A 144,179-nucleotide genomic window follows, 5' to 3' on the forward strand; every position below is an offset into this window, starting at 1 on the left:
TGGTGATAGAGGGCCCCGTGATCCCAGCTCCAACTCGAGAGAAGCTTACCAAACTATAGGAACTGCGTGCCTTGGGCGACCAGCGCTTAAGAAGAACGGTGCTACACCGGGGTGTCCCAATATGCATTGCAAATGCGTGTGTGTCCGTGTTCTTCTGGCACCCCACGAGAGCCAGCTCACCTGGTCGATTAAACGGTGCCGCGTCTCATACTTTTTTGTGTTTGGTTGGGGAACACTCGCCTGAGTCTCAGAAAGCTCAAGAGGGCTGCTATGGAAGAGAGCAGTGGTCCTTGGCTTCAGACACCAGTCAGCGGTGAAAGTCGGAAATGTCTCTTTTGTTGGCCACGAATAATGAAGCATGAAGACACTGGTGTTTCCCCTCGAGCTTTTTCTTCGTTTTGTAGCCCTGATTTCTAGCTTCAACGGGCATGCTGTGGTACTTCCTTGCTCCATAGCAATAACACCCTTTATGCAGTTTACTTGTGTGTTTTGTGTTGTGAGGCGAATGAAAATGGTAAAGTGTAAGATTTGCTGAAGCGTGTAGCATCTTTTTACACTATAAAGACTTTATAACTAGCAAAACAAGAAAACACTTGCTCTGTGGGACTATTAGAAAGGACAATGACAGAATATGGTAACGACATATATGTAGGGGTGCATCCAGAGAAAGTTGTAATTTGTCGCGCCACCGAAATTTGGGCTTGCCTGATGGCGATTGCGGCATCAAGTTTGAACATACATTTACCAACACGGTAGACATTCGAGAACGACTACTTGAATTAGGCGTAAAACACCGACTTCCGCATATTGCGTTTGTATTTCGCACTAAAAAGACGCATAAGAACAGTGTTAAAACCACAAGAGTGGCGGTTGTTGTTTAGCACCACAATATGAAAAAAACAAGAGCTGTCTTCAATATTGTTACGAAGAAACGCGGGAGACTTGTCGACACCTGCTCATTACACTTTGAAGTTATCCTGAAGATCTATTACATTTCCCATAGCCTAAAACAAGATGGTGAAACGGCCCAGTCAACGGCCATTATGTAGGCGCCTAATACATAATCAATTCTATAAAAATACTATTCAACTTGCAATGTAAAGAATGTTGCACAAATAGTTTTATGAGCTTTGTCAAATGCAAGGAAGCTGTTGTATATTACATTATTTTCACATGGGCATGTGTAAGCGTGCACACGGAGTGTCACCTAATTAACCACCCCAGGGAGCGTCTCATAATGCCTAAAGGGACATGTGGCCACGCAATGCCGGAGTAGCGGGTGTAAGCACCAATATTGGAGCGTATCGTACTTCCACGTAGCCTAGCGTAATGTTACAGTAAATCAAGCGTATATTAGTTGCTACGTTTCTCGACGTGAAGCGGGCCAACGAAGACAACGTAATGCACGACGTCACTCTTGATGCCCTGAAAAATATTTGAATTAGTAGAGAAATGCTTCCATTGACCCGGAGCTACCTATTGAAGAGAGATGCTTATTCATACTTGCTGTGGATTGCCGCAACATTGACCTCTACACCTGTGAAGGCATCCCACAGGGTGGTGCTCTCAGCCCTGCTTTGTTTAACATCCCCAGCATGAGACTTGTCCAGGCTCTGCCTTGATAATCAAATCTATCTGTATACGCCGATGACATTTCCATCTGGGCTTCGGCAGTGACGTGAGCCCAGGTACTTGCAAGGATACAAAAAGCAGCGACAATAGCGTCGAAGTGCCTCCGTGCTCGAGGGCTCACAATGTCCACCAATAAGTATGTCTTAGTCCTTTTTACGAGTGAGCCGGTGTTCTGCTATTTCGTTTGAGTTGACAATATAAGAATTAGGTATACGAGATGTCATCGATTGTTGGACATCTTAATTGACAGATACCTTTTGTGGAGTGATCACATCTGGCACTTGAAGAAGAGGCTCAACTCTATTGCCCATGCAATGAAATTTCTCGCTGGTAAAACATAAGGCGCGTTCCTATCGGTCATGCTTGAGGTGCATAGATCACTCTTTTTTTTTGGGGGGGGGGGGGTATTTGCGGTATAGCAAACGATTGCTTTCGAAGGCCGGGAAGACCAACATCCGGATCTTGCAGAGAATTAAAGGCCAAGCTCTCCGCACATGCTTGGGGTTATCCAAGTGTGCTAACATGGTCACAGAAATTGCCATTGCCAAAAACCATCCGATTACGAAACCTATAACTGTCGACACACTCCGAGCACATATTAACTATATATGTAGACTGCCTGATAACCAACTCGCAAGCTGGCCACTAGAAAGACCGAAGACAGAGTTCTCCAGAGTAGTTGCGGCTAACCTATATTCCGTCTCCTGGAGTTTCTCACCTATAACCATACCGCCGTGGCCGGATTAGTGCCTGCGAAACCCTCCTCTGCACCTTGAAGTATCAGGCGTATACAAAAAGGCTAGCCTGTCACCTACAGCCCTGAAGCAGAACTCATTGAACCTCTTACATCTGAACTCATATTTATATGTATGGTACTGTATCGGAAAGTTCGACGGGCATTATTGTAGTCCCATCTCGGTCAATCACAGTCAAGTTTGAAACGCCACACGTCACGACATCTATAGGCTCCGACCTTGCCATCGTTCTAGTCGCATTGTACTTTGTTCTACTATATTCTGCGATTCCAAGGCGACACTTCAATAAGAGCGAAGTCTGCGCTGCGTGAACTATCATCTGTTCGTGTCTCATATGAACAAAATCATTCATCTAGCCATTAATCGAGGGCATGATATAGTCTTTCAATGGTTCCGGGATTACTGTGGGATCACTCGTAACCACATTGCCGACAACTCTGCTCAATGTGCCAAAGATGGAGCGCCAACACGGCTCATACCCTTTTCTAGGGTCGACGCTGCACGATAACTTCACCACACCGCGCATAGTGCCACACTTCTGCATTGGAGTCTTCCACTTAACTGCAATCGACGCCCACGGAACCTCGGTTCATTACTCTAAGTACAGCTGCCATCAAAGACTTCACGACGTGACGCTGCAGTGCTATGTCAGTTATAGGTTAACGTAGCCTTTACAAACTCCTTGAGTTATCGCATTGGTATAGCTCATTATCCCAACTGTGATAACTGCTACTGCTTGCGTAGAAACACTTGACCATGTCCTGTGCAATTGTCCCGAATTTGAACAACATCTTGGGACACTCCACTGTGCCTTGAGAAGACTGGATGATTGTCCGTTTACACAGTGGAAGATTTGGGTGCGTTGACTTCTAGTTAATCAGCCCAAAAAGCCATACGAGTCCTTCTACAATTCTTGAAGGCAACGTCAATGAGCGACCACCTGTAAGACCCTGCACTGTGTGTGTGGTGTGCGTGTGATACGCAATGTCCACCTGCTTCTTTCTCTTTATTTTACTCCCTTATTTCCCCCTCCCCTTGTGTAGAGTAGCAAACAGGACTTTGTCAAGTTAACCTCCCACCTTTCTTAATTTTTTTCTCCCTCTCTTACTGATTAAGATTTCTTACACTACCAACTTAGCTCATATAATCGCTCAAAAGAAATGACACTGCGGCAGAGAAAAAACTAAGTTGGATCAAGGGCTTCATGTTAGTTTCGTTTTTTCATATCATATAGCAAGTAACTCAAAAACCACTATCTATAATCAACAATAAGAACTTCAAGTAAAAAATACAAAATTCAGATGAAAGAAGAAACAAAGCAAACGCCAACAACCTAAGTAGGCCAAAATGCTGGAAAAGTTCTTCCATAGCGTGCAGGAGCAACCGAACAAAGAAAGAACTAACTATACGCTCCAGTAGGACGAGATCGAAAACATATGTGTGACTTTTAAAGGCTGCTACGCTACCGAACTGCCAGTCCTAATCGCGTTTCCTAACTTTTGTTCGTTCACATGTAAGCAGGGGCCGACAGAGTCGCTCTGATAACTTTCCTGAGCCTTAATCAGCACTTCTGTCAAGCCGATACTTTTGTTACTTGGGTGCGTCGGTACGCCAACGACCACCGTAAATAACGCCCGCTCTCCATTTACCGCCACACCCTCTTTCGCGCTTGCGTAGCGGCCACGGACTCTTCCGCCTCATTCACTTCTAGCTCCCATACAACCAAAATCCCTCGCGATGTTACGTTTCTGAAAGTAACACGAAGGTGTAAAGCGTGCCAGGCAGGAGGACCGTCATTAGACGTCGGGGGTCGTACGAATCTTGCCGGATCGATGAGCTCTTACGGAGCTTCCTCTGGTCGGTTGTGATCCCTGCCTCGGCCACATTATCCAAGCGCGAGCTTTATATTCCTCCTCAAGTACGAAAAGCAACCATTGGTGGCGTCGGTGTAAACACGATGTGATTACGTCATCGTCACGAAACCTTACATTACGACGCCATCACATGACATCAGTGATTGGTCAAAAGTCGACCAATTCTGGACGCACTGGGAAACAATGTGAAGGGCCTGCGAGGAGCTTGTAGGCTTGCGATCAAGAAGGTATACTGCTAAAACTCCTTCAGGATGGAAAGTTTAAAAAGCGTGGTGATTGGTGGGTAAATAAATACAATGAACTGAGATAACAAAGAAGAGAAATGCTGTTTTTGCTTTGGCATTCTAGACAGCTTCAATCGACAGCCGCCTTTATGAGCCACATTTTAACGCGAGCACGTTGAAGGGCCTATTTCGCAGAAAGTTCAGCATTTCTATCATTTGTTCTAAGAAAATATCGGCGATAGCCGTGATAAATGCGATAATAGCGATACAATCTTCAAATACCATGGGTATAAGCTGAAATTGAAACCGCGTGTGCTGCGTGCAAAGTAGCTTCTCTGACGAAGACTGAGCCCAGTGGTTGAAGCTGCCTCAGAAAGAACTGTGTGCATTCTTCATGTATATATAGGACTGCTATTATCGCATGCTACAATGCGTTCGTTTTGCTCTATCGCTGATTGTGTAGTGTGTATTTATTTACTATTTATTGAATATTACCTCAGAGGCCACGAACACATTGAGGCAACGAAGGTATAATAGTGAATGGAGAAAAACGCAGGACTCTAAAAGTAGCAATGCAGTATATACCACCAGTGAAACTCAACAGCACATGGAAATATATATATATATATATATATATATATATATATATATATATATATATATATATATATATATATATATATATATATATATATTGTAGAAGCGGCGACCGCGAGAGTGCTGACTGTAGGAAGAAGAGAACAATGACGACAATCATGGGTGCGCTCGTGGCACGCGGCAGCTGCTGGCAGTGGACAGTTGCCACGGACGCATAGAAGAATAAACATGGTTCCTGCTCGGTCTCTACAACTTCCTTGAGGATTTCTGGCCAGCCAGAGCCCCGAAAACTATAAATTTGGCGTCGAACGGGAAGAACTCCACCCTTGAGCCACAGACATCAAGGTACCTGACAGTCCGCAACCATGGACTTGACGATGCCGGTGACTGTCCCGACCTTTTCCGGCCAAGACATGAGAGAATCACTCCTCGACTTTAATGACAGCCTTTTCGGGCACTCTATGGTTAATGGCTTCACGTAGTCTGACATGATCTTGCAGGCCGTACGAGTTGCCTCGTGTGGGGTCGTAGAATGATGGTGGCGCCTTCAACTTCCCTTCAATTCCTGAAACCAGTTTGTCACGGCATTCCGGGAAGAGTTGCTGGCGGTTATCTACGGCACCGTATCTGGCGTGAGCTCGACGTCTGAACACGACACCCAGAGGAAGGTCTGCAAGATTATGCTCGGGCCATCCAGGGGCGCCTCCGTCGGGTGGACCCCACAGCTCCTGAGACGGTGGAGGTCTGGCACTTGCTTATTACTTTGGTCGGCATTTTTTTATTCATGAAGGGGAAACGTGGCAGAAGTAGCAAAAAAATAAAATGAAAGCACAACGTAGTTTTATGGTGTGTTCAGTTTCTGTCCCATTGTCTTGTCTACAGGTGCAACTATCGTTTTGTCGCACACGAATATTTGTAGGCATTGATTTCAAAACGTGATAACTTCACAATTCATCAGCATATGGAGATTTTTCGCCGTAGTGCCCCAGCGTAGGGTAGCGAAGCAGGTGTGCCTGGTTAACCTCCCTGCCTTCTCTCTTGTTGTTCTTGTCCTCCTATGCACCGAGTTTCACTCCTGCGTCTAAACCATCGATACCCCCTTGGTGTTTTAACCAACCCGCAGTGCATCCTAATGTACCACGGATCCGGAGGAAATATGAGCTTTCTTCGCCCGTGCTGAAACAACTGTCTCTTCTTCTTTTGCGCGAGAAATATTCAGACAGTGTACATATATATACCGATGGCTCCACGAACCGCCAGTGTTCTTCAGGTGCAACAGTTGTCCCAGCAAGAACTGACCACTCCACGGCGCCTACAGTAGAACTAGCTGCTTTGCACGCTGCACTTTGTGTAGTAAATGGGGAACTACCGCAACAATGGTCAATTTTTGATGACTCAAGGGCTGTCCTACAATTTTTGCTCTCAGCACTGCGTCGAGGGCAGTCCGAACAGTTTGTTTTCGAAATTTGATGCTTTCTCCACACTTCACACGAGAAAGGGCATCATGTGACCTTTCAGTGGCTGCCAAGTCACTGCGGCGTCTTAGGGAACGAACAGGCCGATACTGCCGCGTGGGCAGCTCTTGAAAGAACACGGGAAGGAGCCATGCTCTTTCGCGGACCGATGCTACCACTTATAACGCGTGAAATCACGTTTTCTCTATGGTTCCCACCAAACAACGAGACGAATCATCAACACCACCTGTCCTCTTTGATGGCTCTCCGCATGCCCACTGGGCTCAACCGAAGAGAAGCCACCCTTCTTCATCGCTTATGGCTAGAAGTGGCATTTACAAAATCTTATTCATTTGTCATAGGAATGGCCGACAATGCTCTCTGCAATACCTGTACCACATCCTGTGCGACTGTCTATTGTATGACATCCAGAGACAATCATTGGCATCCGTTCTTGCGCGCATCGACAACAGCCAAATGCATGTGGCCACTATTCTTTCAAGTGTCCGAGAGAAGACCGTGCAACAGAAGGCGACAAAAGCTCTGTTGAAATTCGTACGTGACGCGGACTTGAACAAGCGGCTGTAACAGCAATGTCACACACCGCGAAAGACAAGACTGAACTATGACTGAGTGTGCACGCGTGTGCTGCCGAATAAGCTGTGTTTATCTCTCTTCCCTCTCTCCTCTCTAACTTTCATCTCCCCCACCCCCTCCCATGCGCATGGTGGGAAACCGGCTGCCTATAGGCTGGTTAACCTCCCTGCCGTTCTTTTTTTCCCATTTTCCTTCCTTCTTTATTCAGCGACAGCACACACTTGAATTACACTGAATAGTCATACGGCACCGCCATGGCGGACTAGTGGCTAAGGCCCAGGGCTGCTGACCTGCAGGTCACGGGATCAAAGCCCAGTTGCGACGGCGCATTTTTGGTGTAGGCTAAAGTGCTATAGGTGTGTGTGCTCTGATTTGGGTGCAGGTTAAAGAATACAGGTGGTCGGTAATTTCCGGAGCCCTCAACTACGGCGCCTTGTATATTTATATGGTGGCTTTGTGGACGTAAAACTCAGATATTAGTATTGGGTCAGCAAATGTGGCCCATGTGACCCATGTTTACCTTTTTATAAAAGCTCGTGTTTTCGCGCACGTACAATCACGTTCCTTGTCGTTTAGTGACTCGGAAAGACGTTTGTCCACCAGACGGGAATATGCGTGAATGAGCTGGCGTGAGAACACGAGCTTTCCTCAGAACGTAAAGATAGGCCACATTTAACGGCCCAGTTTAATAACGTAAGTGTGTGCCATTGCTGAATAAAATTCATATTCTTGGTAGAAGTAGTGAAATGCCTCTTATAGAAAATGCCTCTCAAAAGATTTTTGCGAGTATTTTAATGGAAAATCAATAATTCCTTAATAATGCTTTACTGTCTCTCTCGCCGGCAAAAAGGAAGGTTTAAGATCACAGGTTGTGCTCAGGGTAGTATCCAGGCAATTTCGAAAACTTGCAGCGCATGCCTGTGCTTAGAAATAATTTTGAACTATTTGCTGAATGAACTGTCGAAATCTCCCCTCAAGCACTTCCGTCGCCACTTTTCTGGCACCGAAAACGGCAATTTTTTAACGGCTTGCCTTCCATGCTGTCACACAGGTCCCGTTAATTCGAGAGGCGATCGCCGGGCTAATTCCAAGGGCCGAAGTATTGGCCCCCCGAACCGCAGCACGAAGGCGTGGAGAATTAGAAGTGGTCCTTTTTGGCGCGCCAGCGGACGCCGGCTGTGGCCCAAAGAACAAGTCAGAGCCGAGAGTTGATAAACAAAACAAATATTATATTCTCAAAAATGGCAGATCGTAAACAATACACAAGAATGCACACTCCACAATAGTTACATACAATACCTCATCAAACAAACAACGTACTACACAGTACAATCAACCACACTTGAAACAACGGACACAGACAACAATACGCACTACAATGCAGTCGCATGCATTGAACAACCAAGACACTTAAAGAGTAAAGAGATAGAAAACCTATTCAGTCCAAAGTTCTTGGAACCAAAGTCTAGATGATACTCTTCCGAGAATCACTCACTCAAAGACCAGAGTTGTTGTCGTTCCGCAGCCCTCTAAGTTTCTATTCCAGGAAACCTCGCCGAAGTTTCTCTTTCAGGAAACCTCCCGTCTTCAATAGGCCACTCTCCAAGCTTCAAACTTTTTCGCCGGAACACGTCGGCTCCACACACGCAGCTGTCGCCACGCGTCTTCGCTCGATAGCGGAAAACACACACTCTTGCCTGTAGCTCGAGTCATCACCCCTCAGGTGGAAATCCTCTTCATCTATTGCTTCGTCCCTACAGACAAAACCTTCGCCGACTACACGGCGGAATCCCTACGCACTCTGGCGCAACTTCCGTCTTCTCCTGATCTCTCATCTCGGCTGCTCGGTTAAATACCTTGCGCGCGACATTCCAGAAGGTTCTCGTCATTTCGTCGGCGCGATAGGCAGCGAAGGCTGGGAAGAGGGCGAGACGGTTGGAATGCCCTCCGCGGCCGATGACTCAACTCGGTATGACCACGCCCCTTTCGTTCTAGAATTTTCGCGGGCTATCTCGGCCGCCGATGTGGGGTGAGGAGGTTCGTCGGCGAAGCCACGCTTCCAAGCGGAGAGCGCGCGCCCGGGGAGACTTGGATGTTTGTTTTCTTTTTTTTTCTTTTGACCTCCCGGCGTCTCTTCCGCGCGTTACCGCAAGAATTTTGCGGCGCGCCCATTTTTAGCACTCGTTCTGTGACACGTGCACCGATGATGCTGTTATGACAGAGCTGTAATAACGCTTTCTTTTGGGTGGTAACGCAACTACCACTCAGAGACCAATCATATCTGCCTAATGCTCTTCATCCTATTTGTATCCTGATTCCTTCGGTAGTTCACGTAATATAGGTTGCTTAATGCAGAACTCTTTTTGTCCCTCTTGCATGGTCCTGCCCCAGCCCTGTTTGTTCCCGTCCTTGTTACTTGAGCTTCACGTTTCGCATCAGCAGTCACATACTGTATTAAGTAGGGGCATTCCCAAATCACTTCCAGTGCACACCACCTCCCCTAAGCTATGGCAAAGCGTTGCTCTCTTCCGAGATGTTTGAAAGATAAAATTTGCGATATATTAATTCTCGTATCTATTGCTTGCTTATTCAATACGAAAAATCCTATTTGTTTACAATACGTGCACTGTTGTCATGCTGCATGCAGACTCTCCGCTGCCTGAAATGGCGGCCACAAAATGTTACACATTCGCGATATGGCACGTAGAGTTCTGCAACTCTTCAATCCAACACTCCGACGACGAGCGTAGATGATATACGAACGAGTACTCATTTGTGATGGTGGGTTTCAATTCCTGGTAGAACATGTCCGGAAGCTAAGGGAAATGATTGTTCTCAGGCGGTCTTTCTATAGCGCAGCTGGCGCCCTACGCCATCTGGAGGATGAATCATAACATGATCCGCCTATACTGCTGCAGTAAAAAGTGGAATATAGATGTATCCTACTACTCCCACTCTTCTGGTTGCTTCTTTCTTCTCCCAAAGTCACATTGTAATATCGATAGATCATCGCAGATACATCCCTGTACAGTCACCTGACTCTCGACAAAAGAAGTTTTCGAGCCTGAAGCTGGCACCGTCAGAGCAACGAAGACGCGAATCATTTACGAGTTCGACGGATGGGCCCATGAAAAATGGAAGCCCAGGACCGTGTCAACGCTTTTTATTGTCACCAAACGGACAGCTGCTGCTCGTTCTATTTGGGGTGAGTCCCGCAGAAATGTGCTCTGTTACCTTCCATGGAGTCAGGATTCGATCAAGCGTCACAGTTTCTACTGTATATCCACATTGAAGGCAGTCGTGATGAGATCTACAAATAAAGCGATCTTTAATACGAAAGTGCTCAGTGCCACCTGCCGCATTTTCATAAGCCTTTGCTGCGAGGTCCGAGAGAAAGGTTTGCTCCGAACACCATTAGCCACACCTGTTGAAGAGGTTTTCGAAGAACGCAGACGCGATATATTACGGGGACGTGCGACGTATGAGTTGTCTTTGATGATTTTTCGGAGTCCCGGTTGCGATAAAGCCTGTTTCCATTATTTATGCCAGAGCCGCCACTGTGCACAGCTGAGCGCTGTGGGTGAGAACATAGGAGCTCCTAGATGCCGCTCGACGCCCATGCCGATGACGACTGCAAAAAGTCACGTAGGCGCGTTGTACGTACGCCGTGCACGATGCTTTTCCGTCGCGCTACTCTTCCATAAACGGTTCATTTTGCGAAGATGTTTGCAAGTGCCGCCACAGGCGGCAGTAGAGGACGATTGAGCACCACCCACAGCGTCCACTCCTTCCGCCCGAAAGCCACTGGAACCGCCGCCCAGCGAAAGCACCGAGCGGCTGCCATGCGTTCAGATGTCTTCTGTAACAGCCCTGTACATCAGCGTACTTCCTTGTCATCGTTTTTTGACGGTATCTGAACAGCATGTTGGCAGCAGTGGAGGCTTTTCAGCGCTACACCAGGCGACATATCCTGGCGTTAACTCATCAAGCACGGTGCGAAGCCGTTGGGGATGCCCTCGATAGACAATATTAGTTGAGCGTTCACTACCTGAGCTGATCGAAGGCAGGCGTCCATTCAGAATGACCGGCTTCCTTTGTCCACACAGCTAATGCAGATGCTCAACTGATTATGCAACGCGAGTGGGAATCGCCATGCACTTTTCAGTGTACAACTATATAGCGTACCCGAAATGCGTGTTTGCATTTACTGAATGTTGCGGTGAGAGTGGTCAACTGAAATTGCAGCAGCGGGACTCTGGTGCGCCTGCTCGTAAGTCTTGCGGCGGTAGCACTTAGACAAATGCTGCCATGCGTTTCGCGGTTACATAACTTATTGGAGAGTATACAAACAAGTGATTGGCTATGAGGTAGTTTCTAATATGCTATTGAGTGGATCATCAATGTCGCAGCTCGAAATGGCTGCGGAACGCGGGTAGTGATCATCCAGAACGTGCTTTCAACTCACGAAACAGGGAGTAGGTGCCGCCTAGTTTGGAGAAAATTTGCCGACAAAGACCAGAAGGCACCCCAATTTCCTAAATTTAAAACTTCACAAGAGTTCATTGTTGGGCGAGGTGGTGCTTTGACATACAAATCATTGTGAGATTGCAACAAAACGCACAGATGCTCGTTTGTTTCTGTCTGTGTGTCGTGTTTTGCTGCGCTCTCACGACGGTTTCTTACTCTAAAAGTTTGCGTAATACAAAGGCATATCTAACACTGTCAAAAGCCTAGCTGCCGTACACAAAGAGTGCACAAGAAACATTGTTGTTGTCGAACGTTGCATCCCACTGATCGGAGAAGTTTTCGAATAGTGTTTGATTGCTTTACCCTCACTGAAAACCTAACTCACATTGTCACAAAATGTTGTGGATATCAACGAAGGATGTTTTCATTAATAACGAACGGTTTTCAAGTATTTCATATATGAAAAGCCAGAATTGACGTCGAAAGATAATTTTCAATTTCACCCCGCACACTGCTTTTAGGAAGAGTTTTATTCCTGTTTTATTATACACAACTATATTTCAGCGTTGGAGTTTTACAGAGATCTGTACAGTAGCTGGGACAACTACGACCTTAATACTATAAAAGCTTGCAGTAACCTAGATGACACCCCACCAGTAATGATAGAAGAAATCAGAAAAGTCTTGGAGAGCAAGCAAAGGGGCAAAGCTGCTGGTGAGAATCAGGTAACATCAGATCTGCTTAAAGTCGCAGGACGGATTGTGTTAGAAATACTAGCCACCCTGTTTACGAGGTGCCTCCTCATGGAAAGAGTACCAGAGTCTTGGAAGAATGCTAACATCATCTTAATACATAATAAAGGAGATGACAAGGACTTGAAAAATTACAGGCCGATCAGCTTGCTCTCCGTAGTGTACAAGCTATTTAGAAAGGCGATTGCTAACAGAGTTAGGAGAACATTAGAATTCAATCAACCAAAAGAACAAGCAGGATTTCGAAGAGGCTACTCAACATTAGACCACATTCATACTATCAATCAGGTAATAGATAAATACTCAGAATATAGCCAACCACTATACATAGTGACTACGAGAAGGCGTTTGATTCAGTAGAAATATCAGCAGTCATGCAGACACTCCGGAATCAGGGCACCGATGAAGCATATATAAACATCCTGGAAGAAATCTATAGGGAATCAACTGCTACCATAGTCCTTCATAAAGAAAGCAACAGTATACCCATCAAGAAGGCTGCAAGGCAGGGTGATACCATCTCTCCAATGCTATTTACCACGTGCGTAGAGGAGGTTTTCAGATGCCTAAAATAGGAACAGTTAGAGATAAGTGTTAAAGGAGAATACCTTAGTAACCTGTGCTTTGTCGCTGTCATTGCATTGCTGAGTAACTCAGGGGACGAATTGCAACTCATGATTACGGAGTTAGACAAGGAGAGCAGAAAGATGGCTCTTAAAATTAATCTGCAGAAAACGAAAGTAATGTACAACAACCTTGGAAGATAGTAGTGCTTCGAGAAAGGTAATAGTGCATTTCAAGTTGTAAAAGACTATGTCTACATAGGGCAAATAATAACTGCGGAGCCGAACCACGAGATTGAAGTAACTATAAGAATAATAATAGGGTGGAGCACATTTAGCAAGCACTCTCAATTGATGACAGGCAGATTGCCACTATTTCTCAAGTGGAAGGTATATAACAGCTCTATCTTGCGGGTACTTAGCTACAGAGCAGAAACCTGGAGACTTACAAAGAGGGTTCAGCTTAAATTGAGCAGAATGCAGCGAACAACGGAAAGAAACGTGGTAGGTGTAAACTTAAGATACAAGAAGAGAGCAGAGTGGATTAGGGAAAAAACTAGGGTTAAGGATATCATAGTTGAAATCAAGAAGAGGAAATGGGCATGGGCCGGGCATATAGCACGTAGACAGGATAACCGCTGGTCAATAAGGGTAACAATTGGATTCCCAGAGAAGGCAAGTGGGTCAGAGGGAGAGAGAAGGTTAGGTGGGTAGATGAGACTAAGAAGTTTGCGGTTATAAATTAGCTGCAGCAAACATAGTACCGAGTTATCTGGTGGAACATGGGAGAGGCCTTTGTCCTGCTGTGGACGTAGTCAGGATGACGATGATGATGATGATGATGATGATGTTGATGGTGATATTTCATCTAAACGCCGAACTTCCCGCCTATGTTCAGCTTATATGCAACCTGCTCAAGAGGAACACCCGGATAATTTAGCATATGTTTATGTAGTCGCGGAGTGTGGTATATATATTCACAACATATAAACTTACTATTCCAAACTCACCCCAGGCGCTTTTCTGGCTTCCATCTCCGTCGTCTTAAAATAAGCGTTGTGACTTCCTTTTGATGCAGATTCAGATGAGTTTTCTTCCATGTATTGTATGTCGAAAATTGTGAAGAAAGAAAAAGTCATAACATGGGCAAACTCCACGGCGATTACCACCATACTAAGACGTACAAAACGAAGTCATTCTGTTTGAGTGAACTGAATGTGAACATTGAACAATATTAGCTTATACCTATGAAATGCCTGGCCATTCACAACTTTATTCAACTTCTTTTAATTGAGCATTGACAAAAGTGTATGCGGAAACCTCACAGGAGCAGTCGAAGCACACAAACTTTCTAAAGAAGATCTGCGGTAAATGCAGTGTTGTTGGTTCGTATAACAATTGCGGTAACGTTTCAGGAAAAGATATTTGAGTCGCTGCAAAAAATGACTAAAACATCTTATGGGCCACGCGCTTCTTTTACTAGAAAATATAATTTACTTATGTGCGTTGGTTAATATATGAGACGATTGATCAGTAGTTGCCTGCGAAGAAAACCTTTCATGATATTCGAGTTGGGATCATCGTAATTCCATTTGGCTCTAGTACCAACAGCGTATTCTTTTTACCATCAACACTTTGGGATATCTGTCTGTCCCATTTACTCCCTTTTACAGCCATATTTTTTCCTCATTTGGTTTGTTTTATCCTCTTCGTTTTCTTAATTTTTCCTGACCATCAATTTTTCAGCAACATTTCTCTGTGTTTTTCGTTCCAACCACGACGGTAAGTTTAGCAAGCAATAATGAGCGCTTCAATATCCACGCATCTAATAAGTGAGTCTTTGCGGTACATTCGTCCTCTATTCTTCTGCATGCCGGTAGATGACGTAGCTTGTCGGACGGCATTCTTCAAGTAGGAACACTTTGCACTTTTTGTAAAGCCCACTGATAATGCGCAGAAAACACATAATGGTAATAAAACCAAATGATGAATGTTTCATAAAATACGTCGTCTATGCAATCTCTGTATTCCGCTCGGATGCAGTTTCATGAGCCGAAGTTGCGGATAAATTTTAATCGCGACTACTTCGGTTGAATTATTCTAACCAGACTAGTCTAAGGAAATGTGCACGCATTTTCTGGTTATCGCTTTTTATTTACTTACAAGTTCAGCCCAGCAGTTGCCAAGCATCGGTAACTCGGTGTAGGCGTGTAAGGAGGTTTGTTCCGCATATATGACTTGCAAATAGGGGGCTCGCTTTACTTCAGGCACCCGCCCACACATTCCTTGGCGTTTGATCGGGTGCTCATCCGGTCGATTTTATTCTGAACACACGTTTTTTTGTTGGCAGAGTAAAGAAGAAAAGCGTTAAAAAATAAAGTGCTGTGAAATAGTGCTTTTATGTTGTGTTACCTCGCTAAAAAAGATTTACTCAATTTTCTTGTGGGCGTGTCTTGACACTGTTCAACCGGCCAATCACGCCAGCCAAGTGTAATCATTTTTATCGCTCTGAGTGCGACTAAGCAGTGAGAAAAGCCGCTGTGAGGAAAATATGATACTCTCGTCAACTTTTCTCTGATAACCTCTCATTTTTTGCTAGTCTCTCACTGTAGCCTGAAATTATAAGGCTGCAGTTGGGTATATTTAAAAAAGAGCCACAGCTCAAGCTAAAAGTAGCCAGAGTGGCCGTGTCATTTAGTTTGAGCACAGATTTTCATCCAAAATGAAAAAAAGTGTGAATAAATGTATAGTTCTCTGTTATAAACACTAAACACCAAGATATTAAATATGCAAAAACAGGGTATAACTAGCCCAATATTTTTCCCCTTGCATGGTCGCCAAGACTCGTTTACCTTGCAAATAAGTAAAAATAAGTATTATACTTTCAGCGCGCCTGCTTTGTTTGTCTACAATTGATAGAGTTCTTGGAAGAGTAATTGTAGGCCAGCAACTCAGCAGGAACGTCAGATGTTGAAGCTATTCTTTTTTTGTTCTTAGAGCCGTAGATAGTGACACCTACACTATTAGTGTAGAACCAGTACACCATCAAGTAGCGAAATACGACGAAAGATGAACAGTCTGGATTTATTTTGTTGCGGATGTCTCCTTGACGCTCTACGTTTCGGCATCAGAGTCGGGAGTCAGCCCTGATCTTTTCTGATGTGCCCACGTAACCCCAATGTCAAACACGGTAGAGTTCTCGTTAGGGCCGCTCAATGCGCACAAATCTGCTGGACGGGGCAAGGATATGCGCGTGCGTAGGCCAACGTGACAGTGTTACGACAGAAAATCTTACAAATAAAGGTTATTTTGTAGACTTGTTTTCTGTTTTCTCTTCGTATGTTAACTATATTGATCACTAAGTGTTCTAAAATAAAAGTTTGAGATAGCCAGAAACGAGGTATGGCACCAAGCTAAGATTTTGTCGCCAGAGAAGTTTGAAAAGTAGCCAATTTGTCGCAAAGTAGCCGCCAACGGCAAAAATGACTGAAACGAACATACAGTGTCACAGTTTTTTTTTTCACCGCCGAAAGTCTTGCAATGCTGAGTTGTATTATCTGCGTGAATTAAATGCAAAGCTCCAAGTGATTCCGAAAGTGGTGAGTGTCGCGAATAGTCTAAAACATGTTGTTTTACTTCATAACATAAAATTGGTGTTTCTCGAGTGGTGTTTCTCGCAGTTTGAAAAAAAAAAGCTTGTGTATCTGTCACAAAACGAGCCCTCAAAAAGGGCGCGCCGCCAAATTCTTGCGAGAGACGCCTCGAGGTCAACGATAAAAAAACAAGCATCCAAAGACTGCCCGGGCGCGCGTGTCTCTTCCCTCGGAAGCATAGGTTCGCCGACGAACCTCCTCACATCGGCGGCCCAGCAAGCCCTGGAAAGTTCTCGATGCAAAGGGGCGTGGTGATGCAGGGTTGCGTCATCTGTCGCGGATGGCCCTCAAACCGTCTCGAGCTTTCCCCCGCCTTCGCTGCGTATCGCGCCGATGAAATGATGAGAATTTTCTGAAATCTCACGCGGAAGGTATTTAACCGAGCAGCAGAGATTGGAGATCAGGAGAAGAAGGAATTTCAAGCCAGTGTGCGTAGGGTGTTTCCGCCGTGTCGTCGGCGAATCCTTTGGCCCTTAGTGACAAACGAGAAGAAGAAAGTACGCGCCAGAGTGCGTAGGGTGTTCCATCGTGTCCTCGGCGAAGGTTTTGTCCTCAGTGACAAAGCAGGAGAAGGAAGTTAGCGCCAGAGTGCGTAGGTTGTTCCGCCTTGTCGGCGAAGCCTGTTGTCCTCAGTGACAAAGGAAAAGAAGAAGAGGATTTCCACCTGAGGGGTGAAGACTCGTACTACAGGCAGGAGTGTGTGTCTACCGCCAGCGAGCGAAGACGCGAGGCAACTGCTGCGCGTGGGAAGCCAACGTGTTACCTGTGAAGAAGTTTGGAGCCTGGGGAGCGGCCAATTGAAGACGCGAGGTTTCCTGGAAGAGAAACTTAGGGGGCAGCGGAACGACAACAACGCTGGACTTTGAGTGAGTGATTTTCGGAAAAGTATCAATCAGACTTTTGTTGCAAGAACTTTCCACTGAATAAATTTTCTAACTCATTTGTCCTTAAGTGTCTAGGTTGTTCGATGCATGTGACTGCATTGTAGTGCGTATTGTTGTCTGTGTCCGTAGTTTCGAGTGTGGCTGATTGTACTGTGTAGTACGTTGTTTGGTTGGTGGCATATCGTATTCGACTATTGTCGAGTGTGCATATTTTTGTATCGATTTCATCTGACATAATTTAGAATATAATTTTGTTTTGTTTATCAACTCTCGGCTCTGACTTGTTCTTTGGGCCACAGCCGGCATCCGCTGGTCGCCGAATAGGACCACTTCTAAATTGTCTACGCTTTCGTGGTGCAGATTGGGGGGCCGATATTTCTGTCCTCAGAATTAGCCCGGCGATCGCCTCCCTAATTAACGGGACCCGTGACAGCTATTCTGGCTTCCGCGACAGGACCTTTTTGGTGCACAGTGTGTCCAAAGTAGTGAGAAAGAGCCTCGAGTTGTTGATAGTGCTATCGGAACGATTTTGTGTGTTTCTCAGTGTTCTCGTAACGAGTGCGGGAGAGTGTTCCAATAAACTGATTTATGCAGATATTTTTTCCACGCTGCAAGCTTTTATTTGCGAGACACAATGGATCTCCAAAAGTTAGTAGCTCTTGTTGAGAAGATGGGCCTTTCTGGCAACGAGCTATGGAATGTGATCACCCAGAAGGAAAAAGAAAAAAAGAGAGGGCCAAAGAAGAAAAAGCAGTTGAGTTGGAGAGAGGTTTGCAGCTGAGAGGCCAAGGAAGAAAGAGAGCAATAATTGAAGTTGGAATTGGAGAGAGAAAAGCTTGCAGCTGAAAGGGCGAAATAAAAAAGAGAGGCAATTGAGCGACAGCTGAAAGAAGACAGAAAGCAGCAATTGAAGTTGGAGCTGGACAGAGAAAGACTGGCAGCTGAGAGGGCAAAAGAAGAAAGAGAAGCGGACATAGCTGAAAGGGAATGGCAGCGGCAGCACGAGATGGAACTCGAGCGGCTCCGTTCGCAACAGCGAAGTGAAACTCCGGTCCAAGCTAGAGTTGAAAGCAGTGAACGGGAGGACCTTGGCTTCTGCTTGAACCCAAGCAAGCTGATCGTAGCGTTTGATGAAAGGAAGGACGACCTTGACGCGTACCTTCACAAATTTGAGATGATTGCAAGGAGCCAGAAATGGTTGGAACTTCAATGGGCAACTGCTTTGAGTACTTGCTTGAGTGGTGAAGCGCTCAGTGTGTACGGTAGGCTGACGCCGACCGATGCAGCCAACTATGCAAAGGTGAAAGCTGCTTTGCTGAAGCGATTTAGATTTACGGTGGAAGGTTTCCGGGACAGATTTCGGACAGGAAAGGCAGCTGATGGTGAGACGGCTACGGAGGACGCCGCCCAACTTGGCCATTATTTCGACAGATGGATTGAACTTTCAGGGACAGCACAGGAAAACAATGAGCTGAGAGAGCTCCTTATTAGAGAGCAATTTCTCACCAGCTGCCAACCAAGCCTGTCACTGTACTTGAAGGAGAGGAGATCTAAGTCTCTTGAAGACATGATTGAATTAGCTGATGAATTCTAGGAAGCGCAAGGTGGCACTAATTTGGATAAGGTCAAGAAGGAGTGTCCTGAAGATTTGAAGAAATCGGCTCCCGAAGAAAAGAAGCGTGCACCAGAGAGTGTTCCGCGATGTTTTCTGTGTAACTGAGTGGGTCATCGCGCAAACAGCTGTCGAACTATCTTTACGAGCCCCACGGTTGTAAAATGTTTCAAATGTAGTCAGACCGGGCACAAGGCAGACGCGTGTCGTAACGGAGCAAGTCAAACTCACCAGGTATCCTGTGTGCAAGTGGCACTAAAAGGCGATTGTGACAACGTCATCGATCGATTCATAGAGTTGAAAAATGGAGAGAAACATCCTATTGTGGGTGCTGTAATGACAAAACAGCCAACCGGTGTTACGAAGGGAATGCCAACGCTGCCTGGAAAAGTTGCGGGCAAGAAGATTACGGTGGTAAGAGACACCGGTAGCTCCACGGTTGTCGTGCGGAGAAATTTGGTACGGGAAAGTGAGTTAACAGGCAAAACGAAACTAGTTTGCCAAATTGACAGTACGGTTCGGATGCTTCCCGAAGCAGAAATTGAGGTTGAAACCCCGTACTTCAGGGTGAAGGTTACTGATCTATGCATGACGACCCCCTTGTACGACATCGTCATCGAAAACATCGATGGGGCGCGAGGGCCGAGTGATCCAAAACATTGGGGAGAAGACCCTAAGATAGAGCCCTCGCCAACCCAGCGACCACGAGATACAGTGGAGGAGCATCTGGTGACGGATCTCACTCGAGCCCAAGGTGAAGCTGCGGTGCAAGAGACAGTGAATGAGGAGATGATCGTGTTGAATGAGTTCACGTGCTGAGCAGCTGGACTTACGTCGGCACGTCCTCAACCGACCGACAGTGTAGAAGTGATGGAGTCGGCCAGCCAGGCGAAATTGCGTGACATAAACAAGCGTGTGAAAAAACGGACAGGATCGGTTGAGCGTTATGACCCATTAACAATTTCGGAAGTGACAACAATGGCTGAGACACCGCCTCAGATACCGTCGTTGGAAAGGGCTCGCCGAAAAAAACGAGGAAAAACAAGAAGAGAGCCCCGCCGCGGTGGTCTAGTGGCTAAGGTACTCGGCTGCTGACCCGCAGGTCGCGGGTTCAATTTCCGGCTGCGGCGGCTGCATTTCCGATGGAGGCGGAAATGTTGTAGGCCCGTGTACTCAGATTTGGGTGCACGTTAAAGAACCCCAGGTGGTCAAAATTTCCGGAGCCCTCCACTACGGCGTCTCTCATAATCAAATGGTGGTTTTGGGACGTTAAACCCCACAAATCAATCAATCAAAACAAGAAGAGATCGAGCGACCACCGCAAGAAAGGGCGCAAGCGCTGCTCAAAGTACACAGGATAGGTGTTGAGGTCAAATGGGAATGTGTTTGACAGTGCTGAGTGCAATATGTTAAGTTAATGTGGTTGTTATCCTGTGTCACAGCTGTATTTCGAGCGAGTCAAACTGTTTTTTACGGTATGTGATGTATAGTATTGTACAATTGTTGTAATGAGAGAGCTTTGTACATTTGTATTGTTTGGAATATGTGATAGAGTGTAGTACTCATGTGCTTGTGGGTATATTTCATTTTCTAGTATATTGAATTACAATGTGCAATTGTATTGAGTGATCTATTGCGAATGTGACGTGTCATGAGCAACAGACTGTGTTACAGTCTCTGAGAGTGTGGGGACTGTTCGCACTCGTTTGCGTGGTTTTGAATATTATGAGATAATATTCTTAAAGTGGGGGCAGTGTCACAAAACGAGCGCTCAAAAAGGGCGCACCACCGAATTCTCGCGACAAAGCGCCGGGGAGACGCCTCGAGGTCAACGATAAAAAAGTATCCAAAGACTCTCCGGGCGCGCGTCTCTCTTCCCTCGGAAGCGTAGGTTCGCTGACGAACCTCCTCACATCGGCGGCCGAGCAAGCCCTGGAAAGTTCTCGATGGAAAGGGGCGTGGTGATGCAGGGTTGCGTCATCTGTCGCGGACGGTCCTCGAACTGTCTCGCGCTTTCCCCAACCTTCGCAGCGTATCGCGCCGATGAAACGATAAAAAGTTTCTGGAATCTAGCGCGAAGGGTATTTAATCGAGCAGCAGAAATGGGAGATCACGAGAAGAAGAAAGTATGCGCCAGAGTGTGTAGGGTGTTCCGCCGTGTAGTCGGCAAAGATTTGGTCCTCAGTGACAAAGCAGGAGAAGAAGGATTATTGCGCCAGAGTGCGTAGCGTGGTGCGCCTTGTCGGCGAAGCCTTTTGTCCTCAGTGACAAATGAGGAGAAGAAGAGGATTTCAACCTTAGGGGTGAAGACTCGTGCTACAGGACGGAGTGTGTGTCTACCGCCAGCGAGCAAAGACGCGTGGCAACAGCTGCGCGCGGGAAGCCAATGTGTTACCTGTGAAAAAGTTTGGAGCCTGGGGAGCGGCCAATTGAAGACGCGAGGTTTCCTGAAAGAGAAACTTCGGGGGCAGCGGAACGACAACAACACTGGACTTTCAGTGAGTGATTATCGAAAGAGTATCATTGAAACTTTTGTTCCAAGAACTTTGGACTAAATAAGTTTTCTAACTCTTTAGTCCTTAAGTGCCTTGGTTGTTCGATCCATGTGACTGCATTGTAGTGCGTATTGTTGTCTTTGTCCGTTGTTTCGAGTGTGGCTGATTGTACTGTGAAGTACGTTGTTTGGTTGGTGACATATCGTATACAACTATTGTCGAGTGTGCATATTTTTGTAATGATTTGATCTGCCATTTTTGAGAATATAATTTTGTTTTGTTTATCAACTCTCGGCTCTGACTTGTTCTTTGGACCACAGCCGGCGTCCGCTGGCGTGCCAAATAGGACCACTTCTAAATTGTCCACGCTTTCGTGGTGCCATTCTGGGGACCGATATTTTGGTCCTCAGAATTAGCCCGGCGATCACCTCCCTAATTAACGGGACGCGTGACAGTATCTTCATGTACTTATTCGTACACAACAGTTAAATAAATTCTGCAAGTCTTTAATACAGTCATGTCAGTGTGACAGAGCTTTGTAAACAGATGCAGCTTCTTACTCGAATGCCTACAGAGATCCTCGTGCTTGGTGGTGAGGCAGGTAACATAAAAGACGGTACGCAGACTTGCAAATCAAACCGTTTGCATATGCGGGCGAAATTTCCAGATTTCAAATAAAAAGTTCAATCTCTCTCTATGAAGTACGGTCTTATTAGACGTATGTTATATGCACCGATTGCCTACTCTCAATGCTAACATAATTGTGCTCCCGCTTTTGCGGCCCTTAGCTTTATTGGAAAAAGGGCTTTATATGGTTATGCAAAAAAAAACATATATATGAGAAAGTACCTCATGGACTCATTGAGTAATAATATGACACGAAGGCCATCCAGTTAGTATATTTCAACTCACGCAATATATAAACGTCTAATATTTCTCAAATAGTTTAACCGATTATTTTGTTATCAATAATTTTTAAATATTTATTTCAGTCATCTTCAATTTGCATTTATCATAAAATTTTGTTTAGCTTTCCCAATTTCTGATTTTGGGAAGTTAAAGCCCACATATCAATCAACTTTCCCAATTTTACTATGGCGAATATACCTTGCACTAGCTAAATTATTACTCACTAAACGTGTTTCAATTTTATTGTGATAGGCATTGGTAGTCATGCTTTCACGCCCTTCTGTATAGCTTGCGCTTTCCCTTGGGGGTCGCGCGACTTTTTATGCTTCACATGTTTCAATCAGGCTTAATCAGAACTTTTGTAAACAAGGCCACAATTGCATGAGACAAAAGGGCCTTCGCAAAAATAATTGTAATTTCCATACCAACAGGTTTGTGTTCACGTAAGTCACAGCCCCAAGAAAAAAATGATTCTACATTTTTATGTTGATTTTTGTTAAGCCTGCACTTTGAATGCTACTCTAAAAATTTTTGCTTTCAAGCAGTAATCACATATTTTTGTTCAATATAGCCGAAAGCATGTATTTAGAGTATCTTTCATATTGTAGACTTATGATCTTAAAATTTCAGTACTGAAAGGTATGCAATAATTTAAAAACAAGTGTGCAATTGAGCTCACGCAAGTTCCCTCACGAAGATTGCTTTTGAAACAAACGTGTAATGCGAAAAGCCAGAGGAGCGATGTATTAATGCTTCTTAATAATCGATATAAATGGTTCGACCACATCGTTCAAAACAAAAGCTACATCTCAAAATAACCAAGCAAATTTCAATAGAGAAACTTCAATTCGGCTGTAAAAAACAGCACGAAAATAATCTATCAGTTCTCAGCATAACTTTTCATCGTGAAGAAGTGTTGTGTATTCGTATGAGCAGCACAACAAGTTGTTCTCGAGTCTGGCAAGAGGTATTCAGATAGACGTAGACGTGCGAGTGAATTGATTTATTGACATGCCAACCTGAGGTCAGCTTTCATCTGATGATGAACGCCACACCGCAGCTAATGTTCAATACCTCGTTCTATAAGTTTTTCTTGTTATACATATTGAAATTAATGATAGAAGGGAAATCAATCAAGGCGCACGTGGTGCTTAAGATACAAAACAATGCTAACAAATAAAGCCAGCTAAGAAAAGTGCAGAGATTTTTACATCAATATTAAAATCAATTCAGTAATTATGTAATCAGTAGAATTGGAAGTTAACGAACTATTACTTCTCCGCAGTACGAGGTGCAATGAAAAATTCAGGAAAGCAACTGCATAGAAAAGAGAGCAGGTGAAAAAAAATGAAGAGGCATTCCACTTTTTCAAGGTGGATGAGCTGCGAAGTTTATTGCAGATTACCTAGGTAACTCAATATTTGGAACGCTGTTGCGTATCACATTTAGTTGCAGGGTATACCCTGCAAGTAAATCGAAAATGTCTGTCGAGCAAGACCCGTTAGAGTCTAGCGTATGCTCCTTGGGAGTTTTCGTTTAGGCAGCGCGTGCATTTTTCTCGAGTTGTGCATCGTTTTGCTTTTCCAGCACGATCTTTCTTGGCTCTCTAGATGCCTTGTCAAGCGCGAACACTGACCATCGGCATCAGCACGAGGGATGCAAAAATTAGGATGCAAGTGATGAGTGATGGCGTTGAAGATGGCGAAAATATGTGACATCAGCTATAGAGTTTCCTATAAACACTTTAGAGAGGAACTGTGGCGTTAGTGTCTATGAGAGTCGCAACGCATGGCACTTCAGCGAGCATGGGAATGATGGGTAGTACAGAGATTTGCCTAATCTTTTGAACTTACGGCTCCGCTTGGCTTCGCGTAGCTTGAAGCTGCTTTGTTACGAAACAACAACCAGCAATAGTTAATGAGTTACGCTTTAGCACCTCAATCTATTAGGCTCACCAATTCAAATTGTGTCGTGAAGTTCTAAAGAGTCATCTCTTTGCTTTGAAACGAAAAACGGAAACACGGAAATGAACGAAGCCACAAATGCATTCGAAGACAGCAAGCACGAAAAATAGGCAAAGCCATGTACTACCCATAATTTTATAGGTCTCTCACCGATCGCAGCACTAGAGTCGCCTCTAGTTAATTTGAAGGAACCCTGTGAGATCAGCATGACGTGCCTGCAGTGCCACAGTGACATCCTGTATTGTGAGGTCAAGTGATCACGTCATCACCCGACATCATCGCTCTGCTCTGCCTCCACGATCGGCCCATTGATCTTGGAGTCTGTGGAAAATCAAATGAGGCACAGATACTTTGAAAACCATCGGTTCTAGATGCGGTGTGAAATGATGTTAGCCACTGAAAGCTGGCGGAATCGGGCGTGGGAAGACAATTACATCGACTAAGAAATAAAAGATGGCTCTCACTGTTTAGTCATTTTTGGGGATTGCGTAAGGGACCCAGCGATATTGCTTTTATAGAACTGTGTTGAGTAGTGAGGTATTTTCTATGTATGTCACACATGCGTTAGCATTTACGAATCTTGGGTTCATTCCTTTGTTTGCAGCACGCAGGTAGTCAGTAGTGGTGTTTAGACGAATGCTGTGGCACATCCCTTCACACCATCGGACAATTGAGAGAAATGCAAAAAAATGCAGTGGCCCTCATCAGAAGAAGCTTCCGAAATGTTAACACCCTGTACTTAGAAAGTTGAAAATGAATGTAAAAGAATGGTAAAGCAGAGGAGGAGCAAAGTTGTAATTGTAGCACCATCCAAGTGCGACGTAGCAATGTTGTCTAGGAAGAATTACACTTCCTCATTCAGTACACTCGCTTGAAGAAACTGCAACAATGCCCTGAGATCGGCTTGTGTTGAAGACCAAGCAGGCCAGGTCCTTAGAATCTTGTTGCCTTCGAGAAGGTGGTTGTACAGCTTGCGTAGTGCGGCTCAGGGGGCCACTCTTTAGGAACTGAAATGGGTGCACGCAGACATTATTGGCTGGACATTTGGTATGGGCAACTCCAAGTCACAGGTGAGGTAGAGTCACGTCATGATAGGCTGCAGTGGATATGCAGTTTGAGATCAGGATCAAAGGTACGCAGCGGTAGGCTTGTGAACGTCGGTGAATTTAACAAGTTCAACAATATATGGATGACGGGCTAACACACGAAGTGTTTTTGCAGTTTCTCATGAGGAAAGAGGAACGGTGGCACTGCTGTAGTCACCGTGGGCATATTGGGCAGCTTCGTCAACTTTTTTTATAAAATAATCGCATTAACATACGCCTATACTTACACACGTAGGCACCAAATAAGAGGGGGGGATGTGCGTGTGTAAATGTGCCATGTTTTAGCGCTCTATTTATTGTTTTAAGAAATCAACAACCAGCTTGGAAACAAGTTATTTTGCGCCAGCTTGGTGATTTCCTTGAATACAAGGCAGTCACTGGAAGAATATTTTATGAACTTTTTCTATATTACTTCGTGAAGTACTTTCCTGATTTCCGCCATGAGCTGCTGATATGAAACTTGATCTCAAGCTGAGGATAGATTTTCCCGATGAGAGCAAGTGATGGCGAACTACCCTACATTTCACCCAACACACATTCGAAGTTGTCTCAGTTTTTGACACTTCGCAATTCTGCTGCGTACTGCCACAGGTTGCCATCATGCGTGAGAATAAAGGAAGGTACACAGCCACAACCTCGTCCATTAATAGCCGGTGCTATTTCTCACATAATTGGTGGTTATCAAGACGACAGTGATAGTCACTGAGGCATCGCCCGGTTGGCTGCATATATTGCTCCTCAAATGGAAGCGTCAGGCCGTACACCACGCGTACGACACACTTAGTTAACTTGTTGATTGATATCTGGGATTTAACGTCCCAAAACCCCCATATGATTATGAGAGACGCCGTAGTGGAGGGCTCCGGAAATTTTGACAATTAGTTAGCTTGTTTCGCTGCATCTTAGTGCATTACTTTGGCGAGACTGTATTTGAATCCGACAGCTTGCATAGCTTCCCGAGCTTGTTGGGAGCCTAGAACACAACCTTAGCGATTGCCTCCTGGCCGGTTTTGTTTAAATTATCGAATAGTTCGTGCTTGTAGGGAATATACTTTGCAGCGCTTGCTGGAAGCGGCATCAGCTACCGGCTTTTCCCCGTTTTCCCCGTGCCGTAAGTTGTAAAAGTGCGCCATTGAAAATCTGACACGTGGAGCTCATGTGCTTTAAGAGGAACAAAAGAAGAAAAGATGGTTAGCTTGGGCGACCACCATGCTGGAAAGAGTCAAATTTTGTTCCATGCCGAGGACTGCAAGTCAATTCGCAGCTAGAAATTTCCGCCTAACAGGTGACAGCAAGACTTTCCGAGGGCATTCTTGAAGCACAAAAGGAGAATGGCTCGCTTAACTAGCTTGGTATGTGTGAACAATACCGCAAAAGTGCTTTGTTGACTCCGTGCTCCCCACAAATATTAAGTATGGCTATCCTGAAATATACGCTTCCTTTACTTCCAAAACAAAACGGCCCACCGGGATGTAAACATATATAAGAAAGTCATAACCTACAATCCCGAAAACCGTGGTGCCTTGCACTTGAAGTAGAGTTTCGTGAGCTAAAAACGAGTCGCTAAGAATAGGAGTGACGAAGGAGTCAATACAAACACCACTCTTCTGCAAAACGTTTTGGCAATCCAAGGGGTTGAAATTGAAATTGAGATAAAACTCCAAAAATGTCAAAAAAACATTATACTTATGTGTGATAAGGTCTTGCTATCAATGGTCAATTTAACAAGGTAAATATTTGCTACCACCCTTAACAACTTCACAAATTTAAGCAGCTTCGTTTGGGAACTGGTGGAGATAGTGCGCACATCGACTCTATGCAAGTAGATTTCTAGAAGCCACCGCATTCAATCATTGAAATAATGTTGTTCTCAATATTGTTAAAAACATATCTATATAACATACTGCGTACTTTGCTATTGCATGTAGTAAAACACAGGACATACGCTAATTTGTTGTTCAAACGCAAACATTGTCATCTTTCATCATCAATGTGTCCGACGTCATCACGCAGCAGACAAGCGTTATAAAGTGCTCAGCATAGTGTCATCTTGATTAGCAAGTAAGCTTTGAATTTGCTAGATTGGCCAGGAAATACAAGCTTCATTATTTTCGTTCTAAAAAGGCAATACTGTTGAATTTCTCATTTTACACCCTTTCACTTATTTTTTCAGGTTGCGCCATGTTCGCAGCTTGCGTACGTCAACGGTTGGAGTAAATGACAACAAAATTTCTGTACTTCGCGCTTTCTCTTTAGCACACAAACCATGGAAGTAGTGCATCGCATACTTTACTCGGAGGATTGATAAATCCCTCATATAGAGAGTATGCGAAATTGCCCATCCTATTTGGGCGCCTCAGTTTAACATGCGAGCATATCACAGTTATCGATATTGAACTTTGCAGATCCCATGTAATTTGATAATCGATAATATGCGAAACATTCGAAGGAAAGATAACTGTGCTGTAATGTTTTTAGCAAGTTCTTACGAAATTCCGCTAAGTATATGTACAAATGTTGAACACACAGACATATTTTAAACAGTAACATGTTTGCCCTTGCATGACGATGCCAACAGCAACATTGGTATTAGTGACACCAGACACGGTATGCTGATGTGTAGTGCTTGTGCCCGCAAGGATGGCAGTCCTGGACACAGCTTTATGAAAGAGCATCAGAGGATGGCACTTCACTGCAGTGGTCATTCACCTGTCGTGATCGCTTTTTGATAGAAGTACATACGTACAGGTTATGAAAGTGGATAGCCAGAACTGCAGCCAGAGTTTAGATTTTTACGAACATTACGGTCAACTTGAAAAGCTGTTCCAAAACATGACGTGGCTCTGTAAAAGCATGCTTGACCACCTAGCAGAATGCTCTGGTACGATTCCTGTTGTGACCATGATATTTATTCCATTTGCTCATTTGGTCTACGCTGCCGATGTCCACTTTTAGGGACGAAGATCCTTAGGGTCGACCTATTGTTACGATGTATCACGCCCCACAAAACCCGAACCAAAACTGAACACCTGCCCAACAAAAAACAAGACTATATGTGTAAACAACCGACTTCATGATCACCGTTGCCCTCCATTTGTCCGTATATCTGTCCATCCATCTCTCCACCGCCAATGTGCCGATTCGTCCATCCATGTGACCTTCCATACATCCTTGCGTCGAATCATCCGTGCGTCCACGCGTACGTCCACCTGTTCATCCACCCGTGACTCCGTCAGTCCATCTGTAAGTCATTTATACTGGTTGGTGACTTCAACGTCGTCATAAAGGACCTTGGGACCTACCTATAGTTTCACCCCCTTGTCGTCATTCACTTCGTGGCAATGCACTAATTTTTCCTAATGCTCTCAAAATAAAATTACCAATGCGTGTTTGCACCGTTCTTTGCCTTATATGAACTGCCAAGTACCTTGAGTACATTGCACTTAACTACAATTGACCTTAATCCGACGTGAAAGCTGTACATAAGAGTACATTTATAATGTTTATTCTTTAGTCTTTATTCATAGGATACCCCGCAGCGCCCGAAGACATTACAGCAGGGGGGTTACATCAATAAATGACGTACATCTCCGTTCACACACACAATACAACTTTGTTCACACATAAATAACTGAAATACATTTTCGTTCGCACACATAGTAGAATTTTGTTCACACATCAATACATCTTCGTTCAGGTTACAACACGGGTTTACAGCAGTGAATAAAATATACCTTCGTTCCCACTATGTACTTGCATTTCAGTTAGCCTGTTCCACTGTTTAATCGTTCTAGGAAAAAATGAATTGGCATACATGTTCGTTTTAGCTGGGTATTTCCGATTTTTGCAACTATGATCAAAACGTTTTGAAGTGTAATGAGGGTTGTGTAGGTATATTTCTCTATTATTCCAGTTTTATTGTAGTAAATGCAGTAAAGAAATTTTAATCTCTGCTTCTGGCGGCGGTCAGAAAGACACTCCCATCCTAGCTCAGCCTTCATTGCAGTGCAGCTCTCCGCCCTTCCGTACCGTCCCAACACGAACCTGGCAGCACGATTTTGTAATTGTTCCAGAGCAGCAATGAAGGTTACCTCGGCGGGGTCCCACACCACACAACCGTATTCTAAGATAGGTCTGATACAAGTAGTGTATGCCGTACGTTTTAAATTCACGTGCGAACATCGCAGGTTTCTTTGAATGAAATTTAAGACCTTACCAGCTTTGGCTATGAGAGTGTCAACCTGAGGCCACCATGAACATTCAGATGATAGTATTATACGTAGGTATTTATGTGTACTCTCTTTTTTCAACTGTACATTGTTCAGATGGTACTGTGACTGAAATGGTTTCTTCTTTTTTGGTAAATGAAATATGTACACACTTTGTTATATTCGAATTCATTTTCCATTTGGTACACCAGCTATAAATGAGCGATAAGTCTTTCTGAAGTTCTAATACATCATTGTGATCAAAACTTTTTCTGTACACAACACAGTCATCCGCAAACAACCATATAGAAGATGAAATTCCTGCAGAGATATCAATAATATAAATTAAAAACAATAGCAGACCCAGGACGGAGCCTTGTGGGACCCCTGAGGTAACATCGGTGTATTCGGAGCATTTTCCATCCAGTACTACGGTTTGTGTTCTTTGAGAAAGGTAACATTCGATCCATTTAAAAACAGTCCTATCAATGTTCAGGGTGGTAAGCTTAAACAGTAAGAGTGAATGTGAAACCGTGTCGAACGCTTTCCGAAAATCCAAGAACACACCGTCAACCTGTTTTACAGTATCTACGCCTGATACTACGTCATTATAAAATTCGACTAATTGTGTTGTGCAAGACAGCCCTCTGCGAAATCCATGCTGCTCGTTGATTAGTACCTCATGCTTGTTTAAATGAGTTATTATTTCTTTGTATAAAATATGTTCGAGGATTTTACACGGGATAGACGTAAGCGATCTTGGTCTCTAATTACCAACGTCTTTTTTGGACCCACCTTTATGTATCGGTACCACGTGCGCAATTTTCCAGTCATGTGGTAAAGTACCTGTCGCTAAAGATCTTTCAAAAATTGCCTAAAGATACATAGAAATTAGCCCCGCACAACGCTTGAGTACACGTGAACAAATTCCATCTGTACCATTAGATTCACTCTCATCAACGTCCTTCAATAGTTTTTCAATTCCATTAACACTAAGCTCGACAGGAAGCTTAGGCAAAATGCTCGTAATAGTTTGATGATAATTACAGCTGTGTTTTGGTAAGAATACCGAGTGGAAAAAGTTGTTTAGGCATGCAGCCTTATCCTCGTCATTCGTAATTACCGTGCCGTTATAATTTAACTCCTGCATTCCAAAGGAATCTGAGCCACACTGTTTTAAGTACTTCAAAAACATTTCAGGATTTGATTTCATTTTGTTGCTCAGCTCAGTGAAGTAATCATCTTTAGCTTTTCTATCCTTAGCTTATATTCGTGGGTAAACGACTTCAGTTTTTCAAAGTGAGCAACTGATTTGCTTTTCTTGAATGCGCCTAATGCCCTCTTCCTTTTGTTGATAAGTTTTAATATATATGCGGGTACCCATGGTTGTTCTTGCTTTTTTAGCCGTGATGAATGAACACTGGTGATATGTCTATTTGTTAACTCAGAAAGTATATTCTTAAATTTGTCCTACATATCATGCACATTGCCCTCCTCTAAAAGACATTCGAAAACAGGAAACGAATTATGAAGTTCTTTAGAAATTGCATCGTAGTCACCCTTGTCATAAAAGTAGGTCCTTCTACTCGTAGGTAACTTCGCACACACATTTTTCTTTCGGATACAAGCAACAACAGCAAGAGGATCACTAATTCCTGGAATAACAGTCACGTCATTTACGAAATTTGGCGAGTTACAAAACAACAAGTCTAACACAAGAGCTTAGCAATGGCTATCAAATTGGATAGCCATTGCTGCCCCCCGAATGGATGCTTCACGAACATCACGGCATATTTGAAAAGCAGTAGCGACACTTGGCGTGGCTTTGTGGTAGAATACTTGGTTGCCAAGCAGACTGCAGGAAATTGATGATTACTTCTGGGACCCTGACCTTTTTGCTTCACATTCGTCGGGCCAACGCAGCCGATCCCAGCTTTTTCTTAACGCTCACGAATTGATATTACCCATGCGTGTTCTCGCCGTTCTAGGGTAGATATAAAGTGTCAATTAACTGTGGCACATACCCGCCCGAAGCAATGTGTCACTGCCTGACGGAAAGCTTTTGGTGACGCACGCAACAGGAATGTGACGTTCTTTGTGTAAGGACCAGCGAGTGGTATTTTTCATACCATCTAACCCTCCCAAACTGATTTTAGTTCCTGAAGTTAAGGGGGTGATCACTACAGCACCCAGATGTATGTGCATAGATAGATAGATAGATAGATAGATAGATAGATAGATAGATAGATAGATAGATAGATAGATAGATAGATAGATAGATAGATAGATAGATAGATAGATAGATAGATAGATAGATAGATAGATAGATAGATAGATAGATAGATAGATAGATAGATAGATGCCAAAAGTGCTTGCCGTACCCAAGCAAACGCTTCGAATTATATATAGCCACACTACTAAGTACGACGAACGATACGGCATGAAAGCACAAACCATCTGCCAACATGCGCCGCCCTGAATGCCCTCAAGGCCATTACTCAATTAAGTTCTTTGTTCGTAACGAGACTTAGGGCAAACAGAGCTGCAACAGAGAGCCCCAGCAAACATGAGTCAATTGAAACCACACGCATACGACACGCATACGAAAGCGCGGGCATTCTTGCACAGGCAGCACCGTCGCCCTCAGCCCGCGTGCTTTCTCTCAATATCAACTCGTGTTTAAGCCGCGGCGTTTCAATTAACGCGTCACGTACCGTTTTATCGCACAGAATACACTCTACCATGCTTCAGAGAACAGCAAGTGTGCGTTTAGCATTCGCAATGCATTTTCTTCAGACGAGTAGATGTACAAGCTGCGTAGGAGGGGCGGGGACATTGTTCTCCGACTGATTGCGCTCCCTGTATACTGGCCGACGGGATGTGGCAACTTTGTATTCTTGCGTCTGTTCTCACAGGCAGAGTATAAAGGAATCAATATGCAATTCCCGTAACGGCGTAAGCATTTGTCTTCTTCGAGCACGCGTTCCTTTCTGCTGTTCCCCGAGCAGACTATATTCTCGGCAAGGAACAACCAAGTGGTGAAACACAGACATATTGGCCGTGGTGACTCAGAGAGTTTATTTTTTGGCTATGTTCTATTCGAAACACGAGCGAGTACCGGCAAGCGCTAACGCTCACCTAAAAACAAGACAACAGTGTGCAAATCCGGATCAAAGAAAGCGGGCGCGTAACTAGTGGGCACGTTTACCATGACACTGCTGATGAGAAGGGACTGCCGTATTACCAAGACCGAAGGGACTGCCGTATTACCAAGACAGATGGAATGAATATGAAAGAAAATGACTAAATGCACTGTAACAGAATTAGATAGCAAGAAACAATTATGTAATATATTTCTGCATAGAAAAATCATTTTAGGGCGTAGACCTTACATGAGCCGCCGTGGTGGTTCTGCGGTACTAACACGAAGCTTGCATGATCGATTACGGCCGCTGCAGTCGCATTTCAATCGAGGTGAAATGCAACTTTTTTGAAATGCTACAGCGACGGACATACGAGGCTTTGGTCTATGGAGGAGTAGGCATCGTTAGCGACGCTGTAATATGTAGGCCCTTTCCGATTCAGGAGGCAGTCTCCAGAAGGAAATGTTCCATTAGGCGACCTCGCGCGTCAAAACAAGAGTCTCCCCACAGGCTAGGATGCGCATCAAAGTACCCTAAGACAAGATAGGGCTCGAGAAGTTTATTTATCAAGGACCGGAATTCACGTTTATGCAGTTGGTAGTGTGGCGGTATGTACAGAGAGCGAAAGATGACGAGTTGTATAAAGAGTGCCGATCGAACAGCCACTGCTTCAAAGGACGATCGAAATGGTAAGTGCATGCATGATATCCCTGGAATAACTATAATGGCTACACTTCCAAATGATGCTATAGCATCATCATGGTTCTTTCGGAAAATGCTATAGCTACGAATAAATTTGGTGTGTTAAGATTTTAAGCGTGTTTCTTGTACACCCAGCACTTTTGGCGAATGTACGCATAGGAGTTCTTGGACACCGTTAAGGTTCCTGAGAAGGCCTCTAGCGTTCTATTGTATAATTTATGTGTTCATCATGAAAGTAATAAAGTTCTGTATGTAGGAAAAATAGGGTTCTGTTGTTTAGACAGGGGATCTGAGTTTAAGTAACAGAGGCATCATCGGGCACTGTTGTTAGCTTTTTTCTCTTGCTGATACTCCAAAGAGCCACGTCAAGCTTTCATTACTAGAGGTACCGTGGTGTCCATTGCCTCCTGGGAGGCACTGCATGCCCGCACGCACGAGGCAGTGGTTCGGGTTTGGGACATCATCTGGTGAGACCACGCCTTAGTACCTGACGACCCTGGGGTCGCTCGTACCTGTTCGCTAGCTGGCGTAAACAGTCTGAGCTGCCACTGCCAAGGAAGCAAGTGCCACAGCTGACAGATAGCTCTGTGCAGGCGGAGAGAGTGGCGAAGGCTGGTGCGACGTTGCCCCCCCCCCCCCGCACGCCGCAACTGCATAGGGTGTTGCGTAGAAAAGTGCGCACCTTTTCGCGCTTCCTTAAATGAGATGTTCTCTTTTACGCTGAGCGTTAAAATATGTTTTTCTTTTTTTTTCAATTTAGACATGAACGCGAGTACGCTGCAAGATCGCCATCACAGATGACACAGTTAGGCGTGTTTGTACAATTATCAGAGGAATGCCCTTGATGCGCAGAGCTTGCGCAAGTTTCTCTACTTCAGCAGCTTTGGGAGCCGTGACTGAATCTCTGCAATTTGAAACATCGCCTAGGATTTGGTGTGTATGGGCGAACGGCGAGTTGAGTGTTACCTGTTTCTATATCTGAAGGTAGTACATTGCATGCAAATGTCAACATGAGGTGCTTAGTGAGTATTTCTTTTTTGTCACGTCTGTCGATGATTCGTATCACATCAGTAAAATTGGGATCTTTACACCCATCTAAAAGTTTTTGTTCGGTCAGTTCAAGGAGCTCTGCTTCTGAGACGATTCCGCATAATGTATTCATAGATTGGTGAGATAAAACAGATATTGAAGTGTTACCGATTGCTCCTGGATTGCCAAGTTTTTCAAACTGTTGCTTCAGAGGTAGTTCAAGGAGAGGGTCACCTCTCACCTTCTTAGTTAGTTTGTAAACTGATCTGAAGACTTCGGTCAACGACTCTGACACAACAAATGGTGGAATATATCTGGCTGGTTTATCTAATGCTTCACTCTGAATGTCATGAAACTTTGGAATTGACAAGCCGGGGCAGTTGAAGTATGCGAATTCGTCGGTGCACACCTTTTTATGGGCAAAGCTCCTTGAAGCGGCCACCGTCCATCCCTCGTCGTAGTCGTAGTGCGTAAGTAGTCTTGCGCTTTGACCTGCAAGGTTGTGCCGGTGGGAGATTTCGTCAGTGCGTTGTTGAATAATAAAAAACTCGCAGCGTGCGCGTGAACTAAAAGCCCGATTCTCCTGTCTCTCATTCCCTATTAGCAGCCATTGACATGCACATTGAGCACTATCTGACAAGGAAGGGTCGCTACGTTATACTCGCTGGGCATAACCTCCTTGGTTTTAAAAAGGTTTAGTAAGCCTTGCGCCTCAGTGCCATGATTACAGTAAACTAGTATATACCATGAACTCGAGGTGATTAAAGGTGGGAAGTAGACAAGAAGCGCAAGCCGTAAGAAAGTGTGCGTATGCCACCTCTCGTTTAGTCCACGGAATCTCCACTGGATGGCGGTGCTTCTATATGTGGAATATATGATGAAAAGATGCGATATGGTGGTACTTGGAGTGTTGACCAGATGAACGAACGGACACACAGACAGATGCATGGATGGACGCACGGATGGCAGCGCGGACGGAAGGACGCATGGAGGGACGCAGGGGCGAATCCATGGACGATAGCAGAAATGGACGCAGGGATGGACGTGTGGACGCACGAACAGGCGCACACATGGATGGGCGGATGGATGCATGGACGGTCACACAGACGGACGCATGGATGGACGGAAGCAAGAACGAATGAACGGGCGGATGCTTTGCCACACTCTCCATCATTCACCCCGTAGATATGCTGCCTTTTTTTTTTTGAGAAAGACGATTGAGTAGACGGAGAACGATGGTGATCCCATTACATTTTTTTTGTTTCGGCAACAATGGCGGCCACCCACAATAGAGTTATCATAAAAGATGCTGAAGCACTTCTGTGAGGCTGCAGACGGCAGCCGTAAATTGCTGTTACAATCAAATATAATCACCCAAAGTTGAGTAACCACACGAGTAAACTCTCGCCGCCAGGAAGGCTAGAAATATACTGAACGAGTAAGAAACAGCTTGGATTCATTGTGAGAGAAAAAGAAAAAAATGATGACCGAGGATTATGTGTTTACTATTTTCATGTTTTTGTGTGTGTTCCATATGGGCGTGAGCTCTCCTATATATGCACTTCATTCTAACGCTGTAAGTTATGTGACTTTCATGAATATTGATACCTGTTGTACATATTTTCTGACATCTTCACCAAGTCTTGTAATTCTGTACATATATCATCATGTACATTGTCCATATTGTGATTAGGGCATTTATGTAGTGTATGTACAGTTATTTGTACAATAGACTATGGACATCCTACGGATTTGGACACTTTAGTTTAAATGTGTAGTGTATGTTGTGCTCTGTCTTTTGTTTGTTATTGTGCCTGTTATACAGACGCTTGTCTCTTAGGTTTGTTGCGTCCCATGAAAGAATAAACTTTTTCTTAACCGGAAGAATTCAGGGTGGATGGAAGCGAATAGAGCATAGAGAAGAGAGGCCCACGGGACGGTTTTATGCTTTTCCATAGTAGAGTATCGAGTACTCTAAATCATTAACCACTTTTTCTAAACACAGTTAAGAAAATGCCTTTAGGGGGTCAGCCCAGGGGTGCCATCTACGTAAAGTCGGGGCCAAAAGGGTGTGTTGCCTCAACTGAGGGGCTTTAAAGGTCCAATAATCCGGCGGTTACTCAACTCTTAGGATCCCCTTTTCCCAGGTAATGGCTTAGGCACGCACGGTCAGACACGCCCCCCCCCCCCCCCCATCAGCATGGGTCTGTGGTGTCGCTACACACCAAACACCTGCTTACACGCACGCCCCTGTGAGGAACGGAGCAGCAAGTATGGCGGTTGTGTCATGTGTGACCGGAAGTTCACGTGACGAACTTTTTTAGGGGTGAAGCTCCTTAAGGCGTCACCCGATCGTCCTGTGCAGTAACCTAGTAACCACCTCTCTCGTGTACGTTCTACAGGAGAGTTTAGTTTTTATAATGTCCGCTAGATGGCTTAACTTGTGTATTATCAATATATAATGAAAAGATGTGAGGTGGTGGTACTTGGAGTGTTCACTGGACGAACGGACATACACACAGACAGACGGAGAAACGCACGAACAGACTGATTGACCGATGGTAGGACTGGTGGATGGATGCACGAATGAACGGACGGACGCTTCGTCCCGCTCATCAACATTCAGTCCTCGGATATGCTGTACTTTTTCAAGAAAGACGGAGACGCAGCGAAATAGAGTCCAGGAAGACGGCATTGACGTATAGCGAAATTTAACCTCTTATTTCTCGCTTTTGCTGACGCGTCGAAAAAATATTACCTTCCAAGAGCATGGTGTGATTCCATTTTTCTTTTTTTGCCAAACAGCAAAAAAAAAGAGAGCCTTAAGATTTTCGAAAGAAGACCTGATGAACCCCAGAAATACCTATACATTTACTCTATATTAGCAATATCTAGTATACGTCTAATTTTTAGCGAAATAAATGCCTACGCTTTCCTGTGTTAGTAGAGAACACGTAATCAATATTGTACAATGCGTCGGCTGAAGAGGTTTCTAGGGCTACAGGGGACAAAAAGGAATATCTGTGTTGTGGGGGTTCCCGTGCCACGGAAAAAAAATCATTGCATATCCAAGAACTGAATGATGATGAGTGGGGCGAAGATGGCCTGTCAGCCCGTCCGTGCTTCCGTCCGTTCGTTCGTTTTTGCTTCCAACGGTCCGCGCGACCATCCATGCTTTCATCCGTCTGTCCATGCGACCGCCCGTGAGTCCGTCCATCCATTTGTCTATCCGTTCGTGTGTCCATCCGTATGTCCGTCCGCTGATCTCTGTGTCCGCCCATGCGTTCATTCAGTGAACACTCCAAGTACCGCTATCTCGCATATCGAATCCCCTGTGGCACATAACCGCTCTAGAGCGGGTATGTGCCACCGGTGGCTACATACTACCACTACATACATCGGATGATGTACAGACCCACGTCATAAGCAGCTTCGCCTCTGGAAGACAAGCTGTGGGCCTTCTGCAGCAGGCGTTTTCTTCGAAAAGCAGAAATGACATGTAATTCCACGTGACACGTCGTCTTCCTTCAGAAGAAGGCGCTCACTGCCATGGTTCTTCCGGATTGCTGAGCTAAGGCGTTGCCGATTGATCCTGCTTTTCTGCTTTTATTTCTTTGTTGGACAACATTCATGACCACGCTTTTCTACTTACGCGTCATGTGCCGAAAATTTAGCGTTCATCACAGTTGCTGGTCTTTCTGAAGAACCTTTTTTGTTTGCACAGGATGCAGCTAAGTTATATGTGATGCTGCATTTAATTTTTTTTCATTTTGGCTTTATTGACGGGGGTTCCAACATAGAGCTCTGGCGGCGGCCAGCGAGAAATCAATGGCAACAACTGCAAGGTTTGCAGGCTGGCTTGGCCGCGGACAGCCAACCCTCGCGCCCTGGAGTGGGCCAGTTCGTTGCGATTATTAATCCCTCCGTCTATGTTACCCATATGAGCCGGAAACCATGTAAGCTTTAGGGCTGTAAGCGACTTCTCACTGATTATGTTTTTGGCCTCTTCGAACACAGCCTCGACACTGAAAGAATGAATGGCAGCTCTATAGAATCACTTTATATATTTGCATGACGGTGATCTAGAAGAGCCAATGCATTGACCACCTGCACGGCTCTATTAGCAGTTTTGGCGCATACCAACACCGCATTCATGGTAACCCCCTTGTAGTTGATTGCCACGACCGTAATTTGGTCCCTGTGGTCATGTAACTGCGTCACATTTATGAAACTGGCACCTCCGATGACTATAGATGCCTTTGTATTATCTCTTATCATATTTCCGAACTTCACATTTTGCATTAGGCTGTATTGTAATCGCCAGATATTTCAATAATTTATTCACAAACTTATTTTTTCATTGCTTCATTGTTACGTATATAGGTGTTTCTTTTTGATTGATGATTGATTGATATGTGAAGTTGAACGTGTCATAATAACCATATGATTATGACAGACGCCGTAGCGGAAAGCTCCGGAAATTTGGATCACGTGGTGTTTTTTAGCGTGCACCCAAATTTTCGCCTCCATCAAAAATACAGCTACCGCAGCTGGAATTCGATCCCGCTACCTGCGGGACAGCAGCCGAATACGGTAGCCGCTAGACCACCGTGCGGGGCTGTTTCTTTCTGATCGAACCGGGCCTTTATTTTGTTAGGAACTCGTAGCCAACATCGTCAATCTAATGCCTCAATCCACGCATTTTTGTTATACTGTAGTCACTCAGTTAAAGGACGAAATCAAGATGTATTTCTTCACAGAGATACTTTTTTGTATGGTTTAAGAATAAATCTTTTCTAATAGGCAGCATAACCCTAGGGTTATAACCAGAATCAACAACAAGGGTTCTCAACATCACTGAAAGTAAGGGTACCACTATTTACTTGGCATCATGGACGGTACGTAGGAGGTGTACATCAGACTGCATTGCCGTCTACGTAGGAAGCAGATTACGTCGTTAGCGTATCAGGGCGTCCCTGGGCTGGCGGACCCCCGTAATGGCAAGGCAGCCCCGAAGAAGGCGCTAGCCTTCGACGTAGACGTCCCCGAGGGGACTAGTCCCGAAGACGTCGTTGACGCGACGTCTTCAATAGTAGGAATTGAAGAAGTATACTGCGTTCAGCACTTTGGAGGCCGGAACTACCAAGTTACCGTCAACAGTGAGGCCGCACTGGCCCAAATCGTAGATGCGTCTCACCTCATCATCCGAGGAGAGCGCGTCGCCATCGTACCCCTGGGACCCCAAGTGACCCAAGTGACTGTCCTGTTCCTGCCGTGCCGCGTACCCAGCGAAGTCCTCGCACAAGCACTCTCTCCCTACGGGAAGGTGCTGCACATTACCAGAGGACTCATGGGATCGCTCCCAACCGTGACCACTGGGACGCGATACGTCCGCGTGGAAATGAAGGCTTCGTCACCGGTGCCCAACTACCTCAAGGTAGCGGGCCATCGAGTAACCTGTGACTATAAAGTCATCCAGCGAGTGTGTCGTCGATGTGGAGACAGTGGGCACTTCCGCATGAACTGTACAGCTCCGTTTTGTGGAAGGTGCGGCGTTTATGGCCACGACGGGAAAGGCTGCCCGCTGCCGTGTCGCCGTTGTGGGGACCCGCATGCCACCATGGCCTGCACCATCAGGCCATCGTATTCCGAGGCAGCATCCAAGGATTTCCCCCCACTTCAACCAGGAACGCCATCTAAAAACAAGTGTGACGATTCATCAACGCGAGCCGTGGTAACCGACCACGACCAAGGTGTGCCAATCGCGACGCTGCACCAGACGTCCACTGCGTTTCCAACGATTCCGGGCCTGGTAATCCCTCCAGGTACTGAAAACTTAAGTTCCCCGCGTCCCGTGGCCATTTCTGAGGAATCGCAGGCCAAGCCCTCGTCAGACGAAGCGCCTCGTGAGGGCGGCGTCTCGGATGGGAATATTGCATCTGAGGCTCCTCGCGTTGTTGCTCTGTCGACAACAAGTTCAGGTGTCATCGGGGAGTCTACATCTCAAGACGACGACGTCTGCATCTGCGAGGACTCCAAAAGCACCGCGAGTGAGGCGCCCCTACAAATTGACGAAGACACCAGCCCCAGTGACATAAGCCAGGACAGTGGAGACGTCTTTGTACCATCCTCGCTCAAAAACCCGGACACCAAACGCCACCGGATAACTACTCGTGACTTAGAAACGCCCACCAGAGACAGAAGACCCCTGCGGACTTCGATGCGATCCCGGAAGCCCCGAGCCTCCGGTGGATCGCCTGGCCGGAAAAAATGACTCAGCCACTTGCGGGGCATTGGCTCCCGCGCCTGATAAAGGTACCCCTGCATTTGCGTGATCCTATACTATTTTTTCATTTTCCCCATGGCTCTTACTCTAAAAGTTATTACTTTTAACGTTCAAGGTTTCCGAAATCCACAAAAACAGGCTGAGGTATTGGCTTTTGCACGTTCAGTGCACTGTGATTTGCTGTTCGTGAAAGAAACAAATTTTTTCAAGCTTTCTGATGTACTCGCTTTTAAGCGCGCGTTCAATATTGATTGTTTCTTTTCGTACGCCAGCACGCATTCGACTGGCGTCGGAGTCGTTATTTTGAACCTAGGTCTTTTACGTGACCATCATGTTTTCTTCGATGCCTTCGGACGCGTGCTGGCGTTCGACTGCACCTTTTTCTCGTTAAGAATAAGATTTGTTGCCGTGTATGCCCCAGCGGCACGCGAGAACTCAAACGCGTTCTTCCAATCTCTTGATGCGTTTCTTTTAAATTCCCGACATGTGGTACTTTTAGGGGATTTCAATTGTGTTTTAGACTCACACGCAGACGTTCGAGGTCCGGGTCGCGGCCGGTCAAACTGGAATGCCCGAGAACTCGAACGTCTAGTGCAGCAATTGGCATTGAGTGACATTCATCAAAGTGTGCATGGCAATAATTATGCCTATACTTGGCGTCGAGCAGCGTCGAGCAGCCGAATTGATCGCGTGTATGCATCCCCCAGTCTCATTACCTACGTTCACGACACCGGGGTAATGTCATTGCCACCGACACCAGTATACATTAGCGACCATCGGCCGGTTATGTTCTCTCTCCGCCTGCCAGCGGGGACGCCAACGGTTCACAGACCATGGCGTCTCGATTGCCGCGTCCTCCAGGACTCTCAGGCTACGGAGAAATTATCCCGAGCATTACGCGCATCGCTCATTGGGGCCGATGTAGCTGATTGAGATCGCCTCAAAGAACAGTGGCGGCATCATTGCAGTGCGTCGGGCAGAGGACTTTGCACCCGTATGTCGAAAGATGCGTCATTGTTAATCCAGAAGATACGCATTGCCAATCGAAATCCCAGTCCTTCCACTGTAATGCGGGCATGGCAAGAGGAGCTCGTTGAACGGTACCAGCGTATTATGCGCGCTTCTTCAATCTCGGCTGCAGCTTGGCGCTGTAGATGTGCACCCTGTGCGCACCCTGAGGTGCTAAGGTATGCACGCAGAGCTCTGCTTTGTCCACCAGGCTCGCCTGCCCACTCGCTGAACTTCATCATCCCAGCTGCTGCGGGTACGCGCGACTTTCAGGAATTCACTCAACACTTTGAGTCAATGGCTAAATCTGGTGCTAAAATCTGTTACCCAGGATCCGTTTCTTCGCATCCTCTGCTAACAGATTTACCTCATGATTCCAACATGTCAAATGACGTCCTCCTATCACCGCCATCCGATGACGAAATCAAAGGCGCATTAGACGCAATGAAAAAGGGATCGGCACCAGGGCCTGACGGACTCTTTGCAGAGTTTTATGTACAGTTCTGGCCTATCATTGGTCCAACTATGTCACGCGTCATTCGTATAGAGGATAGCATCTGGTCATCTGTTGTACAAACTCTCCTAAATGATATAAAAGCAGCAGGGCACTTCGAATTCCCCCTCTTGGAACGCCGATACTTAACTCAAACGGTGTACTTAGGAAAATTTTGGTACCTTTGCCATTCTGTTAAACCACCGCTCCACGTCTGCAGGAAAGTACAAAGCTGCATCGGTTCATTTTTTTGGTCTGGTGGCACAGAATTGTTATCGCGTCCAGCGTTAGCTCAACCGCGAGATCAAGGCGGTTTTGCATTCCCTGACGTTTCCGTCGCGGCTTCTACATTGTGCCTCCACACTCTATTGCGAACACTAAGCAATGATGACATGCCCGCTCAGACACTGGCTCGCTACCATCTGGGGCCATCACTACGTGTCTTCTTGCCGGATAGCCAAATAAACAAAGGTCCCCAATCAACTGAACTACCATCTTTGTATCGAGCCCTTCTGGCATTTCACCAACGTTTGGAAGCTACGTGCCCAGAGATAGAGGTGGCCGATTCTAAATTGGTGGACACAATGGCCGCCCTTCTACGGCCCTTGGTGCCCCAGCATCGTCAATCTGTATTGAACCGCGCTTGGAAACCAATAACTGCCGCAGTGCTGCCAGGGCATCTCAGAGACTTTGTCTGGAGGTTGGGCTGGGGCTTGCTCCCCACGCGAGATCGGTTGCAGCGATGGCAGGTAGTTCGCACTTCCACTTGCCCCAACTGCGTCATGGTAGAGACCAATCGACATGCGACGTTTGAATGTGTGGTTTCCCGCCTTTTTTGGCGTGCGGTTAATGCTGGTATTCGGGGACAGGGTGTGCGAACTTTCGTGTCCAACGGCCGATTTCCGCGTAGCCGCTTCTCCGCACTCTTAATAGTTGCGGGGCTGTTCAGCCTTTGGAAAAACCGATGTTAGGCCGTAGCTGCCAATTGCCGCCAGCGTGCCTTGTGGCCGATACTGGGGAGAATGAGACGAGAGATCCTCGCGTTCCTCTCCGAAGAGCTTTTCTTCCTCGGGGAGCAAGAGTTTCGGCGGCATTGGTCGTGCCCTTTCGTCAAGGTGGAACACGTAAGGATACAACTCATTTTTCGACCAACTTGGTTGTAAGCAGCGCCCGTTGAGTTGTTATATATGATTTCATTTGTTACAAATTGTGTTTCATTTGGATCTATTGTATCGTTATACCCTTGTATCGTGATATCACATTGAATTTTTGTGTACATGTATGCCAACATAATCATGTATATTAGAGCAAATGTCTTCACTGTAACGTAGTGATGTTAGTCGTGAAATATAGATGTGCCGAAGTGTATGTGCCCTGTTACTGGAATGGTATGAAGCTTTGTGTTCTGTACATGCTGCAAATAAACTTTTTCTAAACAAAGTGTCATGTGTAATGTATGTTGTGCTTTGTCTTTTGCTTGTTATTGTGCCTGTTTTACAAACGCTTGTCCCTTAGCTTTGTTGCGTCCCATGAAAGAATAAACTTTTTCTAAACAGTGTCAAGCATTTTAGGCGAACTTAAGCCACTTCGAACGTATCTATCTATCTCTCTATCTATCTATCCATCTATCTATCTATCTATCTATCTATCTATCTATCTATCTATCTATCTATCTATCTATCTATCTATCTAGCCGCCTACCACTTTCAGCTCTCTTGGCCGTTTCGATAATGGTCCCAATACCAAACTTGGCATGGCATAAAATGACTATGAAGACATACTTGACTAGTCATAACATGAAAATCATGACATGTATGTCATGAATGTCATGATTTACATTTCATGGTCTGGCAGCTTTTACGGAAGTTTCGTTCACAAGACATGTTGCAAAACTGATGTGGTGTGAGATGACTGCATGGCAAACACAAGCGACACGTACCCTACATGAAAATTATGACATGCGTGTCATGTAACAAGACTACATGCCACGCTCATAATGCACTCGCAGCCGTTTTGCTGGCATCACATTTACCAAATTTGGTATTATGGCAAGTGAAGGAATGCCGAAGGTGACCGGTGCAAACATGATAATCATATGAGATGCGTCTTATGTAACAGCATGACTACATGCTACGCTCATTATGCGCTCGCGGCTGTTTCGCTAGCTTCACATGTACCAAACTCGGTATTACGTGACCTGAACTGATGACACAGGTAAATGAAGCATCCAAATATCATAATCACGACATGCGTGTCATGCAACAACATGACTACATGCCACACTCATGATGCGCTCGCGGCTGTTTCGCTAGCTTCACATATGCCAAATTTGTATTACGGGACGTGTAGTGGATGACGGAGGTATGTGCTGGTGCAAACATGATAATCATAAAATGCGTGTCATGTTAGAACATGACTACATGCCACAGTCAAGGCGCCAATAGATTTCGACGTGACCCGGTGCGAGTGCTCGCCGGCGTTCATTTCGTCGCGTCACGCCGGCGTTGCTATGCCAGGCGCCGGGCCTGCCAAATACTCGCAGGCGCGCTCCGCTCGACGTTGCATTTACGCAAGCGCGTTTCAGCGCGTCCGGCGTCCCTCCGCAACGAAAAGAGGGAGTCGCAGTGTTTTCTATGTAATGCATTGGTGCGAAATGCAGCATGTCCAATTTCGCGCCAGTTGCCGTCGAGCCGCGCTGACGGACGCTGGTCACGCCTGGCGTCAGACTATAGAGTGTTCGCGTTTGGTAACGTAGCGTCACTGTGGCCAGCGTGCGCCCGCGTCAACGCTACATTGCAGTATATTGGGCCCTTCATGATGCGCTCGCAGCTGTTTTGCTTACTCCACATATACCATATCTGGTGTTACGTGACATGAATGGGTGACGAAATATATGACTGGTGCAAACAATAATCCTGACAGGCGTGCCATGTAAGAACATGACAACACACCTTGCTCACAGCGTGCTTGTGGCCATTTTGCTAGCTCTAAATATACTAAATTTGGTATCACGTGATGTGAATAGATCACGAAGGTAAACGACACATCCGAACATGATAATTATGACAGGGAAGTGGTGTATGGCATGATTTACCTCTACCTCGTAACGCTGTGCTGATTTTAATGTGGCATATCAACATTTCCCATTCGTGCTTCGCATATCATTGATTCCCACTCTACGTGGAATCTGCCCATTTTTTATTGTTCGGGTCTGTCGCTTTGTGTTCGCCATGAAATCATGTCATACCATACGAGTTCCGCAAAATGCCATGTGAACGAAATCACCGCAAGAACAGCAAGAGCATAAAATGTAAAGCATGACATTCATGACATACATGTCATGACTTTCGTCTTATGCCTAGTCAAATATGCTCTCATATAGTCAGATTATACCATACAAAGTTTGGTATCGATACTATTATCTAAACAGCCAGGAGAGCTAAAAGTCGTAGGCCGCCATATAGATAGACAGATAGATAGATAGATAGATAGATAGATAGATAGATAGATAGATAGATAGATAGATAGATAGATAGATAGATAGATAGATAGATAGATAGATAGATAGGCAGATAGATACGCTAAAGGTCGCTGAAGTTCGCTAAAAAATGCTTCGCATTTAATAGAAAGGAAAAGAATAGAGAATTAATCGGCAGATCCTACGTACCTGGGAGCCACGTTATCTGAAGCATGCGGAAGGAAGGTGACCGTGTTGGACATTTTTTTATTGAGCGGCACGTCATAAAATGACGCTAAATTGCTGATTGATATGTCGGGTTTAACGTTCCAAAACCACCTTATGATTATGAGAGACGCCGTAGTGGAGGGCTCCGAAAATTTCTACCACCTGGGGTTTTTAACGTGCACCCAAATCTAAGTACACGAGCCTACAACATTTCCGCCTCCATCTGAAATGCAGCTGCTGCAGCCAGAATTCAATCCCGAGACCTGCGGGTCAGCAGCCGAGTGCCTTAGCCCCTAGACCACGGTGGCGGGGGACGCTGTTGTTAATGTACACAATTCGCACGCACAGACATGTGTCGGAGAGTTGCAGATGTTCATATAACCAGTTGTTTGCACCTCCGCAACGATGCTAATTAGAACATCTGTATTATCAACACCAGAAGCTCACATGAAGGGCTGCTGCTCGCGAAGATGCTTGCCCTGAACACTGCTACATAAATACAGCGCATGGCAACTAATAACATCTGTCGTTAGCCTTACGTGACTACTGTATCAAAGTAGTACATATGTAATGTTTATAAAATTGGTTAGGCAGCACTGAAACAACCTGGCGTAGCTCTGTGGTAAAATGCTTCATTGGTCCCAGAATTCTTGGGTTCGATTTCATCTGGGACTCGTACGGTTGACGCTGCGGACGTCGGGTATTTCTTAACAATCGCGCGTTAAAATTGACCAAGTGAGTTCTCGTCGCTCCTGACAGATACCAATTGTCAATCATTTGTGACACATACCCCATACCAGCGGCACATACCAACCCGTGGGTATGTGCCACTGTCTGGCTGGAAGTGTTTGACGACGTACGCGATGGGATTGTGACATTATTCATATCTTGACAAGCGCATCATATTCGTCAAACCTTCTTACTTTCTTGTGCTAATTACGATTCACGCCAAATAAATGGGGTGGCCACAATAACACCCAAATGAAAGTGGCTATATAGACAGATAGATACGCTCAATGTCACCAAACTTCGCTAAGAAATGCTTGGCATTCAAAAGTAAGAGGACAGGATGAAACCATGCCACTGACATGTCGGCGGTGCCATGCCAGATGAGAACGCACTTCCCAGATATCTATAGGGAACGTTCCTCAAAGTGAATTGGTAAGCGAGAATACTTATATGCATAGCCAGCATCAAATACAAACTTGCTGCCAGCTCGCATACCTGTCTTACTTATGTGTCCGCCTCTCAGCTCACACCCATGCTTTCTCCGTAATAGGCATATGCACAGCCGCACATTTTTTTAAGCAGTACACTTGATCTTCCACAAGCAAGACCCCTAGAAGAAATTACAGCATATGCACGGAGTGAATGATAATGAGTGATGCGAAGCGTTCATGCGACCATTCGCGCTTCCGTCAGGCCACCCGTGCTTCTGTCAGTTCGTCCCTGATTCTGTCCATCCGTCCGTCCGTCCGCGCGTCCGCCCGTCCGTTCATACATGTGTTCGTGCGTCCTTACGTTCGTCCGTCTGTATGTATGTCTGTCTGTCTGTCTGTTTGTCTGTCTGTCTGTTTGTTCTTATCCGACCAGCTGTCTGTCCGTCCGTGCATCTGTTCATGTGCCTGTCTGTTTGTCTGTCTGTCTGTCTGTCTGTCTGTCTGTCTGTCTGTCTGTCTGTCTGTCTGTCTGTCTGTGTGTCTGTACGTCTGTGTGCACGTCTGTTCATCTGTCTTTCCATCTAGTTAACACTCCAAGTACCACCATCTCGCATCTCTTCATGATATATTCATCATATACAAGTAGCGCCATTCAGTGGACATTCCAAGGACTAAACGAGTGGTGGCTACCTTCTACTACTGCTACATACATCGAAGACGCACGACTCACTACCTAAGGCTATTGGCCCCTCAAAGTGCCAGTTCCGAGCGTCCTGGCACTATGTTTTGGAACACCTTAGCAGAAGACAGCTGTACAAAACTGTTCATCGAGTGCATGTACGTATCTTTGTTAATTTCGCCGCTGTGCTCGGTCAAATGCCGTTTATCAAATAGGTGGTCGATGCTCGCGCATTCATGTTAAAAAGAAAGGGTGGCTGTACATACAGGTCCAGAGTAAAATGTTAGTGAATATACTATGCTCTTGGTTCATTCTTCCAATGTTTCTGCTCAATTCAGTGCGTCGTTTGCGAGTTCAGCGCGACGAAAGACAGAGAGGCGAGCAAGCTCATACTGATTCGTTACGGCGTAAATGTAGCGCAAAAAATACACTGACAAGAAAGTGTAAGCCACAGGAGTGTTGCGTGTCACTTAGTTCATCGTGTCACTTGAGTCGACCTCAAAGGGCACTCAGTTCTGGAAGAAACGTCGGCCAGCGACAATGAATCCGTTTTTTTGGACAAAGAGTGGTTTTGGTGACCCTAGTGGAAGACTTCGAATCAATTAGGATTACATCGGTTTCCTTGATGTGCACCTAAATCTAAGTAAAGGAGAGCTGTCGCATATCGTGCCCATCGATGTCACTCTGGCCAAGAAGTGAACCCACGTCTTTTTAATGAAGTACCGCAATGTACTATATACACACAAGAGGTCTTGAACGCTACTCAGCTAACGAGCCACAGTAATAAAATTTAAAGCTCTCCTGGGCCGGGATAGAGAAGGGGGTAGCCGAGAAGGGAAAAGAGAGGCGTCTGATTGAAATGTCTTTCATTTTTCACATTGCAAACATCGGCCATGTCTGAAAGGGATATGACGTCATATTTCATGACGCATGAAAGAGAGAGAAGTCAAAATGCAAATCTTGAAATAAAGTTAAGTTTTTGTTTTATGGCTTTCTAATACTTCAGAACATGGTGAACGGGCAGGTTGTCTAGCTGAGAATTGTTTTAAGCCATTTACATTTTTGTCGTTCATAAACATACTCACGAAAGAAGTATAAAACAATATCAGACGAAGATAGTCTGGTGCAGGCCTAACCTGCTGTTGAAGAGCTCTGATATACAGTACGAAGTGGAGAGATCAACCGCAAGAAAATAAGTGACTACTCAGTCGTACTATGCAAGAGTAGTATTGAAAGTAACTGAGAAAACAAGAACGATGGTTATTCGAAGCTTTGAGATTGTGCCTTTTGGCCAGTGATTTTCAGTGAAGTATTCGCCGCACTAACTGCGCCTGTTGATAAAAATATGCATCTGTATAGAAAGCCCAAAGGGTTACGCTACGTAAGAAGGTAGATAAGGCTGAACAATTCTGTAGGAGCTGGAAGGAGAAATGTAAAGCCGTGGTTCAAGACAAAAGGAAATACTGAAAGTTGTCGTTTCAAAAACACAATGAACAAGAAATGTCCGCACCCACTTTGTAAGCTTCGTATGTGTCTCCCTTGGTGCGCAAACAAAGCCTGGTGCAGTCAGATAAGGAAGAAGATTTTACTGACCTGCGAAAAAAACAACAACTCTGTTTGAAAGACGGTATAAGAGAACCTTCTGCTGCATAGCGGTGCTTCTTTCACAAAGCTGGCCATGAGAGGCATAAATCTTTGAAATCGACGCTGTTGACGACGCGAAATTAAGTGCTCCCCTATTTTAAGCCCGCATTATAAAGTGCTTTCAACATCAGCGTTGTATAATGGGGACGTATATCTTTTTTTATGTCTACTAATTTTTTATTACTCTTTGAAGTCTCACAGATACTCTAAGATTTGATGTGCATTATGTTTTAAAGGACCGGCTAATGTACCCTGTAGAAATTGCTCTCTGGTAGCAAACATAATCAAAGTCTATGTATTCAGAGCAGTAGCACAGGTGCTGCTCGATAATGTTTATAAAAGGCCATACAATAAAGATAAGGCAGCAAAGCAAGTACAGTGCAAATAAATTTATGTTAATAGAAGTATGTTATCGTACACACGCAAAACACGACCATCTTAAGCAGTTATTACCATATAATCTTATAAAAGTGGTCGTGTTCGAATAGTTCTTCATGCATTTCTTCCAAAGCTATATATTTATTTTAGTAGTTTTTTGAAGCGTGTATTTCATTTGCGAAAACATCCCCCCTCCAAAAAAAACAAACAAATGAAGCGCATGTCTGCAGCGTGGTATGCTGTACAGTTGTTTGCGTGCGACATTGTCATGCAATGCTCGTTGTCTCTCTATAGCTGTCAATGCATTGTAACGAACGCCGCAATAAAGACGTCACAAAAAAGAACCGATTGGTTGCTTGACAGTACTTTTCTGTCCATTCAGCAATGTAGATCAAAGGATATCCACACGTGTCTATGACGAATCTCTAAGCGATGGCAGTGCGAAACACATGGTAGCAGACGTGGCTCGAGAACATAGTTGCATGCAACAAAGCACAAATTCAATTGGATGGAAACTGAGCGTGGGTCTTAAAAATATTTGAAGAAAACATTTACTAGTAATGTCCAAAGAAACTAGGTTGGGGTGGGTGTCAGCCCCAACCTCTAGGCACCAGCTGCAAGCCCTGCTCTGCCATCTTCCTCGGCAAGCTAGACGTCTCACAGTTGTTCTAATGCGGAGCTGAGCAGAGCTTCCGGTCAGCGCACCGTGCGGTTAGAGATTATCTTTTCGTAGTTTCTGCCTGTTTTGTCGTCTAAACTTGAGAATTCCCATAGTATGTGGTCAATTGTTGCCCTAGCATAGCCAAGCTTGCATATGCGCGTCAAAAAGAAGTCAGGGTAACAGAGATGAAAGAGAACTGAGTTTGGGTAAGTATGTGTTAGCAGTTGTCGCCACGCGGCTGCCTGTTTTCTATATTTTCTGTTGTTAGGCGACGTTTCGCATCCCTCGCTTGTAGTGCTGCATTATTTATTGGTAACTGGGCAAATGTTCCTTCCATTGCCGCTCTTGCCCACGTCGAACTTCTCATATCTTATTTCCAGCAGCTGTATTCAGCGCAAAAAAAAAAGACTAGCTCAACTGACGAATGTATAGTCAATGATCACTCATTCTGTACTCTTTTTTTTACAATGACGGCTGAATAATATATGCAGGCCTACTCGTAAAAGTGGTATTGTGACACAGCACTGCTTATTATTCACAGCTGTAAGATGTGCCTCCCACGGCGGTGTAGCGTTTCCGGTGCTCAGCTGCTAAACCAAAGGTTGTGGGCTCTATCTCGGCAGCGGCGTTTATATTTCGATCGAGGTGAAACGCTCATGCATTATGTGGAGCATGTGCACGCTGAAGAGCACAATAGAGACTGTCGATTTCCGGATGCCTCTACTACGGCGTCCCTAGTACGGTTTCGGAACGTTAAGCCCCAAAAATCATTACCATTGTTATTCTGTATGGTTTGTACGAGTTTTGTACTGCACTAAGATACTTCCGTCGCCCCGCCGCGGTGGTCTAGTGGCTGAGGTACTCGGCTGCTGACCCGTAGGTCACGGGATCAAATCCCAGCTGCGGCGGCTGCATTTCCTATAGAGGCTGAAATGTTGTAGGCCCGTGTGCTCAGATTAGTGTGCACGGTAAAGAACCCCAGGTGGTCGAAATTTTTAGAGCCCTCCACTACGGCGTCTCTCATAATCATAGGGTGGTTTCAGGACGTTAAAGCTAACTTTAAAATTAATCTATAAAATACTTTCGTCTATCTGAGCAAACGAATGCAACAGACACTTAGAAGAAGGAAAACATATTGGTTGTCACGTGATTTACCCACGTACAAAGGTAACTACAGGGAGGTGATTTGTTGGTTTTAACTGTTGCGTACTTGTTTCAGCATGGTATTTGAAGAGTAAAACGATGGTAGCGGGTTCGTGCTTCACCGATTGAAAGGATCTATTCACGTATAACTTTTAGTACACTGCAAGTCAAGTTTTAACATTAAAGAAATGTTAAAGACAAGTAACATCTCATTTGTTTTCATAGGCATAATGGATAATTTCGTTTGTTTTGTTGTGTCTTATAGAGGAACGAGACCCGGAACCCTTCTCTCGTTGTTGCTCTAGCTATGAATTTACACGGCTTAGGGCCTCGCTATATGTGCCATTTTCACTACTGTTGGAAGTGCATTAGTTTTTTTTTTTTTCGCACCATCCGCCAGATTAACGCTGATTGCTGGAAAAGGAACAAAAAAAAACAATAGAGCAGCTTTCCTGGAAGTGCTTCGACTTTCTGTTCGCGGGTAAATGCGTGAAATAGAACATACAAACACCCAAGAAGCAAAATTGAAGGTAGGAGAGAGATGGGTGCTCTAGAATTTAGAGATATTTCAAATTGATAGGCAACAAGAACAATGCATTACTGTTAGTGGCTCGGTGTCTCGAGGAAGACCTCCCAGCAGCGTGGCTCGCTCAACTCCCCGGAACTTCTTTGGTGTCATGCGTATACCCGATAAAAAGCTCGGTGTTCGGATGCCGCACAAGTTGCGTGTCAATCTACTGGAAGTGACGCAATCTGTAGAAAGTCGCCCCTATTGCTCTGTAAGCTACAATACTTACCAAGCTTTAAACTGCCTCAAGAAGGAGCATTTATTTCGGGTGGTTTTACTATTTTTCTCTTGAAATTTCTTGAATCTTTTAAAAGAAATGTAAATTCGTCTCGTCCCGGCGGTCTAGTGGTTGAGGTATTCCGCTGCTGACCCACAGGTCGCGGGATCGAATCCCAGATGTGGTGGTTGCATTTTTCATAGAGGCGAAAATGCTGTAGGCCCGTGGGCTCAAATTCGGGTGCACGTTAAATAACCCCAGGTGGTCGAAATTTTAGTAGCCCTCCAACATGGCGTCTTTCATAATCATAAGGTGGTTCTCAGACGTTAAACCTCACATATAAATCAATCAAAAATTGTAAAGGCATTAGTTCAACGGGCATGTGCAGCAAAAAATAGAAATACATGTACAGATAAATCTCACCACTCAATACCCCTGCTACACAGACAAAGAAAATTGCGCTTACATTAACCGAGATTCTCTTATGTTACATGGTGCCCTAACCACGGTTGTTGGAAGCCGAGCTTGGTTACCTCGGTGAGCCCGTTAACTGAGGAAATGGCAGGGCCCATAAGCGATGAGTGCAGGCCGGTGAGCGTGCGTGAAAAACGAACTGCACTGCATAAACCACGGGAAGTCTGATAATGTTATGAGAAAATCATTTGCATTATCTGCGGAGCACGTCACATAATGCAAAGGTGTATACGCCGCAAAGAGCTGAGTTCGCGTAATTGTACGTTTCACGAAAATCATACGAGAAGTAAACGACAAATTTGTGTACGAAGTGGCGATCTGCTGGTTAGTGTGTCGGTTTATTGGAGGCCAGGTTGCGTTAGCCGCCCTAATCAGGGATGCTTTCGCACCGTGTAATATCAAAGAGCTGTGGTTAGCACTAACCGTGGTAAACGTGGTTAACCATGGTTGGTTGTAGTCGTAATTACCTTGCCCTTGTGAGATGGGTATAAGTGGGCTGGTTTTTTAACAGCGAAGTTGCTTTAGCCATCCTTAAAACCAGGCTCATCAATCAAGGAGACACTGCACCGGCGTGATATAGCAACAGCGCGTTGCCTATAGCAAATGAATTCCCAGCAGTGCACCCGAATTTCTCACCCATTCACGGCTCCACCACTAGCACACCTGCCTGGACACTGCACGCCACCTTTCGACGCTATAGACTTTTCTAGCCTCTATATCGACGCACCAGACGTGACGTAGCGGACAGAGGCGCGTGCGATGCTTCGTGACGTGTAAAGCCTGCGCCTTGTGGAAGCTTTATAGAGAACGACGGAGCGCATGCACAGTGTGGTGGCACTTGAGGTACGAACATGGGGAGAACGAAGAAGGCTCGCTGTGAAGATGATGAGGCTGCTAACTTGGAAGTGCGGCTTACTGTCAACCGAAACTCTGCTGTGCTCGACTCGTTTAATCTAGTCCATGACGTATGGCTGAAATCTCGAGAGGTGGCTGTCCTTCACTAAACTTAAACATGGCATTATTTAGCATAGCATGGCGTTACTTGGCAATAGTTAGCAGCGCTTCGCATAGCCAAGACCAGTTAAAAAAGCGCCAGATTACAAGCTATACCAGGCTTTTTTGAAGGAATGTCACGCATTTGGGTTCCTGGGCTCGGTCAACGCGAATACTTGAGAAACATAATGAAGGTAAATAAAGATGGCAGAAATCACCAAGCTGAAGCTTCTTCAGACAGTGCATAAGTATTACGAAAAAAGGGGCTAGTTGGTTTTGCCGAATACTAAACTTTAGCTCACACACACGAGGACACCAACGAAAGGGACACGAGGACCAGCGCAGACTAACAATGATTTTTCTTTAATAAGGAAACATAATATGCACTCTTTTTTGCTCATGCGCAGTGATCAAAGGAGCTAAAAAGAGTACATAATCTGTTGCTTTATTGAATCAAAATCAGTTTTTCGTCTGCGCTGGTCCCTGTGTCCCTTTCATCTGTGTCCTCGTGTGTGCGCGCTAAAGCTTCAAAGTACTTAAGTGTATTTTTTTAACTTAATCGTATAGCCAACTGAGCGCGACACTGATCATGATTGGCCATTATTTACCCGATGTTAGTCGACATAACCCGCTGTCTCGCTATTAGTAGGGTGGCTGGAAGACACAGCAGAACAACTTTCAGTTATTATCATGCTCCTATTTTTGTGAGAGGTCTCATAACAATTTATCGGTTCAAGTCAATCACGAGACGTCTCGTGCCACCTATTAGCTGCGTCAACATTATGATTCCTCGTTATGAAACCTGCCCGTTACGAACTTTCTCTGCTCTGACTATGACTGCCTAATTTATTATTCAAACTGCGACTGGTACTGTCGAAAGAAGAAATCATGCAATCTTTTGATATTTCCATTTCGAAAGAAAAACCTACAGCTCCAATTAGGTTGATTCTTGTGTTAATGTGAGACATTAGATGAAAAATCCTTAAAGAGAGGCTGCGTTGAGCCAACGTTCCGACAAGCGCACGTGTCTTTGTCAAAGCTAGGAATTTTTTGTCACGAGCTTTCACTTTCCCTTCCTACCGTTGTTTGAAAAATGATAGTGTTTTATGCACGATTATCTCAAAAAAAAATTAGTAGCCGGCACCCTATCTGTGCGCTGGCATCTTCTCACGTATTATCAACTAAATACACCTACATCCTCCAGCATCTCTGTGGTGCTAAACGGGGCGGTACTACAGAGTCGCTATTGGCTCTACGTGTGGCGTGGATGCGCCCCATCGTTTGTTACTCGTTGCCTCTGCTGCATAGACTTCCAGCCTCCACCGAAAGGAGATTTCACTTGTTATTGGCAAGGAGCTTGAGGGTATGTCTGGGGTCGCCACGGTCAACCTCCAGTGCTTCAGTGTATGCAGATGCTCGACAACCACCGTTGGCAGTACTCCGAGCTAAAGAAACATCCATAAATATATTTAGAATTTTCACGCAACATTAAAATCATACTTTATTCGGTGCACTAACACAAAGGACGGTAACCGGACTACAGGATAGTGTATCATCATTCCAACCAGTAGTACCAGGATTTAAACGATGAAAACCTTCAAAACCATCTTGGACGCTGCCGCTTCTCAATGCTATCTGTGAAATAGTTGGCATACGGAAGAAAGTGGGCATGGCCCCTCTAGTAGCTGCACAGATGGTACTTCATCATTTTTATATAATGCAGAATGAAAAAAAACTAAGATATATTCAGACGAATCATGCACTGACGAAGCGTCAGCCTGTGCGGTCTTCATACCTGAAATTCAGAAAAAGAGAATGTACAAATCATCGCACAAATCATCATAGACAACAGCAGAATTGGTAACTATCTTTGAAACAGTTAAGCTTATCTGCGAGAATTTTGAGCCACGAAAGTGGGTGATATGCACGGATAACACACCTGCCCTTCAGCTAATCAAAAATGCGAGATATCTACAAAAATATTGAAATAGCACATTGTATTGAAGAAACTGTAAAATATGGCGCAGCGCAGGTTCACAACCTCGTATTTCAATGGATACCCAGTCACATTGAAATAAAGAGAAATGAAGAGGCTGGCGGCCTCGCCAAGAAAGCATTCAAAGAAGGACGGGTTTGCGCAATCCCTATGTGTGGGGCGGATATTCGACATTTTATAATGCAAGGAGCTTACCATTGTTCGATGGAGAAGTGGTTTGATATCCCTAAATCAAAGGAGTCAGTACTTTATGAAGTTGATCCACACAGAAAACTTTTCGTAGCAACAGATCTCCCATGACACTTAAAGACATTAATCCTCAGATTTCAATTGGAAGTAGCATACACAAACAGCTTTCTTAGTTGCCTATCTGCGTAACCTGTATCAGCCTGTCCATCTTTTTTCAACCTTGCTCAGCAAGTCGCACTACATTGTCTGTATTCGTTGATTACATAGCAGCTTTGTAACATCTTTGTCATTTCTATTAGTATTTTATAGTTTTTTTTTCCTTTTTTCTTTTGCTTTTACCAGTCGGACTACTCTTCATGTTATGTGCTTTATTGTTTATGCGTTTTATCTTTTATTTGTAAACAACGTGCTCGCCACGTGCTCGCGCATGGAAGTAATATCTTTTTACTCGTGTATTAAGTGCCCTTCATATTGTGTGACTTGCATATATATATGCCCATATATCGCCTTTCATGCCGGTTTTCATATTTGTATCTTATTGATATACACATGTATATAAACAGCACTCGTGCCATAAACTGTATTCTGATAAAGGCCGGACCCACGGTCGAAACGTCAATAAAATCACTTCTTACGTGCGTCTTCTTCCCTATATATATATATATATATATATATATATATATATATATATATATATATATATATATATATCCTCCGTGAGTGGTCCCAACGTGGTCTATTTCGACGTTTCGGCCTAGAGTGTGGCCTTCATCAAGATGCCTAATCCTGATGAAGGCCAGACTCTAGGCCGAAAAGTCGAAATAGACCACGTTGTGACCGCTCACGGAGGATATATCATCACCATCATCATCATCATCAGCCTGACTACGTCCACTGCAGGACAAAGGCCTCTCCCATGTTCCGCCAGTTAACCCGGTCCTGTGCTTGCTGCTGCCAATTTATACCCGCAAACTTCTTAATCTCATCTGCCCACCTAACCTTCTGTCTCCCTCTAACCAGCTTCCCTTCTCTGGGAATCCAGTCAGTTACCCTTAATGACCAGCGGTTATCCTGTCTACGCGCTACATGCCCTGCCCATGTCCATTTCTTCTTTTTGATTTCAGCTATGATATCCTTAACCCCCGTTTGTTCCCTAATCCACTCTGCTCTCTTCTTGTCTCTTAAGGTTACACCAACCATTTTTCTTTCCATTGCTCGCTGCGTCGTCCTCAATTTAAGCTGAACCCTCCTTGTAAGTCTCCAGGTTTCTGCTCCGTAGCTAAGTACCGGCAAGATACAGCTGTTATATACCTTCCTCTTGAGGGATAGTGGCAATCTACCTGTCATAATTTGAGAGTGCTTGCCGAATGTGCTCCACCCCATTCTTATTCTTCTAGTTACTTCAATCTCGTGGTTCGGCTCTGCGGTTATTACCTGCCCTAAGTAGACATAGTCTTTTACAACTTCAAGTGCACTATTACCTATCTCGAAGCGCTGCTCCTTGCCGAGGTTGTTGTGCATTACTTTCGTTTTCTGCAGATTAATTTTAAGACCCACCTTTCTGCTCTCCTTGTCTAACTCTGTGATCATGAGTTGCAATTCGTCCCCCGAGTTACTCAGCAATGCAATGTCATCGGCGAAGCGCAAGTTACTAAGGTATTCTCCATTGACTCTTATGCCTAACTGTTCCCATTCTAGGCTTCTGAAAACCTCCTGTAAGCACGCGGTAAATAGCATTGGGGAAATTGTGTCCCCCTGCCTTACACCCTTCTTGATTGGTATTCTGTTGCTTTCTTTATGAAGAACTATGGTAGCAGTTGATCCCCTGTAGATTTCTTCCAGAATGTTTATATATACTTCATCTACGCCCCGATTCCGCAGTGTTTGCATGACGGCTGATATTTCTACTGAATCAAACGCCTTCTCGTAATCTATGAAGGCTATGTATAGGGGTTGGTTATACTCTGAGCATTTCTCTATTACCTGATTGATAGTATGAATGTGGTCAATTGTTGAGTAGCCTGTTCGAAATCCTGCTTGTTCCTTTGGTTGATTGAATTCTAATGTTTTCTTTACTCTGTTAGCAATTACCTTTGTAAATAGCTTGTATACTACAGAGAGCAAGCTGATCGGCCTGTAATTCTTCAAGTCCTTGTCATCTCCTTTCTTATGTATTAAGATGATGTTAGCGTTCTTCCAAGACTCTGGTACTCTTCCCGTCAGGAGACACCTCGTAAACAGGGTGGCTAGTTTTTCTAACACAATCTGTCCTCCATCTTTCAGCAGATCTGATGTTACCTGATCCTCACCAGCAGCTTTGCCCCTTTGCATGCTCTCCAAAGCTTTTCTGACTTCTTCTATCATTACTGGTGGGGTGTATTCTGGGTTACTGCTAGTTCTTATAGTATTAAGGTCGTGGTTGTCTCGGCTACTGTACAGATCTCTGTAAAACTCCTCCGCTATTTTAACTATCCTATCCATATTGGTAGTTATTTTGCCTTCTTTGTCCCTTAGTGCATACATCCGATTTTCGCCTATCCCAAGTTTCCTCTTCAATGCTTTGACACTTCCTCCGTTTTTCAGAGCGTGTTCAATTCTCTCCATGTTATACCTTCTTACATCGCATAACTTACGTCTATTAATCAACTTCGAAAGCTCTGCCAGTTCTATTTTGTCTGTTGTACTTGACACTTTCATGATTTGACGCTTCTTAATTAGGTTCTTCGTTTCCTGGGAAAGCTTGCCAGTGTCCTGTCTAACTACCCTGCCTCCAACTTCCACTGCACACTCCGTAATGATACTCCTCAGATTATCATTCATTGTATCTACGCTAAGGTTGGTTTCCTCACTAAGAGCCGAGTACCTGTTCTGCAGCGACACTCTGAATTCTTGTACTTTCCCTCTCAGTGCTAGCTGATTGATTGGCTTCTTGCGTATCAGTTTCTGTCGTTCCTTCTTCAAGTCTAGGCGAATTCGAGACCGTACCATTCTATGGTCACTGCATCGTACCTTGCCAATCACTTCCACATCCTGCACGATTCCAGGGTGTGCACTCATTATAAAGTCTATTTCGTTCTTATTTTCGCCATTAGGGCTCCTCCATGTCCACTTGCGGTTTTCTCGTTTTCGGTAGAAGGTATTCAAAATCCGTAAATGATTGCGTTCTGCGAATTCTACTAGTAGCTCTCCTCTGGCGTTTCTAGTACCGATGCCATAATCTCCTACTGCCTGGTCTCCAGCCTGCTTCTTCCCTACCTTTGCATTAAAGTCGCCCATCACTATAGTATACTGTGTTTTTACCTTACTCATTGCCGATTCCACGTCTTCATAGAAGCTTTCAACTGAAGCGTCATCATGGCTGGATGTAGGTGCGTAAGTCTGTACTACCTTCATCTTGTATCTTTTATTCAGTTTAATTACGATACCTACCACCCTTTCATTAATGCTATAGTATTCCTCTATGTTGCCAGCTATGTTTCTGTGAATCAGGAACCCCACTCCCAGTTCTCTTCTGTCGGCCAAGCCCCTGTAGCAAAGGACGTGCCCATTCTGTAGCACCGTATGTGCCTCATCTGTCCTCCTAACCTCACTGAGCCCTATTATATCCCATTTAACACCCTCTAGCTCCTCGAATAGTACAGCTAGACTTCCCTCACTAGATAAGGTTCTAGCATTAAACGTTGCCAAGTTCAGGTTCCAATGGCGGCCTGTCCGGATCCAGAGATTCTTAGCACCCTCTGCTGCGTTGCAGATCTGACCGCCGCCGTGGTCAGTTGCTTCGCAGCTGCTGGGGACTGAGGGCCGTGAGTTATTGGACGTAAGCATGTGGGAGGTAGTGGCCAGATACTGCACCAGGGTGGCCAATCCTTCTCTGGTGAGAGAGTGCGTTCTCGGCGGTGTTTGCCGGTGAGGCCTCACCCCAGGCCTCCTAATGCAGTTCCATCAACACGCGGCTTTTTTTTTTAAATCCGGTTTTAAATCCGCCATCGCCGCATTCCAGAATGCGGCGATGGCGTAGTGGTTAGAGCATCCGCCTCGCATGCAAGAGGTCCGTGGTTCAAATCCCGGTACCGCGCAGTTCCCAACCGGAGGATATATATATATATATATATATATATATATATATATATATATAAGTGCATATACTGACAGTAAAAAATGAAGATGTGCGTATGAACAGTTTGTGGCAGTGTGAACTTCTGCCAGCAAACTGGACACTGGCGAGATATTTCAACTAGTTTCAGTGTTCTAATAAGTTTTTTTTCTTCGGATTGTTCATTTTCGGGCACTGTTCAGTATTATTCTTTTTTTTGCGCTGCAACACTTTTGATATGGAGTAGCCGAGGCAATATGGGCCTCAACCTCTCCACAGCAAAACTGTCAGAACAGAACAGAACAAAACAGAACACCTACATAATTGTACCGAATGCCTTCAGTACAACATAACCAAGAAATCTTGAAACAAAAATTTTTAGACAACTGTAAATAGTTGACATTAAAGACGCAAATTTAGTGCAAATAAAAGGCGGTGTAAAGGACATGTCATATTGCATACCAGTGTGGCTGTACAGTTGCGGGGACGAAACCTTGTTTTTCCTAAAAGTATGACTTTCTACGATCGTAGAACAAGTAAAACAAAAAAGAATAGAATCAATACGAAGTCTCAGTGGTACGCGAGGTTGCGGAGGCGTGCTGCACCAAAATGCCTCCACCGGTTAAAGCGACCCCTGTCACGTACGTCGGAAACCAGCTGGAGCTGAAACCAAAAACGACCGGAAGCAGATGTTGCGGGTTACACTGTTCAAACTGCCTGAACATGACTTTTTCAAAGGGAATGTTAAACATTTTCTTGTGTTGCTGGTTCCTCCAGTGGTGCGTCAGTATTTTTGTCACGTGCGCCTGAGTGCAACAAAGAACGGGCTAAAAGCAAATTGCATAACGACGGAGACGAAAACATCCAAGAGCAATACAAGTGATCTACAAAAGTTTTAAAGCGCTACAAAGTGCAAGTAAAAGAACCAGGAAAACATACCGCCAAAATGTAACACACCCGCTGTTAACGTTCAGCACAGTGGCAGTTAAGAGGCGGTGATTTTCGTTCAAGTTATGCTCTAGCTACCTAATTTTTACTTTTGCACTAACGACCCTGATGTCAGGTGTTGTGGTACGTTGAGAAGGCGTATTTCTCGATACTCATCATCAACCCCGGATACACCAAGTGCGTTAATACTGCCAATCTGACCACATCGACGCGCGCGCGATCCAGTCACAAGTATTGCAGAAATATTGGACTTTTAAATAGCGCAGTCAAACTTGCGTCGTGCGCCACTAATGCTAACTTTTCTCATATATTTGCTGAAAGCGTACTCTGTGCAGCCTGTTTCAATGCACACGCGCGATTTCGAGAAACGTTGAGCTCGTACGTTGTAAGCACGTTTGCTGCAGCTAAACACGGTTCAATAGAGCAGGCGGAAAAAGAGCTACTGATATGGCTCCCAAGAAAGACGTAAGGGATGTCGTACATTCGGATGCTCCTTATCCAACCATGCCAAGAAACGATCGGAGGGAATCACGAGGAAAGGTAGAGTAGGATAAAGAAAAAAAGAACAGCGTATAGAGATCTCCCAGATGCAACACCGCCTGCGGCTGACGCTCGAGGCTCGTTAGTCAGTGTGAAGCTTTATCCAGGCTGGAGCTCACGGACAAACGCGAGCAGCTTTCAGCAGTCGGCCTAATTAGGGGTGTCTCAAGCGAGCAAATGAGGCAGCATTTTGACGATGACGACGCACAGCGATACAGAGTCTTCTGACTATCAAGTGCATTTGCGAGTGTACTTCTAGTGTTAAGCACGTGGCTAGTTTGCTACGGCAAGTGCGGTTTTGTAACAGATATTATTACCGAAGGACGCCATCTTGAACATTTTCAATCGAGTTTACGAAATTCGAGGATCACTATGAAATTATAACGGAGAATGGTACCGTTTGAATTTCTGCCGTAAAATTTTAAGCGCACTTTATCTGAAATTTCGGGTATGGCCCTTGATTAAAAAGTGGTTGGCACCACCAGGATGCAGAGCATTGTTCATATTTCAAGTGTACAAGTTCGAACGCCGTTTGTTTATCGAAGGGTAGCACATCCTGTTGTTCAGATCGGCACTTCTATTTACTAGAAATACTTCATCTCCGGAAAAGAGCACCATTGGGGACCTAAGGGCACTAATGTAAATGTACGGTATGCCATAGTATTAAATTCCAAACAATTTTGAAGGCTGAAGTCTTTGTCGCGAAACTGTTTAATGCAGGTGGTCTAAAGAACTCACTTCGAGCTCACGTAAAATTGTAACTTATGGAGAAGGATATAGAAAGATATTGTTTTATTTATTGCACGTAAGTAGCCCCAGTCTGAAGGAGAGTTGCAGCGCTGATTTATTGCTTCATTATATAGAAAAGAAATAAATATTTTGATGATTCAAAACAAATTAAAGAAATTTATTACTTATACATTATTGGTGAGATACCTCTTGCGTTCGAAATCATTTTGTAGACGAACGACAGCAAACTATCAAAGAGAGAATCATTAGAAAATATAAATATTTCTCGCTTGTACGAAAAAAAAGAACCGGAAATTAAGGGCTCGTTGTTTTTTTTAGACACCATATTATTGAGAAGTAACAGACAGCGATATCTAATGAAAATACGGGAGAGGTTGTTATTTGTAATTGTATTGTAATTGTGAAGAAATCAAACTGAATGAAGAGATAGCATTGCCGCTGCACACACCAAGCCTACGGCTTCCGAAGAACGCGCCTTATGCTCTGGAAGCTTATCTGCTGCGGCTGTCACCTTCTCTGCAGTTTATGGGAAATAAACTCAAACGTGGAAGTGTAAGCGAGCGTCACTATTGTAGCCATGACAACAAAATGATTAAAGGATGCCTTTCATCGTTTAAACTATTTAGGCCCTATGAATTTTATCGACTGCGTGCAACCGTATCCCATAGAGTGAATGTTGCCCACCATTCCTTCAATGTGGCAACCCTGCCTCTCTTCAATCTGGTTTTCCGGTCTATTCTTCATAGACAGATTTTCTTTCACAATTGCTGAAGAGAGAATGTAGTTTTCTTTATTACGCAGAAATTACCAATATATCAATGTTAACCTGTAGTCTGATGAGTGAAATACAGGCAAAATACCACTTTCTGCAGAAAGGTCCATAGTAGAAAAGATAGGGGCCATTTGATAGGCTGCGCTCCTCTTGCTTCGGTCAACGTTTTGTGCCTTACAGACTACAAATTCAGTGCAAAGATTTTTGGGATGGTCGAGTATTCAAAGCGCGTACCTCAGCAAAATAAATGCCATCGATACATTCCCCTCTGATATACTAAGGTACTGATACAGCCGGGAAAAAATGCAGAATTTGATTTGAGCTTTGTTACTGATACAAGAACGCCTTCGAATGCGCTTAGTGTTTGTCTGGCTTTGTCAGGCTATTTCAAAAGAACTCCAATACTGCACTGCGTGGTCATACAGAGGGCATAGAGGGGCACACCTGGCACGCCATTCCAGTGCAGCCAAATATGGTCAATTCATTTGTGTCGGTGGCACTCTTCGGCCCCATTAGATCACTTGAGCAAAAAGTACTCGAGTTTGTTTTGCCATTTCAATAAGCTCTGGCAGCCTTAATGTTTTTTCTCTTTTTTTTCTGAGTCATTTTCTCTTTTTCACGTCAGGAGTTCTGCCGAACTTACCAAAAATACACAGATAAAATACACTCGCTCATGTTTCACTTTTATGTGGTTTATCTGCTATCCTTTCAATGCTATTTCATTTGCGTCTCTTTATTATAAATGGGCCAATATTACTATATTGGCACTTGCCATGTTCCCCTGGCGATATGCCAATATAGTTATCCTAAAGACCAGAATTATCTCTAGTTTGATTGCGCCAGCAATTACATGGACACTCTAGGCTGGATTTCACCAACGGCGTCGGCGTCGATGTCATGCACCGTATATGTATATGTACCTATATGCATATGAAAACGCAAGAAAGAAGAAAAATCCGGAAAAAAAGACTCCGGTGTGCGAAAACGAACGTGGGATCTCGGCGTCGTGAATGCGAGGCGACAAAAAGGCCCTGAAACACTTTTTCAAGTAAATATAAAATGAATTCACTGGAAGAGCGTATTGCCTCAAGAATTCAATGCCCGAAAAATTTTAAGAATCCGTCCAGTGCGAGTGGAGTTACAAAGGTTTGTCGCATGCTGCAACTGCATTCTCTCTTCGCTCGTCCAGACGAACGCGCTGGAAGCTAAGCAGGGAAGGATCGCAGGGCCACAGAAAAACGTCACGCATGCTTCATGACTTTGAGCACTTCTTTCTTTTTTGTCTTCGAATGCGCGTCTTTCTCAGTGTGATCGCACACGCACGCGTGGACAAGTAGCGGCCTACCGCGGCGATCTCTGTAACGAGCAAGCGTGCCATGTTCAATTCAGCCAATGGCTGATAGATGGGTCGTTGACGTGTGATTTTTGGGTATATAACGTAATTTGTCCAGAGATTAGAAAGCAATTTTCACCCGATTTTGATAATTTATTGTGAATAATAGGCCTCTTGCTGTGCTACAATGTTTGGCTCACGTGTTGTCGGAAGCCTCTACTACCGATCAGCACCGTTTTCTGACTATGCTCAAATAGTGTTGCAGGGCGCCTTTAACCACTGAACCCTTCAACGTTCAAACGGCAAGCTATTTATATCTACCACTTACCGCTGTTGGCAGGCGTCTTGGGGGGAGGGGGGCGGACTATTGTGTTCTAAGCATTATCAGCAAAATGGCGCAGTGAGCGCGCAGCAGCTCTTATCTCTCACGCGTACTTTGGCCCACGTAGAGAATAAGGGGTGTACGCTCGATCGTGTGCCCTTATCTTTTAGTGAGGAGAATCGTACGTCTTGGCTAGCCTGGGGGACTTCACCGGAACGATTCTGTTGTAGTTACCGGGCGCATAAAGGTCACTTCAATCGTTGCACAACCTGTGTTTGCGAAAAGGGCGTCCTTTTAAGACACAGCGAAGTAACAACTGAAACGCCTATTCTCATTCATCTGTACCTGTGGGTACGTTTCGTGCGTCATTTGTGCGTGAGAAACGCAGGCCTCGTTTGGATCTGCCTGCCATTCTGCGCATGGCTTTCCAATTTGTTGCTATTGTGTTCGATGCTTCACCTTTGCGGCAAAGCTGCAATTTTTTTATAACATTTAGTGTAAACTTTTTGTTCTACGACATTTTGTTCTGCTGCGGTATTTACAGAATACATGAAAAGGGTGTATCCGAGAGCATGCAAGGTGCATCACTGATAGAATTTTCGTTCGTAACTTGTTCCTCGTCCCAAAGGAATTACTTTGAACAACTTTGCGTCCCGTGTGTCGTGGGTATTCCAGACCAAAAGTGCAAAGTGTGGTTAAGCCCCAATAAGCGGGATGTGTCCTTCATCATTCAATTAGGTATATCGTTGTCCTGGTTCATGTATCCTGGTACATTCCTTAGGACAATTTTGTAATGAACCAGGTTGGTGTAGGAGGTCTCGCAGGGCGCGTACAGAGAAGGATCATGAATTTATAATTTTGAATTAGTAAGCATTGTTCATGCTTTATATTGTACTTGAATGTTTTGTACTTGTCATCGCTTCCGCGCAACAGCCATGTGTATATGTACAGCACACCAGGGTCTTTGTCAAGATATTCTCATTAATGTTAGCCTTAGTAACCTACCAGTTTTGTCTGGTAAATAAAAAATGATTTTAATTGAAAATTGATAGTACCTGGCTAAGATCGGCTCAAAGGCAAAATGCTCTATCAATGAAAACATTGAATATATCTTCATTGATCATCTTGATAGTCTATTTGAACAATAAGTAGAATTATATATGAGTACGAAACGTATCAAGTATAACTCTTTGCTTGAACCGAAACTAGCAATTTCGCACCAGTTATTCCGATTTTAAGTACTGGGAAGTGTGACGAGGGTATCGCTAGTGTGTTCATGCCAGTGCCATCCTTGTTATTCATGATGTACCTACAATGATTAGAGACCAAATTAGAGGGGAGTGGACTTGGCTTCAGCCTCTCTCTCTCGTCAAACAAGGCAAACTCTTTGAACAGGCACTACCAACATTGATGTACGCAGATGATATAGTGCTAATGGTCGACAACAAGGAAGATTTGCAGGGATTGACTAACAACTGCGGTAATGAGGGAGAGAGGTTAGATTTCAGATTCAGTAAGAAAAAATTATCAGTCATGACTTTTAATGATAATGAAGGCAGTGAGCTTAGGATACAACAGGTCACGCTAGATATAACAGATAAATACAAATATTACTTGGGCGTAAGGATAAGCAATAGGACCGAATTTCTAAGGGAACACGAGATATACATAACGACTAAAGCTAACAGCAATGCAGCGGTGATGAAAATTAGGGCACTGTGGAATTACAATAGGTACTATGTTTTGAGAGGAATATGGAAAGGGGTCACGGTTTTTGGTCTGACGCTCGGCAATGCGGTCTTGTGCAGAATATCAGAAGCTCGAGCAAGATTAGAAATTAAGCAACGTAGAATAGGTAGGCTTGCTTTAGGAGCTCAATGGAATACACCAAATCAAGGAGTACAAGGTGATATGAGATGGACATCATTTTAGGGCAGGAAAGCTAGCAGCAAGATAAAATTTGAGAAGCGATTGAGAGAAATGAGCGAGGAGCGTTGAGCTATGAAGCTTTTCAGCTGCTTGTACATGAAGAATATTGATACAGAATGGAGGAAGCGAAGCGAACCACAAAATCGACGGGTAAGTACTTAGAAAAGAGCAGGGGGTCAAACCAAAAATAACTTTCGGTTAAGAATAGGGTGAAGAAAACAGAGACCGATATGCGGAGAATTGGCATGATTAAGAATCCCGCACTAGGGAATTTTTCGTAATTTTAAGCAGGAAATTTCGAAGCAAAGGATCTATGATAATACTCGGGATAGTTCTCTATTGTTTGAGGCCAGGATGAGAGTGTTGCGAACCAAAACACACCGTGCCAAATACGAAGGAGTAGACATGGTATGCAGTGCGTGTGGAGAGGAGGAGGAAACTGCTGAACACCTGATAATGTTCTGTAAGAGGCTTCACCCTATAGTTCAGGATGATGGCGCAGAGTTTTTCAAAGCACTGGAGTTTAGGGACAGCAAGGGCGAAATCGACATTAGGTGGGTAGAAATAACTAGAAAGAGGCTATCGGATTGGTGGCTGAAATAAAGGTACGAGTGGAAATAAATCCTTCACTGCAAAGTGACAGTCCTCAACTTCACTATCAAAAGAAAAAAAGAGATAAATACAGTTGTTGGTTCACTAAGTATTGCCGCTAGGTGGCCTTTGTCGCCACCCGATCTAAAGGGTACAGCAATATCAATCTAGACATCCATCCAGAAAAAAAAAGTAACCAAGTTTTTGGCGAACAAGTCCACAGAGGAAAGGTTAAAAATGTTTTCTGCGATTGTGGCGCTGCTTCTTCACGTGTGAGTGAGTAGATTAGGTAGAAGAAAAAGAAGAAGATATTCTGTAATGAGAATGAGGAGGAAAGGATGGTCAAGAAAGCCGGTTTCTAACCTGCTATTCCTCACGGGACTATTGGCAAACGGAAAAGAAATAAAAAAGAGGTAGGCATGATGAGAGGTGGCTATGGTATACAGCAGGATGACTCGGTGCACACTGCGCACGATTATATAAACCAGTCTCGCTGAGATATGTGAACAAGAGCAGTTCAAGCCCCGTTTTCTTGTTTGCCAGTGTGCTGGGTTCGCGGGGCGAGGGCGCTTACGTGATAAGCACATTGTTGCCGCAAAAAGGAGAGCGGAGTATGCGAACGCGATGAGGTGTTGCCGCGCACAATGCTTCAATTGAGTCGCTGTCGCTATCGTATTCCGAACGATCACATACCGTACGTTAGTGCTTGACTTCGGCCTTGTGCGCTTTTGCAGGTACAAATACACACCGATGTACTGGATGTGCTGCTGCAGGAGCAAGACTTGCCGCTGTTGTTTCGCACGTTCTCATTATTATATATTTTGAGGTAAAAAAAACGAGTCCTTGGCACCCACCATAAACATAGAGCAGGTAAGTATTCAAAATTCAGCATTGAAAATTTTTACCACCCCTGTTTGTATTCAAAGCGCGTCTCGTTAAGGTGAAGTCTTGCGGCAATTACCAGTCGCTGTGAGAGCGCCGGCATCATCGCTCGCGTTGAAGAGGCAGCTGAAACCCGTAGGGGAGGCAGGTTAATCTGGGAAATGCTGACTGCGGTGAAACCAGTGAGGAGAGTGAGCATTACCCACAGATGTAAACGAATCGGTAAGATGTAATGCACCCCCGCGTGAAGTGTACAAGCGGACGCGCTCTCTTTGTATCGCGCCCCTTGTAGCACGGATTGCGGTGAATCCTATGTGTATTCGCTCGACTGCCACGTCTCAGGAGTTACGACATGCATGCATCTTGGGCTTTCTTTATATGCGCCTACGAGGAGGCTGCAGCATGCAGGGATATGAAGGGCGAGACCATATTTCTTGTTAGTGCAACGGAAAAAGCAGTCTGAAGAAATTTATCGCGCATGTTACTCAACAGTCACACTTGAAATATCTCACAAGTGAATGCCTCATGGTAGAGAGACAATGTTGTTAAACCAAGCAGGATCGGAAGCCAGTTCCTTTTGCGGTGATCACGTAACACTGGTTAACCTAAATTGTGTTTTTAAACACCATTCGCTGACGTTGGTCTACGTAGTCCGAGCCAGATGTACCATCTTCCCCAGCAACAGCGCACCATATAAGCTTAAAGCCTATAATGTTGGTAATACTATCTTACTTTTGGCATCGCTAAGCAGCTGTAAACAAGTGGTTATATGAAACATTTGTGACTGTTTAGCGTATGTATGGGCGTACAATTGTTCGTATCTTTAGCGTCATTTCATTACGTTTCGCTAAGTGATCACTTCCCAAGTGGCGCTGCAGCATTTAAGGGGCATATTCGCCGTCAACATAAAAGTGGCGTACACTGCAGGATAGAATACGAGTATCTGAAGAAAGACAGGCAGCAATTTTTGAGAAAATTCGCGATACAAATTCCTCTTGGAAGTCTAAATGTATAAGACGGCTTTCGCGTGCGAATAAGTAAAGTAGAACGTAGGCGAATAATATAACAACCAGAAAACACCAGGAACATAAGTATTAGGTGCTATTTGCAATGCTGAAGTTGTGCTGCCAGCTTAAACATTTAACACGAGTTTCCCACCGAGAATATACACAAAGAATTGTTGCTAGGTCTCATGAGAATCTGAAAAGGCATGTTTCTCACCACAGTGTGAATCAACCTATTCGCTAACATGAAAACCCCAGTTCGGCAAAAAGAGGCTGAAGTGAGAAGGTAAGAATCGTATTCCGTATGACTGCTTTACAAATGAAATGAATGAAACGTGTTTGCAACTTGGTGATAGAGGGCCCCGTGATCCCAGCTCCAACTCGAGGGAATCTTACCAAACTATAGGAACTGCGTGCCTTGGGGGACCAGCGCGTAAGAAGAACGGTGCTACACCGGGGTGTCCCAATATGCATTGCAAATGCGTGTGTGTCCGTGTTCTTCTGGCACCCCGCGAGAGCCAGCTCACCTGGTCGATGAAACGGTGCAGCGTCTCATACTTTTTTGTGTTTGGTTGGGGAACAATGGCTCGAGTCTCAGAAAGCTCAAGAGGGCTGCTATAGAAGAGAGCAGTGGTCCTTGGCTTCAGACACCAGTCAGCCGTGAAAGTCGGAAATGTCTCTTTTGTTGGCCACGAATAATGAAGCATGAAGACACCGGTGTTTCCCCTCGTGCTTTTTCTTCGTTTCGTGGCCCCTGAGTTCTAGCTTCTTCGGGCATGCTGTGGTACTTCCTTGCTCCATGGCATCAAAGCCCTATATACAGTTTACTGGTTTGTTTTGTGTTGTGAGGCGAATGAAAATGGTAAAGTGTAAGATTTGCTGATGCGTGTAGCATCTTTTTACACTATAAAGCAATATAACTAGCAAAACAAGAAAACACTTGCTCTGTGGGACTATTAGAAAGGACAATGACAGATTATGGTAGAGAGATATATGTAGTGGTGCATCGAGAGAAGGCTGTGATTTGTCGCGCCACCGAAATTTGGACTTGCCTTATGGTGAATGCAGCATCAAGTTTGAACATACATTCACAAACACGGTAGACACTCTAGAACGACTATTTCAATAGGATGTAAAACACCGACTTCCGCATATTGCGGTTGTATTTCGCACTCAAGAGACGCATAAGAACAGTGTTAAAACCACAAGAGTGGCGCTTGTAGTTTAGCACCACAACATGAAAAAAGCAAGAGCTGTCTTCAATATTGTTACGAAGAAAAAATGCGGGAGGCTTGTCGACACCTGTTCATTATACTTTGAAATTATCCTGGAGATCTATCACATTTCCCATAGCTTAAAACAAGACGGCGAAACGGCCCAGTCAACGGCCATAATGTAGGTGCTTAATACATAATCAATTCTATACAAATACTATTGAACTTGCAATGTAACGAATGTTGCACAAATAGTTTTATGAGCTTTGTGAAATACAAGAAATCTGTTGGATATTACAATCTTTTCACATGTTCATGTGTAAGTGTGCACACGGAGTGTCGCCTAATTAACCACCCCCGGGAGCGTCTCATAACGCACCAAGGGACACGTGGCGACGCAATGCTGGAGTTGTGGGTGTAAGCACCAATATTGGAGCGTATCGTACTTCCACGTAGCCTAGCGTAATATTACACTAAATTAATCGTATATTAGTTGCTATGTTTCTCGACGTGAAGCGGGCCAACGACAACGTAATGCACGACGTCACTCTTGATGCCCTGAAAAATACTTGAATTAGTAGAGAAATGCTTCCATTGACCCGGAACTACCTATTGAAGAGAGATCCTTATTCATACATGCTGTGGATTGCCGCAAGATTGATCTCTACACTTGTCATGGCATCCCACAGGGTGGGGCTCTCAGCCCTACTTTGTTTAACATCCCCAGCATTAGACTTGTCCGGGCTCTGCCTTGATCAGCAAATCTATCTGTATACGCCGATGACATTACCATCTGGGCTTCGGCAGTGACGTGAGCCCAGGTACGTGCAAGGATCCAAAAAGCAGCGACAATAACGTCGAAGTGCATCCGTGCTCTAGGGCTCACAATGTCCACCAATAAGTATGTCTTAGACCCTTTTACGAGTGAGCCGATGTTCTGCTATTTCGTTTGAGTTGACAATATAAGAATTAAGTATATGAGATGTCATCGATTGTTGGGCATCTTTATTGACAGATACCTTTTGCACAGTGATCACATCTCGCACTTGAAGAAGAGGCTCAAATCTATTGCCCACGCAATAAAATTTCTCGCTGGTAAAACATAAGGCGCGTTCGTATCAGCCATGCTTGAGGTGCACAGAACACTCCTTTTTTTTTGGGGGGGGGGGGGTATTTACAGTATAGCACACCCTTGCTGTCGAAGGCCGGGAAGACCAACATCCGGATCCTGCAAAGCATTAAAGGCCAAGCTCTTCGCCCATGCTTGGGGTTATCCAGGTGTGCTAACACGGTCACTGGAATTGCCATTGCCGAAGACCATTCGATTACGACATCTATGACTGTTGACACACTCCCAGCACATATTCACTATGTAGACTGTCTGATAACCAACTCGCAAGCCGGCCACTAAAAAGACTGAAGACAGAGTTCTCCAGAGTTGTTGCGGCTAACCTATATTCCATCTCCTGGAGGTTCTCACCTGCAACCATAACGCCATGCCCGGATTAGTGACTGCAAAAACATCCTCTGCACCTTGAAGTATCGGGAGAATACAAAAAGGCTAGCCTGTCATCTAGAGCCCTGAAGCAGACCTCATTGCACCTCTTACATCTGAACTCATATTTATATGTACGGTACTGTTTCGGAAAGATTGATGGACATTTTTATAGACCCATCTCGGTCAATCACCGTCAAGTTCGAAACGCCACACGTCATGACATCTATACAGTCACCGACCTTGCCACCAAATTTGTTGTGCGAGAATTCCCCGGAGGGTGGGCTATATTCTGCGATTCTAAGGCGACACTTCAATGTGAGCGAAGTCTGCGCTGCGTGAACTATCATCTGTTGGTGTCTCATATCAACAAAATCAGTCATCTAGCCAACGGTTGCGGGGTCACTGTGGGATCACTGGTAATAAAAAAATTGCCGAGAACGCTGCTCGATGTGCCCAACATGGAGCGCCTACACTGCTCATACCCTTTACAATCGACTACACTGCAAGATAACTTCACCAAACCGCGCATAGTGCCACACTTCTGCATTAGAGTCCTCCACTGAACTCCAATCGACGCCCACGAAACCTTGGTTCATTACTCCAAGTACAGCTGCCATCAAAAACTTCATGACGTGACGCTGGAATGCTGTGTCAGTTATAGGTCAACGTAGCCTTTACAAACAACTTGAGTTTTCGCATTGGTATGGCTCACTCCCCCAACTGTGATAACTGATACTGCTTGCGTAGAAACATTTGACCATGTCCTCTGCCATTTTCCCGAATTCGAACAAGATTGTGGGACACTCCACTGTGCCTTGAGAAGACTGGATGATCCTCCGTGTACACAGTGGAAAATCTTGGTCCCGTGGACTTCTCGTTCATCAGGCCTAAAAGCCATACGAGCCCTTCTACAATTCTTGAAGGCAACATCACTGAGCGACCACATCTGAGACCCTGCACTGTGTGTGTAGTGTGCGTGTGATACGCAATGTTCACCTGCTTCTTTCTCTTTATTTTACTCCCTTATTCCCCTCCCCTCGTGTAGGGTAGCAAACACGACTTCATCAAGTTGACCTCCCTACCTTTCTTATATTCTTATTCTCTCTGTATTACTGATTAAGATTTCTTACACTGCCAACTTAGCTCACCTAATCGCTCAACAGAAATGACACTGTGGTAGAGAAAAGACTAAGTTGGCTTCAAGTGCTTCATATTTGTCTCGTTTTTTAAATAGCAAGTAACTAAAAAAAGCGCTATCTATATGCAACATAAGAGCTTCAAGTAAACATACAAAACTCAGATGAAAGAAGGAACGAACCAAACGCCAACAATATAAGAAGGCCAAACTGCTGGAAAAGTTCTTCCACAGTGTTCAGGAGGAACCCAACAAAGAAAGAACTATATGCCCGATTAGGACGAGATCGAAAACGTATGTGCGACTTTTAAAGGCTGCTACACTACCGAACTGCCAGTCCTAATCACGTTTTCTAACTTTTCTTTATTCACATGGAAGCAGGGGCCGATGGAGTCGCTCTGATAACTTTCCTGAGCCGTAATCAGCTTTTCTGCAAAGCCGATACTTTTGTTACTTGGGTGCGTCGGTACGGCAACGACCACCATAAACAACGCCCGCTCTCTATTTACCACCGCACCCTCTTTCGCGCTTGCCTAGCAGCCACGGACCCTTCCGCCTCATTCACTTCTAGCTCCCATACAACCGGAATCCCTCGCGATGTTACGTTTCTGAAACTAACACGAAAGTGTAAAGTTTTCCAGGCAGGAGGACCGTCATTAGACGTCAAGGGTCGTACGAATCTTTCCGGATCGATGGGCTCTTAGTACGGAGCTCCCTCTAGTCAGTTGTGATCCCTGCCTCGGCCACATTATCCAAGCGCGAGCTTTTTATTCCTCCTCAAATACGAGAAGCAACCATTGGTGGCGTCATTGTAAACACGATGTGATTACGTCATCGTCACAAAACGTGACATTACGACGCCATAACATGACATCAGTGATTGGTCAAAACTTCATCAATTCTGGACGCACTGGAAAACATTGTGAAGGGCCTGCAAGGAGCTTGTAGGCTTGCGATCAAGAAGGTATGCTGCTAAAACACCTTCAGGATGGGAAGTTTTAAAAGCGTGGTGATTGGTGGGCAAATAAACACAATGAACTGAGATAACAAAGAAGAGAAATGCTGTTTTTGCTCAGGTGTTATAGACAGCTTCATTCAACAGCCGCCTTGATGAGCCACATTTTAACGAGAGCACGTTGAAGGGCCTGTTTCGCAGAAAGTTCCGGTTTTCTGTCATTTGTTTTAAAAAAATATATGTGCTAGCAGTGATAAATGTGATAATAGTGATACAAACTTCAAATACCATGAGTCTAAGCGAAAATTGAAGCCGCGTGTGCTGCGTACAAAGCAGCTTCTGTGACAAAGCCTGAGCCCAGTCGTTGAAGCTGCCTCTGAAAGAACTGTGTACATATGCTTCGTGTATATATAGGGCTCTTGTTATCACATTCTCTAATGCGTTCGTTTTGCTTTATTGCTAACTTTGTAGTGTGTATTTGTTTATTATTTATTGAAGAATACCTCAGAGACCACGAACTCATTGGGGCAACGAAGGTATCATAGTGAATGGAGAAAAACGCAGGGCTTTAAAAGTAGCAGTGCAGTATACACCAGTGTAACTCAACAGCACATGGAACACACACACACACACACACACACACACACACATATATATATATATATATATATATATATATATATATATATATATATATATATATTGTAGGAGCATCGGCCGCGACAGTGCTGGCTGTAGGAAGAAGAGAAAAATGACGACGATCTTGGGTGCGCTCGTGGCAGGCGGCAGCTGCTGGCAGTGGACATTTGCGACGGACGCATAGAAGAATAAACATGGTTCCTTCTCGGACTATACATCTTCCTTGAAAATTTCTGGCCAGTCACACACCTGAAACCTATAAATATGGCGTCCTATTGAAAGAACTCCACCCTTGAGCCACAGACATCGAGGTACCTGACAGTCCGCAACCATGGGCTTGACGATGCCGGGGACTGTCCCGACCTTTTCCGGCCAAGACATGAGAGAATCGTTCCTCGACTTCATTGACAGCCTTTTCGGGCACTCGACGGTTAGCGGCTTCACGTAGTCTGACATGATCTTGCAGGCCGTACGAGTTGCCTCGTGTGGGGTCGTAGAATGATGGTGGCGCCTTCAACTTCCCTTCAATTCCTGAAACCAGTTTGTCACGGCATTCCGGGAAGAGTTGCTGGCGGTTATCTACGGCACCGTATCTGGCGTGAGCTCGACGTCTGAACACGACACCCAGAGGAAGGTCTGCAAGATTATGCTCGGGCCATCCAGGGGCGCCTCCGTCGGGTGGACCCTATAGCTCCTGAGACGGTTAAGGTCTCGCACTTGATTATTACTTTGGTCGGCATTTTTTTATTCATGAAGGCGAAACGTGGCGAAAGTAGCAAAAAAATAAAACGAAAGCACAACGTAGTTTTATGGTGTGTTCAGTTTCTGTCTCATTGCCTTGTCTACAGGTGTGACTATCGCTTTGTCGCACATTATTATAGTACGCATTGATTTCAAAACTTGATAACTTCATATTTTTTGGCATATGGAGATTTTTCGCCGTAGTGCTCCGGCGTAGGGTACCGAACCGGGCATGTGCCTGGTTAACCTCCCTGCCTTCTCTCTTGTTGTTCTTGTCCTCATACGCACCAAGTTTCAATCCTGCATCTGAACCATCGATACCTCCCTGGTGTCTTATTCAATCCACGGTGCATCTTAATATACCACGGATCCGGAGGAAATATGAGCTTTCATAGCCCGTGCTGAAACAACTGTCTCTTCTTTTGCACGAGAAATATTCAGACAGTGTACGTATATATACCGATGACTCCAAGAACCACCAGTGTTCGTCAGGTGCAGTAGTTGTCCCAGCAAGAGGTGTTACCTAACACCATCAGCTTTAGAACTGACCACTTCACGGCATTTACAGCAGCGGAACTAGCTGCTTTGTACGCTGCAATTTTAGTGGTCAATTGGGAACCACCGCAACAATGGTCGATTTTCGGTGACTCACGGGCTGCCCTACAATCTGTGCTCTTAGCATAGCGTCGAGGGCCGTACGAACAGCTCGTTTTCGAAATTCGATGCTTTCTCCACATTTCACACGAGAAAGGGCATCACGTGACGTTTCAGTGGCTGCCAAGTCACTGCGGCGTTATAGGGAACGAACAGGCCGATACTGCCGCGTGGGCAGCTCTTGAAGGAACACGGGAAGGAGCCATGCCACTTTCGCGGACCAATGCTGCCATTAATAACGCGTGAAATAACGTTTTCTCTATGGTGCCCACCAAACAACGAGACGAATCGTCAACACCACCTGTCCTCTTTGATGGCTCTCCGCATGCCCACTGGGCTCAACCGAAGAGAAGCCACCCTTCTTCATCGCTTATGGCTAGGAGTGGCATTTACAAAATCTTATTCATTTGTCATAGGAATGGGCCGACAACGCTCTCTGCGATGCCTGTACCACATCCTGTGCGACTGTCTATTGTATGACATCCAGACACAATCATTGGCGTCCGTTTTTGCGCGCATCGACAACAGCCAAATGCATGTGGACACTATTCTTTCAAGTGCCCGAGAGAAGACCTTGCAACAGAAGGCGACAAAAGCTCTGTTGAAATTCGTACGCGACGTGGACTTGAACAAGCGGCTGTAACAGCAATGTCACACACCACAAAAGACAATACTGGACTATGACTGAGTGTGCGCGCGTGTGCTGCCGAATGTGCTGTGTTTATCTCTATTCCCTCTCTCCTCTCTAACTTTCATCTCCCCCTTCCCCTCCCATGCGCAAGGTGGGAAACCGGCTGCCTATACGCTAGTTAACCTCCCTGCCATTCTTTTCCTTCCATTTTTCTTCCTTCTTTATTCAGCAACGGCACACACGTGAATTGCACTGGATAGTCATATGGCACCACCATGGCGGTCCAGTGGCTAAGGCCCAGGGCTGCTGACCTGCAGGTCACGGGATCAAATCCCAGTTGCGACGGCGCTTTTTTGGTGTAGGCGAAAGTGCTATAGGTGTGTGTGCTCTGATTTGGGTGCAGGTTAAAGAATACAGGTGGTCGGTAATATCCGGAGCCCTCAACTACGGCGCCTTGTATATTTATATGGTGGTTTTGTGGACGTATAACTCAAATATTATTATTGCGTCAGCAAATGTGGCCCATGTGGCCCATGTTTACCTTTTGATGAAAGCTCGTGTTTTCGCGCATGTACATTCACGTTCCTTGTCGTTTAGTGACTTGGAAAGACGTTTGTCCACTAGACGGGAATATGCGTCAATGAGCTGGCGTGAGAACACGTGCTTTCCTCAAAACGTAAAGATAGGCCACATTTGCCAACTCAGTCTAATTAACGTAAGTGGGTGCCATTGCTGAATAAAATTCATATTCTTGGTAGAAGTAGCGAAGTTCCTTTCAAAGAAAATGCCTCTCAAAAGATTTTTTAGAAGCATTTCAATAGAAAACTAATAATTCCTTAATAATGCTTTACTGTCTCTCTCGCAGGCAAAAAGGAAGGTTTTAGATCACAGGTTGTGCTCAGGGTAGTATCCAGTCAATTTTTTTTAAACTTGCTGCGCATGCCTGTGCTTAGAAAGATTTTTGAAAAGTTTGCTTAATAAACTGTCGAAACCTCCCCTCAACCACTTCTGTCGCCACTTCCGGAAACGGCAATTTTTTAACGGCTTGCCCTCCATGCACCTATGATGCTGATATAACGGAGCTGTAATAACGCTTTCTTTTGGGTGATAATGCAACTATCACTCATAGACCGATCATAACTGCCTAATGCTCTTCATCCCATTTGTATCCTGATTACTTCGGTAGTTAACGTAATTAACGTTGCTTAACGCAGAACTCTTTGTCCTTCTTGCATGGTCCTGCCCCAGCACTGCTTGTTCCCGTCCTTGTTACTTGAGCTTCACGTTTCGCATCAGCAGTCACATACCGTCTTAAGTAGGGTCATTCGCAAATCACTTCCAGTGCACACCCCTCCCCTAAGTTATGGCAAAACGTTGCTCTCTTCCGAGATGGTCGAAAGATAAAGTTTGCGATATATTAATTCTCGTATCAATTGCTTGCTTTTTCAATACGAAAAATCCTATTCGTTTACAAAACGTGCACTGTTGCCATGCTGCGTGCAGACCCTCCGCTACGTGAAATTGTGGCCACAAAACGTTACACATTCGCAATATGGCACGTAGAGTTCTGCAACTTATCAATCAACACTCCAACGACGAGCGTAGATGATATTGGCACTCATTTATGAGGATGGGTTTCAATTCCTGGTAGAACATGTCCGGAAGCTAAGGGAAATGATTGTTCCCAGGCAGTCTTTCTATAACGAAGCTGGTGCCCTACGCCATCTGGAGGACGAATCATAACATGATCCGCCTATATTGCTGCAGTAAAAAGTGGAACAAAGATGTACCCTAATACTCCCACTTATCTAGATGATTCTTTATTTTCCAAAATTCACATTATAATATCGATAGACCATCGCGGATACGTCCCTCTACAGTCACCTGACTCTCGATAAAATAAGTTTCCGAGCCTCAAGTTGGCACTGTCAGAGCAACGAAGACACGCATCATTTACGAGTTCGACAGCTGCGCCCATAAAAAATGGAAGCCCAAGACGGTGTTAACGCTTTTTATTGTCACCAAACCGACAGCTGCTGCTCGTTCCATTTGGGGCAAGTCCCGCAGAAATGCGCTTAGTTACCTTCCATGGTGTCAGGATTCGATCAAGCGTCACAGTTTCTACTGTGTATCCACATTAAAGGCAATCGCGATGAGATCTATAAATAAAGCGCTCTTTAATACGAAAGTGCTCAGTGCCACCTGCCGTATTTTCATAAGCCTTTGCAGCGAGGTCCGAGAGAAAGGTTTGCTCAGAACACCATTGGCCACACCTGGCAAAGAGGTTTTCGAAGAACGCAGACGCAATATATTACGGGGACGTGCGAAGTATGAGCTGTCTTTGCTGATTTTTCGGAGTCCCGGTTGTGATAAAGCCTATGTTTCCGTTATTTATGCCAGAGCCGCCACTGTACACAGCTGTGCACTGTAGGTGGGAACATTGGAGCTCCTAGATGCCGCTCGACGCCCATGCCGATGACGACTGCAAAAAGTCACGTAGACGCGTGTACGTACACCATGGACGATACTCTTCTGTGGCTCTACTCTTCCGTTAACGGTTCATTTGGAGAAGAAGTTTGCAAGAGCCGCCACAGGCAACAGTGGACGACGATTGAGCAACACCCACGGCGTCCACTCCTTCCGCCCGAAAACCATTAGAACCACCGCCCAGCGAAAGCACCGAGCGGTTGCCATGTGTTCAGATGTCTCCTTTAACAGCCCTGTACATCAGCGTACTTTCTTGTCATCGTTTTCTGACGGTATCTGAACAGCATGTTGGCAGCAGTGGGGGCTTTTGAGTGCTACACCAGACGACATATCCTAGCGTTAACTCATCAAGCACGGTGCGAGGCCGTTGGGGATGCCCTCGATAGACAATATTATTTCACCGTTCACTACTTGAGCTTATCGGAGGCAGGCACCCATTCAGAATGACCGGCTTCCTATGTCCACACAGCTTCTGCAGACGCTAAACCAAATGTGCAACCCAAGCGGCAATCGCCATGCACTTTTAAGTGTACAGCTGTAGCGTACCAATAAAGCATATTTGCTTTTACCGAATGTTGCAGTGAGACCAGCGTATGCCTGAAAATGCAGCAGCGGGAATCTGGTTTGCCTCATCTCAAGTGTTGCGGTGGTAGCACTTAGACAAATGCTGTCATGCGTTTCGCGGTTACCTAACCTAAGGAAGGGTATTCAAAGAAATAAGTTACTGCTATGAGATAGTTTCTATTATGATATTGAGTGGATCATCAATTTATTAGCTCGAAATGGCTGCGGAACGCAGGTATCGAGCATCCAGAACGTGCTTTCAACTTACCAAACTGAGAGTAGTTGCCGCCTAGCTTGGAGAAACTTTGCCGACAAAGACCGGAAGGCTCCCCAATGCCCTAACTTGAAAACGTCATGAGAGCTGACTGTTGGGCGAGGTGGTGCTTTGACATAGAAACCATCGCTAGAGTGCAACAAAATACGCAGAAGCTTGTCGCTTTCTTTCAGTGTGTCGAGTTTTTTTTTTTTTGCGCTCTCACGAAGTTTTCTAACTGTAAACGTTCGCGTAATACGAACACATACTGAACACTGTCAAACGCCTAGCTGCGGAGAACGAAGAGGGCACAAGAAACGTTGTTGTCGAACGCTGCATTCCACTGATCGGAGAAGTCTTCGAATAGTGTTTGGTTACTTTAGCCTCACTGTAAACCTAACAGACATTGTGACAAAATGTTGTGGATATCAACGAAGCATGTTTTCGTTAATAACAAACGGTTTACTAGTATTTGATATATAAAAAGCCAGAATTGACGTCAAAAGATAATTTTCAATTTCATCCCACACACTGCTTTTATGGAGAGGTTTATTTCTGTTTAATTAAAGACAACTATATCTAAACGAAGGAGTTTTACAGAGATCTGTATAGTAGCCGTGACAACTACTACCTCAATACTATAAAAGCTAGCAGTAACCCAGAATACACCCCACCAGTAATGATAGAAGAAGTGAGAAAAGCCATGGAGAGCATGCAAAGAGGCAAAGCTGCTAATGAGGATCAAATAATATCATATCTTCTGAATGATAGAGGACAGAATCTGTTCGAAATACTAGCCACCCTTTATACGAGGTGTCTCCTGATGGGAAGAGTACCAGAGTCTTGGAAGAATGCTAACATCATCTTAGTACATAAGAAAGGAGATGACAAGGACTTGAAGAATTACAGGCCGATCAGCCTGCTCTCCGTAGTGTACAAGATCTTCACAAAAGTAATTGCTAACAGAGTTTAGAAAAAATTAGAATTCAATCAACCAAAGTAACAAGCAGCATTTCGAGTAGGCTACTAGACAAGCGACCACATTCATACTATCAATTAGGCAATAGAGAAATGCTCAGAGTATAGCTAACCACTATACATAGTCTTGATAGACTACGAGAAGGCGTTTGATTCAGTAGAAATACCAGCAGTCATGCAGAAACTGCGGAATCAGGGCACCGATGAAGCATATATAAACATCCTGGAATTAGTCCACAGAGGATCAACTGCTACCATAGTTCTTCATAAAGAAAGCAACAGAATACTAATCAAGAAGGCTGCAAGGCAGGGGGATACAATCTCTCCAATGCTATTTACCGCGTGTTTATAAAAGGTTTTCATAGGCCTGAAATAAGAACAGTTAGAGATAAGAGTTAATGTAGAATACCTTGGTAACCTGCGCTTTGCCGGTGACATTGCATTGCTGAGTAACTCAGGGGACGAATTGCAACTCATCATTTCGGAGTTAGACAAGTAGAGCAGAAAGTTGAGTCTTAAAATTAATCTGCAGAAAACGAAAGTAATGTACAACAACATCGGAAGAGAGCAGTGCTTCGAGATAGGTAATGGTGCACTTCAAAATGAAAGAGACAGTCTACTTAGGGCAGGCAATAAACACGGAGCCGAACCACGAGATTAAAGTAACTAGAATAAAAAGAATGGGGTGGAGCACATTTGGCAAGCACTTTCAAATTATGACAGGTAGATTGCCGCTATCCCTCAAGAGGAAAGTATATAACAGCTGTATCTTGCCGGTACTTAGCTACGAAGAAGAAACCTGGAGACTCACAAAGAGGGTTCAGCTTAAATTAAGGACGACTCAGCGAGCAATGGGAAGGAAAATAGTAGGTGTAACCTTAAGAGACAAGAAGAGAGCAAAGTGTATTGAAGAACAAACCGGGGTTAAAGATACCACAGTTGAAATCAAGAAGAGGAAATGGACATGGACCGAGCATGTACCGCGTAGACAGCATAACAGCTGGTCATTAGGGGAACTAACTGGATTCCCTGAGAAGAAGAGCGGGTTAGGGGAAGACAGAAGGTTAGGTGGGCAGATCAGATTAGGAAGTTTTCGGGTATAAATTGGCAGCAGCAAGGACAGGACCGAGTTAACAGGCGGAACATGGGAGAGGCCTTTGTCCTGCAGTGTACGTAGTCAGGCTGATGATGATGATGATGATCATGACGATGATGATCATGATGACGACAACGATGATATTTTATCTAACCGCCGAGCTTGCCGCCTATGTTGAGCTTATATGCACCCTGCTCAAGAGGAACACCGGGATCATTAACGTATGTTTATGTAGTCGCGGTGTATAGTACGTATTTACAACATATAAACATACTATTCTAAACTCACCCCAGGCGCTTTTCTGGCTTTCATCGCCGCCATGTTAAAATAAACGTTGTGACTTCCTTTTTTGCAGCTTAGACGAGTTTTCTTGCGCGTATTGTCTGTCGAAAATTGTGAAAAAAGAAAAAAAAAGTTATGACATGGGCAAACTCCATGGCGATTACACACAAAACGAAGTCACTCTGTTTGAGAGAACAGAATGTTTTTGTAACTAACTTAGCTTATACCTATGAAATGCCTGGCCATTCACATCTTTATTCAACTTCTTTCACTTCAGCATTGACAAAAATGTATGCGGAAACTTCACAGGAGTAGCCGAAGCACACGAACTTTCTGAAGAAGATCTGCTAAAATGCAGCGGTGTTGGTTTGTATAACAAATGCGGTAACGTTCCAGGGAAATATATTTGAGTTACTGCGAAAGATAACTAACACAGCTTGTGTGTCACGTGCTTCTTTTACTAGAAAACATAGTTTTCTTATATGTGTCGTTTAATATATGACACAATTGATCAGTTTTTGCATGCGAAGAAAACCTTTGCATGACATTCGAGTTGTGACCATCGTGATTCCATTTGGCTCTAGTATCAACAGCGTATTCTTTTTCGCATCAACACTTTGGGATATCTGTCTGTCCTATTTACTTTATTTTACTGCCATATTTATTCCTCATTTGGTTTTTTTATTCTGTTCGTTTTCTTCATTCATCCTGACCATCAAAATTTCAGCAACATTTCTCTGTGTTTTTCGTTCGTACCACCACGGTAAGTTTAGCAAGCAATAATGAGCACTTCAATATCCACGCATCCAATAAGTGAGCCTTTGCGGTACATTTGTCCCCAGTTGTTCTGCCTGCCGGTAGATGACGTAGCTTGTCCGATGGCAGCCTTCAAGCAGGGACACTGCGCTTCCTTGAAAAGTCCAGTGATAATGCGCAGAAAACACATAAAGGCAATGAAAACAAACGTATGAATGTTTCATCAAATATGCCGTCGATGCCATCTCTGTATTCCGCTTGGATGCCGTTCAATGAGCCGAAATTGTGAATAAGTTTTATTCGCGACTACTTCGGTTGAAATATTCTAATCCAGACTAGTCTAGAGAAATGTGCGCGCACTTTCTGGCTATTGCTTTCTATCTACCTATAACTTTGGCGCAGTGATTGCAAAGCATTGATAACTCGGTGGAAGCATGTAAGGAGGTTTATTCCGTATATATGACTTGCAAATAGGGGGCTTCCTTCTCTTCAGACACCCGCCCGGACATTACTTAGCGTTTTAGCGGGTGCTTAATCTCTCGCTTTTATACTGAACACACGTTTTTTGTTAGCAGAGAAAAAAAAGCGTTAAAAATAAATTGCAGAGAAAGAGTGCTTCTATCTTGTGCTATCTCGCTAAAAGAATTTACTCAAGTAACACCTGGGTGTGTATTGACATCTCGAATCACCCTATCAGGCCAGCTCAACGTATTCATTTTTACCGCACTGGGTGCCACTAAGTAGTGGAAAAGCCGCTGTGAGAAAATTATGTTACTCCCGTCAACATTTCTCTGATATCCTCTCATTCTTTGCTAATATCTCAGCATAAAATTAGGGATGCCGTTGGGTATATTCAAAAAAGAGCCAGACCTCTAGCTAAAAGTAGCCACAGTGGCCATGTCACTTAGTTTCAGTGCAATTTTTTGTCCAGATTAAAAAAAAAGTCTAATTGAATAAAGAGTTATCAGTATTGAACACTAAGCATCAGGATTTCAAATATGCAAAAACGCGGTATAACGAGCCCAATATTTTCCCTCTTGCGTGGTCGACAAGCTTCGGTCAAGTTGCAAATAAATAAGAATAGGTATTATACTTTTAGCGCGCCTGCTTTGTTTGTCTACAATTTATGGAGTTCTTGGAAGAGTAATTGTAGGCCAGCAACTCAGCAGGAACATCGGATGTTGAAGCTATTCTTCTTTTTTTCTTGAAGCCGTAGATAGTGAGAGCTACAGTGTGAGTGTAGAACCAGTGCATCATCAAGTAGCGAAATATTACGAAAGATGAGTTGAAGCTATTCTTCTTTTTTTCTTGAAGCCGTAGATAGTGAGAGCTACAGTGTGAGTGTAGAACCAGTGCATCATCAAGTAGCGAAATATTACCAAAAAGATGAAGAGTCTGGATTTATTTTTTTGCGGATGTCTCCTTGACGCGCTGCGTTTCGGTGTCAGAGTTTGGCGTCAGCCCTGATCTCTCTTGCTATGCCTACGTCACTCCATCGTCACAGACAGAAGAATTATCGTTAGAGCCGCTCAATGCACACCAACCTGCTGTCGGGGCAAGGACATGTGCGTGCGTAGACCAAGGTGACGGTGTTACGACAGAAAAGCAGAAAAGCTTGCAAATAAGGGTAATTCTGTAAACTCGGTTTCTGTTTTCTCTTCAAATATTAGGTATATCGGTCAGTCAATGTGTTAAAGACAAAATTTGAGATAGCCAGAAACGAGGTATGACGCCAGCCTAAAATTTTGTCGCCAGAAAAGGTTGCAAAGTAGCCACTTTGGCGCAAAGTAGCCACCAACGGCCACAATGCCTTGAACGAACATACAATGTCGCAGTTTTTTGTTTTTTATCCCAGAAAGTCTTGTTACGCTTGGTTATATTATCTGCGTGAATTGAATGCAAAGCTCCCAGTGATTACCAAAATGGTGAGCGTCGCGAATAGTTCGAAACATCCTGCCTAGACTGTTTACAAATTCTTCTTGTTTAACTTCATAACCTAGAATAAGAGTGGTATTTCTCGCAATTTAAAAAAAAGCTTGTGTATCTTCATGTACCAAATCGCAAACAAATAAAGAAATTCTGTAAGTCTTCAATACAGCTCTGTCAATGTGACAGAGCTTTGTAAACAGATGCAGCCTCTTACAAGAGTGTCTAAAAGGATCCTCGTGCCTGGTGGTGGGGCAAGTCATTTAAAAGCAGGTACGCAGAGTATCAAGTCATACGATTTGCATATGCATGCTAAATTTTGTGATTTTCAATAAAGAATTTTTTTCTCTCTCTGTGAATTAAGGTCTTATTAGAAGTATGTTATTAGCACCGAATGCCTACTTTCACTGCTAGCATAATCCTGTTCCTGCTTTTGCGGTCCTTAACTTCATTAGAAAAGGGCTCTATATGGTTAAGCGAAAAAAAAAATAGATGAGAAAGTATCTTGTGGACTCATATAATGTTAACAGTACACGAAGGCCATCACGTTAGTATATTTTGACTCACGCATTATATAAACGTCTAGTGTTTCTCAAATAAGTTGACCGATTATCCTGCTATCAATCATTTTTCAATATTTAACTCAGTCATCACTAATTTGCATTTGTCTTAGAATTTTGTTTCGCTTTCCCAATTTCTGGTTTTGGAACATTATAGCCTATATATCAATCAACTTTCTCAATTTCACTATGGCGAATATATCTTGCACTAACTAAATAATTACTCAATAAACGTGTTTCAATTATTGTCATAGGCATCAGTCACCATGCTTTCACGCTCTTCTGTAAAGCTTTCGCTTCCTCTTGGGTGTCGCGCGACGTTTTATGCTTCACATGTGTCAATCAGGCTTAATCCGACTTTTCGTAATCAAGGCCCCATTCGCATGAGACCAAGTGGCTTTCGCATAGATTAATTGCAGTTTCCACAGGCTTGTGTTCTCGTAAATCACAACCCCAAAAAAAGAAAGATCTACAGTTTTCATGCTGATTTTTGTTAAGCGTGCGCTTTAAATACCGCTTTAAGAAATACACTTTTAAGCAAGAATCATATTTTTGTTCAACCTAGCCGAAACTATGCATTTAGAGTACATTTCACATTGCAGACCTATGATCTTAAAGTTTGAGTCCTGAAAACTATGCAATCATTTCAAAACAAGTGTGAGATTGAGCTCACGCAAGTTTCTCTACGGACACATTTAAAACAAACGTGTGATTCAGAAAACAAGAGGAGCGATGTATTGATGCCACTTATAATTCGATATAAATGGTCCGACCACATCGTTCAAAACAAAAGCTACATCTCAAAATAACGAAGCAAATTTCGATAGAGAAACTTCAATTAGGCTGGAAAAACAACACGAAAAGAATTGATCAGCTCTCAGCGTAAGTTTTTTTCGTGAAGAAGTGGTGTGTATTTGTATGTGCAACAGAACAAAATGTTCTCGAGTCTGGCAAGGTATTCGGAGAGACGTAGACGTGCGAGTGAATTGATTTATTGACATGCCAACCTGAGGTCAGCTTTCATCTGATGGACGCCACACCGCAGCTAATGTTCAATACCTCGTTCTATAAGTTCTTCTTGTTATACATATTGAAATGAACGAAAGAAGGGAAATCAATCAACGCGCACGTGGTGCTTAAGATACAAAACAAGGCTAACAAATAAAGTCAGCTAAGAAAAGTGCAGGGATTTTTACATCAATAATAAAATCAATTTAGTAATTATGGAATTAGTAAAAGTGGTAGTGAGCGAACGGTTACTTGCCCTCAGTACGAGGTGCAATGAAACATTGAGCGAAGTAACTACATAGAAAAGAGAGTAGGCAAAAAATTGAGGAGGTATTCCACTCTTGCAAGGCCGATAAGCTGTGAAGAAGTTTATCACAGAGTACACAGGTAACTCAGAAATTCGAACGTTGTTGCGTATCACATTTACTTGCAGAGTATACCCTGCTAGTAAATTCAATATATCTGTCCAGCAAGGCCCGTTAGAGTCTATAGCGTATGCTCCTTGGGAGTTTTCCATTTATGCAGCGCATGCATTTTTCACGGAACGTGCATCGTTTTGCTTTTCCAGCCCGATCTTTCTTGGCTCTTTTTATTACATGCCTAAACAAGCGCGAACACTGACCATCGGCATCAGTACGAGTGATGCAAAAATGCGGATGCAAGTGATGACGTCCAAGATTGTGAAAATATGTGACATCAGCTATAGAGTCTCCTATAAATACTCTAGAGAGAAACTGTGGCGTTAGTGTCTACGAAAGTTTCAACGCATGGCACTTCAGCGAGCATTAGAATGATGGGTAGTACACAGATTTGCCTAATCTTTTGAACTTCTGGCCCTGCTTAGCTTTGCGTAGCTTGAAGCTACTTCGTTACGACACAACAATCAGCAATGGTTTATGAGTTCAATTTTAGCAACTTTACCTATTAGGCTCATCAAATCAAATCGAGTCGTGAAGTTCTAAAAAGTTTTTCTTTTTGTTTAAACAAGAAAACCGAAACGCGGAAATGAACGAAGCCACAAATGCATTTGAGGCCAGCAAGCACGAAGAATAGGCAAATCTATATATTACCCATAATTCTCATGGTCTCTCACCGATCACAGCACTAGAGTTGCCTGTAGTTAATTTGAAGAAACTCCGTGAGATCAGCATGACGTGCCTGCAGCGCCATCGCGACATACCGTAATGTGAGGTCAAGTGATCAGGTCAACACTCGACATTATCGCTTCGCGCTGCCTCCACAATCTCGATCTCGGACGCCGTAGAAAATCAAATAATGCGTGGGTACCCTGCAAAACCTTCGATTCTGGATGCGTTGTAAAATAATGTTAGCCATATAAAGCTTGCGGAAGGGGGCGTGGGAAGACAATTACATCAACGAAGAAATAAAAGATGGCTTCCACTTTCTAGTTATTCTTGGTGATTGCGTAAGGGACCCTGTGATACTGCTTTTATATAACTGTGTTGAGTTGTGAGGTATTTCCTATGTATGTCACACATGTGTCAGCATTTATGAATCTTGGGTTCATTCCCTCGTTTGCAGCAGGCAGGTAGCAAGTAGTGGTGTTTTGCCGAATTCTGTGGTACATACCTGAAGTTCACGCATACGTACAATTGAGAGAAAGACAAAAATTACAGTGGCCCTCACCAGAGGAAGCTTCTAAATTGTTAAACACCCTGTGCTTGGAAAGATGAAAATGAATGTAAAAGAATGGTAAAGCAGAGGAGGAGCAAAGTCGTCATTGTAGCACCATCCAAGGGCTACGTAGCAATATTGTCTACGACGAAATACAGTTCCTCATTCAATACACTTGCTTGAAGAAACTGCAACAAGGCCCCGAGATCGGCTTGTGTTGAAGACTAAGCAGGCCAGGTCTCTAGAATCTTGCTGCCTTCGAGAAGGTTGTTGTACAGCTTGCCTAGTGCGGCTGAGGGGGCCACTTTTTAGGAATTGAAATGAGTGCACGCAGACAATATCAGCTTGGCATTTGTTATGGGCAACTCCAAGTTACAGGCGGGTAGAGTCACGTCGTGATAGGCTGCAGTGGATATGCAGTTTGAAATCAGGATGCAAGGTACGCAGCGGTGGGCTTGCGAACGTCGGTGAATTTAACAAGTCCAAGAATATATCGATGGCGGGCTAACACACGAAGTGTTTTTGCAGTTTCTCATGGGGAAAGGGGAACGGTGGCACTGCTGAAGTCACCATGGGCATATTGGGCAGCTTCGTCAACTTTTTTATATAGTTACAGCATGAACACACGCCTATACTCACACACTTAGGCACTAAATATTTGGGGGGATGTGCGTGTGTAAATGTGTCATGTTTTATCACTCTATTTATTGTTTTAAGAAATCAACACCCAGCTGGGCACACAAGTTATTTTGCGTCAGCTTGGTGATTTCCTTGAGTACCAAAGTAACAAGGCAGCCACAAAAAGAATATTTTATGAACTTTTTCTATATTACTTCGTGAAGGACGTTCTTGATTTCCGCCATGAGCTACTGATGTGAACCTTGTCCTTAAGCTGAGAATAGATTTTCCCGAAGAGAGCCAGTGATGGCGAACTACCCTACATTTCTCCTAACACACATTCGAAGTTGCCTCAGTCTTTGACACTTCGCAATTCTGCTGCGTACTGCCACAGGTTGCAATCATGCGAAAGAATAAAGGACGGTACACAGCCACAATCTCGTCCATTAGTAGCCGGCGTTATTTCTCACATTAATGTGGTGATCAAGACGACAGTGATAGTCACTGAGGCATCGCCCGGTTGGCTGAATATATTGCTCTTCAAATGAAAGCGGCAGGCCGTACACCACGCGTACGACACATTTAGTTAACTTTTTGATTGATATGTGGGGTTTAACGTCCCAAAACCACCATATGATTATGAGAGACGCCGTAGTGTAGGCATCCGGAAATTGTTACCATTAGTTAACTTGTTTTGCTGCAGCTTAGTGCATTTCTCTGACGGGACTGTATATGGATCCGACAGCTTGCATAGCATCCCGAGCTTCTTGGGAGCCTAGAACCAAACCCTAGCGATTGCCTCCTGGGCTGTGTTCTTCTAATTATAGAATAGTTCGTGCTTTTAGGGAATATACTTTGCAGCGCTTGGTGGAAGCGGCATCAGCTACCCGCTTTTCCCCGTTTGATCAAGCTTCTCTTAACTCTTTCGTGCACAAAACTTCGTTTTTGCAGAAAACAGACTATTGTTTTAAAAGGGGTGAAGTTTTTTGCGGAAAAGGCTTTTCTCGCAACAAACAAAAATTGGTAATTTTAGTTGAAAATTATATGAGTTGGTCACCTGAGGTGACCACCCTGCAGTAAGAGTCTACTGGTCACTTTCGGTGAAAGTACAGCTATTCACTTCTATTGTACTTAGCGTTAAATACTCATAAACATGCTTCCTGCACAATAAATATATTAAAAATGGCTCATGTTTTTACTTCTATAAGAATATCTCGGGTTTACCGTCTAGCGCGGCTTGAAGACGACAGCAGCCGGAGGAAAACGAACGTTACATGGCACATTGCAACTCAAACGAAGTAGCCTTATCTCTGTCGGATTGCCGTAAGTTGTAAAAGTGCGCCATTGAAAATCCGACACGCGGGGCTCACGTGCTTTAGAGGGAACAAAAGAAGAAATGATGGTTACCTTGGGCAACCACCATGCTGGAAAGAGTCAAAATTTGTTCCATGCCAAGGACTGCAAGTCAATTCGCAGCTAGAAATTTCCGCCTAACAGGTGACAGCAAGACTTTCCGAGGGCATTCTTGAAGCACAAAAGGAGAATGGCTTGCTTAACTAGCTTGGTATGTGTGAACAATACCGCAAAAGTGCTTTGTTGACTCCGTGCTCCCACAAATATTAAGTATGGCTATCCTGAAATATACGGTTCCTTTACTTCCAAAACAAAACGGCCCGCCGGGCTGTAAACATATATAAGAAAGTCATAACCCATAATCCCGAAAACCGTGGTGCCCTGCACTTGAAGTACAATTTCGTGAGCTAAAAACGAGTCGCTAAGAATAGGAGCGACGAAGGAGTCAATACAAACACCACTCTTCTGCAAAACGTTTTGACAATCCGAGGGATTGAAATTGAAATTTAGATAAAACTCCGAAACTGTCAAAAAACATTATACATATGTGTGATAAGGTCTTGCTATCAATGGTCAATTTTACAAGGTAAATATTTGCTACCACCCTTAACAACTTCACAAAATTAAGCAGCGGCGTTTGGGAACCGGTGAACGCACTTCGACTGTATGCAAGTAGATTTCAAGAAGTCGCCACATTCAATCATTCAAATAATGTTGTTCTCAATATTGTTAAAAACATATCTATATAACATACTGCGGACTTTGTTATTGCCTGTAGTAAAACACAGGACATACGCTAATTTGTTGCTCAAACGCAAACATTGTGATCTTGCATCGTCTATGTGTCCGACATCATCACGCAGCAGACAAGTGTCATAACGTGCTCAGTGTAGTGTCATCTTGATTAGCAAGTAAGCTTTGAATTCGCTAGATTGGCCGGAAAATACAAGCTTCATTATTTTCTTTCTAAATAGGCAATGCTGTTGAATTTCTCATTTTACACCGTTTCACTTATTTTTCCAGGTTGCGCCATGTTCGCAGCTTGCGTACGTCAACGGTTGGAGTGAATGACTACAAAATTTCTGTACTTCGCGCTTTCTCTTTACCACAAAACCATGGAAGCAGTGCATCGCGTACTTTACTCGGAGGATTGACAAATCCTTCATATAGAGAGCACGCGAAATTGCCCATCCTATTTGGGCGCCTCAGTTTAACATGCGGACATATCACAGTTATCAATATTGAACTTTGCAGATCCCACGTAATTTGATAATCGATAATATGCGAAACATTCGAAGGAAAGATAACTGTGGTGTAATGTTTTTCAGCTAGACCTTACGAAATTTCGCTAAGTATATGTACAAATGTTGTACACACAGACATATTTTAAACAGTAACATGTTTGCCGTTGCATGACGATGCCAACAGCAACATTGGTATTAGCGACACCAGACACGGTATGCTGATGTGTAGTGCTTGTGCCCGCAAGGATGGCAACCCTGGACACTGCTTTATGAATGAGCATAAGCGGATGGCACTTCACTGCAATGGTCATTCACCTGACGTGACGGCTGTTTGATAGAAGTACGTGCGTTCAGGTTATGAAATTGGATAGCCAGAACTGCAGCCAGAATTTAGATTTTCACGAACATTGCGGTCAACTTGAAAAGCTGTTCCAAGACATGACGTGGCTCTGTAGCAGAATGCTTGATCGCCTAGCAGAATGCTCTAGTACGATTCCTGTTGTGACCATGATATTTATTCCATTTGCTTATTTGGTCTACGCTGCCGATGTCTACTTTTAGGGACGAAAATCCTTAGTGTCGACCTATTGTTACAATCCATCACGCCCACATAATGCGAACCATAACTGAACACCTGCCCAACATAAAACAAGACCATATGTGTAAACAACCGACTTCGTGATCACCGTTGCTCTCCATTTGTCCGTATATTCGTCCATCCATCTCTCCACCGCCAATGTGTCGATTCGTCCATCCATGTGACCTTCCATACATCCTTGCGTCCAATCATCCGTGCGTCCGTGCATACGTCCACCTGTTCATCCACCCGTGACTCCGTCAGTCCATCTGTAAGTCATTTATACTAGTCGGTGACTTCAACGTCGTCATAAACCACCTTGGGACCTACCTATAGTTTCGCCCCCTTGTCGTCATTCACTTCGTGGCAATGCACTAATTTTTCTTAATGCTCTCGAAATAAAATTACCAATGTCTGTTTGCACCGTTCTTTGCTTGATATAAACTGCCAAGCACCTTGAGTACATTGCTCTTAACTGAAATTGACCTTAATCCGACGTGAAAGCTGCACATAACAGTACATATATAAGGTTTATCAAATTAGATAGCCATTGCTGCCCCCCGAATTGATGCTTCACGAACATCACGCCATACTTGAAAAGCAGTAGCGAGACTTGGCGTTTCTCTATGGTAGAATACTTGGTTGCCAAGCAGACTGCAGGAATTTGGTGATTACTTCTGGGACCCTGACATTTTTTCTTCTTATTCATCGGGCCAACGCAGGCGATGCCAGCTTTTTCTCAACGCTCACGCATTGATATTACCCATGCGTGTTCTCGCCGTTCCAGGGTAGATATAAAGTGTCAGTCAACTGTGGCACACACCCGCCCGAAGGTATGTGTCACTGTCTGACGTAAGCTTTTGATGATGCTCGCGACAGGAATGTGACGTTATTTATGTAAGGACCAGCGAGTCGTATTTTTCAAACCATCTAACCCTCCCAAACTAATTTTCGTTCCCGAAGTTAAGGGGGTGATCACTACAGCACCCAGATGGATGTGCACAGATAGATAGATAGATAGATAGATAGATAGATAGATAGATAGATAGATAGATAGATAGATAGATGCCAAAAGTGCTTGCCGTACCCAAGCAAACGCTTCGAATTATATATAGCCACACTACTAAGTACGACGAACGATACGGCATGAAAGCACAAACCATCTGCCAACATGCGCCGCCCTGAATGCCCTCAAGGCCATTACTCAATTAAGTTCTTTGTTCGTAACGAGACTTAGGGCAAACAGAGCTGCAACAGAGAGCCCCAGCAAACATGAGTCAATTGAAACCACACGCATACGACACGCATACGACACGCATACGAAAGCGCGGGCATTCTTGCACAGGCAGCACCGTCGCCCTCAGCCCGCATGCTTTCTCTCAATATAAACTCGTGTTTCAGCCGCGGCGTTTCACTTTACGCGTCACATACCGTTTTATCGCATAGAATACACTCTACCATGCTTCAGAGAACAGCGAGTGTGCGTTTAGCATTCGCAATGCATTTTCTTCAGACGAGTATATGTACAGGCTGCGTAGGAGCAGCGTGGACATTGTTCTCGGACTGTTTGCGCCCCCTGTATACTGGCCGACGGGATGTGGCAACTTTGTATACTTGCGTCTGTTCTCATAGGCAGAGTATAAAGGGATCAATATGCAATTCCCGTAACGGCGTAGGCATTTGTCTTCTTCGAGCGCGCGTTCCTTTCTGCTGTTCCCCGAGCAGACTATAGTCTCGGCAAGGAACAACCAAGCGGTGAAAGACAAACATATTGGCCCTGGTGACTCAGAGACTTTATATTTAGGCTATGTTATGTTCGAAACACGAGCGAGTACCAAACAAGCGCTAACGTTCACCTAAAAACAAGACAACAGTGTGCAGATCCAGATCAAAGAAAGCGGGCGCGTGAACTAGTGGGCACGGTTACCATGACACTGCTGATGCGAAGCGACTGCCGTATTACCTAATCTGTCCTTTCGTGTTTTCCTTGTTCACGCAGATGGACTGATTATGGATGAAAATGACTAAATGCACTGTAACAGAATTAGATAGCTACAAACAATTATGTAATATATTTCTGCATAGAAAAATCATTTTAAGCCATAGACCTTACATGAGCCGCCGTGGTGGTTCTGTGGTACTAACACGAAGCTTGCATGATCGATTACGGCCGCTGCAGTCGCATTTCAATCGAGATGAAATGCAACTTTTCTGAAATGCTACAGCGACGGACATACGAGGATTGGGTCTATGGAGGAGTAGGTATGGTTAGCGAGGCTGTAATATGTAGGCCCTTTCCGATGCAGGAGGCAGGCTCCAGAAGGAATTGTTCCATTAGGCGACATCGCGCGTCGCAATGAGAGTCTCCCCACAGGCTACAATGCGCATTAAAGTCCTCTAAGACAAGATCGGGCTCGGGAAGTTCATTTATCAAGGACCGGAATTCACGTTTATGCAGTTGGCAGTGTGGCGGTATGTACAGAGAGCGAAAGATGACGAGTTTTATAAAGAGTACCGATCGAACAGCCACTGTTTCAAAGGACGGTCGAAATGGAAAGTGCATGCATGAAATTCCTGCAATAACTATGGTGGCTGCACCTCCAAATGATGCTATAGCATCATCACGGTTCTTTCGGAAAATGATATAGCTACTAAGAAATTTGGTGTGTTTGGATTTTAAGCGTGTCTGTTGTACACACAGCACTTTTGGCGAATGTATGCATAGGAGTTCTTGGACACCGTTAAGGTTCCTGAGAAGGCCCCTAACGTTCTATTCTATCATTTGTGTGTTGATCATAAAAGCAATGTAGTTCTGTGTGTAGGAAAAATAGGGTTCTGTTGTTTAGACAGGGGATCTGAGTTTAGGTAACAGAGGCATCATCGGGCCCTTGTTGTTAGCTTTTTTGTCTACCTGGCACTCCAAAGAGCCACGCCAAGCTTTCGTTACTAGGGGTACCGTGGTGTCCATTGCCTCCTGGGAGGCACTGGATGCCCGCACGCACGAGCCAGTGGTTCGGGTTTGGGACATCATCTGGTGAGACCACGCCTTAGTACCTGACGACCCTGAGGTAACTCGTCCCTCTTCGCGAGCTGGCGTAAACAGTCTGGGCTGCCACCGCCAAGGAGGCAAGTGCCACAGCTGACGGCTAGCTCTGTGCAGGCCGAGAGAGTGGTAAGGGCTGGTGCGACGTTGCCCCCCCCCCCCCACGCGCCGCATCAGCATAGGGTGTTGCGTAGAAAAGTGTGCACCTTTTCGCGCTTCCTTAAATGACATGTTCTCTTTTACGCTGAACGCTATATCATATTTTTCACTTTGAACGTGAACGCGAGTACGCTACAAGATCGCCATCACAGATGACACAGTTAGGCGTGTTTGCACAGTTATCAGAGGAATGTCCTTGATGCGCAGAGCTTGCACAAGTTTCTCTACTTCAGCAGCTTTGGGAGCCGTGACTGAATCTCTGCCATTTGAAACATCGCCTAGGATTTGGTATGTATGTGCGAAAGGGGAGTTGAATGTAACCTGTTTCAATAACTACCAGTTAAAGCGCACGAAAAACAGACAGGAAGAGACGACTAGCGTGAGTTTAGTGAAGGTAGTACATTGCATGCAAATGTCAACATGAGGTGCTTAGCGAGTATTTATTTTCTGTCACGTCTGTCGATGATTCGTATCAAATCAGTGAAATTTGGATATTTACACCCATCTAAAAGTGTTTGTTGAGTCAGTTCGAGCATGTCTGCTTCTGAGGCGATTCCGCATAATGTACTCGTAGATTGGCGAGCTAAAACTGATATTGAAGTGTTTCCGATTTCTTCTGAATTGCCAAGTTTTTCAAACTGTTGCTTCAGAGGTATTTCAAGGAGAGGGTCACCGCTCGCCATCTTAGTTAGTTTGTACACTGATCCGAAGACTTCGGTCAACGACTCTGACACAACAAATGGTGAAATAGATCTGGCTGGTTTATCTGGTGCTTCAATGTGAATGAAATGGAACTTTGGAAATGACAAGCCGCAGCAGTTGAAGTATGCGAGTATGTTGGTGCGCACCTTTTTAGGGCCAAAGCTCCTTAAAGCGGCAACCGTCCATCCCTCGTCGTAGTCGTAGTCCGTAAGCAGTCTTGCGCTTTGACCTGCAAGGTGGTGCCGGTGGGAGATTTCTCCTGTGCGTTGTTCAACAATAAAAAATTCGCAGCGTATGTGTGATTTAAAAGCCAAATTCTCCTGTCTCTCAATTCCAATTAGCAGCAATTGGCATGTACATTGAGCACTATCTGACAAGGAAGGGTCGCTACGTTATACTCGGTGGGCGTAACCTTCTTGGTTTTAGGAAGGTTTAGTGAGCATTGCGCCGCAGTGCCACGATTACAGTGAACTAGTGTATACCATGAACTCGAGGTGGTTAAAGGCGGGAAATAGACAAGAAACGCAAGCCGTAAGAAAGCGTGCGTGTGCCACCTCTCGTTTAGTCCTCGGAATCTCCGCTGGAAGGCGGTATTTCTATATGTGGAATATATGATGAAAAGATGCGATATGATTGTACTTGGAGTGTTGACTAGATGAACGAACGGACACAGAGACAGATGCGTGGATGGACGCACGGAGGGCAATGCGGACGGATGGACGCTTGGACGAACGCAGCCATGGACGCACGGTTGGATGTGCGGCCGCACGAAGAGACGCACACATGGGCGGGCGGATGGACACATCAGTGGTCACACAGATGGACGCCTATATGATGAAAAGATGCGAGATGCTGGTGCTTGGAGTGTTGACTAGATGGACGAACGGACACACAGACAGATCCACGGACAGACGCGTGGATGGCTGCACGGACAGATGGACACATGGACGGACGCAGGGGTGAATGCATGGACGAACGCAGGAATGGACGCACGGATGGACGTGTGGACGCACGAACAGGCGCACGCACGGATGGGCGGATGGACGCATGGATGGTCACACTGACGGACGCATGGATGGACGGAAGCTAGAACGAATGGACGGGTGGATGCTTCGGCGCACTCTCCATCATTCACCACGTAGATATGCTGCCTTTTTTTTTAAGAAGACGATCAAGTAGACGGAGAACGACGGTGATCCCATTAATTTTTTTTTGTTTCGGCAACAATGGTGGGCACCCACCATAGAGTTACAATAAAAGACGCTGAAGCGCTTGTATGAGGCTGCAGACGGAAGCCGTAAAATGCTGTTATAATCAAATATAATCACCCAAAGGTGAGTAACCACATGAGTTAACTCTCCACCGAGGGGCTTTAAAGGTCCAATAATCCGGCGGTGACTCAATAATTAGGATCCCCTTTTCCCCGGCAATGGCTTAGGCATGCACGGCGAAGCATGCCCCCCCCCCCCCCCCCCAAGTCAGTATGGGTCTGTGGTGTCGCTACACACCAAACACCTGCTTACGCGCACGCCCCTGTGAGGAACGGAGCAGCAAATATGGCGGTTTTGTCATGTGTGACCGGAAGTTCGCGTGACGAACTTTTTTTTAGGGGTGAAACTTCTTAAGGCGTCACCCGATCGTCCTCTGTAGTAACCTAGTAACCACCTCTCTCGTGTAGATTCTACAGGAGAGTTTAGTTTTTAGAATGTCCGCTAGATGGCTTAACTTGTGTATTATCAATATATAATGAAAAGATGTGAGGTGGTGGTACTTGGAGTGTTCACTAGAAGAACGGACATACATACAGACGGACAAACGCACGAACGGACTGATTGACCCATGGTAGGACTGATGGACGGATGCACGAATGAACGGACGGACGCTTCCGCCCACTCATCATCATTCAGTCCGTGGATGTGCTGTATTTTTTAAGAAAGACGGGGACGCAGCAAAATAGAGGCCAGGAAGACGGCAATGACATATAGCGAAATTTCACCTATTATTTCTCGCTTTTGCTTACGCGTCGAAAAAAATATTACCTTCCAAGAGCATGGTGTGATTCAAAATTTCTTTTTTTTTTGCCAAACAGCAAAAAATATAGCGTTATGATTATCTCTTTTTACCTCTTTTTTTTTTTTTTTATTGATTTAATTTCAGACAACCCGTGTACACAGTTTGCCTAGGGGATCGGCGTAAAGGCAAAGAAAGCCTGACAAAGCGCCAACCCCCTATGTACACACATACATAAACAGGTTATATATAGCAGTACAAAAATTGAGAAATTGAGATACATACAATATCAAAAAACATTTACAATTTTTTTTTTACATCAAGCCAGTATTAACAAAGAAATGAACAGCAATTATGAATTAACACATAAAGAAATAATAAGAGATTATTTACGCACAACAAACAGGCAGACAAAAGCAAAAAAAAAATTCATAAAGTCACAGCAGCACATAAAAGTTACATAAAATAAAATGAATCGAAAGAGGTATGAGAATCTGTTTGAGTTTTTAGAAGGAATGTGTGTATCTTCTTTTTGAAAACATAAATGGAGGAACTTTGTTCAATTAATGCCATCACAGTGGGGTGTTCATTAAGAAAGTGGGGAATTTGGTAAGTTAGTTTTTGTGTACCGTAATTTGTACGAAGCGTGTCTTTCTTGAAACTAATATGTCGTAAATTATGACTGTGGTTACGCTCGTGATACTTCCTGAAAAATTCAATTCGATTAGATTTAACTTCACGATATATAATCATTGCTAATTTTTTATATCGGATATTATTAATGACTAGCAGTCTATGTTTTTCGAAAAAAGGGGCTGTGTGCGAACGAAAAGGTAGAAGTTCAATTAATCGCACAGCTCGTTTTTGTAATAGATATAAATTTTTGAGGTTAGTTTTTGTCGTCGTTCCCCAAATCAGAAGACAATAGTGAAGGTGCGAATGTATGGTTGCGTAATAAATCTGTCTTTTTAACCATACTGGTAATAGGCTGCGCAACGTGCATAGTATGCCAACTGCTCGAGAGATGTTTTTTCGCAAGTAATTTATATGCACAGACCAATCTAAATATTCGTGAAAAAAGACACCGAGAAATTTAAGAGACGCAACGCGTTCAATAGGCTGTCCCTGAAAGCTAATAATATTCTTACTAATGTATGTTTTGTTACGAGGTCTAAAAACAACAAATTTTGTTTTTTTAGCATTTAGATTTAACCTGTTGGCCCTAAGCCATGTAGATAAGTTTTGTAGCCAAATATTCGCTTTCAACATAAGGTCGTCAATATCTGGCCCAGAGAAGAATACATTCGTGTCATCGGCGTACAAAATAATGTCAGGTGTAAGAGGTATGTTAACTATATCATTTATGTACATAATAAACAAGAGTGGGCCAAGGATTGACCCTTGTGGCACGCCGCATGTAATTTTACCGAATTCAGATTTCGCATTACCAATATTGGTGTATTGCACACGGTTTTCTAGGTAACTTTTTACAATGTCTAGAGCTATACCTCTGACACCGTATCTGGATAGTTTGAGCAGTAAAACATCATGCTTAACGGAATCAAATGCTTTTTTAAAGTCAAGGAAAAGCCCTACCGTGAATAGTTTTTTTTCTATGTTGTCAACTATTTTATCTTTAATATCGAGTAATGCCATTTCTGTGGATTTTTTCTTTTGGAAACCATATTGATTTTGGAAACCAACAGAGGCACATACCCGCTCTAGAGCGGGTATGTGCCTCTGTTGGCTATTTACTACTACTACATACATCGGATGATGTACAGACCCACGTCATAAGCAGCTTCGCCCTTGGAAGACAAGCTGTGTGCCTTCTGCAGCAGGCGTCTTCTTCGAAAAGCAGAAATGACATGGAATTCCACGTGACACGTCGTTTTCCTTCAGAAGAAGGCGCTGACTGCCACGGTTCTTCCGGATTGCTGAGCTAAGGCGTTGCCGATTGATCCTACTTTTCTGCTTTTATTTGTTTGTTTGACAACATTCATGGCAATGCTTTTCCGCTTACGCGTTGTGTACCGAAAAGTTTGCATTCATCACAGTGGCTCGACTTTCTGAAGAACGTTTTTTTGTTTGCACAGGGTGCAGCTAAGTTAGATGTGATGCTGCATTTATTTTCTTTTTTCATTTGGGCTTTATTGACGGGGGTTCCAACATAGAGCTCTGGTGGCGGCCGGCGAGAAATCAATGGCAAGAACTGCAAGGTTTACAGGCTGGCTTAGATTGCCCGACGAAATGGCTGCATGGGTTGGAGGCATAAAGTTGCTTACTAATTTATGCTGCACGTCGTTTTGTATTACCGCTTTTCGTTGTTCGCAGAGTGTTCTTTCTTGCCTCTTGTACCTATTCGTCAGTATAGCAGCTTTCTGAAACTGGATCGCTGCGTCAAAAAATTTAAAGCACCCCTTTTTGCACCTCAAGCCCTCCAGCACAAAAAAAGAAGCCCCTAAGTTGATGCAACAACAACGAAAACAGCAGCAATAATAATAATAATAATAATAATAATAATAATAATAATAATATAATAATAATAATATAATTAGTTCATACAACAACAAAAATAACAATAAAGGGGAGTACGAAAGAAAACCACATTGTGCTTGACTCTATTCAAACTACTTAGCAGGTAAACTGTGAGGAAATATATAACAATATAGACAACAGTTCTGTAGTTATATATGAAAACGTTTGAACAATGTGGAGAAAGTGAAAGAAATAAAGGAAGCGCCAAGCTATACCATGCGTGAATTCTTAAGATAGTGTGTCTTCGTACTGAGCGTATGCATTTCTCTCCAAGTTCTCCTTCATTAGAGAAATTTCCGCAGCTAATGAAAAGTAAACTTTGCAAAAAATTTTCTAAAGCACGAAACCTAGGAGCAATTGACCTTTTTGTAAGGCAGTGAGCACAAGTATTTTGCGATGTCGAGGTTCGCAGAATTAACACTTTTACGTGTAATCGCAGTCACTACAACGTGCCGACAATGAAAATTATGAATGCATATTTCAGAACTTTACGCCACTGAACGGCAAAAAAATAATGATTACCGTCATGGTGAAAGGCTCTGGAATAACTTGGGACACTTAATATTTATCAACTTGAAGCAAAATTCATGAATATGGATGTTTTGTCTCACCGGCAGTTGAATCCACGCAATCGTATTTAGCCTCGGGACATTACTGCCACTAAGGCATTGCTGTTTTTTCAGTAGGTCGAGGCAACTATATTTCTGTCAATTGCACTGCGTAAAACAATAATAAATAACGCAATTATGCAATTACCGTCGCTGAGCATTTTCAAATATTATCCTGCTTTCCGATAACCAAACGTTCGACGTGATGTAAACTTTTTGATTATTTCTGCTGCTTTCTGCCACAGAGTAACTTTTGGCGTCTCCTATTGTATATAACAGCACTTAAATTGAGATGATTTCCAAATTTAGACAGGTTACTGGTAGACAAAGCTTTTTTAAAATAGCAGTTGTATTCACTATTTGCCTCTAGAGAAAACAAGTATAGCGGCGATCCTATAGTGAAACTCATTGTGATTTCATTGGCCGTCATTGCCAAATGAAAGCGAAAGCGAGTTATGTGTAGGCGTCATCAAGGGAATGTGATACACGGAGCCATTATCGATCAGTCATTCTACCACACAGCGGTTCACTCCATGGTGCACAACGAGCTCTTTTCACCACAAAACGTTTTCCCCCTTTCCACAGTACAGAAAGTAACTACAAAGAATATACCAAGCACGTGCCCACTTCAGTGTGTCGGAAAAGAACTCAATACTAAACGCAAGAGGATATCTGCAGCGCTCTTTCGAATCAAGTGATGGGAAACTGAATGTACCCTGCAGGTTCAAGTCGAGGGAGCTCTCCCTGAAGTGTTCGCTGGTCAAGCCTTCGATACGAAGCCCGTCGCCATTTATAACAAGAGCCCGAGGATTAATCGATGCCCTATGTGCTCCCATCTAAAACATCTCAAGAGGCATGCCTTCTCTCTGTTTGCTCCTTTCCCCGACTATGCTATGCTTTTAAGCGGAAGGGATTGTGGACCACATATATAGAAAAAACTGGGCGACCTTAAAGACGGCAGCGGGGCACAAGAAGTCTGTTCGAGGTTCAATATCTGTAAAAATGGTTAACGTCAAGAAAAGAAACAGTGAGATACGCTCTAGGAGGAAGTCAGAAAAAAAAAGAACTCGCCTATAGTGCCGTTCTCTTGTTTTCTATTTCCTATACAAAAACAATCTTAGTATATAACGGAGGACACCATTGTTGCAAGGAGAGCAATTGTTCCAGTTGATCTAGATGGTCCTAATTGAAGTTTACAGAAAAGGAAGCTGCATAGATGTGCGGCAATCTATAGCTTTAGAAAATTTCTTGCTTGTGATATCTTTGTAGCAATGCGTTAAATTGACTCAAAAATTGAGCTTCAAATGAACTATAGACCTTTGCGGCACGTATGTGGAGCCTCTTTACACTGTGTCATGCACTGAATGTTTTAAAATGATTCTTCGGAATACATCTGGGAACATGCATTGGAGAGTGCTAAATATTGATCTCGCATACCTAATAATGTAATTATAATCGATTCTTAGAAGCACAAGAGAAATATTTTCATGTAAAGACTCTTATGTGAGTATATTTCCTCAACTTTTACAAGGCGCGACTTACCTAAATGTTGTCAAAAGTCAACAGCAAAACAGCGAAAGAAGGAAGCTAACACTGGTCTTTGTTTCTTTCATTATTTATTCAATAGAACGTACGCAATAGTGTGCACACTCATTGCCCTTCTACGTTAACGTATGATCGCACTGGCGACGGCAAATCCTAATTTATCACCTCGACCCATTTTCCGCATTTTGTGCCTTCAATAGAAGCATGCGATACCATTTCTGAAGCTTCTCGGGGGTAATTAAAGAACAAGTTTAGGGGGCAACGCACTAGTGGTGGGAAACACTAGGAAAGCAGCGGAACTGATGGCCTTCCCATTTTGTTTTCCTTTTGCCTTGCTCTCACTTCCATTCTCACCTCGCTGCTATTCTATGCCCTACTTCGCTATGGAATGCTGTAGCTTCTCTCCTCCTCCATGACTTCTCTAAACGCTCACATCAATTATCCTCACCTTCCATTTGTTTTACAGCAAAATCTGTTATGAGAAAAGAACACTGGTCACGCGCGGCACAGTAGTTGTCTGCCGCCACTGGTGCCCGTAACCAGTATAGAACGAAAAAAAAAAACTCGTCTCGACGTAATTGTTTTTGCTCGCCGTAATTTTTTTGAGGTGGATAGCCATTTGATTGAAGTCTGTGCTTGAAGAGGTGGTGGGCTCTGTGTTGCGGTCTTGCATTCGTATCTTCCACAAACTGAGCATACACACGATGAAAACATATTATAATGGAACTTCATTAAGCGCTGCTGGTAGAAGATAAGGAAATGTGTGAGAACTAGTGATGAATTGTGTTTAGGGGCGAAGCTCTTTAAAGCGGCACCCGTTCATCGCTCGTCGTAGTACGTACCATGTCTTACGCTTTGACCTGCAAGGTGGTGCCAGTAGGAGATTTCTCCTGTGCGTGTTGAACAATAAAAATTTGCAGCGTGTTCGTTAACTTAAAGCCAAATACTCTTGTCTCTCATTCCCCATTAGCCGCCATTGGCATGTAAATTGAGCACTATCTGACAAGAAAGGGTTGCTACGTTATACTCGCTGGGCGTAACCTCCTAGGTTTTAGAAAGGTTTAGCGAGCGTTGGGCCGCAGTGTCATGAATACAGTGAACTAGCATATACCATAAACTCGAGGTGGTTAAAGGTGGGAAGTAAAGACGAAGCACAAGCCGTATGAAAGTGTGCGTGTGCCACCTCTCGTTTAGTCCTTGGAATGTCCGCTTGATGGCGGTGCTTCTGTTTGCGAAATATATGATGAAAAGATGTGAGATGGTGGTACTTGGAGTGTTGACTAGATGGACGTGTAACAGAGTCACAGACAGATGCATGGATGGACGTAAGGATTTCTGCATGGACGGATGGACGCATGGACGGACGCAGGGGCGGATGCAGGGACGGACGCATGGGTGACCGTGCGGACGCTCGAATAGACGCATGCATGGACGGGCGGATGGACGCATGGATGGTCACACAGACGGACGCATGTACGGACGGAAGCAAGAACGCATGGACGGACGGATGCTTTTCCCCACTCTCCATCATTCACCCCGTGAATATGGCGTTCTTGAATTAACGTGGCGTTCTTGAATTTACACTAAGTTTCGGCGTTCTTCGAGCAATGACTGTGGTATGGATTGAAATCATTTGATGCCAAGTGAAAATATGTGAACCAGACAGATTCTCGCATGCCCTCCAAGCTGGAGGTATTTGTTCTAATTGCCCAACGCAATAGTTTTGGTGCTTGCCAATGATGACACCACTAAGACGTCCCCGACCAAATGTAGATTTTCTGACAGAGAGCTTGGGGCCTTTGCTTTCTTTCATTTTTGCAGCAGTAGGCCCACTCCCCCCCCCCCCCCCCCCTGACTGGGCCAGTTATGCTTGAGCTTGCAAACTGTAACTTCTCTGTATGACTGTGATGCTTAAACTGCAAGAAATTCCTAGTTACCCAAGAATGGAGGTAGGGCAGGCCACCACAAGAATTTGGACATAAGTCAATTTTATGGAAGCAAATCTTATTAAGACAAAACAACTAAATCTGGTTCAGAAAAGGTTGCAGATTTGAAAGAGCGTGTAAAGGTGATTGTTAAGTATTTTTGTTGGGTCTCTTTAAAGAGAACTAACAGGCAATAATGCCAGAGACAGTATATAGGCTGTATTTAGAAGTCGAAGAAAGAAAAGCAGACGAAAACATAACTTGCCATGAGCAGGAACCGAACCTGTGACCTTCGAAAAACACCTCTAGTGGGATCTAAAAAGAATTGATCAATACCAAGCATATATACGCTTAACTTACCTTATGGAGTGTGAACATGTTGGATACAGTTGGCAGATGGGCCTTCGGGCAACGAATAAAATGTAAAAGTCGTGCTAACCGTTCGGTGGACCCCACATACGTTGAGAATCAATGGTATGAGAAGCATTGCAGAAGGGGACTGTGTTGTAATTTCTTACTTAGCAGAACGTTACAAACTGGCGCTAAAATAATGTTGAAGTACTCGCAAAGCCATAGGTTTAACAGCAGCATGAGATTTACATAATCAGTTATTTACAGTTGCGTGACGTTGCCAACAGCAACATGAGTATTAGCAACACCAGAAGCGGCAAGCTAATATCAAGCACTGGTGCTCGTGAGGCCTAACTACAAATGACGTTAACCAGATGAGACGGCTGTATCATAGGAGTACATATGTAATGTTGCTCAAGTTCGATAGCTAGTCCCGGAACCACAATTGGCGTTTCACGAACGTTAGAGTTTCTTCGAAAAGTAGTTCTGAGACCTCACGTGGATCTGTGGTGTAATACTTGGCTGCCACGCCGATTGCTATGGTTACATTTTTGCTGGGACCCTGGCTTTTTTTAACATTTGACGGGTCAACGGTGCCAATGTCAGACTTTTTATAACGCTCACGCGTTATTATTACCCATGTGTGTTCTTGTCGTTCCTGGCTGGATAGTAAATATCAATCACCTGTGGCACATACATGCAAATCCGCGGCACATACCCAGCCGCGAGTATGCAATGCACCGCTGGCAGAGAAATAAAATTGACGAACGAATCGACCATATTGCAACATTATTCATGATCATGACCAGCGAGTCGTGTTCGTCATATCACCTTACCCTCCCATACCGATTTTGGTTTACCCGAAGTAAAACAGGCAACATCCAGAGCCCCCAGACTTAGGCACATACATAGATAGATAGATAGATAGATAGATAGATAGATAGATAGATAGATAGATAGATAGATAGATAGATAGATAGATAGATAGATAGATAGATAGATAGATAGATAGATAGATAGATAGATAGATAGATAGATAGATAGATAGATAGATAGATAGATAGATAGATAGATAGATAGATAGATAGATAGATAGATAGATAGATAGATAGATAGATAGATAGATAGATAGATAGATAGATAGATAGATAGATAGATAGATAGATAGATAGATAGATAGATAGATAGATAGATAGATAGATAGATAGATAGATAGATAGATAGATAGATAGATAGATAGATAGATAGATAGATAGATAGATAGATAGATAGATAGATAGATAGATAGATAGATAGATAGATAGATAGATAGATAGATAGATAGATAGATAGATAGATAGATAGATAGATAGATAGATAGATAGATAGATAGATAGATAGATAGATAGATAGATAGATAGATAGATAGATAGATAGATAGATAGATAGATAGATAGATAGATAGATAGATAGATAGATAGATAGATAGATAGATAGATAGATAGATAGATAGATAGATAGATAGATAGATAGATAGATAGATAGATAGATAGATAGATAGATAGATAGATAGATAGATAGATAGATAGATAGATAGATAGATAGATAGATAGATAGATAGATAGATAGATACCAGCAGTACCTGATAAAATGCTTCAAATTTAAAGTTATAGTCTACAAATACGCATAAGAAAAGAAGAATGGTGCACCATTCGAAACGCTCTGGAAAATGGCTGCATTATCTCTAGTTTGACCACTGAAAATGGTCGATAACGCACCGTCTTGTTTACGAAACTTGTAGGATCGACTACATTCATTTGCACCGCGTTGTTTTAGCCTCTGAAATTGGGGGCCCTGCCGTTGTAGTAGCACCATAATTTCGATAATAAGTTTGTTTTCGCTTCCCGGGCTTAGAAAGTCGCGTCCCGTGTGAAGCCTCTCTAAGGCACCAGACAAGTCACTACGTCAAATAAAAGTTGACACCACCAACTAGGTACGTCCAGTGGGGGACACCGAATTCTCATTCTGAAAACATCTTTTCAAGATAGCTGGCTAGGTTTCGCTGACTTGTTCACTCGCTATATGCACGGAGTCTCAAATTTGATCACTGGGGCAAGTAAGCTTTAACAGACGCTTTAAGGTTGCTGTGAAGTCGGCAAAAGAAATCACAATAGTACGAAGCGTTGTGACATATGAGTGTCGAGTGGAGGTCATGTCGCATGCTCTCTAAGTATTGCGATTTATCGATCTCTACACTTCTGGACCTTATCATCTTTTGTCATGTATGCCTGATTCAGATCCATGCACCTTATACGCTTCTTATCCTTATACGCTTCTTATTTCCTTCTGCTGGTGTGTAATGATACCTTCTCGTCAATTTAAGAACGTTAATGACCCTTCACCTTTGAAAATAAAACGTAATTCTTCTCTTAGTTTCTCCGAAAAAGTGATGAAGTAGTTTGCAAAAAAGTCGGCGCTTCTTCTTCGACTTCTGACCACGCTTGTGGGTTCAGACAGTCTATAACATAGTTATCGCAATCGCAAGGTGTTTTATTATTTTAATGTACTGTCTCTTTAAGTGACAATTACGTTCAGCTATCCACTGCACTCACCTTTTCAGCAGTATTTTTTTTCTGTCGAAATTAATAATTGCGTAGAAAAACACGAAAGCTCCCTTTGATCTTGCCAGCACCAGTTATTATTGCTTTTATTGTTCTAAGTCCCATCTACAATCGAGCTACTTTGTAGTACCGAAAGAGCATAGGAGTACAACAAAGTAAACAACGGTCGTACGAATGTAAAAAGAAAGAAAAATACAAATTAGGCGTTTCACTGGATCTATATGAACGTGAAAAATAGAAAAAGAAACATGCAACTTGTACGAATCGGGCTACAGCATACTAGAATTGTTTACTTCGCAAATCTCATTTTCAATAACCTTGGTGCTGAATTGAGCGGTGCCCAATATTTCGTGATGCTTGCGGCGTGCCTGTGGTCCCACGGCTATTCCAAAGTAGCATATGACATTTCAATCCAGTAATGTTTTTCCTTTGTGGTTCCCAGCATGCCTGCATTAGACAATATTTTTTTACAACTTCAGGGCGAAATTGTATGGTATCTTCCATTTCATTATTTTGATTGCTGAGTGCAAGTTTCACATCGCTGGTTTTGAAAGCTCTCGAGTACATGCCGGAAGAGTAGGCTGCCAGCCTACCTTTCCTACAGTTGCATGGTGATACGGTGAGGAATGAAACGACATTTGTGCGTGACAAGAACAAGACGACGAAGTCACGTCCCTAAGGCATTGAACTGTCATGTGTTTCAACGCCGACGAATGCCTCCTCGATCAATGGTTCTCAGATCATTGGTTCAGAGTTCCGATGTGACGGAATCATTGCCGTGTTTATCTGTGACAGACGTTCAACTGTGCCGAGTTTCTGCCTTTGCAACTATTTCTCTCAGACTCAGATTCATTTGATAGCATACTTTTTAACGAGAAAATATGTGCAGGAAGTGTAAAAAGTTGCTTTACAATATAATCACGCCATACTTCATTAGTACTCCTTCCACGATTTGTCGTTAGTTACTTAACGTAGTTTTTGGAGTGTTGCGAAAAAAATAAATGTTAGTCACATAATACCGCATTACATTTAAATAAAATATTATCGTCATAGCAAAGAACTCGTTTTGCGAAAATTATTTCATCGATGTTGGTGTCGGCGTCGTATTATACTAAGAATTTCGCTTGAACCTTTACATTCCTGATGCTCCCTCTGTATAATTGCAACTACTTGTCGTAATACTTCCCTAACAAAACAAAAAACATTTCATACACAATCAGACTAGAGTTGTAAGGTTCGTACATTTGCATACTATGCAAATATATTTGAGTGTTTATTATTCATTTTCTAGAGATTTGTTAATGCAGAAATTCATGGCGCCAGAGTGATCTGTGTAAGTAAATTGCTCGCTACCCTCTTCGTTTAGTTGCATTTTGCACGTTTGCTGCTTCATTTTGTCCCGAAATCTCACAAGACAGGTTTATTATTCAAAAAACAATCTGTGAAGGTTACCAAAGCTAAACTTGCTTATTTATAATTACAAAACCTTTTCTGGTGAACCTCTGACCGATCACCAGCAACGACGTAATGCTTAATTTAGAGCTTTCACGTCGTGACCCATTCGGCAATCCAATTCTCTGGCTGTTTCTCTGGAAAGGCTCTTCGGCGGATTAAAAATGACTGAAATAATCTGCCATGCTGCTTCGTAGACGTGTCGCACAAAACATAGGGAACTCGTGACTAATTGGTCTTTTGTTTCCCGACCTGTTGTTATATGGGAGTGGTCGTGTACAGATACAATGTTCCCGTGTGCTAATGCTCGAGGTCGTGTCGGCTTAGATGTCTGTATTCTTGCTTGACACATCTCTCATTGCCGCATTTTGTATATTATAATTGTTACATACAAGGGTATACGTCTTACAGCGAGCACCTTTTGTACAGTTTACTTGAAAAGCGTTTAAAAGCCTCCAAAAATTGATCTGTCATCCCTGAGAACTACTGATTTGCATTATTCACAAAAACAATTTACGTGACCACCCTGTATGTTTTGGACTCTCCCTTTAAACTACGTCCATGCTTTAAAGACAAATTGTTCACGCACATGAGGCTCACGATTGTTTGTAAATGTTCTTTGATTGTTTGACGTGCTTTTTTTTTTCATTTCTTGCATTTTGCTTAGTAGCATGCCTTGACGATGCGACACAAGGCTCTACTATATTCTGCCTTTTCACATTCTTCACGTATAAAACAAATATCAAATGAAAAGTCTTTAACTCAACAGCTGATTTTATATTTGACATTTCCTGTAACCATAAAGTGAAGTACATATATTCGGGAACAGAAGACAATTGGAGAAAGGCAACAGCCTTATTTACCTTCTGATGGTAAAGCAGGGCTTATATCAATTGTTCTGATCATGAATACGTTATTAAATACCTGTGCTCTATTGGCTTCATTCATTCCGACGCCTCGTGCAGTGCTGCAGGGGCTTTATTCCGACAAATGGCAGTCTCGCATGAAAGGGCCTCCAGTGTCATCCACTTTATCGTGCAGTGGGCAGCCACTGATTGCGCGCGCCGCAAAAAAAAATAAATCTTTTGAAGCTCTGCCACGTCTGTTTCGGCGGGCGTGGTGGTCAGGAGTGCGGAACGGCACGTAATCCCGTGAAACGTGCCCCGTAGCTTGCTCTACTGCGTTTTTAACGAGTCGGGTGGAATGAACTACTCCTATAACAAGATAAGTGCAACCTTGCGCACACCGCAGCTGTCCCCTACCTTATCGTAGACTGTATCAGCTAGGTTCTCGCTCTGTGTAACGCTGGCCAACTGGGCAGGGCCTTTCTGTCTGTTGAAGCTCTTTGCAGCCGAAAAACTGTTCGCCAGGCTTCGTAAGGCTGTTGCGAGTCGTTCTTGCTTGTAAAAATGCTCCAGTAGATACGGCTCTTGACGAAAGGGCAACCAATGCTACCTTATTTATTTATTTATTTTTTATTTATTTAGGAATACTGCAGGCCTTAATAGGCCCAGGCAGGAGGGGAAAAGTGCGAACAAAAGTACAAAGTCTGCAAATATCAAGAATATATACAAGTAGGATCTATACAAAGCAACAACAAAGTGAATCTACTAACAAGTAAATGAGCACTAAAATAAATGTGATACAAAAAATAATATACAATATGAGAAGATAAACAATACAGAACTATCTAATCAATGTACAAAGGAGTTAGTAAAATACTGGATCACTGTATTGAAAGAGGAAGGGCTAGATCTAAGATGAAATGGATGCGATAGAGTCGGTGTTGCTGAGTGTACTAAGAGGTAGGCTGTTCCAGTCGGCTACTGTTCGAGGAAAAAAGGAATACTTAAAGATGTTGGTTCTGGTATTGTAAGGCGTTAATGTGGCAGAGTGGCGATGTCTTGTTCGGCGAGCAGTGAGAGGCTTTATGTAAGGTTCAGGAGAAAGAGACAATTTATTTCTATACAGTAAGAATAAAAATTTAAGCCTGTGAATTTTTCTTCTTAGTTGCAAGGACTGAATGTTGTGTTGGGCCATTAGGTCACTTGGAGAGTCACTGGTGCGATATTTGGAGAAGATGAATCTTACTGCTTTACGTTGGATTCTTTCTAGCGCATCGATGTTAGTTTTAGTGTAAGGATCCCATACGATAGCTGCATATTCAAGCTTAGGACGGACAAGAGAGGTATAAGCGGTTAGACGGGTCTCGGGAGGAGCATGTTTTAATTTGTGTCTGAGGTAGCAGAGTTTTTTGAAGGCTGAGTCGCAAAGGTGAGAGATGTGGGAGTTCCAACTGAGATTATTAGTTATGATGACACCCAGGTACTTGTATTCATCAACCTCTGTAAGAGGCATGGATGCAAGATTATACGTAAACGAAAGTTTATTAATTTTTTTGGTGATTTTCATAAATACTGTTTTATCAATATTAAGCTGCATGTCCCAGCGTTCGCACCATGTTAAAATTTTTTGAAGGTTAGAGTTTAGGGTGATTTGGTCTTGCTGGCAGGTAATTTCATTAAAGAGTAAGCAGTCATCAGCGAATAATTTTATCTGTACAGGTTCAGTAATAGAGTCAACTATGTCATTAATGTATATATTAAACAATAAAGGTCCAAGAACACTTCCTTGGGGAACTCCAGAAGTAACAGCAAGGTCGCTCGAACAGCAATTATCAATTGCAACAAATTGCCTACGGTTAGTGAGGTAAGCAGAAATCCAATTTACTAGGTATGAGGGAACGTCCAGATGAACAAGTTTTTCGATTAGTTTCGCGTGTGACACGAGATCAAACGCCTTCCTAAAATCCAGAAATATAATGTCAGTTTGTCCTGATTTGTCGACAACGCTAGCGAGACTGTGAATTACAGTAGTTAATTGGGTTACAGTGGAGAGGCCCTTCCTAAATCCATGCTGCATAGGAGTTAAAATAGCTCGATCATCAAGAAACCTAGTGATTTCGTTAGCAATAATGTGTTCTAAAAGTTTACAACAAGAGGAGGTTAGTGATATGGGGCGGTAGTTTTGAACTAATGATGGATCGCCTTTCTTTAAGATAGGAATGACACGAGCAGATAGCCAGTCGTTCGGAAGCACTGCTGAAGATAGTGATGCACGAAAGATGATAACAAGAAAACGCGATAGCATTTCGGCGTATCTGTGAAGAAACATGTTTGGTAAGTCGTCAGGCCCGGGTGATGATTTTGTTTTTATATTCAACAGCATAGAAAAGACGCCAGGCAAAGAAACAAAACTAAAGTCATCCTTCACCAATGTGTGATTCAGGCAACGGGGAACAGGTGAGTTTGAAAATATACTATTAAAATGAGCATTGAAGTGAACAGCGATCTCTTGTTTAGCGACGACAGGATTGCCCTCGTGCATAATATGGTCAACTGGTTTACTTTTTTTGCTGAGAAAGCTCCAAAACTTGCTGGGAGCAGTTCGGATGAAGTTAGGCAGGGTAAATTGAAAATAACGAAGTTTAGCTGCCCTAACAGCCTCGTTTAATTTAGCTTGGCATGGTACGATTTCGTCACGAGAAATACCCCGTCGTCTCAGACGTTTGACTTTCCTCTTCGCATGCACTATCTCACGCGTCATCCAGGGAGTAGGTTTGTATGTTTTTTTAGTTCTGCTTGGAATAAAGTTGTCGATACAGTGCATACAAATATTCTTAAATTCGTCCCAAAGTTTAGCAGCGTCATGTCCCCCAAAAGCACTCAGACTATCATCAAGGTAATCTAGTACGCTCTCATCATTGGCACGTGAATAATCCTTTACAGAAACAGTTTTACAACTAGTAGACTTGGGAAGATCGATGGTACAGGAAAAAGCCACAAGTTCGTGATCAGAAATGCCTTGTTCAACAGAAACAGAAAACTCTTGAAAAGTCTGGCTAATAAATATGAGGTCAAGTATTGAAGCAGAAGCAGCGCTAATTCGTGTAGGCTCAGTAACCACTTGCTGTAAGTTATGCATCAAAATAATGTCACGCAAATGTTCATTGTTTACGCTCACATCAGCGCTATATGTACCGCGAATCCAGTCAATGCCCGGTAGATTGAAATCACCTATTAAAAAAATTTTATTGTGTACAAAAGATGCCATGTGATCATGCAGATCTTGAAGAAATAGCGGAGGGGAATCAGGGGCTCGATAAACAGCAAATAATAGAAAAGATGTATTACGGCATAAAATTTTTAAAGAAAGCGTTTCAAGATTAGCTGTCTGACGTAGGAGAACTGCGGTGATATCTTGCCTCACCAAGACAGCAACACCACCACCCCTTGTATGCCTATCGCGACGGAAAGCACGGTAATCAGAGGGAAAAACGTCCGTATCATCTATTTCGTCATGCAACCAAGTTTCCGTGATGACGACCACGTGTGGGTTATGCCCAAGAATAACCGCTTCAAGCTTATCAGTTTTATTAAGAACACTTCGTGCATTAATGTTCCAAATTCGGAAATCACGAGGTGGAGGAAGTCAGTCCTTTTTTGAAGTGCTACGATAGTTATGAATTTTAACCCTGCTGTTGGTGGGATCGCTCCATATAAAGTAATCGTTATCGACTCGCAGTTTCTCGTCTATCAAAGCGACATTCTTGCCATCTTTTTTTTCTGCTTTCGCACTGTCCCATAGCAATTTACGTTTTCTGAGTGTTTCACGCGAGTAATCTTTTTGTACGGAAAAGCTTGTCCCTTTTAGCTTGTAGGCGTTTTTTAGAACATCACGTTTTTCATTAAAGTTTTGAAAAAAAATGATAACTGGTCTTTGTTTACCCGGCTTCCCTAGACGATGGATTCTTCCAATCGAACTACAATTTACATTTAATTTCTCGGAAAATATATCGGTAACAACTTTTTGCTTAAGCTCAGTTTCCGTTTCACCGGCTTCCTCTTGAAGACCGAAGATCAACAGATTAGAGCGCCTACTCCTGTCTTCTAAGTCCACAATTTTGGATTCTAGAGATTTTACGGTCCGTTCAAGATCATCTACACGAGCAGCACGTTTTTCTAATTCAGTGAACCGACGGCCCCAATCAGCGAAAACCTTTTCCATGTTATTTTGCTGTGTTCTAAGAGCCGCCACATCTTTAACCAATTTGGTTTGTCCTACCAGTAGTTCTTGCAGCATTTTTTCTATGTCGGGACCTGGATTTGTCTCAACATCACCGGACAATAGAAGCAAGCATGCACAGTACATTTCGTAAGCGATACTAGCACAACGCCGTGTCACGGCAAGACCAAAAGGCAGCGGTAATCGCTCTTGAACGAAGCAGAGTAATAACTAACCTGCATTAAGCAGAGAAATGGCTTGTGAGGCCACATGCCCGCAGCTGGTCCGCCGTGCCCACTGAAGGTGTGCAGTTTCAGTCGTCCATTTATAGTGTTGTCGACCGATGTCACATGACGCGCAGGTGGCTCTGGAGTTGACGTGGGTGTGACCAAGGCTGGCATGAGAAGAAAGGTTCCTTGATAAGCCTCCGTCGGTGATCCCGTGTTAAGAAACCACGTGGAAGGAACAGGCACGTTTTGACAGCTTGTAGATCCGGTAGAACAGAAGTTTGGATGATACGTCGCTCCGGTCAAACCAAAAACGAGCACCTGCATTAAGCAGAGAAATGGCTTGTGAGGCCACATGCCCGCAGCTGGTCCGCCGTGCCCACTGAAGGTGTGCAGTTTCAGTCGTCCTTTTATAGAGTTGTCGACCGATGTCACATGACGCGCAGGTGGCTCTGGGGTTGACGTGGGTGTGACCAAGGCTGGCATGAGAAGAAAGGTTCCTTGATAAGCCTCCGTCGGTGATCCCGTGTTAAGAAACCACGTGGAAGGAACAGGCACGTTTTGACAGCTTGTAGATCCGGTAGAACAGAAGTTTGGATGATACGTCGCTCCGGTCAAACCAAAAACGAGCACCTGCATTAAGCAGAGAAATGGCTTGTAAGGCCACATGCCCGCAGCTGGTCCGCCGTGCCCACTCACGATAGTTACGACCTTATGAAATACTGCATGCTTTTAAAAAGATAGGTCATGAGAGCGAACACTTCCCAGTTTAATTTACTCTAAATGGCGAAGTTCTTATACGTGTGAAGGACACAATCAGTGTGTTGAGTGTTCTTTCTGCGGAAAGGTCGATGATAGGTGAGCTAAGAGGTGAATAACGCTACAACCTAAAATATTATCAATGTTGTTTCTCTATCAAAATAATATGTAAACGAAAGTTGGCTAAAGTATAGTTCAGACATTTTATCTATCTAAGAAACAGCCGTAGATCAATTGCACACAACACACACGCACAACAACACAATGCTACGCTTCCTGCAGATGTTTTTTTAATACTATCGATTACCACGTCGTACTTACCTACTTTTCCCTTCGCATCAAGAAACATGTGTGTCCGCAAAGTCAATAATACATTCTGAGAAATGAACAGCTCACAGAGCACAATGAACATGAATAGAGTAGATTGGTACAAGAATGTGCCCGATGATCACTTCTTTCTTAAAAGCACTGCGAGGGCTTGTTCTTGTGCTTTTGTTTGTGTCTCCGTTTGTTTGTGACATACTGTTAGCCAGTTATTTCATACACGTATGCCCGCAATGCAAGTATGTGACTGCGATGTTGTCATTTAAGTGCATCTTGAGTACAGACTGCGCATAAAAACACAAAGAAAAAAAAAACACCGAGGGTCCATATACATGTGCGGTGGTAAAACAGCAGAACTAATAATGCTGTAACGTGATATACTCGTCCTAAAGATTCCATAACAAAAAATCTCTATGTGCAGCTTAATATAGGGGTATACAATACAAATAAGTAAATGAGTATACAATGGAATCAGTTTCAGGAAGACGTAGATAAATATTATGTATTCTTATGTCATGCTAACGCCTTTTTTTCGCGTTTGATATACTAAGTTGGAAAATTTATTGCTAAAAAAAAGCCCACACATTTAGACAATGGGTTCAATGACGACCATCTCGTGAAACAACGCCTCCATTAGTTTTTAGGCTGGTTGATAAATGAGATAAGCAATAAGAGCTATAAAAGCAAATGAAGAAGAAAGAAGAGAATAAGGCAAAAAAATGAAGTCTAAGGAGGCTGGAAAGGTGGTAATGTGAACTACTTAAGATAATGACGAGATTTGCAAGCAAAACAGTGGGTGTTCTACGGAAGAGCTGTTTTGTGAAGCGTTAAAAAAGCTGATGATATACGGGAAAGTAGAGATAAAAAAGAAAACGGCATCGATGCATGAGAAACTGAAAATTCCTTCGCCACGGTGTTATCTTGGTTTTGGCATTTTTTACGGAAGCAAGATCAAGAGAGCTGCCCAACAGAAAACGAATAGGCGTAAAATACTGGCGCTCCCACGAGCATGTATTATATGGCCTCAGCAACCCTCATTCTAATAAATAGTTCTCAATAAACTTTCCTTGTTTGCGTAGTGTTTGTGCGTTTGTGTGTGCACTTTTCAAGAGTGACCTTGCCTTAAACGCCTTATGCCCTCATTCTGAGGATCGGATCTCGTTTGTGAAGAAAGCTATCTTTTTATGCGTTTTTTCTCTCTCTCTTTTGCACTTGCTACAAGGTATTTTGGATTGCCTTCAAGTGGTGCTGGAAACAAAAAGATTGAGGGCAGAAAACCGGTAATGAGAGAATATACTCAATGTCTTTCAGACTATCCTGAAGAGGCTTAAGTGCCGCTAAGTATGACTTGTGGTTCCGTTCAAAATATGGAGCGAGTCTACTGTTCTACAAAGGCGCCAATGAAGGTGATTGTGCTCGGTCAACACAACCTGCAGCGCTTTCTGACATGCTCTATTCTTCTTTATTACTTAGGTACTCGGCACATCGATCTATCTTTTTTTGTTACCTTCTTAGCGCCTAGCTTGATCACAGTATGGAAAGAAAGCACCAGTCTGGGATGGAAGTCACTGACGTTGGAAAATTAAGTGCTGCTATAATGAAACCACTTTTTTTCCCTTCCAGCTCACTAAGTTCTATCATGTATCCAAAGTCACGCAGAAATAGCTCATTTGGGTACTTTGTTGAGCTTGTGCAACATATCTGCAATTTTATAACAATGCAAAGTACATGCTTTTCCAGACAAGGCAGACCCTAAAAGAGTTCTAGAGAAAAGCAGACCATTCACCTTTTCGAAACAGCTTGCAGTTCTACAAACTATCACTCTGAAATAAAAAGTAAAAAGTTCGCGATGTTCGTCTGTGGAAGAGCTATTCATGGAGCAAATAAAACACTTTCGCATGGCATTCGGGCAGCAGGTCTTATACCTAATTTCTGTTTTCGTTAATACAGCTCGAATTGCTTCAAGTACAACGCTATCGGCGATGGCTTAGTTGTGGTACGTGCAAGAATCCTAATATCATCGGCTGCCTTTGAAAGAATATGTTGACGTTAATGCTAGGTAAACGGCCCTACACCAGCTAAGAAATAAAAAGGGTACTGAGAAGGTACATTGGTTTGTCGTTGTTATATATGTATCTCAACTTCATTTCGCCTGTCCACGATGGTCGGCGCACGCATGAATGACACAATCACTCACTGATTCGTTCAATAGGTGTCAATGCAGGGTAATTAGTGGACGCGTAGATGCCCGATCTTCAAATGTCCGGGCGGATGTGGTGCTATAGTCAAATTAAGGTCGCCAAAAGCAATGTCATTCCTGAGGCACCAACGCGAGACATACAGGTCATGCAGCGTTTCTAATGATGAGGAATACTTTTTAGTGTCAACTTCTGTCAGTAAAAATCTGTCACCATAAATATTATTTCGTAATTGCGTACCTGCTACGACATATGTGTCCTTGAACAGTTTTGCATAGAAAATATTTGGAAAAGCTTATGCACGTGTAATCATACACAAAAGAGGATAGACTGTAGTCATATCTGGAACAGCGCTACGTTACGATAACTCCTCTACGAACGGCCCAAGTGTTGCCTATTTGCGCATTTCAGTGGCAATTTCTGTCATCCTTGTTTGTGTAAACGACTTGCATAACCCTTCGGGTGTAACATCCACAGGTCGCGGGTTCGAATCCTGGCTGCGGCGGCTGCATTTCTGATGAAGGCGGAAATGCTGTAAGCCCGTGTGCTCAAATTCGGGTGCATGTTAAAAAACAACAAGTGGTCGACATTTCCGGAGCCCTCCACTACGGCGTCTCTCATAATCATACGGTTGTTTTGGGACGTTAACCCCACATATCAATCAATCAATCGAGTGTAACATCCCAAAACCGCGTTGTGCTTTCAGGTATTTTGTAATGGAGGGTTACGGAAATTCGAACCATCAGACGTCCCTTAACGTGCACCTAAATTTAAGCTCACGGGTTTTAAGCATATTGACCTTCATCAAAAATGCGGCTCCTGCTGCCGGGATTCGATCCCGCCAACTATGGGTGCGCTGTCGAGCACCATGCATGGCCACAAGACCACTGCGGCAGATGGTATGATCTGTTCGCCTTAGCAGTATGACACTTTAGTAGATAATTAATCAAAGAAAGAGGCACCTCTCTAGCCTTAACTATTATATATTTACGCATTGCTTAGTGTACCGTGATTTCTTCTAAAATAGACCCCGTTTCAAATAGGTTATTCCCGAATGTCTGAGCAGTGACATCGTTACAAAGGTTTCTCACTTTGTGCTTCAATTTGATCAGTGCTATTGTAGGGGTAAGAGAAATGACACACTTCAAGTACTCAAGCAGAGAACAAAGGTTTTGCTGGCTTAGCCGTACAGCATTCGTGAAAACTACCGGGCATCCAACAAGACTCTCTTCATAAGGATAAGTGACAGTAGGCATATATGGAGTCACCTTTTATCACCATCATCCATTTTCGTCATAGAACAATTTGGAGAATTGATATATTTCTTCTACACAGTGCAAATATGCTTTTGTTGAACACCGTTTTGTGGACAAAAGAAGATTTATAAGTTTTTTTTTACTGAAGAACTCGCTTGATATTAGTATAAGAGTTGTTGGGGTTTAACGTTCTAAAGCCACCCCAATATTATGAGAGACTGTGTAGCGGAGAGCTCAAGAACTTTTCACCACCTTGGGTTCTTTAACCTGCACCTAAATCTAAACAGATGGGCATAAAGAATTTTCGCCTTCATTGAAATGCAGCCGCCATGACCTGGATTCGATCGCGCGAACTGTGGTTCAGCAGCCGAGCGCCTTAGACACCAGAACATCACGGTGGTGAGAAACTTGCTTGACAGGGCCAAAAAAGCCGGGGAAAACAAATGCTAAGCTATAGCCATGCCTGACCAGGGCAGAAGGTTCCACAAAGTCACGTAATCATCCTTGGCGTCAAACTGTGTATCCTATCTTGGACGGATCACTGCAAAATTGAATCGAACTTCTTCAGTTCTTCACCTTCACTGGTAGAATTTGACCACATGAGCGCACGCTGACTTGAGTTTAAAGACAAAGTTAAGGCTCTAGCGTGTCACTCCATTCACTTACCTGCTTAGGCAAGGACTACGTGCTCGCTCAGGCAGGCCCATTTTTATAACTCTGGCACGGTTGACTCACTCACTTGGAAGATGGTTAGCAAAGCAATGTGCTGCTGGCTTGCCACTTCAGAACTTTTATATGTGTATTAGCGCCTTTCGGACACGATCTGATCATGAATAAAAATTTTGAAGGGCTAGACTCTCTTCCGCAACTTCACAAATGATGTGGCAATCGAGTTGCCGCTTGAAACTACAAAATCTTGCCACTTCTTTTGAAAAAATACCGAAGATTTGCTCGCAATGTTTAATGCGTCCGCACTTGAAGCGTCCTCAGGCCAGTATTTTCAGTTTGACAATTTCTGTACAAGCTATTGCCACAGACCATTGAGTTTATTTTGACAGACAAGATAAACAGCCTTAATACCGAGCAATAAACGCCGTCTAATACCACTCATATAAATTATGTACCCTCTGGCGCTTCCGGCAATGTGCCTGAATGAACACTGTTGTTGTGCTCCTTAGCAGGCTCAGAAGCAAGCGGTTGGATATGAGGAGTTTAACGTCCCAAAACCACCATATGGTTATGAGAGACGCAGTAGTGGAGGGCTCCAGAAATTCCGGCCACCTGGGGAGCTTCAAGGTGCACACAAATTTGAGTGCACGGGCCTACAGCATTTTCCCCTCCACCAAAAATGCAGCCGCCGTAGCCGAGGTTTCATCCCGCGATCCGCGGGTCAGCAGCCAAGTACCTTAGTCACTATAGACCACCGCGGCGGGGCCAGAAGCAAGCAGTTGTGTATTACTTTTGGGTTACAATTGAACATTACTAGGCCCAATACATAAAAACGACTAGATCAGACGTCCCAACATATACCCGTGCGTTGTTTCGTACTCTAATCCCCACGAGTAATCGCATAAATCTACCCATATAGCCATGGTTGCTGAAGTAATGCGATTTCTTTCCCTTCGTAACCGTGTTAGCAGCTGCAGTCCCTCTGGCCCCTGCTGGGAACCTCATGCAATGTTTGCTCCGTGACATGAGTAGGGTGCCTGTGTCTAGCGTGGGGCACAATAGGCCGCCAGTTCTCGGAGCGCTCGGTAAATTGACCACCAAATACGGGGATTGCGGCACCAGACGATGGGGTGACAGGGCAAAGGAGGAACATAAAGAGAAATTAAAAATAGACTTACCTCTCGTTCTCTGGTGTGATGAGTGATGATCCAGGTTCCGGCGATTCAGGTTCCAGCAACGTCACTCCAGCTGATAGTTGGACGGCAGTAGCGTGGACAGCCGCGTTCCCTGGCCGGAACCTGGATCGCCTGCGTCCGACGCTTCGGCCCGCTGTCTCCCGTCTGCCGCTGCTTCGGCTCATTCCCAGCCACAAAGCTTACCGCCACGTAATGGTCACACGTGGCCCAATCGTGGCACGCCACCTTTATGGGCCACCACAGGTCATTAGTTCATTGGCTGACCTCACGCGCACATTACACGCGCCTTGCCCCGCACTTCCGTCGTTGTCGTTTTCATCACTCATCACAATAACCCCCCACACAAGAAAGTTGTTTCAGTCATAAAACTTTTCTCACAATACACAGTGAGGAGGAATAAAAACAGGTGTCAATTGAGCCTTGGTTCATTCGGAAATGTCTCAATGCGAGCTATTTCACGCTCATGCTCCACCTGTGCTGCTAGACGTGCCTCTTCTCGATCTTTCGCTCTCTGGTCCCTCATTTCTTTTTCCTCAGCGCTCACCCATGCCAGCAAAGCCTCTCCACTCAGCCCCATCTCCTTCCCTAGCTCAACTAGCTTTCTCTTGTCCATTCCCTTCTGCCACACACAAACAATGTGAGGCTCTCAGATGTAACGCGAGAGCTTAGTCCTGTCGCGGACGCCAGATATTGTGATAGTTAAGGACGTTCGTCACTATGTTTGTTTATGGCGGACGAGAAAGGATTAACACGAGCAATATAAGCGAACAAACGAAGCTTTGTATTGTACACTAGAGAAGGGAGTGACAGGAGAAAATACAACTATATATATCCAACCCTATACGCCAAGCATCACGCAACACGCACTAGAGCCAGACCGCCTTTAATCTGCGCAGAGTTCGCAGCTACGCTAACTTAGTGTCCAGCGCGTATAGTTCTCGGTTCGTAAGAAGAAACCGCTGTCTAACAGTTTGGGTCCCCGTCGTCCCGACATGATGTGGTCGTCGACGTGCGCGAGGGCAAAGGTGGCACGGCTGGAACGGCTGACGGCACACGGATGCGCTACCGTGTGCAGCGCTGTTGAGTCGGACATCACGGCTAACCCAGCAGTCAGGGTCGCAACTCCTGAGGTCCAGGATCAGGCCACGGCTCACGAGGACCACACCCGGTAGGCCTCGCCTACGAACCTGCTCCCGGCCACTGCACCCAGGCAGGAGCCGTTCAGCAGGCCCCGTCCTTGGACCTTGTACAGGCCGACGGACTCGACCTCGAGCAGACACACCGGAGCTTGACCTGGCCGACACGTACGGGTCCCACGTCCGGCTCAGGAACGCTGCCAGGAACTCGTCCTCTCGAGCGGCGCACCGCTTCCTCTGCCTTCGTTGCCTCAACCCTCGAGCTCTCAAGCCTAACGTCTTCCGAAACTGCAAGGCGCCTGAGGGCCAGATCGGCGGTACGACAGACGCCGATGAGGTGCAGGGCAGGAGGCGGTAGAAAGGCGCTGTAGAATGCGCTCACTTGCTGATGTGCGACGCTCTGGTGACGACGGCATTTGACGGCGTGGGTGCGACTACGGAGCAGTCAACCCGCATCGGAGACGCGATGCTCCATGCGAGTAAATGGCCAGCCTGTCCAGCGAACAGCTTGCGTCGAGACGCGATGCTCGACGCAACCATGACCATTAGCCAGGCCAAGTACGTCGCTGTGCCGAACGTCTGACCACGGAGACGCCTCGCCGAGATCCGCGATGTTCTCGGCAAGAAAGAGAACAGCAGGCCTGGCCGCGCCCTGAGATGCAGTACTCGTGCCGGCAACGTCACTCCAGCTGGTGTTTGGACGGCAGTAGCGTGGACAGCCGCGTTCCCTGGCCGGAACCTGGATCGCCTGCGTCCGACACTTCGGCCCGCTGTCTCCCGTCTGCCGCTGCTTCGGCTCATCCCCAGCCACAAAGCTTACCGCCACGTAATGGTCACACGTGGCCCAATCGTGGCACGCCACCTCTATGGGCCACCACAGGTCATCAGCTGATTGGCTGACCTCACGCGCAGATGACACGTGCCTTGCCCCGCACTTCCGTCGTTGTCGTTTTCATCACTCATCACACCTGGCCTCTAGACCTCTTTTTTCATTTCTACTGCCATAACTGCGTATTCCTCGTATTCCCCGCCACGGTGGTCTAGTGGCTAAGGTACTCGCGTGCTGACCCTCAGGTTGCGGGATCGAATCCCGGCTGTGGCGGCTGCATATGCCATGGAGGCGGAAATGTAGGCCCGTGTGCTCAAATTTGGGTGCACGTTAAAAAACGTCATGTGGTCGAAACTTCAAGAGCCCTCTACTACGTCGTCTCTCATAGTCATATCGTGGTTTTGGGACGTTAAACTCCGAAAATCAATCAATCGTGTCCGCATCACAAGTGGTGATACTTTTCTCTCTGCGTAGATCTCTGGTTTTTTGTTTCTTTTTTTTTACTGGTCGTTGCCAGCTGTACTAAGATAGCCGTCTTTCTCTTTTGTATTTGTACAAATTTTTTTAAAGAGCAGAAGCGTGTTTCACACTCCGCACACATGACAATTGCTGGTGCGCGATCGCTATTACATTTTCGAAATCAAGCATATTTTTCAGCTGTTTGTTCGCGGCGTGCCGGCATAATCCGCAAAAAGCTGGTTTTTTAAATATTTTTCTCATTGCTATTCTTGTCCCTAGACTAATGATACAGATTGCACGCACCGACCTAATAAATTTAAAATACAAGTCTCCTCTGGTCTGAGGAAGTGTATAGTGTTGGTCCACGGCTAAGAAGAAAAGCAATTCATAATTCAAGTCAATGTTTTTCTCCCCCTTGTTCTCTCTCGTGGGGAGGACAAGTAATCTCGGGATAATTATGATGAGTAATGCCATTGCACTGTTTGCACACACATGATATGACGCACACTCATGCACGAATATAAACAGACACACACACAAACACCATGCAAGCACACGCAAAGAACGATGGCCTTTCTCACTCATGCAATGATTGGGTGGTCTGCAAACCACATTGGCACTGCATTTAGGTACTTGCTGTCCCTGCGGCAGCAAAACAAAAAGTGCGAAAACATTTCGTCGCTGTGTTAGGAATATGGAAATCACCTGTGTGACACTGTTTGATATTTACAATTATTTTTGAACCACCCCTTGACGTAATGCTTTCTTGATGTAAAATAGATGATAGATGCGCACTTTATATCCACCGACAGGTAAATGAAGGGACGAACTTGTCAGGTTCACACGAATGAATTATAATAAGTTGGCATAGGAAATTTCTGCGCGCTGCAACGAAACAAAACTGACAAAATCAAAGAATGATGCAGGAAACACAAGCATCAACTGTACTGTTACAGCTAACAATAAAAAAGGGGTCCTAAGATGGATTCGTGTGGTACGTTTGAGGTTATTTTAGGGGATTAGATTTGCCCCCATTTATTTCGACGTATTTTGTCCAAGCTGTAAATATGAGAAAATCCATAATTTTTCATACCTTAAATTTATCTCTTTTTCCCTCTTTATAAATCTGGTATGCAGAACACCATCAAAAGCATGGGATAAATCAAAACAGATGGCGTCGATTTGTTTTCTGTAATCCAGTGTAGTTTTGAAGTCATTGTTTGTTTATATGTGTAACAGTGCATAGGTTTTGCGAAGCCATGTTGTTAAGAAAAGAATGTTTGCTTGTCTTCAAGGTAACTCTAAATTTATATTGATATTGTGTGTTGAGGAAGCTTCCACCACAGGCACGATAAAGGAGCACTGCCACAAAGTTTCGAAGGCGAAATACTGAACGAAATAGATTTTTGTGGAGAGATACTTAGCGTCTACATTATATAAAGGGTAAACATAACGTAGAATATATTTGAATGAACTTTAGGAGCACACCGCGCGACTGAGTGAGACGCGCAGCGTGTCGCGACGACGACATAAACTCAGGGGCAATGTAAACAAATGTATGTCACGAATTTGTGTTGACCGGTTGCTGGCACTAGCCTTGCGCTTGCACTATAGCTGCGATTTTTTCCTCCGTGTCAGCGGCTTCGCGTGTTCTGGCTGTGTTGTGACGTCACTGTTTTGGGTGTTCACATGGCAAGGTATGTTAACCATGCCCCCAGAAATGCTTTTTCTTAACGCGGTGTTTATTGAAACGGGAACTGGGAATGGGCAGTACAAGAACGTCTCTAAAAAATATCCGGGAACTTGCGCGAACGACGTTTCCTGCAGTGATGATTGGGTCGTGAGCTACCGATCAGGCAAAAAATGAAAACTAAACATTTTTTTCAGTGCCATTTTAATCAAATAGACCAATAGTTGTGGATGTTTTACTTTTCAGTTGGTTTGTGCCCCGGTACAACTGTTGGAATGAGCGAATCAATTGAAATCTGTTTTTGTGCGAGCGATGTCTCTACAATATCAAGATAGTGGCCCACCCATTTTGTGTACGTTGACAAAAACACATTTGGTATACTGTTTAGGTCTGCGAATTTCGGATCTTTAATAATCAACAAAACGCTATATATAGTGCTTACATATATATACCTCTTTATCAGAAAGAGGCTTGGCTTAATATCCTATATATAGAGACGGTAACTTGTCGAAGAATTACTGCAGGTTTTTCTCTTTGCGCGTCTGCTAAAAGCGCCATTTTGTTCGATACTTCTGTATCCTATTTTTTGTAAATAAGATTATGTTTGACACTATAGCTGTCGCTGGTCCCACGTGTGCTACGCGTTAAGCGTTGCCTTGAAACTTCCTACGAGGATTGAAAACAGGTGGCCCGGCCGTGGTGGTCTAGTGGCTAAGGTACTCGGCTGCGGACCCGCAGGTCGCGGGTTCGAATGCCGGCGGTGGCTGCTACAATTCTGATGGAGGCGGAAATGTTTTAGGCACGTGTGCTCAGATTTCCGAGCGGTTAAAGAACTCTAGGTGGTCGAAATTTCCGGAGCCCTCCACTACGTCGTCTCTGATAATCATATGGTGGTTTTGGGACGTTCAAACGCACAAATTGATAAAATCAATCTATCAAAACAGGCAAAACCTTAAGCTTAACGAAAGGGGCACACAAAAGCTGAAGTTTGAGTTCAAATACCAGACAGCTACGTGAAAGCTTGGTGTAGCCTGAATATTTCACCTATTTTTCTTAGTTGCTTCGTTTATGTATTTTCCTGAATTCTTTGCATGCACGTTTACTTTTACTGTTATTATTTTTTATTGTTATGAGTGAGTGGGTGGTGTAGGAGAGCTTACCCAATATAGGTAACTCATACTTGCTCGGGGTTTTCTGTTCATATCTAAATGTCCACTACAGGTGACTGTTCGAAGAATGACAAATTGCGGTGTTGTATACCACCCCACACTGAAATGAATTAACTGCAAACAATTAAAACGCTTGATTAACGGTAAGAACATGATGTGTTTTCGCAACCTGTGGTACGTATGATGTGAATTCAGCATCAGGTTGAACAGAACGTAATATCACTCCGAGATAGGAACAACGGAGATTAATCGGAGCCAAGTAAGTGTGGAACCTTAGCTTATCCCGCCAAGTTTTTGTTTGAAATTGCAGCGATTTCTTGCTCCGCTCACCAGATTACTCCGACACTTCTGTTGCCATTAATTTTGATTGCGGTATCTAGATATACATTATGTTTACAACACACCCAACACGATCGAACGTTTTCTTCTAACATTGCTTACAGTGTCTGTTTAACAGTCAGGCACTACGACATTCTCGTAGCACTGTGACCTGCCTTCAGATCACCACATTTCCCCGGCAGAGGCGTAAGTAATTCGCGTCATGGACGCGGCGGTAAACAGCTGTTAGGGACTTTAGCGAGAAAAAAAGATCTTGTCCCACATCTCCCCGTCCCCAAGGACATCACTACCAGAATAGGCAGGAACGATGTGGCATCGGCGCATCAGAGAGCCGTTCAGCAGCACCACGAATCGTTTCCGCGTAAGGTGGGTACCTCCCACAAGCGCGCAAGTGGACGTCAATCCATCACTTCGCTTCGACGGACCGCGTCGGTGACAGCCGGGAGTGTGGAGGCGGGAATGTGGCAAACATGGGATAGAAAAAAAAAATAACGTGAGGAGGCGGCAGGCCGTCCCGCCACTTTCGAACGGGCCAGCAGCCATTTTGTTGCTTCCTTTAACACCACCTAACCAAAGCACTTCCTCGCTTTTTGCTGTTTGTGAGTGTCATTTCCTTCTTCCCGAATGGGTTGCCCATGGACCGCCATTTCCTGAGAGCTCCTTAATGGACGCTCGTCTTCGTGGGCGGCAGATGCGCATCACGCACTACGGTTTACTTTTTTTGTATTTCCTTTTCTTTTTTTGTTATAAGGCCAGGCTATCAGCTTTGCCTCCGCCATCCGTGTCACAGTGTAGTCATTTATTCTTCCCGACATACAAACATTGAAGCCGCAGTCAACTCACTCCGCCAGATACTATGGCACTTTCCCATGAGACGTCATCGGAACATCATAGCAACGTTCAGCTATTGTGTAGCGCCACTCTCACTTCTGTTCTCTAAAAGGACAAAAAGAAAACGCAGTTTGTGATCATTAGGAACAGTTTACCATCGTGACAGTTCAGATAGTTTATGGTGGACTGTTAGCTCTTGTGGGCCATAAGTATACAGAGCTTTTGTTTTTAGAGATGTGGTACCTATAGTTGAGCCAACGATTGCTTGTCTTGCTCGCGAAACTCGTCTTGCATGTTTACTCGTGAGGCAGTTCACGGAGACAAGACACAAAAGGACAGAAGAAAGACACCGCTGCGTTCCTTTGTGCCTCGTCTTTGAGCGCTGCCTCACAAGTAAACATGAACTATCACCAACTTGCTCAACTTCCAAGGTTACGAATCTTGGGTTCCCTCGCAAGCGTCGTTCCTATAAGTTGTAATTGCTTAAAAAAATGGCCCCGTATCTGCATGTTACACTGCGAATTTCGTCAAAAGACGGTAGTCTTGCGTCTGGAGAGAGTGAACAAAACGTTTATTCGATGTTCTACGCAAGAAAATCGGTGAATGGTATTTTGGAGGCACTGCGTTGTAGTGTCTCGAGCCTGCAGCGGAGGTGAACGAGCGCATCAAGTCACGTCACACGTGAGACATGAGCGCTATCCAGCAGTTATCTTGGATAACGAAGCGTGCGGCTCTGAGAGAGTTGCTAAGTTGTAGAACGCAAGGCCACGGGTAGGTGCCACCACCGTATTGACTTAGCAAAGCGTTGAAAACACTTGTTTTTTCGTGAAAGCGTTGCATGGTCAGCGCAGCGTGATAAACGCTATAAACATTTAAATTGCTTATGTATGCCTTTTTATTGAAAGACGCACATACAGAATATAGGCGTGTTATGGTGCCTCATATATGCGCAATAATTGCTTTTTAATCGACAGACAGACAGACAGAACAAAATTTTTGCGTTGAAGGTCCCCGCAAAAATACTACCGTCTTCAAAATAAAGCTACACGAAACATCAGACCATGATAATTGCAGAACGAGAGTATAGTTTAATGCGTCCCACCACCTGCAAAGTGCTCAGTCGTAACTCTTTCTCTTCACTGTCTCCATGCACTGGTAGTGTGCATCAAAGTGTACATAATGTCTTTCAGACGTGCAGCGAGTACTTGGCTTATCAGCAGAAATAACATTAATGTGTAGTGGTTTCTGTCCTGCTTCGTAAAAAGTATGATTTATGGCGTTGTTGATAAATACATTGCGGAAAGCGAAAACTTCTTCGCACTTTTTTGGCCCCCTGAAGCTGCGTTTATTAGGAATCTGCGCTTAGAATTTTCGTAGTATCGTGATTGTTGATGTACCTTTTTAAATTGGCTCACTTTGAGTGCTAAGAAGATCACAGAAATGCAAACACGTTTCAAAGCTACTTCGTAGGATATAAATAAATGTACTCTATAACCAAAAAACGCACACTGAAAAAAGAGTGTCATGCACTCGTGAGATAGTCTTTAAAATACTCCTGATTGGCTCGTCATACTCCCGTGATACCTCAAATAGCACTATCTCTTTATGAAATCTTCGAAGTTTATGAAGCAGCGCAGAGTCGTTCACTATGACTTGTTACAATTATTCAGAAATCTGTGCATAAACCAAAGCGATAGGTTACGCGAAAAGTGACTTACTAGATGCACTGAACATAAGTGCTTGATAAACACTGCAACTCGCGTGAGAGAGGCGTTATCAACATCGTTTAGATGTAAACAAAGGTTCCTACCGAAGTCCTTCAGATAACTGGACCGGTTGATGGTGTAACGAAAATTTCCCGTAAAGCCTACCAATGAAGCAATGAACAATATCAATTTTAAACTGAGTCCATCTATGTGAAGTTCGCCATTACTCATCAAAATTCTTTTTGCGACGTACTCAAATAGCTTTGGTGGGTGCTATTTGAATAAATATCTCAACTGCTGACAAAAAACAAATGTGAAATAAAAGTTAACCATCTGATTTACGATTGTAAACAAATAAGTGCAGCATACAAATAAATGCCCATATTCTCACCTGTTTATAGCGTACATTGCTCGTAGCTTTTTCTTCAAAGATGCCCCCAACAACAGACTGGTTTAAGATATTCCGCTTGGCACGTAGGTGAGCCGTCGTACCCAGAAGCAGGCTTACAAAAATTGGCAGATCCCACTTACAGTGGAAATCGTTCATATGCGAAGCATGAAGGAGAAAGGTTGATATGTCATTTCAAAATCACCACAACGTTACGAGGTGGAGGTAAATAATGGCGTACATGACTTCCGTGTCATGATTATCACGTTTGGATGTTTCGTTTACCTTCGTCATCTATTCACGTCACGTGATACCAAATTTAGTATATGAAGAGCTAGCGAAACGACCACAAGCATGCTATAAGTGTGGTATGTTTTCATGATTTACATTACACGCCTGTCAGGATTATCATGTTTGCACCAGTCATATACTTTCGTCATCTTTTGACATCATCATCATGATCATCATCAACCTGATGATGCTGACGAAGATGATGATGATGATGACATCACTTAACACCAAATTCTGCATATCTGGAGCTAGCGAAACGCCCGCGAGCTTATTTTGAACGGTCCATTATACTTCAATAGGGTGTTGACACACGCGCACACTGGGTACAGCGGCGTTACGTTAGCAAAAGGTCAGCACTCTATAGTCTGACGCCAGGCGCGATCGGAGCGACCAGCGTCCGTCGGCGTGGCTTTACGGCAACCGGTGCGAAATGCGGGATACTGCATTTCACGCTGTTGCGTTACCCAGAAAAGACTGCGTCTCCTTCTTTTCGGGACGGAGGGACGCCGGACGCGCTGAAACGCGCATGCGTCAAAGCAACGCAGCCCGTCTCATGCGTGCGAGTATATGGCAGGACCCGCGCCTGGCGTGTCAACGCTGGCTTGACGCGACGAAATGAACGCCGGTGAGCACGCGCACCGCGTCACGTCAAAATGTATTCGTGCCTTGACTGTGGCATGAAGTCATGTTCTCACATGACACGCATCTCATGATTATCATGCTTGCTCCAGTCACATACCTTCGCCAATCGTTGACGTCACATAATACCGAATTTAGCATGTGTGAAGCTTGCGAAACGGCCGCGAGCGCATCATGAGTGTGACATGTTGTCATGTTGGTACTTTACACGCATCTCATGTTTATCACGTTTGCACCATTATCACACCTTCGTCATCCATACACGTCGCGTAATACAACATTTGGTATAAGTAAAGCAAGCGAAACGGCCGCCAGCACTTCATTAGCGAGGCATATAGTCATGTTGGAACATGACACGCATCTCATGATTATCATGTTTGCACCAGTCACGTACCTTCGTCATCCATTCACGTACCATATTACCAAATTTGGTATATGTGACGCTATCCAAACAGCCATGAGCGCATCATAAGCTTGTCATGTAGTCTTGTTGTTACATGAGAGCGTGTCATGATTTTCATGTTAGGGTCTGTCGCTTGTGTTCGCCATGCAATCATGCCATAGCATACCAGTTTCATGATTTGATTGATTTGTGGAGTTTAACGTCCCAAAACCACTTCATGATTATGAGAGACGCCGTAGTGGAGGGCTCCGGAAATTTTGACCACCTGGACTTCTTTAACGTGCACCCAAATCTGAGCACATGGGCCTACAACATTTCCGCCTCCATCGGAAATGCAGCCGCCGCAGCCGGGATTCGAACCCGCGCCATGCGGGTCAGCAGCCGAGTACCTTAGCCACTAGACCACCGCGGCGGGGCAGCATACCAGTTTCGCACATGCCATGTGAGCGAAACCACTGTAAGAGCTGGAGGACCATGAAATGTAAATCATGACATTCACGACATCTATATCATGATTTTCTTGTTATGACTAGTCAAGTATGTTTTTCATACAGTTATGTTATGCCATACCAAGTTTGGAATTGATATCATTATTGAAACGTCTAGGAGAGCTAAAAGTCGTAGGTGGATAGATAGATAGATAGATAGATAGATAGATAGATAGATAGATAGATAGATAGATAAATAGATAGATAGATAGATAGATAGATAGATAGATAGATAGATAGATAGATAGATAGATAGATAGATAGATAGATAGATAGATAGATAGATAGATAGATAGATAGATAGATAGATAGATAGATAGATAGATAGATAGATTGGCTTTCTAAGAATACGGATTTTTGTTTGTATGAGCTACTAATGACACTAGTTTATTTCGCATACAATTGCAGAGAAGCTCTTCCGTATCTTTTTTTAGTGTTCAGACAGTTTGTTTTAATGGTAAAACTCGTACGAAGTTGATTGTGCACGTTGAGTTTAAGGGTTCTTTGGGAAAAGATGTCGTGAGGACACAGGCTTACTTATGCGGAAGATTAAGTAACATTCCGGAAAATAGGTGAAAATGATGAGAATGGGTGCAATAAAATTGAGGGCACTTTTCTTGAGAGTTGCTGAGAACACTGCGGCACTGGCCGCACTAAGCACTTCCTTCTTTGTGGCCTCTTATTTTTATTTTAATATTTATTTACAATACTGCCAGTCTCTTACGAGACCAAAGCAGGAGGGCATGAGTATCAAAATACAATGAATGCTAAGTAATTTCTTACAGGCGGCATACAGAACTGTAGTTATTTTAAAATTAGTAATAATAATCCTAGTTACATAGAAACATTAGACATAGGTATTTATGCACTCCAAATATTCACACTTCGGAAGCAGCAAACTAAATCTTTGCTGCATAAAAAAAAATCAATACAGATTTATACAGAGAAGGCATTGTGTAAACTTATACATCCAAATAAATACTACTGGAAAACAATATTGGAGGTCATGGTTGAAGAAAGCCGTTGTCTCAAAGTATACTCTCAATTTTTGAAGTGAATTCTGCCAGTGATGTTACGTTAGTAATGGAGGGATCTAACCTATTCCATTCGCTGATTGACAGGGGGAAAAAGGATTGCTTGAAACAGTCGTTGTTGGAAGAGTATTCTTTGATAGTGTATGCATGTTTATGTCGTAGTGTTCGTGATTCTGCCAAAGATATGTACCTGGATGCATCGATCCGGCTGTGGTTATGCAGAATGTGGTGTAAAAATTTGAGACGCGCGATTTTTGCTCTTGTTGCAAGAGTGGGTAGACCGGAGGTTTCTAAAAGGTGTGTGGGTGAGTCGGTGCGTTTGTACTTATTATGTATAAACCTAATGGCCTTCCTTTGAACCCGTTCAACTTTTGCTATATTGGTAACACCTTGCGGGAACCACACAGTGTTAGCGTACTCCAAGATTGGTCGCACGAATGTGGTGTAAGTTAGGAGCCTAGTATCTGTCGGCGCGAAGGGTAAACGCCTTCGTAGAAAAAACAGTTTACGCAAAGCCGATGCTGTAACATTGTTAATGTGCGCATCCCATCTCAATTCGGAAGTCAAGGTGACGCCAAGATACTTCTGCTGCGTAACTCTTTGTAAAGGTACGCCGTTAATTGTATAGGTAAAGTCGGAGGGTTCTTTTTTCCTGGTTACCGTCATGCAAACTGTTTTTGTTAGGTTAATTAACATTTGCCACTGCTCACACCAGTGAGCAATCTTACACAATGAATTATTTAAAGATAAATGATCATCCGAACTGTTAATTGCTCTATAAATAATGCAGTCGTCTGCGAAAAGTTTAATTTTACAGTCTATGTTATCAGTGATGTCATTTATGTAAATTAGAAATAATAATGGCCCTAGTACGGAGCCTGTTTATAAACAGAGTATCTAAGCTAGCTCATCGAGCGTGGTCGGAACAAAGCTAATGATCATGTGAAAATGTAGCCTAAGCGTGTATTCGATGCGATTGCGAGACCGCGATGTACGAAGTAGAAAAGCATTCTCCACAGCAAACCGTAAAAGAAACTAGTTTCGTGCGGTAGAAGCTGGAAACTTGCTCTTTACGTAGTAAGATTGTGCAACACGGACTAGTAATCGAGGCGTCAACACAGAAACGCTTCCAAGTCTAAACAAATTCTTACTGTTGATGTACATTCTGGCTGGAAAGTTTACAAAAAAGAACAGGTTCAAATAAAGGAGGAGAGAATACTGAATGAAGATACTGATCCTATAAACACAAAAAGGAAAGGCGCATGAGAAGTGGCATGGTATAGAAGTTAGAAAAAATATAGCATCGCGACAGAACAAGTGCTAACGTCATCTAGCACGTTGGCCATGTTAATTTACAAGTCCAGGGGTGATTAGATTTTGCTGCTGCGTATTCGACCACTTCTAAATACGGGGGGGGGGGGGGAGTTGCCATTACTGTTCTTTTCAGGAATGTGTCATTTCGTATACAAATATAAGTTTGAGTTAGAAATTTACTCAGCTCCTACATTTTAGGAAACTTATTATGAACACTGCTGACACTGTGTGCAGTAGAGATCTCTAGCACCGCACGTCTGGCTATATTGACGGAGAAAGATGTCATCAGTAGTTCCAAAGAAGTCTTCATCCTAAGCATTTTAGCGGTATTGCTTTCAAAGGGTCATGAGGCAAAGTCTCTTTTCATATATATTGTTACGATGATAAACGTCATGGATGGTAGCAACAGCGGAAAATGCGAGTGCTTCTTACGAGCGTGTAAACGTAACTGTTTGCTTTCTCAGGCACGTATGAACACATCACCATAATGGTGCACTATCAGGCAGGGCAAACACACGAAACGGCATTGTTTGCTGATATAACGAACCCCGTCCACTGCTGCTGAGTGTGCGAGCCACAGCCATTCGTTCGGCCATGCGTGTGACAGAAAGCCGGAATATTCGTGGCTGAAAGCAAAACATACGTACATGTCTTACCGTTGTGCCCACAGAATACCTTTAAAAGAATGCGTCTTTCTTTAATTCATGATCCGCTGCTTTCGGAACTACGTGGGTACAAACATTAGCTTGGATTGCTCTGTGTCACCAGGCTGTATTACATCTTCAGCATCCTAACAGCTCATTTGAATAAAGGAAGCAAAAATCTCTATGGCTCATTCTGTGTTTGCCACAACGAGAACAACCTTTCTTGATATACCTTTATTGACATGGAGGAGGAGGACAAGAATAACAAGAGAGAAGGTGGAAAGCTAAACCAGGCACATGCCCGGTTTGCTACCCTACGCTGGGGTAAAGGGAAGGGGGCATAAGTATGAGAGAGAGAGAGAGTAAAGAGAAGAGAAAGAGAAAAAAATTGGCAGTCAATGGGCTGACGCGTATGCAGCGGTGGCACTACACAAAGGTTAAAGGTGTTCACATCGGCCTGTATACCTCAAAAACTACAAGACGGCTTTGACTGCTTTTTGAGCCGGAGAATAGCGAGGGCAGTGTTCAGTAGCATCTGCAAAGAGAGTGGCTGATCTGCCAATTGTCACAATGCGTCCGAAAGCTTCTGCCTTTCAGAAGCAAATCGAGGGCAACGGCATATAAAGTCAAGAAAGGTATATAGACAACGTTTATTGCGCCATTTGAGCACGTCGTAATATTATAAAACAGCTGAGAATAATGTAACGTATATGAAAGGACAAATTGCCGCTGGCTGGGAGCTAACCAGTGAACTTCGCATCACCCACTTTATGGCGTTACCAACTGAGCAGTGGTTCACACCTCGTCCCCCTGTAAAGAATTACGAACGTGCAAAATCGGGGAAGGTTAGTGAGCGCCCCGCATAGCCATGAGGGTGAGTGGAGAAAACTGTAGCTTTTCTTTCCTTGACTTTATGTGCTGCTGAATTTATTTGGTTGCGTTCAGTGATGAAATGCCACTCTCGCAAAAATATTCCGCTTCTTCCATTCAGGAACAAATTAGGTTAAAAACTATATTAAGAAGAAAGGGCCTTCAAGTTATTGACCAGGGCTATGGTCACATACCTAATTTCCTTACATTTACCTGGTTTAGACAAAAAGACAGTAGGATTTCAGGGGCGACGCTCCTTAAAGTGGCACCTGTTCGTCCCTCGTCGTAGTAGTAGTGCGTAACTAGTCTTACGTTTTGACCTGCAAGGTGGTGCCGGTTGGAGATTTCTCCTGTGCCTTGTTGAACAATAAAAAACTTGCAGCGTACGCGTTCACTAAAAGCCGAATTCTCCAGTACCTTATTCTTCAATAGCAGCTATTATCATGTACATTGAGCACTATCTGACAAGAAAGGGTTGCCACGTTATACTCGCTGGGCGTAACCTCCGAGGTTTTAGAAAGGTTTAGCGAGCGTTGGGACACAGTGCCATGAATACAGTGAACCAGTATATAGCATGAACTCGACGTGGTTATAAATTTGGGAAGTCGACATCAAGCGTAAGCCGTAAGAAAGTGTTCGTGTGCCACCTCTCGTTTAGTCCTTGGAATGTCCGCAGGATGGCGGTGCTTCTATAATCGGAATATATGATGAAAAGATGCGAGATGGTAGTACTTGGAGTGTTGACTAGAAGGACGAATGGACACATAGACAGGTGCATGGACGGACGCACGGATGGCTGCACGGACGGATGGCTGCATGGACGGATGGATGAATGGATGGATGCGGGGGCGGATGCATGGACGAACGCAAGTACGGACGGACGGAAGAATGCGCGGACGCACTAACACACGCACGCACGGACAGGCGGATGGGCGCACGAATGGTCACACAGACGGACGCATGGACAGACGGGAGCAAGAACGAATGGACGGACCGATGCTTCGCTCCACTCTCCATCATTCACCCCGTGTATATGCAGCCATTTTTTCTCCAGAACTAGAGCAGGCAAGAGCAATAAAGAGAGGTGGATCATAGTACTCTCAACAGTTTATTTGTCCATTTATTTAAAGGCGACATCTGTACGAGATCAAATGTAAAGGATGCCCCAGAAAAGTTGAGAGTACGCATTGGCCAGAAGCGTGTATTTTTTCGGAAACGTTTTCGCAAATATGTCTACGATATTGCTGCCCTGTCTTTGAAAATATCTAAAAAATAATAGTGTTTCACTGCACGTACAACATCAAATACAGCCCAAAAAATAAAAAAAGTATAGCGGCCTATTTGTTTTTTATTCCTGGCTTTGATATTATGTGCTCCTCTAACACAATCTTCTGCGTGGCGTCACCCTAAGGTGCAGGTATACAAAACCCTGTAGTATCAGATAAAGTAACATCCCTGTTTTTTTTGTGTGTGTGAGTAACGCCTCACGAAAGGAAGGTAGTGTTATCTCTGTAAACAAGATAAAAAAATAAGAAAAGTCTGAATGCATCACAAGAAAAACAAATCGACCGGTTGAATTTAACGATTGCCTATCGCCCGATGGTAAATCGATGAACCCTGCTTCCTGACCCTCCCAACTTACTGCCACTCCCGATGTACGGGTGGGGCTGTAAGAGAAGGTGCAAAACTCGAGGGTTCCTAGCACTCCCGCCTTAGAACTTGGTGCACGTTCACCAAGCGTTACAGTGCTCTCCATCCACCAGTTACACTCAGAAAGAAAAAAAAAAAGTTTACGAGGTAGGCACCCGTGGCACAATCGCGAGAAGATCTGCCTGCTGATCGAAGTAGGCGTGACTTATGGTCCTCGTTAAACCGAAAGCCTGACTCATTGCTACGCAGGGAGACTAAGTTTGCTGGTAGTTACTGCCAGGGAAGCTTGACGAGTTCTTGTGCAGGTTATGTAGATAGTTTCGTTCGTGACGTTGTCAGCTTGAAAGGGAATATGTTGATGACATGGGACATCCGGAATGATGACATTCGACGACAGGAGACGTTGAAAGGGACGACATGCGATTGGGTTACTAGGAGGAGTTGCAATCCACTTGGTGTTTGACATATTCTTTAGCATTTAGATTTTGTTCACTATCTGTTGTGTTCTGTTCTGTTCTAACTGTTTTGCAGTGAAGAGGTTGAAGTCAATATAATCTTGGCTACTCCATATCAATAAGTTCTGCAATGCAACGAAAAACAAGATTAATACTGAAGGGGACCCAAAAATTGACAAAATACATGAAACCTACATGAATATACATGAAAATACATGAATATTTCAACTGAAACCAGTTGAAATATCATCTCAATGCACAGTTTGGTCACAGCAGTTCACACTATCATAAACTGTTCATCCACACACCTTTCTTTTCAACTGTCAGTATATGGACAAGCACATTTCATATTATTGGTTGTCTACCACAGGCGCGTATCCAGTCCGGTCTCCAATAAGAAGTTTGTCACGAACATGTCTTCATATTTCCACTGAGGGGCAGGAAAATGCGTTACCCGGCTAAGCAGTGTGCTTCTGTTTAATCGGTATTTACCACGAATTTCGAGGCACCTGACCTGCAGACTATATTCAAAACAAGTACGTTTACGACAAATGTATTTGCAATAATACGTATCCTAATATATATGGGTATTGCCTGGTACTCGTTCGCTTCATAGCACACAGCATATCTGTTCTGTGCTGTCTGTATATGTTTATGTCTGGAGACTACGTGGGGTAGCAGTACAATATAGCAGCTTTGGTTTACAGTATTTACTGAGTCAGTACATCAGTATTTTTAAATTATTATAGGATGCAATAATTGCAAGTTTTATCATTCTGGCATTGGTTATCAGTGAACTTTGTTATAACAAAGTATCCTGGCACTACACCGTGCGTTTGAAGCCAGAGATATATATTTATCCAAACGGACGCCGAAAACAAAGAACTTAGCTTATATGCTAGAGTGTTTCTGAACTCAACTGCGCTGGATCGCACACGTTCCGCTTGTTTTCCGGAGCAATGCCATAAAACTCGGTGCACAAATTAGGAGTCAACACTATAGGTGTGGAAATTCCAGTTGCAAGTAACACAGAAATACCTTTCTCCTTCAAGTTTTTACTGATAGCCAATGCTATTTGTGAAATTTCAAGAAACACCTCACACACCAAATAGCTAGTATTAAACATTGCTTACACGGCTTCTATAGACTGTGTCTCCCATGGAAGCACTTTGCGGAAATGGCTTCAGCACAATCATTGGCGAAACGAATAGAACGTTAGGAAACAAAAGAAATGCAAAGGTACAAGTGAAATAAACCCAAAAAAAAACACCCGCACCAGCAAACACCAACAAGGCAGACAACGTGTACATACAAGTTCTGTGTGTCTCTTACGGATATTTGTTTCTGGTGGTGATTTGTTATGTTAAGACGAAGCAACCTATCCAGAAAGATGTGTTCGTAGTAGCGCCCCTTTCACGTGGAATATTCAAAGAACATTACTTTTACTAATTGAGTAGGTTTCCTGAAGTAAAGTAGCAAACTGCGCTAGTTGGAACGTACTCATCACAATCAGCGCTGATCGTGATGAGCATGGTGCAACTAGCCCAATTCGCTACGCAATGAGCAGGTCTCCGGTGAAGGCTGCTGCCATATTATTATCGATATATGCCTATTATGGCATGCTCACTACACTAGACAGATCTATACCGTCATTCTTGAACAATCTGTGTGCACGTTTTCCTCGTATTTACGTGCCCGCACCCTTCCGACAGCTTAAAAAATAACTAATAATAGTTATGAGGTTTTATGTCCCAAATGTCGAAGTTCGAGAAAACTGACAGAACGAGGTCGCTTATAAGCTTCAATTTCTTCTTAGGTGCATTGATCAGGTGGAGCTCTGCCCCACGATAGCAACTGGGCTCAAACAACGTTTCCACAGAGCAAGGGCCTTGCTACAACCTCTGGCGTAGAGAGATAAATCTAACAGTGTGTGCGGTCATTGGCATCCAGAATGCAAAACTTACAAAAACCTCCAATACAAAGAAAAAAGCAGTGGGCAATAGCTCTAAATTTATCCACTTTTGCGTATTCTTTCGTTCTCGCCTGCTCACATTGGTACACACGAAGTGCACAACACTGTGTTACGCATGAGGTGTCCGCAGTGTTACACATTGCGAACACGTTTCTTACGTGATCTCACGACTACTGGCGAAAATAGTTTCGAATAGGTTACACTTACAGCGTCCAAGCAATGATGTCGTAAAGTCGCTCACCCATTACTAGTGCGACAGCTGTGTCGACCGCTTAAAAAATTGAAGCCAAGAATCTTGTTAGAGTTTCCCATTGTCGCAACAGTGACGTCAGCTGCTGACTTCATTTAAGGTTGGCGTCTTGCTATCTTACGCCTTACCTCCCTTACATTATCGGGCCTGCGTCATTCGTAGCAAGTTCAATGTTTCTTCGATCAGAACCAACAGGGTCGCAGCAGGAAATGACGGGTAGCTTGATACAAAACTGTACAGATCGACCAGTTTATGTTCACACTTGCGTGGGCCGCGAGGTGGCAACATAAGGTGGGTGCTCAGCGTTATGCGCGAAACCTGATGCAGCTGTTCCTGAGCAGCCCCCGCATTGGTCTGACTTGCTTCCAGTTCTGTGATACGGCGATGCAGTATATCTGATTGAGATTGCACTTGTGTAAGCTATATTCCCGGCAAGAAAAAGAAAAAGAGACTGAAAAGAACTGTGACATGCGTTTTTTTTTCTTTGTTGCAGCCCACACGGTGTAATTTTCACGCACATGTTCGCGCAGTTACCTTTCTATGCGATCTTTTTTTTGTGTGTGTGTTTGTGTGTGTGTGTGTGTGTGTGTGTGTGTGTGTGTGTGTGTGTGTGTGTGTGTGAGCACAGAAGAGGGCCTAATCTCGTCTCATTGCAGCTAGGATGGCGTTCTCCAGGGCGGCATACTCAGCCCTGTCTTGTTGAATCTTACTCTATCTGCCCCCACTGAGCAGCTGCTATGTACAGTTAGCTACCAGTGTACGTGGTTGATCTCTGCGTTTGGACGTCCACCATGACACGTCCGCAGTTGCGAGCGAGAATTTTGAGAGCTGCCGCTCGAGGAGCCCGTTGCCCATGAATTCAAGGTTTGGAAATTTCTTCCGAGAAACGCTACCTCGTGGATTTCACGCGCAAACCTATGAATAATTACGGCATAAACATTTATTGCCAAACTTTACCGTGCATTCGATTATAGAAGTTCTTGGGTGTCGACAGGGATTTATCATGAAGTCATCATGTATCGTGCCCCGAAAGCGGTTAAACGTCATATGCCTTTTTTTTATTTTCTCGCGGCGAAGATTTAGAGATTGTGACCCTGAGCAGTGCTAAAGCTGTAGAGGGTACTTTTTGCGGATTTCTGCGGTACAGCTATCTCGCGTTAACCAACGTAAATAAAACACGCTTGCGAATATTACGAAGTTTTCAAACCCGAGCCCCTCAAATTCGCTTAGGCCTGCCTGCTAGTGCATCGACGGCGGCATTTATAGCGATCGCCGGAGACCACTTCGCATTGACGCTCATTGACGTTGAAGTACTCAGAATGCGTATAAGCCATCTTGCTCGGACTCCCCGCCACCTCCTAGTCTCTGTACCAGCAGACAGAGCACGATACTTTCTACAGCGAAACCTGTTAGAAGATCACAACTCGGGTCACACGCAGTTGTCCGCCACCGCTGCCGGTGTACATAACCACATCGCGCGAAATTATAAACTTAGCACAAATGAAACAGTGGTGCTCGAGCCCGGGTCCGCTGGGTGCCAGCCCAGTATTCTACCATTGAACTACGCTGGTGCTTGTGGCTTACTGGAAAACTGGCCTTAGGCAGGCTTTATGTCGGGGAAGCAATGGTGTTAGTAGAACATACAAAGCGTTTTAAAACAGCGAAAGAGCAACCAGTCGTCGCACAATGCGAATAGCGTAACTACTGGGCCGTCCCATGCTCCAACCTTATACAAAAGCTTGTTATTGTTCCCCTATCAACTGTGGTGCATACCCATTTCAGGTATAATTCCTGATCGTCGTCAGCCACTGCATGAACAATTGACACAAAAGTCTTTGCAAGTATTCAGCTGACACCACGCTTCTCAGAAAAATGACGAAAAATCACCTAGCGAATGTTGGCCTACTAACCAAGAAAGTTATTATTGTTGCCCTAGTGGGTATCAAGCAAGTGTGCTAGTTACTCAATCAGTGTTTTGAAAAGACTCTGAAAGGCCGCTCTTCTACCTTTCACTGGGATTTTGCTGCGTCTTCCGCACAGGCCTGGCGTGCTTTTTGCCAAACGGTTGCCGTGTGTCACGAGTATTTGACAAATGCTTGTCACCCGCCACAGGACCTTCGATTCTCGCGTGGTGCCTGACTCTTCTTAGCATCAGCCTGACAATACTTGGTATCCGTGAAAAAGCAGACATGTCGTGACCGGCTCTTACACAGCTTGCCTTGCTCCTGCTGAGAAGTATTGAGGCTCAACGCATGCTTTACCGACGAATCTAATATGCCGGACAGCTCAACCGCAACCTTCGTAATACCCGAGATGACCACTACAATGAATTTTAGGACGTCTCATCGGACGACGTCAGCAGCAGCAGTACCTACTGCGTTAGTTTCGCCGCAGGCTTTGTTATTTCATTACAGATGAACAGGCACGAAATTGGGTTACCAGAAGTAACTCAAATACGGCACTGCCATTCCTTCTGTCACCACTACGCCACGGTCGGCATGAGCAGCAGGTATTTCAGAGTGCAAAAGATGCCCACCGCTTACTTCAAAAAAAAGAGACGTGAAATAACATTTCAATGGCTCCCAAGCCACTTTGGTATTATCGGCAATAAACCAGCCAATCAAGCTGCCTGTTCAGCGCATACAGAACACAATCAGATAATAATACCGCTCTCAAGGACTGACGCCGCAGGGAAGCTCCGCCTGCTTGCTTGCCAGTGGACCACGTCACAATGGAACGAGCCGCGCTTCAAGCACGCACGGCTGTATTCTTTGTATTCAATCCCCACCCCCGTATATTAGAACGCCCCTTCACTCAACACGCCACCTTCACTTGAGAAATCCGATGGCAGCGCCATCTTTAGGCAGGGCAAGTCACTGCATATCAGTGATGATTTGCTGCTATTCCTGTGTTGCGCAGCATCGTTTTCAGCCGAGCAGGGGCGCAGTGCTCAACTCTTTCAAGTGAAGGGTGAAGGTCGAGTCGAGGAACGTTTGTGAATATGGGGTCAGTCTTCAAATTCCTCCAGGACTTCTTGGGACGCAACCCGTTTGTGTAGTTTATGGTTGGGTGTCTCATTTACGCACGCATATGCGTTTCGCAAATTGATGGCCGACACCGCAACATGGGACCACTGTGGCAGCGTTGAAACGATTCAACATATTCTGTGTGAGTACCCATGGTATACTGTTTACAGAGACAGGTGCTTTGCAATACGTTTGATAAACTAGACGACCGAACTCTTTCTGAAGAACTAATCCTACGCCATCGACTGGATCAGGAGTCTCAAAAAAAATTTGTGCAAGCACTAGTGCTTTCACAGCTTTTCTGCTTTCAAGTGGCCTCTCAGAACGACTTTGATCTCAATGTCCTGCGTGTGTGTTAATTTGTGTGTATGTGCCTTTTTTGCATTTATTTATCTCTATTTTTCTGTCTTGTGTACCACACCTACTTCCCTACCCCTACGCAAGGTAGAAAACCAGTTACTTTTACCAGGTTAAATTCTCAGTATTTTCATTTCATCTATATCTGTTTCTCTCTTCTAAAAACGTTTTAGACAAACTCATGATAAATAGCCACATTTCTTCTGAAGTCCGGTAGCGCTTGGCTACGAAACGCTACGCGTAACTACTGTGCCAATCTGTAGTGATCGCTTTGCGTTGTTGGGGCTTTGCTACCACAAAAACAACACGCATTTGGCTCTATAGCTGACACTTCTGCTGACAAATGGAGTTTTTTTTTGGTAGAAGCTAATTTGTCCAGGAGTGCGCCTAAGAACTCTCTTGCATAAACTATATAGATTTATGAAGCTTGCTTTGAATTTCAGCGTGATCTACCCAAGAAAACACGGCACAAATTATTTAGGTGTTTGCCTGCCTATACCCTTGGGGTATAAGAAACTACTCAATTTTTTTTCTTGCACTTCATTTTTGTTTGTAACTTCGTCATTAAGATTTTTTTTCTGAGTGAAGAGGCAAGTCAAGTGGTAACATGCAGCATTTTTCTTTTTGTACCTACCTTTTCTTTTTGTGTTTCATGTACTTGTCACGTCGTTGAATAGACGTGAACTTAATCTCAAACGCTAATATTCTCTTACAATAAACCATCAAGGCATGCTTGCATTAGCACGTCACTTCGAGCCTTCATACTTGAGCATTCGCATGAGTTTGCAATAATCGTTGTTTAAGCTTCATAGGTTAGTTTCTTCATTCAAGTTTTTGTAACCGATAAAGCTTCACTCCATCGGCAACCTCCTTCACCAAGTGTCAAAACTCATAAGCATGGCAGGTATTTCCAGCCAAGTTTTTTGTTAATGTTTTTCACCAGCTGTGAGCAAACTCTCTGTGACACTAGCACCACCAAAGTCAGAGCGTCTCACGAGTAACGCAAATTTGAAGATTCACGCAAGACATAGCAATATGGGGTAGGTAATTGGGCGTGGATTTTGCATTTTTTCATAAATTTTGACGCTTTGATTCTTCATGGCAGCGGCATGCTTGAACAAATACGTATTCCCAAGAAGCAAGCGTGTAAGTCGTTCCGTCGCTTCGCCGTCATCGACGCACTAGCACAAATGAGTCAATAGGTTTGTGCGCTTCTTTCCTAGTGACATAGCGACCATTCTTCACCGCGAAGTTTTTGTACAATGAAAAGAACCACATTCCTCTGGACGCTGCCGTCACGCGCGTGTACAATTACACTTACACGGCCTCTCTTTAATGGGCTCATCTCCGAGGGTGACACCATGGCTTGCCCCTGATCCACGTGAAAGGCCTTCGTGGCCCCTGGGCTTGATATGTCGCCCTTTCAGCAACTCCGTGACTTCCCTTATAAC

General features: G+C 44.1%; 1 protein-coding gene across 4 annotated transcripts; it reads right to left on the reverse strand.

Annotated features, from left to right (window-relative positions):
* Positions 1-55,475: 55,475 nt before the first annotated feature.
* On the reverse strand, positions 55,476-114,821 carry LOC142774447 (uncharacterized). Of its 4 annotated transcripts, XR_012886401.1 has the most exons (5): positions 114,396-114,821; positions 96,213-96,295; positions 92,261-92,431; positions 82,492-82,586; positions 55,476-55,804 (listed from the first exon to the last, which is right to left on the reverse strand). XR_012886401.1 is itself a non-coding variant. In XM_075874795.1 (2 exons), exons 1-2 carry the CDS (start codon positions 114,741-114,743, stop codon positions 55,799-55,801), a joined length of 354 nt encoding a protein of 117 aa, XP_075730910.1. In that variant the 5' UTR covers positions 114,744-114,821; the 3' UTR covers positions 55,476-55,798. The 4 variants fall into 4 exon arrangements, 1 of the variants encoding a protein (XP_075730910.1); XR_012886402.1 differs by lacking the exon at positions 96,213-96,295; XR_012886403.1 differs by lacking the exons at positions 82,492-82,586; positions 92,261-92,431.
* Between the last annotated feature and the right edge of the window lie 29,358 nt (positions 114,822-144,179).

Source organism: Rhipicephalus microplus, chromosome 10, assembly GCF_043290135.1.
Source record: "Rhipicephalus microplus isolate Deutch F79 chromosome 10, USDA_Rmic, whole genome shotgun sequence".
Lineage (NCBI taxonomy): Eukaryota > Metazoa > Arthropoda > Arachnida > Ixodida > Ixodidae > Rhipicephalus > Rhipicephalus microplus.

Bases quoted from the DNA above. Each gene is read 5' to 3' on its own strand.
- LOC142774447 (XM_075874795.1), bottom strand. From the start codon at position 114,743: ATGTGGCCTCACAAGCCATTTCTCTGCTTAATGCAGGTGCTCGTTTTT.